This window comes from Chenopodium quinoa, unplaced genomic scaffold (genome assembly GCF_001683475.1).
Source record: "Chenopodium quinoa cultivar QQ74 unplaced genomic scaffold, ASM168347v1, whole genome shotgun sequence".
Taxonomy (NCBI): Eukaryota; Viridiplantae; Streptophyta; class Magnoliopsida; order Caryophyllales; family Amaranthaceae; genus Chenopodium; species Chenopodium quinoa.
This window is the reverse complement of record NW_018742656.1, coordinates 200364-344542: the sequence shown is the minus strand read 5'-3', so window position 1 is coordinate 344542 and position 144179 is coordinate 200364. Positions and strand designations below refer to the sequence as shown.

The 144179-nt window shown below is 34.6% G+C and overlaps 8 protein-coding genes across 8 annotated transcripts; 5 read left to right on the top strand and 3 right to left on the bottom strand.

Moving 5' to 3' along the window:
• Positions 1 to 5384: 5384 nt before the first annotated feature.
• Positions 5385 to 8487, bottom strand: LOC110722223 (alpha-1,4-glucan-protein synthase [UDP-forming] 2). The gene is made up of 4 exons (XM_021901491.1): positions 8007 to 8487; positions 6606 to 6856; positions 6348 to 6516; positions 5385 to 6014 (listed from the first exon to the last, which is right to left on the bottom strand). Exons 1-4 carry the CDS (start codon positions 8328 to 8330, stop codon positions 5685 to 5687), a joined length of 1074 nt encoding a protein of 357 aa, XP_021757183.1. The 5' UTR covers positions 8331 to 8487; the 3' UTR covers positions 5385 to 5684.
• An 18013-nt stretch (positions 8488 to 26500) lies between these two features.
• On the top strand, positions 26501 to 27436 carry LOC110722254 (probable F-box protein At5g47300). The gene has a single exon (XM_021901531.1). The coding sequence runs from the start codon at positions 26501 to 26503 to the stop codon at positions 27434 to 27436; it is 936 nt and encodes a 311-aa protein (XP_021757223.1).
• Positions 27437 to 27834: 398 nt separating this feature from the next.
• Positions 27835 to 30469, top strand: LOC110722220 (COBRA-like protein 4). The gene is made up of 6 exons (XM_021901489.1): positions 27835 to 28095; positions 28203 to 28282; positions 28368 to 28824; positions 29092 to 29239; positions 29338 to 29615; positions 29882 to 30469. Exons 1-6 carry the CDS (start codon positions 27852 to 27854, stop codon positions 30163 to 30165), a joined length of 1491 nt encoding a protein of 496 aa, XP_021757181.1. The 5' UTR covers positions 27835 to 27851; the 3' UTR covers positions 30166 to 30469.
• On the bottom strand, positions 30362 to 33951 carry LOC110722222 (protein COBRA-like). The gene is made up of 6 exons (XM_021901490.1): positions 33598 to 33951; positions 33003 to 33082; positions 31990 to 32446; positions 31516 to 31675; positions 31144 to 31424; positions 30362 to 31034 (listed from the first exon to the last, which is right to left on the bottom strand). Exons 1-6 carry the CDS (start codon positions 33710 to 33712, stop codon positions 30742 to 30744), a joined length of 1386 nt encoding a protein of 461 aa, XP_021757182.1. The 5' UTR covers positions 33713 to 33951; the 3' UTR covers positions 30362 to 30741.
• Positions 33952 to 37320: 3369 nt separating this feature from the next.
• LOC110722253 lies at positions 37321 to 39822 on the top strand. Its single transcript, XM_021901530.1, has 5 exons — positions 37321 to 37616; positions 37725 to 38036; positions 38162 to 38496; positions 38578 to 38951; positions 39388 to 39822. The coding sequence occupies exons 1-5, from the start codon at positions 37321 to 37323 to the stop codon at positions 39820 to 39822; spliced, it is 1752 nt and encodes a 583-aa protein (XP_021757222.1).
• Positions 39823 to 44896: 5074 nt separating this feature from the next.
• Positions 44897 to 53547, top strand: LOC110722219 (cleavage stimulation factor subunit 50-like). The gene is made up of 14 exons (XM_021901488.1): positions 44897 to 45298; positions 45707 to 45790; positions 45890 to 46017; positions 46100 to 46172; positions 46252 to 46335; positions 46427 to 46513; positions 46983 to 47053; positions 47278 to 47329; positions 47429 to 47486; positions 48741 to 48841; positions 48957 to 49108; positions 49298 to 49406; positions 53003 to 53059; positions 53145 to 53547. The coding sequence occupies exons 1-14, from the start codon at positions 45191 to 45193 to the stop codon at positions 53298 to 53300; spliced, it is 1320 nt and encodes a 439-aa protein (XP_021757180.1). The 5' UTR covers positions 44897 to 45190; the 3' UTR covers positions 53301 to 53547.
• Positions 53548 to 55316: 1769 nt separating this feature from the next.
• Positions 55317 to 61952, top strand: LOC110722218 (psbP-like protein 1, chloroplastic). The gene is made up of 8 exons (XM_021901487.1): positions 55317 to 55511; positions 55620 to 55719; positions 56500 to 56580; positions 56788 to 56870; positions 56965 to 57087; positions 57193 to 57264; positions 60351 to 60447; positions 61654 to 61952. Exons 1-8 carry the CDS (start codon positions 55443 to 55445, stop codon positions 61755 to 61757), a joined length of 729 nt encoding a protein of 242 aa, XP_021757179.1. The 5' UTR covers positions 55317 to 55442; the 3' UTR covers positions 61758 to 61952.
• A 7756-nt stretch (positions 61953 to 69708) lies between these two features.
• On the bottom strand, positions 69709 to 72449 carry LOC110722217 (cytochrome P450 78A5-like). The gene is made up of 2 exons (XM_021901486.1): positions 71175 to 72449; positions 69709 to 70529 (listed from the first exon to the last, which is right to left on the bottom strand). Exons 1-2 carry the CDS (start codon positions 72159 to 72161, stop codon positions 69924 to 69926), a joined length of 1593 nt encoding a protein of 530 aa, XP_021757178.1. The 5' UTR covers positions 72162 to 72449; the 3' UTR covers positions 69709 to 69923.
• Positions 72450 to 144179: the final 71730 nt, after the last annotated feature.

The following is a 144179-nucleotide window of genomic DNA, read 5'->3' as shown; positions in this document are numbered from 1 at the left end:
ATTGTTATCTTCAAGAAACTCTCCAAGGATTGAACCTGAGCTCTTGATACCAATTGTTGTGCGACAGCGGAAGCAAAGGTCGAAAACAAACAAGAAAACAATAAAGAAATTCAATGCAAACAATAAGAACAACACCAAGAATTTACGTGGTTCACTATCGATGTGATAGCTACGTCCACGGGCACCGAGATCGAATGATTTCACTATAAACTGCAAAGATTACAAAGATGATTCTTGTATTTCTCAAGAACGGCTCTCACTCTCTCTCTCTTAACCCTTATACTAATATTAGGGAGGTTTTATATTAATCCCTAAAATAAAAGATACTTGGGCAAAAAGATAACATAAAAGATAACTTTAAATCGTAAAATCCGCGTCTCCGCATTTTTCCTTCTCCGCCCGGTCAGACCGGGCAAGGTCTGCCCGATCGGGCGCGAGAAGAAAACTCCATACGAATGCTTCAACGTATCCAACCCCCACCGCCCGGTCAGACCGGGCAATGTCCGCCCGATCGGGCGGACAAAGCTACGAAGTACGAGTCACCTAATACTTATCAACAGATTATATAAGTGTTGGAATCTGAATACTAAATATATAGCCCGGTCACCAGAGATTGGGGTTAAACTTTTTTGTTAAGTGTAAAAAGGTTACGTATATTCCTCCATCCCTTAATTGAATTCCTATTTCTAGTCGAATAGGAATTTAATTAAGGGACGGGGAGTATTTAAATAAATTTTTTAAAATAAAATATTGAGTTTATAGTTTTATTTATAATAAAATTTGAATAGATTTAGATAGATTTTTAAAATAAATTTTTTTGTTAACAAAATTCTAATATTTATGTATAAATTGAATTATTAATTTTAAAAAATTTCTTATATATTTATTATTTTCTTATATAGTTATTATATATATATATATATACACGATATAGAATTTTAAGATTTTTTTTAAGGAAACGTTTGAGGTGCCTTGTATTGATAATTTGTCCAACAAAACATAAGGAGAGATTAATACAAGTAACAATTTACATTACGGACATTAACCTTAATTAATTAAATAAACAACAAAATCATTGTTAGTTAATTTTGAAATCAATTTACGTTGCTGACCGACCTCTTCAAAACCAACAAAAATTTCTTATATCGACAAACCCTATATTATTCATATACACCAACATCATATTAATTTCTTTTCATTATCAACCCTTTCCAAATATTCTGTTTGTCTTTAAACCCAACAAAAATTCCGTCTAAGCTCGATTCCATTACAATTGTTTCTTTAATTCTGTTCTGCTATTGTTATTAGTATTGGTGGTTTCGAGTTTACAGGAAGGAGTCGAGGAGGAGGTTTAATCATGGAAATATAATCAAACTATATTTTCATGATTAAACCTCTTCCACGACTCATCCTCAAGAGTTTACATCTTTGACGAATGTTGCAAAGAATATCGGATTCGTACAAAACCATAATTATTGCAAGATTTCATCCAACTGCCCAAGAAGTAAACATCAACCGAGCTGATCGTGCAGATTTGCAATTAACACTTGTGGTAAGTCAAACAAAGAAGCATGTTTGCCTATTTGCGGCTCAAGATATCCCTTGTTTTTAGTTTCAATGCATCCACTTAATAACAAAGAAATCCTAATTATATACCACCTCTGTTTTATATTATTTGCAACGATTAGACATTTTTCCTCTCTACTTTATGTCAAATCGTTGCAAATAATATGAAACGGAGGAAGTAGTTGTATTTGGTTTCTTGTCAAGTAAAGTTATACAATAAGTCTTTTACAAGGCGGACTTACGTCAACATTGGTTGGTTACTAGGTTATATAATCAAGTGTTTGTTGGGAATCCGTTTAAGCTTTTTTAAACAAGTTTAGTTTAATAATTTCCTACATATTCTCAAGAAAAATCAAATTTAAAATAGAGGTGGAGAGGATTAGAGGAACTACGAGCAAGCGGGGTACGGATCAATTGGTCTTATGGTGCCCTTAATTAATTTTTTGTTTATATATGATTACTTTAAATTATTTTGCTTTGCAATGTACTTTTGATCGCTTAAATCTTGTGTCCATGATTTTGATGTTTTTTGTTTTTTAATTTTTTATCTTATTTTATTGGCAAGATGAGAAACTCGTTAGTATGAACTTGTTTCTCCAAATCTTAACAATTTTGGCGAATTTGAATAATAATAAGAAAGTTTGTTTCAAGATAATTGTATTTTGTTCGAAGAAAAAACTTAATTTATGTAAATTTTTTTTTCATGTGTTGCAAATTGCAATGCATAGTTTGTTTCAAAATAGCTGTATCATTATTTTCTTAATGGTGAATTGGTAAAATTAACATCTTAGAAGATTTCATAATTCTTGAGATGATTTAACATTTAACAAGGTTTTACTCAACACTTTTTTCTCTTATTCTTAAGTAGGTTAATATGGCGATGATCTATAAACATTCAAAAAGTGTGACCTGTATAAGAAAATTGGTGATCTGGCAGTAGCATATCAAGGGTGAATTAGCATTTACACAAGAATTGAGCTGAAATGGAAAATTATAAAATGTCAAATCTTTATGACAAAGAATGGAATATAAAATCCAACCCTAATTCCTTCTAAATTTCACATTGTAAAGATTCTAAGTTTTTGTAACATTTTTTCAACAAACTTTAGTCATTCATATCAAGTCGTCTTAAATACATATTCGCCGATGACATATACTACGGTACTACATACAGTTTACACCACTCTTTTGGACCTATTTCCTCGTTGATGATTTAAAACTATCGGGTTAGAGGCAAATTTGTAAACAAAACAATATGGACTTAACAAGGTGACATAATGTCGCCATACTTTTTTTTGATACGTGTAGAGGCTTTCTCTACAATGATATCAAAGGCGGCGTCAGATAATTTGATTCATGGGGTTAAGGATTGTAGGGATGCATCAAGGGTTCTCATCTTTTCTTTACAGATGATAGTATTTTATTTGTGAAGGCTAATTTGCAAGAATGCTCTAAAACTATTGAAATAATTAGTAGCTACTAAAGAGGTTACGGACAAAAAGTCAATTTAAGCAAAACTGAAATAGCTTTTAGCCAGTGTGTGAATGCGGAGGGAAGGAAGTTGATTACTGAGACTCTCAGTGTTAGGGGAGTGGATAGACATGAGAAGTATTTGGAGTTGCAGACTCTTATTGGAAGATCAAAGAAAGCAGTTTTCACTTGTCTTAAGGAGCACATTTGGAAGAAACTCCAAGGATGGAAGGAGAAATTGTTATCTCGCCCAGACAAATAGATATTAATCACGGTGGTGGCACAAGCAATTCCAACTTACATGTTGAGTATCCAGATTGTCTCATTGATGAAATTCATTCAATTTTAGCTTGGTTTTGGTGGGGCTCAGATGGTACGAATAAGAGGATTCATTGGCATATACGGATGGAAGGATCTTTGTCTCCCAAAATTGTTAGGTGGTATGGGATTTAGGGACCTTAAATATTTTAACCTTTCTCTTCTTGCGAAACAAGGGTGGCGGTTATGTGCTGATAATAATACATTGCTGCAAAAAATCCTCAAGGCCAAGTATTTTAAATATTCTGATTTTTGTGGTGCATCAAGAACCTTTAATCCTAGTTACACGTAGAAGAGTATTTGGGGGGCAAAATCCTTGCTCCTTGAGGGGTTAAAGTGGAGAGTGGGAAACGACTCTTCTATTAAGGTTTGGGAGGATGCTTGGCTTGTTGGTGATGGTACTCTTTCTACCCGGCCCTACCCCCCAATCGCCCCCCCCCCCCCCCCAAACAAATTGAACTGTGATACTGATTTGCGGGTAAGCAAGCTTATTGATTTTGAAAACAGATGCTGGAACTCTGAAATGGTGGCAGCTACATTCGAGGAAAGAGATGGACTTGCTGTTCTTGATATCCCTCTGCCGAGTGTGTGGGTGGAAGATAAGAGGTTCTGGTGGTCTACTAAGTCGAGTTTATTCTCTGTAAAATATGCTTATTGGCTAGGAAGACTGGGTAAGGTATGATCGTGGGAATTGCTTTATGGTGACATTGAGCGAGAGCTATGGAAAATGGTCTGGGATATAAAAGGTCCTCCAAAGTTAAACCATTTTGTTTGGAGGACCTGTAAAGGGTCTCTTGGTGTGATGGAAAGGTTGTAATTCCGTCATATAAGGCCCTCAAGCATGTGTTCGATTTGTGGTGCTGCAAGCCTGCAAGTGAGTCCATAATTCATGCTCTTTTCAACTGTAAACACGCCTTGAGTATTTGCCAGCACAGAAATTTCCTTGACTTGTTAAATGATGCTCCGATGTCCTCCTTTCAAGATTTATTTTGCTGGGTTTCGAGTTAACTTGACAAAGCAAAGCTACGACATTTTCTATGTCTGGCGTGGGCAAGATGGTGGTGTAGAAATAAGGAGATTTTTGACGAAGCAAATGAGATCAATGGTGTGATGGTGGGTGCAAGTTTCGTCAGATTATGTGATGGTCTAGCTTCTGTTATGTTCTCTAAAGCTAGTTGGGTACCGCCACATCGCCACCTTGTCAAGGTAAATGTTGATGCCTCTGTGCCTAGACTTGCTTGGGAGTGGTTGTTCATGATGAATGGGGCAAGTTGCTGCTTGTGGCAACGAAGAGAACTTCCTGCAGGTGGGCGTCCAAGACTGCAGAAGCTGCTGCTGCACACTTTGGAGTTCAGCTTGCGTGCGTGCCATTAGAGACAAGCATCAGGGAGCGGCTCCAATCTTCCATTTCTTTGAGGATATTGATAGTCTGTGTAATGATTTCATTAATTTTAGTTGTGCACATGTTTGACGAGCAAGGAATATTGTTGCTAAAGGTGGGATACAGGTGCTAACAATGAATATATTTGTATGGATTCTATCCCCCAATCTTTGGCGGATCTTGATTTGATAAACTAACTAGCCTTCCGACCCGTGCAATGCACGGCTTGTTCATAGAAAATTGCATTGAGAGATGAGTGAGGAAATACCAATAAATAATTATGAATGTAACATGTAACTGAAAACATAATTAAAGAAATAAAATTTTGGAACTTTAATTTAAAATAAGACTTAATAGAAAGAAGATGGAGGGACTAAAATCAAAGAAAAAAAATAAAAAGGTTGAATTAAAGAGGGGAGATGAAGATAAAGTGTTTAATGAAAGAGTTAAAGAAGAATGGTATAATTATGGTATAATTAAAAATATAAAATATAAAATGACATGTGGCACATTGAGTTGAAGAAGATGATAGAGAAGTGTAATAGAATGATGACATATGTTTTTTTTGGTTTGGTTTTTTAAATACTAAATATAGATTCCCCATGTTCGTCTTCAAAAAAAATGAGGTACTAGAGAAACAAGCAACAAATAATTTTCTAAAGGAGAAATCAGCAACGAATAATAGTACTCTTAACATATGAATCCCAAAAAAACAAATAACAAATGCTCAATCTACTGGATACATAAATAGGATAGGTAGAGGAGGTTCTGGCTACAGAACTCCCCTGTTTTTTGAAAAATAAATTATGAAAATAATTAAATCCTATATCTCTGCCTGAAACGAAAAATCCCTAAGCCTCCAAGCAAACCTCAATGATTCAAAGCTTGAATTAATAAGAGATAACGAATGGCAATACAAGGCCTTGAACCACTCTATAAACTGCTCTTATTAGGCGCTGCCATTGGCAATAGCAGCTGGAGCACCATTCAACTCATCCCAAGCCTCGATCCATGTGACCATGGCATCAGCCAGCTTGACAAAGTACTCATCAACCTTTCCAAGCTTTTCCTTGACTTGCTTGGAGAGCTCAAGGTAACAGCTTTGGACAGTAGTACAGTCCTTTGGGAGGGTTGCGCTCTGGAAGAACGGGATGCACTCTTCTTGCCAGAAGATACCCTTGTATTCCTTCTTCAGGTTCACAAATGGATTACTAGCTTTGCTGTGGTAGATGTAAGGAAGCCCGGTCTTCACTCCAAGTCCTAGGTGATCACAGATAACCTGTATAATCGACCAAAAAGCATCATTAGTATTTTAAAGTTGACAGTATGTGCTACCATATGATGTATTAGTGCTTCTATCACATATGAATTGTTTACATCACAGAGACAAGGCCTAGCTTGCTAATTAGTTGCTATATTTTGGAGCAACTCTATAAGCTGAAATCAGGTCGTGTTTCAAGTTTTGATACTGATGAGTTTTAAGTTTATATCAGCTTAATGAAGAGCTACCGACAATTTATGACACTTGAATTCCAAAGCTGGGTGCCTGGATACTTGAAATGACAACAATAAGAACTCAAATTGCTTATTAAGACAGGAACAAGTAGCAAACCTTAACACACCATCCAGCCCACATGTCGTCGTAACGGCCAATAGGCTGGCCGTCACCCATGAGTCCAAAGTACATAGCAGGTCCGATGAGCTCACGGTCAAAAGCCAAGTTCATGCCACACATAGGGAAGAGGGTGCCCTTGGGGATGGTCATAACAGCATCAACAAACCTAGAAAGCAAAGAGAAAATTAGAAAGAGTAACAATGTGGAGTTAAAAACAGAACCATTCCAAGTTCCAAGAGCGGTAATTAATCATACCGGGTGTTCCTCTCAAGGGGCTTCACAAGCTGGGTGGGAGCATCATAATCAGGGACATTCAACCAAAGACCGTGAGAAACAGCGGTCTTAGCACCTTCACGCATGCTGAAGGGATATCCACGGACGAAATCAGCACCATCCCTGTATGGATCATAAAGGGTGTTGAAGAAAAGTGGGGTTGATGGACAAAGAAGGTTAGTGATGTGTTGCTCCAGTGCATTAATGTCTTTCCCAGATGGATCCTTGGCAACCTACATTGTTCGAAAAATTATCAACATTAGATCCAAACCCAATTCAAATCCAAAAATGACCATCAAAAGTGCAAATTGTAGCTTAAACTTCGAAACAAGGACAGTTAAGATCTAAGAAACATAGATCACACATTAACCAGCTAGAAACAATCAGCCTTATAGAGTTCAATCAATGGCAAGCAACATCGAACTCACTCAGAGCCAATTCAGCAATACACAAGTTGGGAAGAACCACTAAGCTAGAGAGAGCTATTAACAATTGGTAATGAATATGACCTAGGGTAATAGATCAATCATACGAAACCCGAATATTAAAAATGCTGAAGAAATTACAATGTATGTAACATGATAATCATGATAATCAAACAAACAAACAATGTTAGCCCATAAGTCATGATCAGATACAAATAATAAACATCCTAAAGTCAATGTCATTACTCATTAGAGCCTTTAAAAGGTCTGAAACAATAGAATTGAATGGACCACATATAAGATCTAACATATTATATTTTCTATAGTATCATAACAAACAATGTCAATAGATTAGCATAATTTACATAGTCAAGGACATAAAACTTGAAATGAAAGTGTGAAAAAGCAATCATATGCTAAAAAGAAGCACAAAAGGGGAATCCACCGACCTAGAATCAGATCAAGTCCAAAAAAATTCAAATTTTCAAATTCAACAACCACAAAAAGTTTATTCAAATTAAAGATCAAATCAACAATAAGCCAACAAAATCAAATCGTACCCATCAAACATTTCCCCATCAAAATTCAAAATTTTTCATACACCCAAATCATTGAATCAAAAACCCACCAAAACCCTTGAATTGATTCAACAATCAACATCAGAACCCAAATCTGAAAAAAAAAATTGAATCGATACCCAGATCAGAAATTCATTAAATCAAAAACCCCCACTAAACCCCAATTCAATTGACTCAAGCTCAAAATTCGAGAAAATCATCGAATCAAAACCTGTATTTCCACAAAATTCAGATGAGAAAATCAGTTAATTAAAATACCCCTCAATTAATTCAGCATTACACCACAAAAATTGACAATAAATATCAAATCGAAACCTAAAAATCGCACAAAACCCAGATCAGACAAAACAACAAATCAATTCCAAAAATCAAAAACTTACAAAGCAATCATCATCAATGGTGTAGATGTACTTCTTCTTAGAAACCATGTACCCAAAACATCTACAAGCAGAATCCTTGAAAGAGATACAAGAGGCCTTAGGACCCAGAATACGATTAATATCGTTCCTATTGTAAAGCTCATAATCAAATCCTTCAGGGACCTTAATGGTCTTAGAAGGATCTCCATCTTGAACAATAATCAGATGGTAAGGTTGGAAAAATGGCCTCCACATTTCGAGAAAATCAAGGTTTCTGATGGTGGGGATGACGATATCAAGCTCATCTTTCAGAAGAAAGGTAGCAGGAACTGAAGGTCCTGCCATGGCGGAAGAGGAGAGAGAAAGAGAAGCGGAGATCTGGTTAGAGAGAGAGAGAAAGAAGTGAAGAGAGAGAAAGTGAGGTTGGAGATAGAATTGGTGAGAAGAAGGGGGTTTGAGGGGTAATTTATGGGGGAGAAGAAAAATGTGAATTGATGGTATCACATGTTATTGAGGACTTTTCTCCGGAGTAAGGGAATCTAGCATTTCGCTATATGGTGTATTCCGCGTTCAACACTTGCCCCATTAATGTTTTTTAAATCAAATTAATCAGGCTCCATAAACTTCATCTTATTTTTGCTGAATTGAAATTTATTTTATTGAAGTGAAATTATTTTTACTGATTCTCTATTACTCCATGTAATTCTTACTTAAAATTACTGATTTTTACTGAATCAAAATTATGTATTTTCTAAACTGATGGCCTTAGGGTATGTTCTCATAAGTTTATTTTCAGTTCAATTCAGCTTCTAATTTCCTTCTCTTATAAAAAAGTTCATTTCAGTTCAGTTCAGTTCAATTCATTTCAGCCGAGTTCGGTTAATGAGAACAGACCCTTAGTGTGAGAGTCAAACGATGTCGAATTGTAATTTTTATTGTAAATGTTATAATGAAAATTAGCTAATACACCGTTTTAATGCATTAGAAAGAGAACCTAGATCGTTTTTAGGCAATAATTCTTTGGTGCAAGACATAATTTCTATCTAAAAGACCTCTACTAAGTTAAGGTATCAACTCCCAAACTTCGTTCTCTTAACATCGAAATGGATCTCAACTTTGATAATATTTATAACACCCCGGGTCAACATGAGTCCATTAATAAACAAAACCTTCGTTTTAATTTAGTTGACATCTTTTTTACCACGCTTGTTAACGCACTAATTTTGACGATTAATATCTCTAATTCTCGACATTGAAAAATTATAAAAAGTGAAAATTAATAAAATATATATTGAGATGATTCAAACAAGATCCTACTTAACTATGTTTTAATTTACCGTAGCCATTAATCACAAAAGGTAGTCAAAGTATAATTTATGAATATATATTTTAAAAGTCAAACGGTATCAACTAATAAATTAGAGGAAGTATTATTCTTTTTGGCCCTAACCCGCAAAGATTCACTTTGATGCAAACATAACTCCTACCTAAAAGATCTCTACTAGGTTAAGGTATCAACCACTATGCGTAGTATAAGAAAGGCTTTGTACTCCCCAACTTTCGACGCGGAGGCGCCAAAGCACCTAAGTAAGGGTCTGTTCTCTTACGTTGAAATTCAGTTCAGTTCAGTTCTGCTCAGCTCAGCTCAGCTCAGCTCAGTTCAGTTCAGTTCAGTTCAGCTCAGTTCAGTTCAGTTCAGCTCCTAATTTCCTTCTCTTATAAAATATCCAGTTCAGTTCAGTTCAGCTCCTAATTTCCTTCTCTTATAAAATATTCAGTTCAGTTCAGCTCCTAATTTCCTTCTCTTATAAAATATTCAGTTCAACTCAGTTCAGCTTAGTTCATTTCAGTTTAGTTTAGTTTAATTCAGCTGAGTTCAGTCAATGAGAACAGGCCCTAAGTCTCTCTTTTCTTTTTTATTTCAAGGTTAATGGTAATAATCTTCATTATGTTTTATTGGAGAGTGTTATACCAAATTATTAGATCATATATACTCAAATACTTTTCTTTTTATTCACTTACAACATTTCTATGTTACACGATTGATGATGTGTAAACTTTGATACATACATTGAACATCTTTAATTATGCATTTGTAAATAAATAAATTTAAAAGTTAAATTTTAATAAATTACACATTGAGCTAGATATACCACGATCTCATATGATTATATTTTTCTTTATGTAAAATCACGAAATGTAGATGAAATAACATACGGTGTAAGAATAGTGTACATAATAAAATTGTTGTAAGTAAAAACATGAAAGAAGTACATGCTACATCTTTTTATTATTTTTTTTTTTTTACATCATAGAAAACATCTTTTTATTATTGCCATTGTTGTTACCTTTGTATAAGTTTCACAAATATTGCAATGTATTACATTCCAATTTCAAGAAAACAAACAACTCATTTCTGTCATAATAGTCTTTATTTATCCATTTTGATGTGAATAAGTCTTGTATGTGGCTAGGTACACGGTGTTGCCACATTAGTTCATAAGAGTAATCTTCATTTTTATGTATGAGTAACCCCAATTTTTCATAAGAGTAACCTCATATTGTCCATAAAAGTAACCCAAATTTATTATACGAGTGAATTCAAGTAATTTAGAAATAAGTATGTAACTCCATGTCTCCATTTGTTAATTCGAGTAACCCTTATTCTTTTGTTTTTAAAAATGAAATAATAATTCCACTTATTTAAGAGAGTAACCCCTATTTCTCATTTAAGTAACTTCCATAAGCTTTAAGGTAACCATTTGTTCATCACCGTAAGTCCGTAACCCCTTATTACTTGATTAATTGTCTTGTATGTGACTATGTGAAATGGTTACACCATGTGGCTAGCCACATATAATACTTTGTGTTTTGGTGTATATTTGTAGATCAAGGCTTTTAATTTAGGAAAATTTGTAATTATTAATCTCAACTTTGGGCCATTTACTTTCATCAATTCCAACTTTCCATTATTATTGAATAATCCCAACTTTGGGGGACATTCTCTACTATTAGGTCATGACCGGTTAATAAAAGTCAATAACCTATTATAACAGGTAACTTGACACGTGGCAAGCCCTGATTGGTCAAAAAAAATTTACAAAAATTGAAGAAAAAAAAAAACTCCAACCTCTCCCCATCCGTTCACCGGACCACCGTACCCTAACCCCCACCCTAACATCCCAACCATCCCTCTACCACCGTGAAACCTAAACCCCCACCCCCAACCTCGTTGGCCACCGCCTTTTGGCCACCAAAACCAATTGGTCGGGAACCCTGACCCCTAAAACCACCAGCTGCACCACCACCACTACAAGAAAAATCTCTTTTTGTAGCGATTATTCCGTAGCGATTGTACATTCGCTACAATATGCAAGTATGTTTGTGAAATAAATAAGGATATCGTATCATTTTTACAATCACCATGGTTTTCCTATATAAAATCGGTACGGAAAACATAATAATATATTTCCACACTATTTTTACACAATTATATAATTTTGAGAAATCGTATCATATACAATCGCCACTAAATCCTAAAAATCGATACGAAAAGCCTTTTCAACACTAGATATATAAAATGAGTTAAACATTATAGCGATTGTAATCGCTACAATAATCACCACTATTGGATGTAGTTTTTCGTATCGATTATTGAGGCCAACCCCAACGATATTGAAAACCACTACTATAGGCTAAGGCAACAGGGGATATTGTATCGAATGACCATTCGCTGGGAAAGTTTTTTGTTGCAATTACAATCGATACTATAGGTTAAAATAATCGCTACAAAAAGGTTATTTTCTTGTAGTGCACGACCCCTAAAACAACCGGTCCACGCGAACCTCGGCCCCCATTACCACCATCAGTGCAAATCCCGATCCCCCAAATCACCAGCCCACCAACCGTGACCCCTAGAACCACCATCCCGCGCCAACCTCGACCCCCCATTACCACCAGTAGTGCAAATCGCGACCCCCAAAATCACCAACCCAGCAACCGCGACCCCTAAAACCACCATCTTGCGCGAACCTCGACCCCCAAAACCAACAGCCGCGCGAATCCTGACCCCCAAAATCACCATCCGCGCAACCGCGACCCTTGAAACCACCGTCCCCCGCGAACCTCAACCCCCAAAACCACCAGCTGCATGAATCTCGACCCCTAAAATGGTGAATTGAAGGGTGGAGATGCACTTGGGCACCGGAGGAGGGCAGAGGAGTGCTTGGGCAACGACATGGTGGTCGGCCGGTGGGGGCAGATGCTTCGTACTGGTGGCTGTGTGTGTTTTTTTTTTTCTGATTTTGTTTTCTTTCCTATAATTTTTAAACAAATAATAATAAGACATGTGGCATTTAATAAAAATTAAAAAAACAAAAATCACCCCTTCATCAAGTTACCGGTCATTTGGCTTGATAAAAGAAAATGTCCCCCAAAGTTGGGATTATTCAATAATAATGGAAAGTTAGGATTAATGAAAGTAAATGGCCCAAAGTTGGGATTAATAATTACAAATTTTTCTTTAATTTATAGGTGTTACTCGATTTTTAAAAAATAATAATTAATTAATTTCAGTGTAAAAAAGTTATCCATATGAGTATTAAAGATGGGCATGGGTCTAGCTAGGATCCAACACAAAACCCTATTAGGCTCTAAAAAAATAATATAGACCTCTAAACCACAAAATTAGAGAAAAAAATACAGCTTTTACAATTAAATTAAACCGTTACTTTTCTCTATTCTCGACATATCTCATACTCTACTACATCAAGCTTTTGGAGAAATGATGGATGATTTTGCACATTGTGACTACTAGCTAGCAGATATATGTGGAATGAAATGAGAAAGATAAAAATAATTTAAATTATTATGAAGTAATTAGACAATTATGGAAGGAGAAAGATAAAATAATTTAAATTATTACAAAGTAATTAGACAATTAATTAAAGAGCGTGAATTGCCAAAAAGATTCCAAGTGAGAGGGGTTAGGGTTTCACGTGGGTCAGGTAAGATTTACCGATTTTATGACCTAGAGTATGGTTAGGAGTACGTGGTGGAGGTTAGGTGGGTCGTTGAGGTGGGTGGTCGGGTTTTTGGGGTGGGAATTCTAGGACACGATTTCAGGGTTAGTTGGGTGGGGGTTGCTGGCAGGGGCGGATCTATTAAGATGCACAGTGAGTCACGTGACTCACCAGCCCAAAAAAAAAAAAAAAAAAAAAACACTAAGAGACCGCCTATTAAAGAGACCGCCTATTAAAATATCAGATAGGTGGTCTCTTTGTTGCTACTATTGCCACCACGTCATTAGAGACCTGTTATCTGGTCTCTTTTTGTCAGCCTAGAATATTTTTTTGCATTGCTTTCATATTTCATTAAAGAGGCCTGTTATATTAATAACTGGTCTCTTAAGTTATCTAACTTTTTTTTTTTAATAATTCTTGTTTTTTAGTAAAAAAAATCATAAAGTTAGTTTAATGTAATAGTTTTATAGTATGTATTTTTATATCCTATTTTTGGATTGAAATCATTTTGATGAAATATAATTTTTTTATATAATTTTTGGATTGAAACAAGTGATCAATTATTGATGGTGACTCATAAGTTCGAAAATCCTAGATCCGCCACTGGTTGCTAGACCAAGCAAGGTTGGGTAGGGGTGCTTCTAGCGAGGTTGGGTTTTTAGGTGGTGGTGTATGTGGTGGTCTGGTGTTGATGAGGAGGTGGTTATGGAAGGTGTGGTGATAATGGTGGAGATGTCATTGAAGAGGTTAGGGAGGAAAGCTTAAGAAATTAAAAAAATAATTAACCTATTAAATCGGTTATGGGTAAAAAGGATCATTTTAAGGAGATTAGGGTCAAAGGTGGGATTGTTTCCAAATTTCTAAAAGGTAGGATTGTTTTGAGCTAAAGTTGCAAAGATGGGATTATTAGTTTCTATTTTTTCTTTAAGAAATTAAGACCACTTTTTTCTCCTAAAAATAGCTTTGGTTAAGCACATTTTGAAATACACCTAGATCAAACAGTGTTTATCAAGCCTAAATATATTAGGCATTTAGAGAAGTGAAAATAGCATGGCAAAGGGGGTGTACCATGAGCATGATATACCTGGAAGTACATTGCATATATAAATAAAAGAACATTGAGAAAAATTTAATGATCTTTTATTTTATATGTAATGTTCCGTTTTTATGAAGCCTTGTTTATATGTAATATTCTTTTAATGATCTTTTATCATATGTAATGTATGTTCATATGTAATATATAGGAAAAATTGATTTTATTAATCCACCTTTAGCCGGTTCGCCATCAATAATCCCACCTTTTGATTATTATCTAATAATCCCACCTTTGAGGGACATCTTCTTCTAATGGTCCCTTTTGACCGGTAACTTGTTCTTTGGGTAAGTTTTTTTTTTAATTTTTTTTTATTATCTTAGCCACACACCAGCCATCCTTTCCCCAACCACCATCCCCCTTCATTTCCAACCATCAGGCACCATCAACATCAATTGTCCCAATTAATCCCCTTACACCATGCAATCCCCTTGCCTTCGTTATTCCCAACTCACTCATCACCAATCACGCCACCAACATCCACACCACCTTTTCACCACCAACATCCACACCTACAATCACGCCACCAACTCAACAACGCAACAGCTGCGCAACTCATCCATTTCATAGTCCTTGCACTCTAATCCACCTCCAATTGACAACAATTTGGCCTTCAAACCACCCGTAATCAACAATTCGGCCACCAAAAGGCATAATTTTGGCCTCTAATCTAGCAATTTGACACCAACAACTTCAATTGATGCTCCAATTTATAGACCCTAGACGCGCCGTTGTTAGGGTGGGGTGTTTCAAGGTGGGAAGGGATGGGCTGGAGTTTTTCAGGGATTATGGAAGGTTGGGGCTGGGCATTTTGGGGTGTGTGAGGGCTAAAATGAATCGCTTTGGGGTGGGAATAGGTTGAGGTACGGTGTTTCAGGGTGGGCGTGGCTAAGGTAGGCTGTTATAGGGTGGGTGTGGCTGGATTTTAGTGTTTCGAGGGTGGTGTGACTAGTTGCAGGGGGAGTATTGGGCTGCGGCTGCTTAACCGAAAAGTATGGAGGAAGGAGGGGAAAAGGATAAAGAAGCAGGATAAGGGTGATAAAAAATTATATTTACTTTTTAAAAAAAATATATATAAAAAAATTTCGGCAAATCACAAAATAACATGTGGCATGTTAACCTATTACACCGATTATCAACAAGTTAGGGACCATTGAAAGAAGATGTCCCCCAAAGGTGGGATTATTAAATAATAATCAAAAAGTAGGATTATTAATGGCGAACCGCTCAAAGGTGGGATTATTAGAATCAATTTTTCCTAATATATAAATAAAAGAACATTGAGAAAAAATTAATGATCTTTTATCATATGTAATGTATGTTCATTTCACCCATTCATTTTCACTCTCTTCGATCCTCTCTCTCTCTTTCTCTCTCTCTCTCTCCTCTCCCTTTAACTTCTTCTTCCATTTTGTTTCTTGATTTTTATAGCTTTTATGTACTTAATTCATCACTCACAAACACATTTTTATTAGATTTTACACTCCAAAATTCAAAGGATATGTTCACATTTACTAAACTGAGATGAACTGAACTGATTGGAGCTGAACTAAGCTGAAATGAATATTTTATGAGAGAGGAAAATTAGAAGCTGAACTGAACTGAACTGATTGGAGCTGAACTGATTATAGATGAAATTAAGTAAATGTGAACAGGCTCGAATTTCACAACCAAATTTTTTAATTTTTCATGATTTGAGAATTTTGGGGTTTTTTTTGGATAAAAAACTTGCAATTGAGTGTTCTACTTGCTTGATTTCCACTGTTAATTCACTTTACAAGGGTATTCTACTCATTTGATGTCTGACTTCTCTTTCTTTGCTCATCTTTGTTCTACTTCATGAGTATGAAACCCTAGGTTGTGCTTCAATAGTAAACTCTCTTTGTTTGTTATTTTTACCTATATTTTGTGCTTTATGATGATGTTTGTTGTTTACATAAAGTTTTATTATCATGAAATTATTTCCTGGTTTGAATTTTTGGCACTACCGCTGTTTTTCATCATCTTCTTCCATGGGTTTGGGTAGTAGCATTTTTCATTATTTATATGTAATGTTTTTTTTTTTTTTTTTTATCATAAAGATAATGTTCTTTTATATTTATTATATGTAATTGATAAAGTGTAAGATATTTCTGGGCTTTAACCATCAGCTTAAACTTTTGGTTGAGTTGGTTTTCTAACATGGTATTGGAGTCAGTGTGATACAAATGTCACGGGTTCAAATCTCATCCACCCCTCTTTCAAAGTGGAATTAATATTTGCCGGGTATGAGAAGGCATCAGTTTAAGCTTTTGGTTGACTTGCGGTCCTCTAACAATAATGTTCATTTATTTATAAGTTATGTTCAATGTTCTTCTATTTACAGGTGATGTTCTTTCGGGTATACCATGCGCATGGTACACCCGGATGTACCAAACAATTATTCTAGATAAGACCTAACAAAGTACATACAATGCATGATGTGCTGGCTATAAAACATATTAGTACTCCCTCCGTCCCAAAAAGAACGACCCATTTGGCCAAAACTTTGTCCCAAAAAGAATGACCCATTTGCATTAAAACACCACCAATTTGCAACAATATTTGTGCAAAATTAGCTTTCTCATATAAAAATTTGATTTTCCATGTTATTTTATTACTTTCTCTCTCTATTTTTTTACAAACCCCATGTAAATTTATCTTTCCAATATACTTTTACTTCTTTTTACTTAACTTCCTTAATACCCGCGTAATCAACCCAAATGGGTCGTTCTTTTTGAAACGAAGGGAAAACTATGCAAGGAGAATTCAATCCCAATTACCATAATCAATAAAATCACAAGGTATAATTCAACCAATAATATCAAGCAACTTTGGTAAGTTATAAATAGCTATAATAAATAATGTAGGGTGAGCCATTAATCCACTACATAATTGCAAAAATACAATGCACTAGAAGATTACTTAGTCATCAACATCATGGTTTAAATTAAAGAAAAATAAATCCCCCGATTGGTGGAGTGGGATCTAAAATTCTTCCATAGCTTGCATAGATTCAAAAAGTTGATGACATTACAAATTTACATGTACTTTTTGACAAAGATAGTGTCGGTCCACTATATTTTGAAGAAAGACCATGTGAATTTCTACAATAAAATACAACTATGTTTTTTTTTTTTTTTATCACTACTTAGTTTAAACAAGGCCGCCGACGCAGATAACGAATTCAAAATTTTACATGTAACTTACTCAAAATGTCTCAATTTATATGTAAAAGTTATTATTTGTCCATATTTTATTATGGATTATACCAACCTTTTATTATTAAAATATAATAAAAAAATGTTAATACTTAATGCTTGATCTCTTCACCTTCTAAAAATAAGTTTCAGGTTTAATTTAATAAATGGAAAATTTGTCAGAAAAAACCTATTATAACACTCTTTTTGTCAGAAAAAACCTTTTAAAAAATTTTTGGCCAAAAGAAACCTGTTTCAAAATTTTTTTTGTTGAAGACAACCAAAAAAATTTAAAAGGTTTGTTCTGACAAAAGAGGGTTATAATAGGTTTTTTCTGACAAATTTTTCTCAATAAATTTATATTAGTTTAGAATTTAGATGTTATAATAATATCCAATAAGTTTAATAAGGTACTATAACGACATGTTCCCATTAACCGAACTCAACTGAATTGAACTAAACTGAACTGAAATGAATATTTTATAAGAGAAGGAAATTAGGAACTGAGGTGAACTGAACTGAATTGAATTGAACTGAGCTGAAAATAAATATATGAGAACAGGCCCTGTCTATAAGGTCTGATATATTTAATAAAATTTAATAAATTCCAATAAGTTAAATAAGGTCTAGTACCTTTTAACAAGTTCTAATCAAGTCTGATAGTAAGATCCAGTATGTTTTAATAAGTTCAATCACATCTTATAAATTCCAATAAATTCAGTAAAATCTAATAAGCTCAAATAAATTCAGATAAACTCAGTTACATTTAAATTTGATAAGCTAAGGTCGAATAAGATGAAGAAAACACACTCTCGATAGTTCAAGACTTTAAGTAGTTGTCACTTAAACTGTTATTAATTTATTACGGTCTTACGGAGTACTTCGAGGAGAGATTCCGTAAAATGGAATGAAGAAAGAAAGCAAAGAATAGAAAAAAAAAATATTTTAAAAATAAAAAGAAAGTCCATGAATATGTAGCGGTCCCAGAAATCCATAATTGGTGGACATGAGACACGTATGTTAGTAATGTTACGATGTTGACTTGTGTTTACTGCAAATATTGAACAATGTTACGTCCTTAACATGCGGTGGGCACGTGCTCTTGGCTCAACGCATTCAAGGAGATTTTTTTTTAATTTTCAGGTTTTACGCCAATTTCAAGGCTCTCCAATTTACTTCTTCCATTCTAATTTAATTCGACGAGCCAACAAAAAAACACCTCTTCTGTTTATGGAGTGTATTATTGTACCATTGCAGGAGGTAGGAAGTATGGTGCATTATTTATTGTGCAATCTAGCATTGCAGGAGTCTATCGATTTGTAACAATAGTTTAAGGAGAAATTGTAAATAACCACCCCTCACGATTCACACCACTTAAATTTGATTTTACCATTCCTTTATCTATTTATTTTAAATAACTATCCCTAAAACTAAAAAACATAATAAATTAACACCTTTTAGCATTAGTGCGATCATGTTTTCGATTATTTATAAGCTAATTTTTGAAGGTTTTTCTTCCTTCTTTAGTGTATTTTCTTCACTTTTTATCCTAATTGAATTAAAAATTGGTTAAAATTCGTGATTTTTTTTAAATATTTTTCACTTATAGAGGTGGTTATTTAAAATAAAGAAAAAAGGAGTGAAAAAATCAATTTTGGGTGATTTAAGGGGTGGTTATTTATAATTTTTCTATAATTTAATTCCAATAAAAAATAATTTTTAACATTTTTTTTCCAGTTCAACAAATATATAGGGTTACTTAGTTGGTCACATAAATAAAATTATGAATAGTAAATAATAATAGTGTCTTTATCCTATTTTGATAGGACTAGAACCTTTTAATTAGATTGTAGTTCATTAATTCTGATAGGTTTATGTTGGGATATTTAGGTTGGGTAGTAGGTACAAGTCTATTTTAGTTAGAAACATAATGAATAATCAAAGTTTGTAGTTCACAAACCTGGCCTAAACCTAAATTTTCAAGGTATGACCGAGCAACAATCAAATTAGTTAGACTAAGAACATTTTAATAGGGTTTCTGTCAGTTTGTTACATTGTCTCATTAAAGTTTTTTTTTTTTTTTTTTTTTTTTTTTTTTTTTTTTTTTTTTTAGGGTACGTAGTATTTTTTTCTTTTTGAGGGGAACGTAGTATAATTGAACACACTAAACTCATAATAATACTTTGTAATGTGAATGCTAATTAATATGTAGAGTTGATTATTCGTTTATTTGTTTTAAAACTATAGTTATATTGTTGAGTGCAGCTAGGCGCATAGCTCCTATATGTTTAGGATGCATATAGGAGGACTAATTGGTAAATACACTTAGTTTTGAGATTTTTTTTTTATCGCTACAGTGGTATTTTTAATGTACCATTATAATTACAATGGAATTTTTATTTTACTGATAGAGTATAAGCTATTTTAATAGTACTATTTATATTTATTATAGGTAACACTAGTACAAATATTGACCAATAGAAAAAAGAAAAAAAAATCACCACTCTTTGGTCATATAGCTGCTATTTATTTGGCATGTAAAATAACAGTTATGCGCCAATACTTAACCTATACTTCTCTTATTCTCTATTTACAAAATCAAGGTAATCATTGAAAAAGTAAGTAAAAAATAACTTAAAAAGTGGAAAATTCACCCAAAGAAGGCAAAATTTTATAAAGAAGCTATGTACGTATATGAACTCAATATCTCAAAATAGAAAAAGTGAGAACATAACCATTATATCAAAACGACTAATAAAACCGTAAGTCTTCAATCATTAATTCAAAACTGAAAGAGTATACTATACAAGTATATTATGGATTTTAACTCGTTTTGGAATATGAAAAAAGTAGGTTAACTTTTCATTAGATCAAGAATAAAACATGAGCTGTAAATTTAACCAACAAATGATGCGATCTACATGTTTATTTTTTTGCTCCCCTTTTTATCTTCATGCTTTTTGGACGAGGATGTCACGATTTTAATAACAACATAATTATAAATTAAATTAAACTATACTTCCTCCGTTCTGTTAATATTGCAATAAGGAGGAAATTACGCATCCCAGTACACATTTTATATGCTAAATATTTATAATTGTGTAAGAGTAAAAATTATAATAAGGCCCAAGTAAAGCCCAATAAGTTACGGATCACCGACAAATTATACGATTTGTGGTGATTTAGCAGTTTGATCTAAACAGAGCACGTGGGCCTTAAGGCCCAAGTAAAGCCCAATAAGTTACGGATCACCGACAAATTATACGCCGTAGTAACTTTACTTTTAGTTGGTTGATGCCGCCAAAAATGCCGTCCTTTTCTCCTAAGCAAAGCAATGCAATTGTTATGTAACAACATGATTTAACTCAAGTTCCAACGTTCTTCTTGCTGTAATACATTAAGACTCGTCATTTTCGGACTTTTAGAGATTAAATTCCGCGTTTTTGCTCCACCATTTCACCCTTCTTTGAGTACAAGGTACTATACGAGTGTGGTGGTTACGGTTTTTGAGAGATTCATAATAAAGATCGTGTTTAATTCACCTTATCATAATAGATAATTAGTAAATTAGGTATTCGTACCGTTAAATTTTTATGTTTGTAAGTTTACGTTAAAAATCCTTTTAATTTAATTTTTAACAAATAAGTGTAAATTTGTGCATATAAACGATGGACACAATTATTACCGATGAGATAATAGGAGATTAGAGAGGCTGTCAAAGTAGAAAATTTCAATACTCCTTAATCTTTTGAGAACATTCAAATTAGTATACGGAGCAATCTTTTAAGAATTAAGAGATTATTTACCATCCTATCACAAGATAATACTTTGTGTGTCACATAAATCTCATTTGATTGATTGAAAATTACAAATTTTAGTTGGAAAACACAATACAAGTATTATCTAATTAAATTTTTTAACGCCATAATAGTCTCTCCTTAATAATATGGTTATACGGAGTACAGCAGTACAAGTTCTGAGGTTAAGGTTAGTTATTAAACAGAAATTAATTAGAAAGTGGACCACATTAAGCTTATCATTGCCGTTATTACTTATTACTCCGTAGTTGATAAACTATTACTCCCTCTTCTCTATTTTATTTGCCCCATTTAAATGTGCGCGGTCTTCAAAACGCGTCTTATAACGTTTTTTTTTTTCATACACGTAAAAATTATAAAAATGTAATATTAATAAAGTATACAATGAGACGAATCTAACAATACCACTCATGACTATATTATATTTTTTAGATTAATGATAATTTATGATCAAAGTTTTAAAAGTTTAACCCAAAAAATGATAATAATAGAGCAAAACTAAAGGAACAGAGGGAGTAGTAAGAAGTACGAAGTATATATGAAGGATTATTGAAGGTAATGAGATCCACGATCGACCATGTACCCAATTAGGCGTATCATTGCCGGTCTTAGACATCAATACACTATTTATTTATTTGTAATATTCTTATTCTTTTTTCCAAATGAGGATCAAGTTTATGCATCTAATGTTATTAGTTTGTTTATTAAAACACAAAGTTGTTGAAAGTTGTTGATTTTCCTGAGGTTGATCTACCAACTTTGTCTGTTTTATACTAGCCATTAGCACAAGCCGATTTATTCATTTGAATAATTGTAGTAAACCCCCTCCACACTGTTGGAACTTGTAAACGTGTGTGTGGGGCAGTCACGAATATATACATAATTTTAGACACATAATAATGTCGTTTATTTATAATACAAGTAGCAATTTGTTGACCTCAAATCTCAATGGCTAAAATAATTGAGTTACAACGTATACGGCATTTCTATTACTCGTAAGAAACAAAAAACAGAAACAAACAAGTTCTGTTGGACTCATTTTATATTTTTGTTGACAGGGCTCAAATTCAATTCACTTTGGATTTTAGAGTCAATAAGGCCCAATTTGAAATATACACGACCCAAAAGAAGACTATGGAAACAAGGCCCACCGTTAAGATAACTATTTAGCAGCTGTTCATGGACGGGTCAACCCGCCCAACCTGGCCCGCAAAATAAGTTGTCTTGGACAACCATTTTGAAAAAAATTGAAAATTTGGGCGGGCTAGGCCCGACCCGTTAATATAAATGGGCGGACACGGACAAGACAATATGTACCGTGGGCTAGCCCGTCCGACCCGTTTATTTCAAAAAGTAATAGTTTAATGATTTTTTAGTTAGTTGATTATGTAGTATATTTTAGAAAATAAATACAAAGAGACTATATTGGACTCTAACCTATTATTAGCTACAACTATTTATTTCAGTTTTATATTTAATCATTATACTTGTATTAAATAAGTTTATTTTTTCCTTTTTTTTCACTAACATATGTCACAAGTTAAATATGTTTTTTGCTAGTATCATTAGTGATCAAGAAATTTTTAAGATAACTAAATCGAAATAATATTAACATATGTAAATGATAAAAAAAAATAATAATTAGGGTTAGATATATGTAAAACAAATATTTTAGACCCGTGAGCCCGCGGGCAAACCCGACCCGTTAATAGAGCCGGCTTGGACAATTTATCAAGCCCATATAAAAGGGCTCGAGTTAGCTACAATTAGCCCGTTGGACAAAAAATAAAGTATAGGTCCGGCCCGTTTCCCGTCCAAGCCCGCAAACGATCACCTCTACTATTTAGACTATACAATTAGTCTAAGGTGCACCTTAAATAGGTGTAACAACGTAGCCCAAAAGCCTAAATACACACAACCCAATTAAAAAAAGCCCTAAAACTAAAAACACGAAAACTGCAATACACCCACCCACACCCAATAAACCCACCCACACCTAATAAATATAACGTCATTTCCAAACTCAAAAATCTTCTTCTTCTATATGATTTTCTCTCTCCTCTTTTTCACTTTCTCTCTCCTCTATTTCATTCTTTCACTAAAAAAACTGCAAAAACTTCAATGGACATTAGAAAAGAGATGCAAAATCAAAAGGATCCTCCCCAAAAAGGCAATGTTATGTAAATTTCACTTAATTTTGTTTGAATTTAAATGATTATCACTTAATTTTGTTTGAATATTGTTCGAAATTTATTACTGAAATTGTCAAATAAATTAGTGAAATCAAACGGATATTTTATGTTCACATTTCTAAATGCATATGTTTATATTTTGAATTCTTATGTTCATATTTTGAATTTGTTTGTAAACTTTCTGAAATGCTTATATTCACTTTCTAAATTCATATGTTCATATTTTTTTTATGTATATGTTCACCTTCTGAAATGCTTAATTATGTTCATACGCATTAAAAAATGAACCAATGCATATGTTCATATTTTGAATTCATAGGTTCATATTTTTAATACTTATGAATTATGATGCATATGTTTCATAAACATATTATTTTTATTTCTTCAAAGAGCGATGCCTACAATAAATCAATTGATTCGTCATGGATTTTTTATGTTCATAATAAAATTCCTTATATTCATAATAATATTTTATATGTTCATAGTGTAAATATTCATAGTAAATATTTGTTGTTCTCATTAAGTTTGTTTATGCATATCTTCTCTCTCTTAAATGCATATGATCATATTTTTACGCATATGTTCACCTTTTAAATGGTTATATTCACTTTAAGGAAACCAATGCTTACGTTCATATTTTGAATTGTTATGTTTACTTTCTTAAATGCATATGTTCATATGTTTTATGCTTATGTTCACTTTCTGAAAAGCTAATGTTCACATTTAAGGGAACCTATGCATACGTTCATATTTTGCATGATTATGTAATTATGTTCATTGATAAAAAAAATGCAGAAAATCAAATGAAATTCATACACAAATGAAATTGATCGAAGCTAAAAAAAAAACAATTCATATGAATTCAAAAATCAAATGAACAACCAATTCCATATTGTAAGTAACATATTTTATCGTTAAATCGAAAAAAACGAGAAAAATAGAAAAAAAACAAAACAAAAAGAAAAAACAGAGGAAAAAGGCATTAAAGAAGGAAGGAGAAAAAATAGAATATAATTTGTAAATTCAAAGATTCATATATACCCCAATCGAAATTAAGGCACAAAATCGTAATTCACACAAAAATTCATACTTAATAACTACTTTCATGTTGTAAGAAACAAATTCAATCAAAAAAGTGTAAAAAAAGGGGAAAATTAAAAAAAAAAAAAAAAGAAGAGAGAGAAAATAAAAAAATGAAGGAGAAAAATAAAGGGAAGAAACCTAATGTTCACTTTCTGAAAAGCTAATGTTCATATTGTGTTGTTGTTACACCTATTTCTAGGTACATGAGTGTGCACCTAAGAATATTTGTAGACTATAGTTAGCACAAATTGGTTGAAATGGGTTTATGTTTGGACAACAGCCCAGTCTGTTCACTTATCAATTATCATAAATTGTTTGTTTAAGAGCATCAAGCAAATCAACAAAGTTAAATTCCTCGGAATCAAAATCGAACGATACAAGCTGATTATACGGCAGCTACGGAATATTTTGTATGATTAAGCCTTTGCTGGAATTATGTTTACACATTTTGAATGATACTGAGTATAATTGACATCATACTATTCAAAAGAGGAATCTTGTAACCGTTATTATGCCAATCATGTAATTTTACGGCAAGGGAGGGCTGGGCTTTTTGCTTTCTGTAATTTTTTTTTATTATGCCAATCATGTATTGACATGTGGCGTTTAAAAAATTAAAAAAAAATTCAGCAGGCCAGGTAATTAGTTTTTGTTAATTTGTCTAAAAGGTATTTATATGTTTACCTTTTTGTGAAAAAGGGTCTTATATGTTCAAAGTGGTGAAAAAGGTCCTTGTAAGTTATTTTTGTTGTGAGGAGGGACCTTGACATCGGAATATGACCGCCGACTTCACTTTTTCGGCATTGACCATTATGTAATGTGCACATGATGTTTTAAAAATGTTTTTTCCTTTTTTTTTCTCTTGATTTTAAGGAAATAGAAGGGATTTTGAGAGAAAATTTGGGAATAGTAAGAGAGAAAACGTGATAACGTGGGGAATGAAAAAATGAACGAAAGGGCCTTTTTAAAACATCACGTGCCACATGAGTGATGGTCAACACCGGAAAAGTAAAGTCAATGGCTATATTCCGATGTCAAGGTCCCTCCTCACAACAAAAGTGACTTATAAGGCCTTTTTTCACCACTTTGAGAAGGAAATGTGTCCTCGACTCTCGTGCAATTACTGATATAATACGGATCGTATTATGGAGATAATAAGTTCGTTTAGTTGGGTTGTCTTTACGTCTTGCTAGAGACCAATATTGATCATTGGGTTAAACCAATGCCAACTAAATGGATCCTATGAGGTAACACATTACGATGTTAGGTCGAAACAAGAATACCGAGTCCAAAAGTTGAGCTTAGTGAATGACTGGCCATAAGGAGTAAGATAGGAATAGGTCTTGCCCTAATTGGATAATATGATTATATATAATAAAGGGCTTGGGGAAAAAGATAACCACGTTCATCTTTTATAAAAGAAACAACGTAATATTTTTTTCCTTCCTCTCTCTCTACAACCAGTTTGAAGTTCTCCATAGAAGAGGAGACTAATCTCTCCCGTCCAACAAGCATTGGTGGAGGTTCGATCTACACTTGTGGACCAATATTAGAGAAGCAACAATTGGGGCTCTAATCTCCGCAAGAAGATAGAAGAAAGTTTGAGAATTCACGCATCAAAAGTTAATTCTAAACTATTATGTGATCCTTTATTTGTATATGCATGAGATCTGTTTAGGTGCGTATGAATGAGATTCATGAAATTCCGCTCAAAATACCTAAAACCCTTCACTTTGAACATATAAAGTCCTTTTTCACAAAAAAGTGAAAATATAAGTCCCTTTCTAACAAATTTATAAACTTTAGTTAGGATTATTAGAAGTAAATCGGACGGAGATTAATAAAGTGTATTTTTCCTGTAACCTGTTATTTCCAATCTTCTGTAAGAACTTTAAATTGTGAATCAATGGCAGAAGCATTGCCGGGTTTATCGATGGATTTGTGGACGGAGATTTTAGCGAGGCTGCCGACGAAAAGCTTAATGAGATTAAGGTGTGTTTGTAAAAGCTGGTGTTCATTAATTGGTTCTTCTTATTTCAGTTTTTTGCATCTTCAAATTTACAACAAAAAAGCCCAAGTACGTGATAGCCATGGAATGCTACAAAAGTATAGTTTATAGTATCGACACATTCAGAAAAATTGATGAAATATTTAAAACTCCTGATAAGTGTGTTGTAATATGGAGCTCTTATGGATTAATTGTGATGCATGCATTTTATGAAATTACGCCGGAGGAGGATGAGATGGTATATTATAATCCCTCTATTCGAAAGTATTGGTCGATCCCCCCTTGTCCTTGTTTCACTTTGATATTTCGGCCAGGTTTCGCCCTGTCTACTAATGATTATAAGGTTGTTGCTTTTGATTACTCTGAGTTTTCGATAGTGATTTACTCATCAAATGATAACCTTTGGAGGATCAAAGATAGGTCGGATGCTCACGTTCGAGGCCTTTTAAGTTATAATGACGGGGATGAATTTTATTGTAAGGGTTCTATGTACTGGTTAGGCTTTGAAAAGGATAAACCTCGTGGCGTACATAATCATCTTGTATCGTTCGATTATGATTCCGAGGAATTCATCTTTGTGGATTTGCCTGATGCTCTTAGACAACCAGGTCTAGTTAAAATTAATTTTGTCCTTGGTGAGTCTATAGCAATTTTCGCTATGTCTTCGGATCGTGCCTGCATATGGGTTTTGGTCGAATATGGTGGGGATAAATCTAAATCATGGCGGCTGTGGTATACTGGAGATTCAAATTCAAAAGCTCTTCAGTTTCTTACAACAAGTATTCGTACCAAGATTTTTGATGTTGATAAGAATACATTTTTCGTATTTAATAGAGATAGATTGTATTCTTATAACTTCAGAAGTCACCGGATACAACATTTGGAAGATTATAATGATGGTCATATGTATTTTGACATTTATATGGAGAGCTTAGTACTGCACAAGCGAAACCAAAGGAAGATTTTGACGTACCATGATGAGGATGGTGATGAAAGAACAAAATTGGTCCGTGTTTAGATAAAATATTTTATGGAGTACATTTAAATGATTTAATATTTTTCGTGTTCGTGTTTAATTTGCCTTTGGTTAGCAAAAATAGAATTATAATGTTTAATTTTTGTCGATTATAAGATTATAATAATGTCTGAACACAAATAACATATTTATGTATCGGTTGATCTCTGTATAGTACGCTAATGTATGGTATAGAATGATGTATACTTGGCTAACAATTCATACCAAAATAATATCAGCTAACTTTGGTAGACTCTAGCTTTCCTACATGATTGAGAGATATTGCTGACCTTTTTACGCTCAACTGTCTCTAAAACATAATTAATCTTCAGTTCATTTCCTCACTAAAATCTTACTTAAAAAGGAAGTAATCAGACCAACTGACCAATCAGATAGTAGATAAAATGGAACATGAAATATGAAATATCTCATGACACACCTAACAATCCCAGGTGAACCAATTCCATATATTATCTCATCTTTATCTGTTTTTTCACAAGTATTCCTCAGTGTTTCTGCTAAAAAAAAGAACATGGGGTGTAAAACATGTGTACCTTTGATCCAAAAACACGTTGCGAAAGAAAGGTATTTAGTTGCACAAGCTGAACTGAAGTTCGCGCTCTATGTTGCACTTGCTGTTCTCATGCTTTCCTGTCAAGCAGGTAATGCTCCGAGCTTGTATTGTTGTAAACAAATATAATTTTGCAAGAATAAGGCTTATTTTATGATCTTTCCTATTAACTGAATCTATTACCCTTCAAAATTACAGAGGCATATGATCCATTAGATCCAAATGGTAACATAACAGTCAAATGGGATGTAATGTCTTGGGCTCCAGATGGTTATGTGGTAAGTACCGAATTTCTCATCTATTTTAAGAAATCAACTTCTCAAAGACAAGAGACAAGAGACATATATGTTGCACTTTTAACAGGCAGTGGTCACGATAAACAACTTCCAAATGTATCGGCAAATAATGAGCCCTGGGTGGACAATAGGATGGATGTGGGCGAAGAAAGAAGTGATATGGTCAATGGTGGGAGCACAGACTACTGAACAAGGGGACTGCTCCAAGTTTAAGGGCAACGTGCCTCACTGCTGTAAGAAGGTCCCGACAGTGGTGGACTTGCTTCCAGGAGTACCCTATAACCAGCAGATTGCAAACTGTTGCAAGGGTGGAGTAGTTGCAGCATGGGGACAGGACCCTACTGCCGCGATCTCTGCCTTCCAAGTCAGTGTTGGGCAGGCTGGCACATCAAACAAGACTGTGAAGCTCCCTCAGAATTTTACATTGCTAGGACCTGGTCTTGGCTATACTTGTGGCCCAGCAAAAATTGTGCCTTCCACAGTTTTCCTCACCTCTGATCGCCGAAGGAAAACTCAAGCGCTCAGTAAGAATTTTTCCTTGTAAATCACCTCCCACACTCCCCATCAACGCCCTTAATGACATCCCTAAATCCTAATCACAAACAAAATACAAATTTGCAAATCTGTTAGTTATCTGACTTGTTAGCTACTTCATGTTAATCATGTTTTGTTATGAAATATACATGCAGTTTAAGTGTATACTTGAACTGACAAATATATTTCAACCAGAATGTTTTGAAGTACTCTACTGTAATGTTAGCATACTGAACAGATTGCTGCTCAACTTGCAGTGACATGGAATGTAACATGCACTTATTCGCAGTTTCTGGCTTCAAAGAACCCATCATGTTGTGTATCCTTCTCTTCTTTCTACAATGACACAATCGTTCCTTGTCCATCTTGTTCTTGTGGTTGCCACAACAAAGGTAGCTGTATCAGGTAAATGACCGATAGATATATATACCTCCCTAATTTAGAAAATATACAACAAAATCAGTAGCATATATAATTCCATTATGTGCCTGACTGAAATGTAGGATGAACTCAAAGAAATCACACTCAAGAGGAATAAACACTCCAAGGAAGGATAACGCGCCTCTTCTACAATGCACACATCATATGTGCCCTATTCGAGTCCACTGGCATGTCAAGATCAATTATAAGGATTACTGGCGTGCCAAGATATCAGTAACTAATTTCAATTATCGGATGAACTATACTCAGTGGACATTGGTGGTTCAACATCCCAATCTTAACAATGTCACCCAAGTTTTCAGCTTTGACTACAAGCCTGTAGTACCGTATCATTCAGTTAGTAAGTGCCTCTAACCAGAAAATTTTTATACAACTAACACACTTTGTTTTTGATATTGAACTCCTAGTAAATACTAAATAGACAGCAAAAACTCCTTGAATAAAAGATTATATATGTTCAGAAGTGATAATGAATTTATGATTATTCTAGGGCATGTTATATATTCTAACATTTCTCAAGTACTTGCTGCTATAACAAGCAGCAGTTACAAAGTAATCGCGCTAAAGCCCCCTCTGATTTGTAACTTCCTATTTCTTTTTTCGCAGATGATACTGGTATGTTCTATGGTACGAAGTTTTATAATGATCTTTTAATGGAAGCTGGACCTGATGGGAATGTGCAGTCTGAAGTACTTCTACAGAAAGACAAAAGCACATTCACCTTCAGACAAGGATGGGCATTTCCTAGGAAAGTTTACTTCAATGGAGATGAATGCAGACTTCCACCACCAGATGCATATCCTTCACTACCAAGCTCGGCCAGTATGATTTCCTTCGCTTACTTAATGGTAGCCGGTACATACACATTAATGGTTCTTCTTATATATTAGGTAATGCTCTTTCACCAACACGTTGCTTGTGAATTTTTGAGTAAGTGTGCATTAAGCTAGACTTCTGCCTTGATTTAAAAGAGTTATACAATTGTACTGCGTATTTTTAGATCGAATTTGAATACAAATCATCCTGCAATATTTCTGAAGGATGAACTTTGTGAATTTCATCAAATATTGAATGCACCACAGCAAATACAACAAGCAACTCTATATAACACTTGCATTTCCATGGCCAGAGTTTTTACAAGTTACAACGACTGAAATACACGTCTCAATAAATACTCTATGAAGAATAATAAAAAAAAAAAGAATATAAATTAAAAGTATAAATACGTGTACAAAAGAGCCTATCTCTAAACAAAACGGCATCAGATTCTCATTTTCAACACTTCATTAGACAAACACTTCATTAGACAATGTACGCTCTTTCTAGAAGCGATGAATGGTATACCTGAACAGGGTCATATTGCATCACTGGACTTTAAGCAGCAATGAGAGCAGTTGGTCAAGTCAAGGTGAAAGTCCATCACACTAGTGAGTCTAGAGAAATCTGGAAAGCTGACATGTTTCTCTCTAAGCATACGCAAGTAAGAAAGCCAGGGCAGCCAAGATAGTCATGACGGGTTGTAGAAGAGAGATAACAGGTCTCGAACTAGCATTTGGTAGCCATGGGTAAGCATCTGGAGGAGGCATCACACAGTTATCTCCGTTAAAGTACACCCGCCGTGGAAAAGCAAATCCTTTCTCAAAACTAAAAGTTGTTTTGTCTTTCTGAAATAGCAGCTCTGACTGCACATTCCCGAAAGGCCCAGCTTCATTTAGAAAATCGTTATAGAACTTAATTCCCCATAGCATGGCAGTGTCATCTGTAACAAACAACATCAAATTACCCAGTAGAGAATCATTAGAAACAATTACAATCAATCAACACTTGATTGGTACATTATTTAGTAAATTCAAAGAGATGATACTTACTCAAACCATCATAAGGCGTCAATCCTTTGTACATGAAACTAAATGATTGTGTGAGATTATTAAAATTGGGATGCTGCACAACCAGATTCCATTGCGAGTAGTTCATTCGGTAGTTAAAGTTTGTGATAGTAACCTTAGTACGCCAATAATCCTTGTAATTGACCTTGACATGCCAATGAATTCGAACTGGACACATGTGACTGGTACACTGAAGTAGAGGTTTGTTACTAGATTTTGGTCCACCAGCTGAAATGGCTGAAGTTAAATAGGGATTGTCCGCTCTGCAATTGCAATTATCACCTTTTAGTCAGAACAAAAAGAGTATATATGAAATTTTTTTCACAAAAAAACCACTATGATAAGGTCACTTACTCAACACAGCTTCCTGGTTGGGTTATGTTGTTTTGACATCCACAAGAGCAAGTTGGGCAGGGTACGATAGTGTCATTGTAAAATGAGGAGAGAGAAACACAGCAAGTAGGAGTCTTCTGAGCCAAGAACTGAGAATATGTGCAAGTTATGTTCCAAGTCACTGCCATGAAGAAATGTTGTTGCTATTAGTAAACTTTGAAATCATCTCAACATCAGTAAGATATATAAGCTCTAGTAACCACAGAAACATCATTGGAAAGCATAATCGAGAACAATAAATTTAAGAATTGGCATATGAATCTGAAACTATCAGTTATAAGTTTCACAGATAAGTCAGAAACTATATTTAGTATCTTGCTTAGAGAGAGATGCACTTTCCACCATGATTCATAAGTTCAAGGACCAAGTCAATCAACAAACCAAATGCCTAATATAAAACAACAAATGCCTAAGATTAATAAGCAGGCCACTTACTCAAAGCTTGAGTGGTTCTTCGTTTATCAGATGTCGTAAACTGGGTTGGCCTCACAATCTTTGCTGGCCCACAAGTATATCCAGGCCCTGGTGCCATCAGTGTGAAATTTCTTGGCAGCTTAACTGTCTTATTAGATGTTCCCGCTTGACCTACACTAATCTGAAAAGCGCCAACAGCATTGGCTTGGTCCTGGCCCCAGGCAGTTAGTACCCCTCCACGGCAGCAGTTAGCGATTTGCTGGTTGTAAGGTGTTCCAGGAAGCAAATCTACCACTGATGGATCCTTTTTACAACAATGAGGAATGTTCCCTTTGAATTTTGAACAATCTCCTTGTTCTGTGGTTTGTGCACCCACCATACTCCATATTACCTCCTTTTTGGCCCATGTCCATCCAAGTGTCCACCCTGGGGTTTGAATATGGCGGTACTGCTGGAAGTTAATCATTGTGACAACAGCCTGCCAGAAACAAAGCATAAGGATTTAACTAACGAAAGAAACGGGGAAGAGACACAAATTTGCTTCTCACTATAATGTTTGCGTATAATGACATAATTCGCTGAAGTAGAAATTAAGTCAACAAAATGAAACTTGATGATTTAGCAATCTCGTGTACATGGCTTAGGAAAGATTGTTCTTAATGTGGCTGATAACAAACTAATTGAATCCACGTAAATGGCAGGCATTCTAAACGCTTTGAATCAAAAGCGGGCATAACCTTGCAACATCCAAAAGACAACAAACAAACTAACTAACTAACTAAACCCTCAAGCCTCTAACCAACAAGTCTAGGCAAAAATATAAATTCGGAGGGCTTCACATAATTACATATCTTGATTGCAAATTACTCTTATTACTTTTATTCTAGTGTCAAGGGAGCCACTAAGTGCAGTGATGTAGACGGACAAAATTTGATCTAGGTACCAACCACAAGACTTTAACCAACTAATCTAGTCACGTACAAAAACAACGATATAATTCCAAAATAACAAAACTTTGGTCTAGTAATACTTACAAGATATCCATCAGGGGTCCAATTGATAACATCCCATTTGATAGTAAGATTTCCATTCGGATCAAGTGCATCATAAGCTTCTACAAAAGAGATCAGCAATCAAACACAAAGAGTGTGATTAGATCTTAGCATAATTCAAGCATAACATCCAATAAATATAATCAAATTGATCCAAATTAACAGATCAAATCAACAATGATCTCATAACCTTAATTATTCTTTCCTTTTCATTAAAGTAAGGTAACATAATTAGTAATTTCAACTAATCACATTAACTTTCATTTTCCAATTTCTAAAGCAACCAATAAAACATTAAATCCTGCATCATCAATCACTGTACAAATTTAGCAAAAACAGCCAACATTCCAAAACACAAAATTGGCAATAAATTCAGCTCAAATCTCAATAACAAAGCAAAATCAACAATACCCAGAAGATAAATTCACCCAATTTGACTAAAATTAAGAAGTACTAAATTAACTACAGCAATAAAAAAATCAATTGAATAACAACAACATGGTTGATTTGATTGAAAAAAACACAAATTAGAGCAAAAAACAATAAAATAAACAAGAGAAGTGAAGTGGGTAATTACCAGTTGATGTAAAAAAGGAGCAAGAAAGTAGGACAGCAAAGAAAAGAGTGAAACTGGTGAGTTTAGCAATGGATCTACTGCAGTTGCAGCTGCAGGAAGATGAAGAAGACTCCATTTTTAGACCCCAGAAGATCTGAAAATGGAGGAGAGAGAAAGAGAAAGAGTGAGGTAGATGAAGATGAAGATGAAGAAGAGTAGAGGGTATGTGAGAAGGAAGGAAGTAGCAGGAAGTTTGGCTGCGCTTTAAAACAATAAATGATTTGACTACTGACTGTCGGTGTGTGTAGTCTTGCCGACTGCCGTCCTGGCTGTAATGTGCTTATGCGCAATTGTGCATCAGCTATCAGATATTCAGATCCAAAATTAATCCATTTTATTATGCATGATAGTTGAGAATTAATTTTTTATATGGAGTTTGTATTAGGGCCGAATTTAGGGGTGATCATGGATTGGGCCGAACGATAATTAGAGCATCACATACATTGATACGTATGTTGAGGTTTGACTTGGTTAACTAATGTACTAATCTATAAAAATTTAGTTGTTAATAGTTAGTCTCGACTCTCTCGAGACCAGTTAGAGTTGGCTGGTCCCTCAGTCAAAAATGAACATTTACTCTGATAAAAATGAACATTTTTAACTAACTTATTTTACAATAATACTTAGTAACTTAATGCTCATTTTCATACAGTATGATGTTCATTCGTGTAAAATAAATGTTCATTTTCTAACTAACATATTTTACCAATACGAGTACTGAATCGCGGTTTCAAAATCGTGAGCTCCACCGCCATTAACAACCTTAGCTTCACCTTCATCATTAACATTCTCATAATTATTCCTTTCACTATCATTACTAGCTCTCAGCGCCATCAACAAGTTTGTCATCATCACCGGCTTCTCCATTAGAGATTTTTTTCGAATCCTCCGCTTCTTCCGCCATTGAAGAAGAAGTAGAAGCTTTAATACTCGCACCACCAGCTGCACTACCTCTCTGGCGAAGAGAATCGCAATAATCCGCCGCCATCACCGTTGTCATCGCTGTTGCACCAATAATCTCCGTGCGATTCTGAGATCGCCATAAGAGAAAAACTCGATTTCTAGAAATTTCTTCAAATAATTAAATGTTCATTCTTTTTCTAGTAAATGATCATTTTGTTTCTAGTAAATGTTCATTTTTATGGTGCGAGACCAGAAAAAAATTTGCGATGAAAATGTAGGTGCGGATCGAGTTTGAGGCAGGATATTGGAAACATGGAATTTGGGTTTGTAACATGGCAAACCCAAATTAAAATAGACCATTTTGTCAATCACTATTTGGCAAACTTGTCTTCTTGTGAATTACTATCTTTAAATTCTTTTTTGCAAATTATGGTTTATTATTCAATAAATTAATTCGTGTTTATTACGGTGTATATTATTATTTAAGTGTAACTTTCATTGAATATGACATTCAAATGACATCATAATAGATACTAATGAATCTTTAGGGGGTTTTATAAAATGCCAAGAAAATTATATAAAAAGACAAGAAAAAAAATTATATATACCCAAAATCATAACATATCCCAATTTCATTGAATTAATCAGAACTAATTTTTGAGTTTTTTGGATCCTACAATGGCAATATTAATTTGCTTTTCCAACTTTTGTAGAATTGATAGTGGAAAGAGGAGATATCATAAAAGAGATATGGGTAGATTAGGGTACAATGGTTTCATCTATATTTTAAGTTTTTAACTTGATTAATAAAAAAAAGTTTAAATTTAAATTAATAATAATGTTTAGATTAGTTCATACAATATGATAGTATAATTTAAAATAATATGGCCCAAACATAGAATTAATTTTTGACTAAGAGAACCAGAGTAATTATTGGTTTTTGTTTAATTTTTCTATTTATTTGTTTTACTATTTATTTATCAAAAACCCCAATAAGCACATTACTACATTAGCATATATTATTATGATGTTATTTGTAGACCAAATTCACCAAAATGTATGTTATAATGTAGCAAAATTAAGCACGAGGTAGTAATTTGCAAAATCATAATCAAATTGTAGTAATTTATAAGAGACAAGTTTGCTAGGTAGTAATTGACAAGTTTCTCAATTAAATATATATCACCAATCACCATGTATTCACAAAGTAGTTTAAATAGTCCATATCAATGTGTCCCACATATTTTATATCGAAAAAGTTGTACATGATTTTCTTATAGAAAAGGGCATCGATGAAATGATGATCATCATTTACTTATGCATCATATTTAAATAAATCATCTTGATTTTGTCATGTGGCCAAAGAGCTCAAAAATGTAAAATTGAAATGTTAGTTAGGTAGCTTATTGAGAATGACATTTGCATTTTTAAAAAATACTCAATGATAAAATAAAAGGAGGAAAGGACTCATTTATCATACAAATAATAGAAATTTATAACCAACCATTGTGTATACCAAACACAGTTTATAAACAGCCGCTAATATACCTTTGAGAAGGTATTGCGTCAATCAGACGAAATTTTTGACATCTTATATTGGTTGGATGATATCCTCTACTGGCTAGATGGTTATTTTTATTGACTATATGATATTATGGTTGGATAATATCATATAGCCAATAGAGGATGATAATATCATATAGCCAATAGAGAATATGTGTTCATAGATACAATCATAAATGATATTATATAGCCACTAGAGGATATCATCCTGTTATGGTATCATATAGCCAATAGAGGATATCATCCAACCAGTAGAGGTATCATCCAACCAATAAAGAATATCATAGACACAATCATAAATGATATTAGATAGCCAATAGAGGATATCATTCAGCCATAATATCATATAACCAATAGAGGATATGATCCAGCTAGTAGATGATATGTATAAATTATTGGAGGATATAAATTATTTGATGGAGGATATACATAGCTTGTTTGAGGATATGTATAATTTGTTTGATAATATGTATACAATGGCAGAACCTTCATTGAAAAGCTCATACTATAGGTCATGGGTACGTATAACATAACTTGCTCATTTTTCAACCAAAATACATGCATTTGTCATCAAAATGCTCACTATTCAACATATAATCATATGAGACCAAAAATTTCAACATATAATCACAAGAAAGCCCCAATTCGATTTTTTGGGCATTTTTTGAAAAACCGAGAATTAAATTTTCTCTCTCTTCCGCCATGAATTACCTTGCTTCTCTCCTTCGCCGTTAGTCTTCATCGTCATCGTTGCCTACAGGGAGAGAAGGAGATCCACCATTTTTGTCATCGTCGTAATCGTCATCTCCTCCGCCGCACGAACTATTTGGTCAGGCTTGACTGACCCAATAGTTTGTGTATACCTTTTGAGTTTGGACTATCAAATTGTCTAACACTCCCAACGTGTCTCATGAACACATATTAAGTTACAAAATTAAACCTTTTTTTTTGTAATTTTTTTATTAAAAATAAAATAAAATATTACTCCTAGAGTATTGAGGAAAATAGGATATATTTTCCAAATATCTTAGGATATCTTTGATAGCATATTTTAGGTAGTTAATAATATCTTTTGATACTTTCCTAATTCTATCTTGATTGGGATTGTTTTAGCTTGTATTATATATGGTGGTTCTCTGAGAAATAATATTCAAGCTTTCTGTTTCATTAATTCTACATGGTATAAGAGCCAGAGTTTTTTTTTCATAAAATTTAGCCATGGCCGGTGATGATACACCACCACCACCGCCACCACAAAAAATAGAAACTAATTCACCATTCTATCTAGGGGCGCATGATAGGCCTGGTGACTTTATCACTCCAATTCGGTTGCACTGTATGCTCGTTTCATGGCTCATGAACACGATCGATCCGGAGGTAAAATCTATGCTTTCTAATTATGATAATGCAAAAAGTTTGTGGGGTGATTTGCATGAAAGATTTTGTGTTGTTAATGGTCCTCGTATTCAAAATTTGAAGGCTCAAATAAATAGATGTGAGCAAACTAAAAATATGTCAGTGGCTATTTACTTTGGCAAATTAAAAGTTTTGTGGGATGAACTTGCCAAACTTGAACCATTAATTAATTGAAAGTGTGGGAAGTGTACATGTAATGTTGGTAGGCAACATGAGAAAAGGCGTGAAGATGATAGGCTCCAACAATTTTTATTAGGTCTTTGTTCTGATTATTATGCTCAAACTAGATCTAATATATTAGCACAAGACCCTCTGCTCACATTAAATAAAGCTTATCAACAAGTCTCACAAGATGAGCTTGTCCGAAGCTTTGATAGGGTTCGAGAGGAACCACAACAAGCTGTCGGTTTTGTTGTTCGTAGAGGTGGTGCTCGAGGTCGTGAAGGGTCTGATCGCACCTCTAGTGGTTCAGTGTGTGCTAAGTGTAAGAAGGGTGGTCATGAGACTTCTCGATGTTGGTCAGATAAAATATGCAATCATTGCAAAAAAGGGGGCATATAGAGAACAAGTGCTTCGAACTTCATGGGTATCCCCCCAGGCACGAGTGATAGTAGCCAGGGGGGACAACCTCGGTTGGTCGTAGTCAAGGCTCGGCACGGGCTAATGCAATCTTGGGTTCGGATGCTCCTTCTCATGGTCAAGCTTTCACATCTGAGCAATGGAAGGCGATCACGGGTTTATTTGGTAAAGCCAATGAAAATCGTTTGAATGGTAAGTTTGATGTTACTTCATGGATTATTGACACCGGAGCCACTCACCATGTCACCGGCAAAGACTCTTGGTTGTTTGATACTCGTTCTTTTGAGTGTCCTGTTGGATTACCTAACAGGGACACAGTGGTTGCCTCTTTAGTTGGTTTAGTTCGTTTATCGGACAAGATCACCCTCACCGGTGTTCTTTATGTCCCCTATTTGAGTTGTAATTTGATTTGAGTATCTCAACTTACTAATGAGCTTAATTGTTTTGTCCAATTTAATTCTTATATGTGTGATATACAAGACCAAGCGAAGGAGCTGATTGGAATGGGAGCTAGGAGAGACGGACTATATTATTTTAGCAATTCGGATTCGGTGCACCTTGTAGGCGTTGTTGAAGCATCCTCAGATTTGGAGTTGTGGCATCGTCGAATGGGTCATCCTTCCGAGAAAGTAGTTAAGTTATTTCCTCATGTTAGTAGCAATAAAGCTTGTTTAGATAAAGGGTGTGAAGTATGTATGCGTGCTAAACATCCTCGAAATAAATTTCCTTTAAGTGATAGTAGAGCTTCTAGGAGTTTTGAGAAAGTACATTGTGATTTGTGGGGTCCATATCGACATGTTTCGTCGTGTGGAGCTCGGTATTTTTTGACTATTGTGGATGATTATTCTCGAGCAGTTTGGATTTATTTATTAATTGATAAAACTGAGGTTTTAAGAACTTTTTTTGGCTTTTGTTGCAATGGTGGATAAACAGTTTTCCCAAACCATTAAAATTGTGCAGAGTGACAATGGTACGGAATTTAATTGTTTGTTTGATTATTTTCGTGCCACTGGAATTATTTTTCAAACCTCTTGTGTGGGTACTCCTCAGCAAAATGGGAGGGTTGAGCGCAAACACAAACACATTCTTGAAGTTGGGAGAGCGTTAAGGTTTCAAGCCAAATTGCCCATTTATTTTTGGGGGGAGTGTGTTCTTGCCGCAGCTCACCTAATTAACCGTACTCCCACTCCCTTGCTTCAAAATAAAACACCTTTCGAATTATTATTTGATAAACCACCCTTGTTTGATGCAATTCGTACCTTTGGTTGTCTTTGTTTTGCTCATAATCAGAAAACTAATGGAGACAAATTTGCGAGTCGGAGTAGAAAATGTGTGTTTTTGGGTTATCCTTTTGGGAAGAAGGGATGGAAGTTGTATGATCTTGAGTCGAATTTTTTTTTTGTCTCTCGAGATGTGAAGTTTGTTGAGGATGTGTTTCCTTTTGGTACTCCGGTTGATGTGAACATAGTGCCGGAATTTTTTGACACAAATAGTGAAGTTCATGGGGATTTTTTGGAGTACGAGATATCTGATGATGAAAATGGCGTTATTGATGGCTTCAATGAGGAAGAGCAAGCTGCCCCGGGTCAGCCACACTCAGGGCAGCCAGCTACAGAGGCTACGGCAGATCACCCCGCAGCCACAGGACACAACCCGCAGCCAGGCCGCGGAGCAGTCTGCTGCACACCCAGACGCTGTCTGGCAGACCCCCGTCAAGCCGCATAGCAGCAGCGACATGACTGCCGAGCCTCACAGCAGCAGCAACATGGGTGCCGAGCAGCACCATGCTTCTCCTGAGCATCTTGAGGTACGTGAACATGAGGAGTTAGGTCGCGGTTTTCGTGAAAAAATTCCATCTGTCAAGCTTCGTGATTATGTGACTCACTCCGTTTTTGCTAATAGTCCGTCTACGTCCACTCCATCCTCCAACACTTCTTCAGGTACTCCTTATCCTTTAGCACATTATATAAATTGTGTCAAATTTTCTGTGAATTATCGCAAGTTTCTTGCAGCCATTGTTCATGACAAAGAACCTAAGTCTTTCAAAGAGGCTATGAAGTATGAGGGGTGGAAGCAATCCATGAAAGAAGAAATAAAAGCTTTAGAAGATAATGGCACATGGACTTTAGAACATCTTCCTCCAGGGAAGAAAGCTTTAGGAAGTCAATGGGTGTACAAGACAAAATTTTTGTCTAATGGTCAAGTTGAGCGACTCAAGTCTCGCTTGGTTGTTTTTGGTAATCATCAGCAGGAAGGCATCGATTATGGTGAAACTTTTGCTCCCGTGGCTAAGATGACTACAATTCGAGCTTTTCTTGCAATAACGGCTTCTAAAAATTGGGATCTTCATCAGATGGATGTTCACAATGCCTTCTTACATGGTGATCTCGATGAGGAGGTGTACATGAAATTGCCCCCCGGGTTTGAGAGTTCTGATCCATCCTTGGTGTGTCGTTTGAGGAAGTCGTTGTATGGGTTGAAACAGGCTCCGCGGTGTTGGTTTGCAAATCTAACGACAACTTTAAAAGGGTATGGTTTCATTCAATCCTACTCTGATTACTTGAGCGCGGGGAAATTAGGTCGTTGACTAACCTCCTCACGGCCAAACAAAATTTATTATAATCCTAAACTAACCCCTAAACAAGTCTAGTGGTAAGTTCGGAGTCGAACCACAAGGAACGGTAATGTTGGATTGTTCTCGATCTAATGCTTAAGCTACGCCGAAGTCGGTTTATGGATAGTGGACACTACAACTACACTAACACACATATAAAGATCAAGATATTACAAAGTCTACTAGGGGCAAAGATCCATTTTGAACAATTAACAAGTTAATGGGAATCGATTTGATAATCAATCATGCAAAGAAAGAATTAAAATGGGAATTAATTACCATCAAGAGCAATCTCTCAAATTCCTAGCCTAGATCCCTCATTGACTAGGTGCATAGAAGAAATTTACCCAAAATGCAATCAAATATATAAATTCTAATTCACAATCCCTTGTCAAACTAGAACTAACATGCAATTAAGTTTGCTATCTTGGGAGATCAATCCAATCTAAAACAAACAACATGCCATCATCAATTCAATCAATTTAATCACACAATTATCATCAAATTTATCTCAAATAACTCAATTAACCATAACAAAGCTTCACTCAACACCTAGTAGAAGGTAATCTACTCAAACATGATTAACAAATTAATAAAGCATAAAGAGAGAAGAGAGTAAGAAATGCTCATTGATATAAAATGGAGATCTTCAAATCATCAAATTCCTCCTTTGATTATCCAAAATCCATGAAAACCATTGTTTCTCTCACTTTCTCTCTCCAAAATTTGAGAGTTTCTCTCTCTAAAAACCTAAAACTACTGAAAATATGAATTCTCCCCTCTAAAAATGAGCAAAAAATCTATTTATACCCTTACTAAATTGCCTAGGAAGCTCCGCAAAGTCGAGCAGCGTGCAGAGGAGCGGGCGCTCCAATTTCGTGCACGGGCGCTCCTAGTTGCAGCAAAATATGGCAGAATCGTTCCAGAAAGTTTGGAGCGGGCTGTCACGGGTCATCTCCCACACCAAGGATGGGCGTCAAGAGGGTCACTAGGCAGCAAGGCAACAATCGGGGCTAGGGGGCTTGCCTTGGTGCTCAGGTAAGCACTTCCCCCTAAAGAGCTTTATATTGCACCTTGCTTAGAATCCTAGTGAACACCCACTTGACAGTAACACAATAATGGGTGGTTTGGAGACCCAAATGAAGTCCAAATGGGCCCAAATTCGGGGGTCCACAGTATTTTGGGCCAAGGAAGACGATGGTGGTGTCAGTTTTCCAAGACAAGGTCCCGAAATACGAGTTTTGGCAGCAGGTAGTCCGGAAAACGCGAGATGCTTCTAGAAGGTTCCGGAGCTATCTACAAGGTTCTTTTGAAGGAGTATTCTAGAGGGAATGTCTCTAGAATATTCAAGGGTTTTCATGTACATAGTAGAAGTGTCTAGGGTCTTCTATCCATGTGCATAAGTGTTGTACGTTCTAGAATGTTCTAGGGTTGTCTTGAACATTCTAGCTAGGGAAGGATGTAGAAACCTCCATGTAGGTAGTTCCTAAGGAGGTGGGAACACTCTAGATTGTTGTAGTCTAGAACCCTCCATTTGAGGAGGTTAGGAATTTTCTAGAGAAGCATGTAAGTAGGATGGAGCACTATAAATAGGCTCCAAGGCTCATTTGTACATTCAAGTTGGGAGATCAACAAGTTAAGAGCTATAAGTTGAGAGTAATACAAAAGACATTCCAGAAGCACTTGTGTTCTCTTGCAACTCAATCTCTTTCCTTGAAACACTTAGAGAGTGTGAGGAAAACTAAGGCACGAGGGTGCCAAGTGAGTGATCGGGCATACCAGCAAGGGTGATAGCTTGGGTGCTCAATTGTCTACGACACTTAGTCGTAAATTCGGACTAAGGCACTAAGGGTGAGTGCTTAGTTCAACCAAAGAGGACTTGTTAGCACAAAGGGATCGTGCTAGCAAACTTATACTAGCAGCACAAGGAGTTGTGCTACGTGGGCACAAGGAGTAAGTGCCAAGGAGAAAGCCTGACTCATCTTACGACGGACTGTAAGCGGGTGGCGCACGGTGCGTGACTAGGGCAAAGTAGTCGGCACGTGACAGGGCGCTCCTCATAGGATGCGCGCCCGCTCCTATCGGACTGGGCAAACCGATCAGCTTCAAATGAGCATATCTCCCACGTTTTACAACGGAATTGGGCATATGGCCTGTCTTTGGAAAGCTCTCAAGATAAGCTTTCATCTCCAATTAGAATTGCCCCAAAATGTTTTGTAGATCAAAAGATATAGGCGTTTGAAGTTCGATCATTGCAAATCAAGTGCACATTTCTTCATTACTTGTTCTTTTATGTTTTATATTTCTTCAATCTTGAGCAATGAACTTATCCAAGTGTTCCTAAACATAATAATAAACCAATAAAGTTTAATCTAATGCCATAAGCAACCAAAATATGCAAGAAAAGCCAAAATTGAGCAATAACGACATTTCACACGCAATCATGACAAATGTAATAAAACGTTATTAAAACCAAGTAAAAAGATATAAAAACTATGAAAAAATAACTAGAAAACTCTTAAAAATAGCGACATAAATGACACTTATCATTACTCTCTTTTTACATACACTAGAGGCAATGTTCAGATTAATGTCTTGGTGTACGTAGATGATCTTATTCTTTCTGGGAACGATTCCGCTGCTTTGACTGTGTTTAAAGCTTACCTTGGTGATTGTTTTAAGATGAAGGACCTTGGTCCCTTGAAGTATTTTTTGGGTATAGAAGTGGCTCGTAGTTCATCTGGTGTGTTTTTGTGCCAAGGAAAATATACGTTGGATATTATTTCTGAAGCAGGTTTGTTAGGGGCAAAGCCGACTGGTTTTCCTATTCCACAAAACCATAAGCTCGGCCTTGCTAATGGTGAATTGCTCAAGGACCCTGCATTCTATAGAAGATTAGTGGGAAGATTGATTTATCTTTCGGTTACACGACCGGAATTGGCTTATTCAGTGCATGTTTTGTCTCAATTTATGCAAGAGCCGCATTCTGAGCACTGGGAAGCGGCCTTGCGTGTGGTTCGATATTTGAAAGGTACCCCGGGTCAAGGAATTCTGTTGAGTGCAACTAGTGATCTAACCTTGCAGGATTGGTGTGATTCGGATTGGGCGGCATGTCCTCTCACTCGTCGTTCATTGACAGAATGGCTTGTTTTTCTTGGTCATTCTCCAATTTCTTGGAAAACCAAGAAGCAACTTACGGTGGCTACTTCATCGTCTGAGGCAGAGTATAGATCCATGTGTTCCGCTATGTTGGAGTTGAAATGGTTAAAGGCCTTGTTATTGAGTTTGGGGATTGAACATCCTCAGGCAATCAAGTTGTTTTGTGATAGTCAATCGGCCCTTCATATTGCTAAAAACCCGGTGTTTCATGAACGCACCAAACACATTGAAGTTGGCTGTCATTTTGTCCATGATGCAATCAATGAAGGGTTAATATCTCCATCCTATGTGCCTACTTCTTTCCGGTTAGCAGATATATTCACCAAGGGACTTGGGAAATCACAGTTTGATTTTCTTCTTTCCAAGTTGGGCATCTATGATCCGAGTGCTCCAACTTGAGGGGGGTATTGAGGAAAATAGGATATATTTTCCAAATATCTTAGGATATCTTTGATAGCATATTTTAGGTAGTTAATAATATCTTTTGATACTTTCCTAATTCTATCTTGATTGGGATTGTTTTAGCTTGTATTATATATGGTGGTTCTCTGAGAAATAATATTCAAGCTTTCTGTTTCATTAATTCTACATAGAGACTTATAAGAATGGTTAAAATTATCTAGTAAGCATGCTAGACTATAACTAATTCGTATTTTCGTTGTGTTGGTTATTCCACTAAGTCACTAACTATGTTCAATTCCCCTTTATTATCTTAATCATTTTATGTAATAGCGACAATGCAAGCAATATGTGGACAATACATTTACAAGTTTCACATCTAGTAAGAAATAAAGTCTATAGTTCAAAACCAATTACACACTTTCAACTTCTATAATCTTAGAATTATCAATAATCAAACAGTGAGTAGTTTTGTTCTTTTGGTTCAATCATAAAATGCATAACATAGGGTATTGATAACTAACTTATTTGATTAAAGTCTTGAGAATGGTACCCATAACCTAGGATCGAATCCCGTCTACGTCATTGTCCATCATTGTCCTTGAAATAAGGTAGCTCATCAAAATGTTCGAGTTAGTTTGATTGGATCTACTCTCACTACCCTCTCTTAAAAAAGGCGGCAGTACCGCCAACGTTCTTCTTTCTGTTCTTCCCATATTCCACTTTCACTCTATTTTTTAATTTGAAAATCAATTGTACTCAATAATCAATTACCTACAAAAACTTAAATTTCCCACTTACAAGATTACTACTACTATATTGTACAATAGTTTTTAATTCCATTAATTAGAAAAGGTGGGTTTTTTTTTTTTTCCAATTAATTTAGGATTTTAGGGTGAGATTACTTTTATTGATTACTGTATGATGGTAATTGACGGAAATTTTGAGCAAATTCTACAAGAAGGCAAGCTTTATCGCGATGTTAATGCTTTGATTGTTGCTCATCTTCGTGACAATAATCTCAATCAGGTATGTCTTGTAATTATTCAAACCCCTTATTTTGTAATTAATTATCATATTATTTATGCAACTATTCAATGAAAAGGGTTAATTTTGTGTAAATTAGGGTATTTTCATGCTGATTTCTATGTATTTTATCATTATATTACATGGGTATTTTCTAATTTTTGGTTTTATGGAGCTATTGTTAGTATTGTAGGTTAATTTTATTTAAAAAAAAATTAAATTATGTTGTTTTAATACTGAAATTGCGAAGTTTATTTCTGGGGTTAAATCTCAGTTATTTAGTATGGAATAGTACCTTAGAGTGTATGACATTGTATGATGATTTTATACTACGTTTATCTTGAATTATGTACTGTTTTGTTGAGTAATTTATTCATACTCCGTATTGATCAAGTTGTTTTCCCAACATAGGCTGCCAGTGCAGTTGCTTCTGCTACAATGACCCCTTTGAATGTCGAAGCACCTCCGAATCGACTTCTTGATTTAGTTTCTAAGGTTTGTACCTGCAAAAATTATTTGTGCATTATGTCTATTGAGTTTATGTCATGATATTTATGATCATTTTCATCTAGTTTTGGACTAAGATTTGAACAGGGTCTTGCAGTAGAGAAAGGTGAGCCTATAAAAGGGGTTTCTGCATCCACATTGTTTGATTCTGGTTCTGCCATACCCGCAGCTTATGGGGCGATCCCGGTTCCTCAAACTGCTGCAATTGATTTCAGGCAAGCTGCTTTATTGCACAGCATTAAATCAGAAACTTAGGTCGTCTGAAAATAATGGCTAATGTTTTTGTCTGGAAATCAGTGCCTCACTGGATGTTAAAGGTGCATCTAAAACTTTCTCGGAGCATGAGACGAGGCATGTGTCAGAGCATAAGGTAATGCAACTCTTTGTTCTTTCATTGAATTGTGTGAGGGTTCTAAACTTCTAATTATGATTACATGGCTTTATTTCAGAATATTGCAAGATGTGCAAGATTTAGCCCTGATGGGAGATATGTAGCTACTGGAAGTGCAGATACATCCATTAAGCTCTTCGAGGTGTTTGCTCAGTGCAAGATAGATCTGTACCTTATCATGTGTTCACGGTTTCTCAATTTTTCTGAGATTGTATTGAACTTTTTATTTGCAGGTTGCAAAAATAACGCAAATGATGCTACCAGAGGCCAGAGATGGCCCCGTTCGACCAGTCATTCGGACATTTTATGATCATATACAAGTTATTCCTTTTGACTTTTAGAAATTGTTTGGAGGATAGTTGTCTTCAAAATTTTAAACATTGCTATTCAGGGAAAAAAAATAATAAATAAAGTGATGGCATGCTTCTGGTAATGGCAAGTGGTAGATCGTTATTAACTTTGTCTACTCTGCAATTTACACTGGCTAAAATTATTGAATTCTTGAGTAATAATTAAGGCCTGATATGACCTTGATAATTGAATCGATATGAGAAAAGATTAACACTAATTTGCAGTTGGATTTAGACATTAATTAGTTTAGGCCTTATACATAACTTCACTTTGTACGCTTCGTATGTGATTTCATCTTTGGCTCTTTAGTTTAGGCTCATATTTGTGGGTTGACGATAGGACTTAGCTTAAGGTTAACTTTTAGGTGTCTTTTTTTTTTTGCCGGGGAATAACAAATGCATTTGTATTGTTCTTACTCTTTCCTATTTTCAATTGCAGCCAATAAATGATTTGGATTTCCATCCACAGAATACTATATTGATTTCTGGTGCCAAAGACCATACAATAAAGTAAGGGACTGATATATTTGGTAGCCTTTTCAACTTTATTTCATCCTTCTCAATTTAAAAACCTTTAATTTCTTCCTTCTGCTCATGTGAACTGGCTTGAAGAAAATTGTTTATATTTATGACTTATTGAAATTTGTTAATGTTCTGTTAGTGAGAAACTGAGAATGGTTTTATGCCATTTTTTCTTTATAATTGAAATGCTTCTTTCATTTATATTTTTTCAGGTTTTTTGATTTTTCTAAAACAACAGCAAAAAGAGCTTTCAGAGTCATTCAGGTCTGGGTCATACCGCTGTCTTATTTTAAACTTTTTTTATTGCAAAAGGATGAATCTTAATCTTTTATGTTGGACATTGTGAATTTTGAAATTTTGCAGGATACTCACAATGTGAGATCAGTATCATTTCATCCGTCAGGGGATTATCTTTTGGCTGGTAATCTTCCTTTTATTGTCTTTCAAAAGTGTCCAAGTGTGTGTTGAAGGTTCTGTGGTTTTACATGATTGTAACTAAATTTTGTTATAATTTATCTAAACAACTATCAATGGTCAATTTGATCTTATCAAAATCCTGTAAATTTTCCTATTCAACCTATGTGCCTAATGTTCTGAAGATTTTATTTACATGTTATAGATGTATATTTAATTCATTTAGACTCTGATTGGCCTCAATTCTTGTAAATACAGTATACACTTACCCATGCATCTCTTAGTAAAAGCCAAGAATTCTATTTAAATTTGCTCCAAACTAATTGTCCCTATGCTCATTATTAGTTCTTATGGTGCACAATTATATTAGGTTCATAGTTAACTGAGATTTCTTAATAGTTTAAGAGACTTACAAACTCTTTTCATTTCTGTGATTTCTCGATGTGCAAGTATGTTCAGCCAGGACAATCATCTATGAGTTGTATTTTTTTTATTCTATGTGTGTGAATGCTTTTGGGTTTGGCGTGATTCGTTGAAACATGATGGTATACGCCGCTATATGGGCATCTTGATGCTGCTTATGCTAAATTTTATAGGAGTATTTTGAGGTTCTTTATTAGGAGCTTGATGACGTCCGTTGTTTAACCACTGGCATGATAAGAGTTCCTGTATACTTCAAAATGTCAAGACAAATATCTAACCTTTAAAAAGCCAGAAGTACGCTATTAAAAAGCTTTTCTACAGTAGTCTACCTCTTTTACTCCTCATAATGTGTATTTTCTGTTTTGCCCTTGTGATGAACAAGTATTACTTTAAATTCCTGGCATGATAAGATGCAAGTGATAAGTTGACGGTAATAAAGGTCTCTGCTTATTTCTATTATCACTTTTCTTGATGACATGGTTTTGCTATGCCAAATGTCAGATAGTTTAGAGATTCAATCATCCAGCGAATGAGACTAGATTGGTTAAGGTTTCTAAGGTCACACCATTTTATCATATGTTAGGCTGGACTCCTTGCTGTTGCAGCTGAATGCGTGCTATTTGCTTTAATGTATGACGTGGCATCTTTCTGCTAGACTATTGATACCTAAGAAAAGAAGGGAAAACGTTTCATGGTGTTTCTGCACTATCAGCATGCTTCAAGCCAAGAATTACTTTATGAATGACCATTAATTATCTGCGTGGGAAGGTTAATGTTTGTGTCTCTAAATTTAATGAACATTCCTCAGAGGCTCAGAAATGCTGAACTGGCTGTGCAGGTACTGATCATGCAATTCCACATTTGTATGATATCAACACATTCAAGTGTTACTTGTCAGCTGTTTATGAAGATGTTGCTGGCACTGCAGCCATAAATCAAGTATGCTTGTCTCTCTTATTGGAATAGCTATTTTAGTATGATGGTATATGAATAATATGATATCCGGGGATCTTGTGAATGTTGCTAAATTTCCCAACCCTATTTGATGATGTAGGTAAGGTATTCTTCCAATGGAGGCATGTATGTCACAGCATCTAAAGACGGAGCTGTTCGATTATGGGACGGTGTCAGTGCCAAGTGTGTGCGGCCCTTAATTGGTGCACATGGAACTGAAGCCACTAGTGCATCTTTCACCAAGGATCACAGGTACATATTCTTCAGAATGAACTTATTATGTTGAGTCTGATATTTTTAATTTGGTTTCATCCTAGTAATTTTGGCTTGTTAGCTGTAAATTTTCTTGCCAACCTTATTTTTCAGCAGTAGATATTGATGTGACTAGTATACTATGATGTTACTAGATGTAGTTCTGAATAAGCCTTCCAATATTTGCAGGTTTATTCTGTCATGTGGTAAGGATTCCACTGTTAAACTCTGGGAGGTTGGCACTGGAAGATTGATGAAGCAGTATGTGGGAGCTATACACACGCAATTGCGGTGCCAGGTAGGTCCATGTCTTGGCTTATATGGAAGCCACCTACATTTTGCTGGCATTATACTGTCTGTCTGCTGTATACCTACTTAAACTAACAGAAAGATTGAAAATGACATTAATATTCATGAAAAAAAGGTAAAGTTAAAACAAAACCTAGACATTCAAAGGTTGAACAACTAGGATTAATTATGCTAATACACACCATCTTGAAATAATGGTTTCATTGTTTCATCATCTTAAATATTAAGGACTCGCATGCTCAACTTTGTTTGCTTAAAATTGACATTTTTTTTTTAAAAAATATGGATTTTGATGTTTATATATCACTAATGGATGAAATTCACAATAATAATAACTGCTTGAAGCCTATTTACTTAAAAAAATCCTTTATGACGGTGACCATTATTTTTGGAGGGAGCAACACATTTAAGGTTTATGTAAAGTAGAGTACGTTTCCCAATTTCCTTCTGAAGTCAAATTTAGAGCGGGGAGGTTGTTCGGTGTGACTTTGCAAGTATTTTATCAATCATTATGGTTCATCTTTTACAATTAGGTTGAGTTTGGCCTGTAGGAAATTGTTATGAACTTATGATCAATTATTGTATCTACAGACATTATATTTCTGCGTAGATCAGTTTTAAACTTTCATTTTCCTTTGTTTGAATAATTGCTAGAATTTAAGGAAGCGTGATGAATGGGAGGGGATGAAATGTAGGAGAGAATGAGGAAGGCAAGGGATGAGGTGGAGAAGGTAAACCATCCTTAAAAAAGTAAAGTTGGATAACTATATTCAACCTTTTGTAGCTATGGGAGGAAACATGGAAGGCAGTGGAAAGAATAGGTCTTGAGATGTGTTTTAGGAGCTATAAAAACTGATGCTTCTACATTCATTTGCATAGGCTTTTGTAGTGCTTGTAGATTTAGAGGCCATGTAAACATGCACTATAGAGTAGACTAGAATTATTCAATGCATGCATGACATTCAATAATTTATTTTACCAAATTCTTTATTTCTTTGAACTATATTCTAATTGGATGCAAGTCATGCAACTAATGCATGAATATCCAGATATATGAATGCAAAAGGCCTCATCTGTCAACCCCTTTTTGAGACTATTGGTCATCATTCCCACTTTATATCTGAGGTTCAAACTTTCCCCTTGAAAGTTCCTTTGTAATAGTTTCTGTAAGTTGGTTATAAGTCGGACAATAAGCCAACCTCGTTTTGTTCTCATCATCTTATGCTCAACATCCCTATTGCATGAAATTTCGCCTTCATATAGTTGACAAAAATGGTTTTTTGCTTGCTTGTATTGTGTCGAACAATAAACCAATCCCGAGTATTGTTTAATTTTATTTCAGTGGCTGCCCTGGCTGGAGCTTTATTTAGCCCTAATCAGCTAATATCTTCCTTAACCAAACAGCTTGTTTCACCGTTGATGTAGCATCTTATTCTGCGTAGAGTGAAATTATATCCTGTACTACTCTTCGCAATAAAGACATCCCACTATTATGGAACAGCTTTGTAAAGCTTCTTCACTCTCCCAATATCTTTTCTCTCAGGATCATATTAAGTGGTTGTTTCGTGACAGTTCCAACTTTATAGGAATAATATTTCATAATCACACTCGTGGGAATTTGCTGAAGTTGTTTGGTTAGCAAGGAAATCACATTTATGGGAATTTGCTAAAGTTGTTTGGTTAGCAAGGAGGGAAGTAACCTCCCACAGGAATTTCCACTTACATGGAGGGTAGGGTACTAGGTTAGTAAATTTCTACGTTTTATGTGAAGTGAAAATTTCTGGGAAGTCCCACTTCCCCCATTTCACATTCAACCAAATGACTCACCTAACCTGCAATTCCTAGGAAGTCTCATTACTTGATTTAAGCCAAACAAGCACTTAGTGCAATGATCATGTTAAATTTAGTGCTCATCTCTGTCTCCACACTAGTGGTTCCTTTTCCTTGTGACTCAAACGTACCATTTTCCATGCAGAATGGAATCTTTGATAGTGTATCCTGAATTTCTGATTAGTGAAAATTATTACCCATGAGTCACATGAATTGTTGAACCACTGCCTATTAACCACCTTTTTTGACACCAGAATTCGCATCTTGATCTGCATAAATATGAAAACTTGGACATACATACAATCTGACGAATTTCTTGCTGGCTGCTAATGTCTTGCTGATTTTTCAGTTGTGCAACCTACTCCTAAAGTTCTTGTTATGGCCAAACCTTACATAAATAATGCATTTGGGCCACGGACAGATCCAAGGGGGTTTACCCAGGCTGTGGCCCACCTTCATTGATCAAATTTAGTATATTTATTTGATGCTTTATTAGGTAGCTTAATAACACATATAATTTATTTGGGCCTCCCTTGGGACTAGCAATCTTGCTTTTAGTGACTTTATGTCACAGGTGGCACATGGAAGGAAATTTCCACCAATTGATAATATTTTCCCCTTTGATCTATAGTCTTTTACTTGATTCACTTTCACTGCTTCACGAATTGACTTTGTTCCTCGATTGAAAGGTTCCGTCTGTTGAACCTTCATTCTCCTTGCTGAACCACTTCCTATGCATCCACACACCTCCACGGAGCTAAAATATGATTTTTTGGTATAAGGGGTAGCCGAAATCCTCCAGACCTTTCTTTCATCAGAAAGTCTTACTGTATGTTTTCATCTGGTTTACTAGCTCCTTGACTTCATAATAGCTGTCCATATTCTCACCATCTTTCAAGTGAATATATAGTTATTAAGTTTGTTGGCTTCTTGAAACATCTCTTGTAGAATGCTAAGCCTCTTATGCTGTTAAAGCTCTAATTCTGGTGAAGTTTTGTCCAAACTAGCATCAAAGATGTGAAAAGGGCAGAAAGTACTGCTGTACCCTTCATCTCATCTGCCTAACTTTTGGTAGTTGGCGTTGGCCTATTTTATGCTCTCTTTTTTTTTTTTTTTTTTTTTTTTTTTTTTGCTTAAAGCCTGTCTCAACAATCTCCCATATATCAATAGATTTCAGGAAAAGCTACATTTTAACAGTTCAGATGATCAGGAATTGTAATTTTCTATTTTTCTCCATCAAATCACCAAAGTTGCTAGATGCCTAAAAGAGTAGTAATTGATTTTGAAACCATACTCATCTAGAATTTATGCTTCTGAGTGTAGCCTAAAAGATCCTCGTGGACTGTACAAAGAATATGGAAGGTAGCAGAAAGAAATATTCTTTATTTGTATTTTAGAAGCTGTAGTCTGATAGAGTCATTTATTCATTTGCTTGGGCTCTTATAGTACTAGTGTTACCCTTTTGTAGCCATGTAATACATGCACCAGAGATAAGACTTGATCATTGCATGCATGAACATTCATTTATTTTACGAAGTTAATCGAACTTATTCAATTATTCCCATCAAAAGCAACTAATGTATGAATATCCAGAAATCAGAATCATGAACACAAAAGGTCTCGTCATTAACACGGCCTAAGAAATTTCTTTCCAACCCTTATCAAACCAAATTTCTTTCCAACTTATTGAATTTCCATCTTGGCTTCTTCCATTACACATGATTTGTTAATTTAACCATTATTTTATTATTGCAGGCTGTTTTCAGTTTCACCGAGGAGTTCATATTATCCATAGATGAACCCAGGAATGAGGTTAGTTTGGCTTCTCAAATCCCATTAATTTTTTCATATCTTCACACCTCTTTTTCTAGCATCTAACCAGCCTGCTGCATTACAGATTGTCGTCTGGGATGCACTAACTGCAGCAGAGGTAACAAGACTCCGGTCAAATCATATTGGACCACCCCGGTGGATAGAACACTCACCTGTAGAGGCAGCATTTGTTTCTTGTGGGACTGATCGATCAATTAGATTCTGGAAGGAGGTTCTCTAACTTACAGGAACGATACATAGCTTGCTGATGTGCTGACTTTCGAAGGCAGTAGACATTTACTTGATCGTGGATGATTTCTACTGCTATTATCCACACTTTTTGTTTTGTTTAGTGTTGTGTCATCCCAAATACTATATCTGTATGAAGAATATTATTGTATTGCCTATATGTTGTACTATATTGCATAAATTCTACGATAAACATGAGCCTTAAAGCATTGATACTTTACCAGAGACTAATTTGCAAAGTTTCATGTTCTGATATTATGCTGTAAAAGAGAGGAGTTATAGACCTAAGCTTATTATTGGCCTAATCAAATGCGTAAAAGACCATCTACTGTACGAAAAATCACTTGCTTGAACATAACTTGACAAACCGTAAGTGACGCTTCGAATAATCTAAATGAGTAATATGCCGCACTTTGGAATAATCTAAACTAGTTATAAATCTTATGTAGACTTAAATCATTGTAACTATACAAAGAACGATGATACCATTTTATCAGACACAAATTTAATGATTGCCTCAATCCAAACTCGAAAGAACTACACTCGAAACTAGATTTCTAATTACCAAACATGTCGTTATCAGTTTATCACTCAAATACGTAACAAACTGAAATGTCTTAATCAGTACTCGTGTTGTTTGTCACCTCTAATCGCATGTCGTTACAGACAAATTTATTTTTACAAAAATAGCAATTAAGAAAGCCAAAAACAGTCCGTACAAATTAGTGTGTATGTGGAAGAGGGAAACAGCAAATTACAAAAACAGTGGGCAATGAAACGTATCCCGAGGAGAATCTTGGCAACGTTATGGACATGGGCATTGGGATTTAAGCCCGATAAAGTAGCCGCAAAGTGGCATTCTTTCTTTGGCCCAAAAAGTTTGCGCATGTAAGCATGCTACTTCTCATCAAAAGCTATGAAAAAGCAACTAACACACACTACATATCAAATATTCAAATGCATTATGAAGCATTTTTGGGAGATTGCAATTAATATCATAATAATTTCAATATGAAATGAAATTTTATTCATTCATGCTAGACCTATTTGCTGGTTATGATGATCTTAACATTACCATTGGATCAAGGAATATGCTCTATGACTTTGGGCCTGTTTATATTTACTGAAATGAATTGAGCTGAAATGAATATTTTATGAGAGAAGAAAATTAGGAGATAAATTGAACTGAACTGATTGGAGCTAGAACTAAACTAAACTAATTTGAGCTTAAATGAAATGAACTGAACTGATTGAATTAAAATTAAGCTGAAGTGAACATGCCCTTTGTGTTTTATACTCTCTCCGTCCTTTTATTAGAGTTCTATTTCTAACATTTATTACTAAAAGGACGAAGGGAGTAACCGGAGTACTAAACATTAAGGTTACCGAGTGCATAATAAAAAGAAATGAGACTCTAATAAAAGGACGGAGGGAGTACTAAACAACATTAAGGTTAGTGAGTACATTATAATGTATAACAAGTTGCATAGGGCATTTACATCTATCCATTTAGTATCAATTACTAATAGGAATGCGATTATTATTCTTTTTGTCCACAAATAATCTTCTTGTATTCCTTATTAGGATGGTCATGAACGATATTTTTAAGCTAAAAAAAACTTACTCACTTGTTACTTATATGATGTAAACTCCTTTACCCTCTCCTTTTTCCACTCACACCCTTACCCAATTCTATTGAAAATTATATACCCCTTCAACGTGTTTGAGTGCGGGGAATACTAAAATTCAACCAAAGTTAAATTAAAACATAGTTTTAAATGACAAGCCTTACCTCAATTTATAAACTAAACCCCTAACAAACAATTTCAAATTTAATTATTTTTAACTCCTTACATTATCCTCGTAATTTTTTCAACCAACTCCGAGAGGTCTATAAAAAAAATATTTACCTGTGAAAGGCCCCGGCCTAGTAAAGTTAATTAGTGTGAAGAGGAGAATTGTTTATTCTGAAAATAGTAAGCACAATGAAAATAAAATAAAGATAAGGTGAGTCTGTCATCAACCACACATGACAGACATAGACTGATAGACACAGACCCCATCACATTCCTCTAAACCAACTGCTATTTTCCCTTCCTTATTCAATCTCCATCATCTTCCTTTTACTTCAACAATGGCGTCTTTGCAACAATCTATTTTACCCTCTATTTCTCAAGCATTTCTTCCTTCTAACTCTTCTCAGGTTCCCTTTCTCTCTTAGGAAAATGTACTTAATTTTCAATGGAATTTATTCCCAACATTATGATTCCTTAATTCTATGTAATTTTAACACCAAAATTGTGTTTTTCAGGTAAATTATGTGTCATCTGGGAAAAGGGTTTCTGTTTTAGTGAAGGCTGAGCGAGTTTCATCTGCTGCAACTGCTTCATGTTCATCAATATCTTTCCAAGGTAATTTTTACAAGTTTATTTAATATAAAATTATGAGTGAGTGTTAATTTCAAAATTACCCAAAATTCTGAATTTATTTGAGGATATGCTTTGTTCAAATTTGTGTTTTAGTTGTTAGAATTATGAGCAATTTTGTGAGGTGAAATATAAGGAAAAGGAGGATATGGTTTAGTATTTGCTATTTTTTTTTAACCCCAGTTCATACATTATTTAGAGTGAATTGTCAATATTACACATTATTGTTTTAATTGATTTATATATGTTACTAGTATATATTATGGGTCAATGATAATGACAGATCATAGAAATTACAAAGTGTTGATATTTGATGCTTATTTCATATAATTATGGAGTTTGGTTGTTGTTTTCATGGAGCATTGTGAATTTAGTTTGTTTATAATGAAGATTTTAAAGTATGGATACCCTGTAAAAGAAAATTTGGTGGTGAGCTTGATTCTTGATTTTCCTCTATCCATCTTCTGATCTTTGCTCAGTTACACACATAGATAGATGGACAAACCCTTTACTATATTGAATACGTGGAACCGAATTTAAAAGAGTGGAGGAAATTTGTGACATTTACTTCTCTAGAGGTCTTTCCAATACTTCATGAAAGATCGAGTACCAGAGGGTGCCACAACAATTCCTGCAAGACATTCGTATCCTTAGAAGTTGCATATAGTGCTTTTGTACAAAGATATGGCCGTTATTGTTTTTCGTGTTAATAAGTGTCTGTTCCATTAATTTTTTTGACAAACACAATGTTGTTCTCTGTTGCAGATGGTGTAGCAAGGAGGAAATTGCTAGCCCTTGGTGCTAGTATACCTGGAATTTTGCTGTTCGCAGACACCCCTATCTCCTGTGAGTGGTGATTGAATCACATTGTACATGTTTTTTGTCGGATTTGGTTTGAGCAGGCTGTTAAATTGCTACTCCTTGAATAGCAACAAGAAACCTAAGTGTTTATTTTATCTTTGTGATATTCTGTACTCGAATAAACTCTAGAATTGCAACATCTCTTAATAATGGTGGCATAAATCCTAAGAGCACACCCTTGATATGGTTCAGTTGCTGCAGAATCTAAAAAGGGTTTCCTACCGGTCACTGATAAGAAGGATGGATATACATTTTTGTATCCATTTGGATGGCAGGTATTATTAGCTAATTATGATCTTTTTGAATGGTCATTCGATGTTTATTTCTGATTACATGATAATTAATCTTCCCTTGTTGCATTCTTTTCAGGAAGTTTCAATTGAGGGTGAAGACAAGGTCTTCAAAGATGTTATTGAACCATTAGAGAGTGTCAGTGTGAATCTGGTTCCAACTAGCAAAGAGGATGTAAAAGAGTTTGGACCTCCAGACAAGGTTCTCTTATAATTTGATTATGAGAAAAATTGAATTTTCTTTTTTATGATGCGTGGAATTTTGCTTCACTCATCATCGATCATCTTTGTGAATTGCTTGTTTCAGGTAGCTGAAACTTTGATTAAGAAGGTCCTAGCCCCTAATAACCAGAAAACTAAGCTAGTTCAAGCGAAAGAGGTCAGTAATTCTTCCTTTCCAATTCTATATACATTGTATTGCTATGATTGCGTGATTGCATTTTTTCTGGATGTGAAGGGATCAAGTTTGGAGCCTCTGTTTTGAGGTGGAATTCCGCAAAGTATTCATTAATTATATATTCTTGTGACACTCGTTTGTTTCTGTCAATATGTGCTATTACAATCTCGTGCATACATCCAATTTTTCATGTACTTTTGGTTGGAGAATTTTAGAGGATTTTAACTGCCCAACTTGAGATTATGATTTCGTGCCCTTGTGGGGAGTGAGGAGAGAAATGGAATTCCCAAGATCTAAATCTCTTCTAAAGAGAGCCTTTTTAGAGGCTATTAGTGTTTCTTTCCCCACTTATGGGTTTAAGGCTTTGATTGATTGATTAGTGTTTCTTTCCCTGTCTTCCTTCTTTTAATGGTCCTTTTCATTTTCTTGATCCTATAAATAAAGCCTTAATAAACAACTAGTTTTGGTCAGAATTAATCTGAATCTCTCATTAGTAAAATTTTGTGCTGGCGGAATTCTATCCAGATTCAATTCCTTTTTCTGTTTGACTTAGGTTTCATTATGTGTGCAACTTCCCTTCAAATGTTCGGTTAACTTGCCAGATTAATTTTAGCTGGCGTCCTCTGATCCTCATATTACATTTGGGACCATGCACATGGCACTGGATGATTGTGCGTCACAACCTTCAGATGGCTTGATTATATCCCGATTCTTCATTGAATAACAACTCCTAATATAAGGCCCCGAAAAGCTAATTGAAGAACTGAAAGGACCAAAACTGTGATTAATGAGTAGATTAAGCCAAAATTATTTTTAAGGCATTTGCTTCTCTGATGAACAAATGAGGAACCAAGTTTCAAAGGCTTAGACCTCAACTCATTTCACACTGTCACTTCTTATCAATTTTAGGGTGAAGGACTTTTCTCAGGTCCTCAAGTTTCTCATGCATATGTAAAGACTTTGTAAGAAGACAAAATGTAGGAAGAATACTATAAAGAAAGGCGATTCAAAAATAATTTTACTACCTAAGAGAAAACATGCTCTTTATTCATTTCCTTGAAGCCTTCTTTGCTACAGGATTAGAGATCTTGCTAATTGGATTACCACCTTAGGAATTCCCTAAAAAAAAATTTCTTGGTGGGGAAATAATTCCTCGGTCTCTAAGGACAGGAGACTTTGCTGTGATTCACCCCTTGCCCTACATCTACAGAGTCAAAGGAAACTCAATTGTTTTGTCATTCTTTGAATGGTAAAACTTGTTAAATCTCTATCACCAAACACTGCCTTTAGAACCTAAAGGGTAAGTATCCCCTACATTTTCGATTACATCACGACTTGCAAGGCCCACTTATAAAGAAAGCTGTAAAAGAAATTTTATAATGAATAAGGATACACATTTTAGTGAGGATGAATACTTATTTCTCATCAATGTCAAACTAAAACTTGGGGATCAATGGACAATGCTAATACAAGTTTCATTGTCTTGGCAATTTTTCATATCCACGCAGGGGGATAAATGCTTTAAGAGGACTTTAAATTGCTAAGGTAATTGCCCTCTCTTCAAAGAGAGGACTAATGAGTTGTAAGAGTGAGGAACCCCTCTATCAAGAAAAGTACTGTCATATGAGAAAATGTATTAGATAAATAAATGGATAAATATATCTCTCAACCTAAGTGATGAAGCCTGATCAGGAACAACAAAGAACACCTAGTTAGTCAGAGCTTTTGTGAGATGATAATGGTCTGTAAGACTCTAACCCCTCAGGTGATTCAGCTGTTGTCTAGGGATCAGTTAAAGGTTGCATAAATATTGTAACGAGTCGATATAGTGGATTATAGTGTTTATGAGATTATGGTCTATTTGGAACTACACCAAGTTTCTGTGTTTTAAGTTTTATTAGCCGTATTTCTAGAGTAATTTCTTATTGTTGTTTCTTTACCAGTGTACACCCTGTTGAACCCTAATCTAAATAAGGGCACATGTCTTTTGTTTTAAACCTTATGGGTCTGGGTATGTGGTATCAGGTAGGGCAATGGTTTGGGTCTAACATAAACCCGCCATACTCAAACCCAAACCCTAACATAGACCCGCTCAATTTTAACCGGACATTGATGATGAAATTGGTTGTATGTATGCATTTATGTCAGAATTGGAATTGTAATCCCTGTGGACAAGGATGTATTGTGTGACTACTCTACAAGCCTTCTTATTTGCATTACATTCAAATTGATTGTTGGTCATGTATTAGCTTTGTTGCGCATTATGTACATAAAAATAAACGACAATAAAATCAATTAATCAATCAATCTAAGCCTTAATCCCATAAATGGGTCGGCTACATGAACCAAATTTGATTATTCCTTGTAATCATCCACGAAAATTTTCCTCCTCCATCCTTTACGATCCAAGGCTTCATCCTCATGCAAATCCATGTACTTCATATCCTTCCTAAATCCTTCCAACCTAGTCATTTTCGGTTTCCCTCTCCCTTGTTTAACCCCTCCATGGTCCCACTCTTCGAACCGATGCACCCTCAGATCTCCGTCTTACATGCCCAAAAATAAACAATAATAAATTTGAAAAAATAATAGGTAAAGGACCAATTTTTAAGAATGCAGTTAAACAAATTTTTAAGAATGCAGTTAAACAATAAATTTGATACTTAAATTTTGGTTATAGGTATGAATGCAAAGCAAAAAAAAAAAAAAAAATTGGCATTTCTATTTGCAGGATTGTTGGTGAATTGAACAAGGGTTGGGAAGTGACCTTTTTATTTATTTTCTGGTTAGATTGGGGGTCTATAAGGAGTCACAAATTCATAAAGGGTGGTGAATTGACGCAGACAGGATTTGACCCTAAGTTTTAGGTTCACCCCAAGACTTAACCAATTAATATAGAGTGACAGTTTGTATTGATCGGGCCATATTTCTTTATTAGAATCTCATTCTGACTTCTGCCCTTCACACTTAAGCTGTTTAAATTGTATATTTTAAATGACATTACTATTTTTAATGATCTTATACTTGTTTTAAATGCATAGATGCTTATTAATTTAATCTGCTTGCAGCAAGATGTTGAAGGCAAAACGTATTACACATTTGAGTTCACTGCCCAAGCGCCAAATTATACCCGCCATGCTCTAAGTGTAATCTGCATTAACAAGGGTATGAAATAAAATCATCTTTCATTTACAAAAACATAAGCTATTACATTAGGTGGGAAAAAAAAGAAAAAAAAAAAATCATTTTCCAAATTATACTAGTCTTAATAATTTAGGAAATATGACTTTCTTTTTGTGAAAGCCAAAATAGAAAAAGTAACCTCTTTTTATTTTAATTTTTTTTATTTGATACAATTCATAGAATTTAAATCAATTGTATTTAATTATTCTTGAATCCTACCACTAAGTATAAACCTCTGTATTAACTTGTGATTTTACATTGCATCTTCATAAATAAGGGTGTTAACTACCTGCTTCATGGCACAATGATTTAGACTCGAGGCGAGTCTCAAGCTTTTTCGATTTTAAATTCTCATGTTCAACTTACCATATACTTTGCTTGAGTTCAAATCTTATATTATGTTTTTACATAACTATGTTTTTGCTATTGTTTTTGAGTTTCTCAACATTACTACACACTTTTTTACTACAGTATTAAGTTGGATGCTATAATATGTAAAATAGAATAATTAAAAATTATTCTATTTTACATCACAAACTTGTTCACAAACTTATTAATTGTATTTAATTATTCTTGAATCCTACCAATAAGTTTGAGCCTGTGCACAAACTTATTTTGAGACTAAGTCTTTGTTGTTGTTACTGTTCACGAACTTGTTCAATCTCATATAATTTTCGAGCCAAGCTCGAATAGTTTGTTAACATCCCTAGTCAATAATCACGTGTCTACTAATGTTTGGCAATAAATTGTGTGCCGTGAAAGTCATGAGCAAAGTTTTGGCCGTCATTATTAAACTCTCAAATGGTTTGCATTTTGTTATGGAATATAGTACTAGTAGGTCTAGTACAATCGTACTATATTCACTTAAACAATTCAGTGATAGTTTTAACATCTTTACATTATTACTGAGCTCAACAAAGTTTACAGTAGTTTATTTTTGTCTGGATTGGTGTGTAACATGGTGTCATGGCACAATAATTTGTATCCAAATGATGATAGATGGACTAAAAAAAGCTCTACCCCATCCTTCAGTCCACTCAGGATGGAATTATACATTTATACTGTATGAAGACGTACATGCCGTGTATTTGTAAACTGCTACTTTGACTGATGTCTAAGATGTTCTCATTTTTATCATCCAAAAGAATGTCAATGTAACTATTTTGTGGTGGCTCCTTATTGTTGCAGGTAAGTTCTACACCTTGACAACAGGAGCAAATGAAAGGAGATGGGACAAAATGAAAGACAGATTATACACCGTCGTTGATTCTTTCAGAGTCTTCAACGCTTGATTTTATGGTAAACTAGACATCTCATATTGACACCCTATACTGTTTCTGCGTGAGTTGCACAAATTTTAACTTTATTCGAAGTTAATTGCTCCAAAAACTTGAATGTTGGAGAATACTCATTTTATGTATATTAGACCCGATTTTTTCAAAATGAACGTGTAAAAGTCTTCTGATTAATGAAATTTTATCCCACTATGTGAGTCTTGATGCGGTATCTTGATTGCTAGTACATAACCAAACATATATGCTAAACACTTCACCAGTTTCTGAGAAAGATTAATCCTCTCTACTGAAATTTTATGAATTTAACCTTCAAATTTGAGCTTAAGTCAGTTTCTAACTCAATTCTTACTGGAGGATGAATGATTGAAAATTGGTACTCTTTACCTCATCTATCTGTGTCGGTAAGAGGTAAGATGGCAGCTCTCATTACGCTTTTTTTCTTGAGGATAGTTATTAGCATTATAGAAGGAGTCTAGGACTTGAAAAACTTGTCCAATGTGCTTCTTACTGTGTATATATGAACATAGGCCATATGGGTTGGAAACTCTCTTAAACACTGATTTTTTGATTGGTAGATTTAAATAACTATATGGGCTGCAGGTTGTGTAGGTTTACTATAGTTTTCCTTCATACTGATGTCTATATCCCTATTGTAGCACCTTTGAGCCGTTATTGAGAGATTGGGTTGCATTACTCTAATATTGTGTATCTTAGAATGACCCCAAGGTCATGGGTTTGATTCCTTCCAACTGCGTTACTTGGGGGTGGCGATTCCTTTATCCTTCCTCCCATTCCCAAGAGTCAAACTTGGGTAACTAGGCTGATTTACTTCTAAGAGGTCCCGGTCTAGTAGGGTTGTTCTCCTTACCCACCCAAAAAAAAAAAAAAAAAAAAAAAAAAAAAAAAAAAAAAAAAAGAAAAACCGTGTACCTTAGCATGAGATTGTCCTTGCAAAAGTAGACACAAACTCATTATTACCATTACTTACTAAAGATGTTTTTTATGTCAACCTTTTCATCTTTTATAACAACATCATCTAAGATTTCTTTGACCTTTTTCCAAATTGAAATTTTAACTTCCTTCCAAATTGCTGATTTAAGAGCCTGATTTTGGTCATGCTATTGCTGCTATGATATTCTTTAAGAAACTACTACCTGCGTCTGGATGTGTAGTCACATCACTTGTGTAAATCACACCGTAAACATGACTATTAATTCCGGACAGAGGGAGTTAATCTCCTTAATAAGACACCATGATTGATGTCATTAGTGGAGCATGTTTCCTCATTAGCTACCAGCCTACCAGTAATGCCAACCCTAGAAGATACAATATATTAGCTGACATAACAGTTTCCTGTGTTTGTTGTGTAACTTATGAAGGATTGAAGATGACATCCTGCATTCTTAATTGGAAAATAATTGTGAGATCAAACTTTAGGATCTAGAAATATAGTATATTATGGCGCTAATCTCAATGTTAAACCTGTTCTTAGAGTGATAAACTTTTCTTAATCATCAGAAATTCATCAGCATAATAACTGTTAGACAATGATGTGCCTTGAATAAAACAACACAAGGAGCAGGTAGTTTTTGTGGGTTGCACTGTTTTTGGGTCTAGAAATGAATTATGTTGAAGATGACAAAATTGAGGTGGAACTCACTTCTTTGGGTTCCCCCGCCAAAGAAGTGATATAGGATGTATACAGCCATCTATGTCATAGGCGGTACTTGTTGATGAAATTGCTTAGATATGTAATTTTGTACGAAATGTCTCTTATCAATGTCCATGGAAATTACTTAAATAAATGATATGTACGGAACATCTTATGTTAATGTCCATGGTAATTACGTTTTACTTAATTATGTGTTTTTGAAAAGAACTTCTACGGTCAATGTATTATTTAGATATGTGATTTTATAAGAAACATCTCCTGTCAATGTCCATGATAATGTCTATTCATCCCTAATTATTCCTATATTTTTTTTTAGATTTTTACTTCCACTTGCATTTGGGAATGAGAGAGGGAAATGATATTAAGAACCAAATTTTTCTATTGATTATTTAGTACTCCATTACAATAGAATAGATTCAAATAAGAGAGGGGGGAGGGAAATTGAGAAGGGTAACATTATGTGCTTTGGGTGGAATCAGTAATCCTTTGCTAAAGTAATTTCATTTCCAGCCCTAAAAATCTTCATACCAAACACGTTTTTAAGATTGCATTAAGGTAACTGAATAATAATAAAAATTGCGTTTTTTGGGAATGTTGTTGCATTATCATGAACACTAACCTAAACCTTATCGTACATAATTATTTTTAGATTTGTTCATTATCACCGACTTATGGGTCGTATGGAATTTACAGAACTTTATTTTGAGTCATGGATAGATATTTTGAAGGTGAGCTGGCCATAGATTAGATTGCATCACAAAGAAGAGTACAAACATGATCTGCAGAAACATAAAACACGTGGTGATGTAATTGCGCTGAGAAGTTGAATTTTTCTTTGATTCTTTTCAACCATATGTATGTTTGAATGGTCCTGAACTACCTTGAATTAGTGAACCTGATACTGTACCTGTCCAAAAAAACTTATTCCTAGCTAATCTTTTGAAAACTACTGATGTAAATAATGCCTAGGAGAACAAGTATCAGTTATCTGATTTCTCTGACGAAATCGAGCTTCTGAACCTGCATCGCCGAAGAGGCTCATGTATAAATCATAACAAAATTGATTAGTCTTGGAAAAAGTACAGTATTTCATGTAATTGCCAACATCAAAACCTGCTTATGCCAGCCAGCCAAAGTAATATCTTTCTATAATCTGGGAGATTAGATACTAATACATGGAGATTAGAAAAGTGCGTCGAGTAATTAGTTGTTTGCTTAGTGGTCCTGAAGACATTAAAATTTAGGATATAGAGTAGATGCCTCCAAAAAAGAAATGTTAATTGGGGTTTGTGCAGATAATGGGATTGCCAAAATCTGCATCATCTCATAATCTGGTATTATAATAGTGATCATTAACCTCCATCATTAGCAGCACTTGGTTTAAAAATGAAGAGATGGATGCATAATTGAGCATGTAATACCATGTGAATTCCATCTAGATCATGAGAACCAAGAATAGAATACACTTACTAGTATGGACCATCTTTTGGTAGCAAGAATATAAGGTTTCCCATGAAAGTCCTTTAATGGTTTTAAAACTCCCTAGCGCCGAAAAGCCAGTCTACTTTCTTTGGGACCCCTGAAAAATATGAATAAGGAGTTAAGTTTGCTTTAACATGTTAGGTACTAAATACTACAGATGTGAATCAATCTGGGTGTGCGCCCCTAGTTTGGTTCACTTTTTAAGTAAGGCTATCTAGCTAATTGTTAGCCACCTAACAATAATTATCTAGCGAGGAAAAGGGGAACAATTGTCATTTAGCGATTATTAGATGACTAACAGTTACAGTAGATATTTAACAGTTTTCTTCTCGTGATCTTTTTAAAAGATTTTCTTCAAATATTTTAACAAACCGAGATGGTGGTAATGATAACATAGTGATGAGGATGAGGAAGACGATCATGATGAAACGTTGATGACTACGTAACGGCACACGTAGTCTATAAAATTAGGTATAATGAGGAAATTAAAAATGTAGCAGAAGCATCCAACAAAGAAATAGGGAGTCTACATGGTAGCCAAATCATATACTAAAAGTTAAGTGATGATAAGGTCATATGCTTCTTCATGGGCACTCAAACACAGGGAGTGTCAATATTAAAGGCAACAGATTGTTTTTAATAATTTGTTGATCCTACTTATCTGAGCTCTAAACCAATATCATTGCTTCTTGGCATTAGGGTTTGTAATGGTGGTCCCCACTATTCCTGTATTAAGTGATAATCTACCTGTAAAACTTAATTAATTAACTAATCACCACTTAATTAATCACCATTGATTTCAATTTCAATTATTCTAATATTGTTTGCTTCTGAGACAACCAAGCTAGGATCTGTACTGTATCACTGCAGCAACAAAATAAGAAAACAGGGGTTCTAACTTATGTCCCTTCTATTTTGGGGTTCCCTGACTATTTCACCACCCATAGTGCTTACTAGCATATTAGCCAAATAATCATAAAAACTTTATAATATACAATTTTCTCTAATTTTCTATATGATCTTTGGTTGATTGCAGGATTAAATATCATTCATCATTCATTTGCCTCCCCTAATCCCCGGATTTGACATGAAGATTGGCATTGGTTATTGTTGTCAGGATATTCAATGGATTAAACAAATCAGCCATGATGTCCTTGAGATTCTAAGCTCTGTTGCGCTATATCATTACTTTCTAAATTTGATATTTTTAATGCTAATAAGCAACACAACACAAGTTACTGAATTCAGAAATTCATCTGCATTTAACTAAAATCAGATACTGAAGCAAGAAGTGCAGTAACTGACAACGAACCATCCGAGTGTATATAACAACGAATAATGAATCGATGTATTTCCTTTGCCCGAAATCTAAAACAATCAGTAATTGATTTTCATATCTAGACAGTTAACATCAAACCTAGACCTAAGCATCAGGTGCTTACTTATGAATCATTTCTGAACACATAGTTTAATGTTTTTTTTTTCTTCTGTAAAATTTAATACATTCATTAAAAATCTATTTGGCTTTTAAGCCTACCTAGAGCATGTTGTATCCAAAAGAAAAATTCTTCAAACTGGAATAATATTGCAGGTATTTCATTAGCTGATGAATTATTGTTATTTTTATCAGTGTATAACTTGTAGGAGACATCTAAAGATTATTTAGGGCCCTTCATAACTTCATTAGTGGTCAGAGGAATAATATTTTTTTTCCATACACATTAAATTAATACATTCCCTAACCTTCTCATTTGACACATAGAATTTGGGGTACCTACAATCAACAGATGCTTGCCTAAACCATTATATTAGTGTTAATGGAGTTTTGATGTTATGCTTAATCTAAGCTTGATATTAATGTACGATATCCAAATCCATGATTATTATAAACCCGATTAAGAGTGTTAGAATCGATACCACGTAGAAAGCGAAAGAGGACGCGTATGGATCAACATTAGCATTACAGAATAAACATATAAATGTGCCAAAGTTCATGCATCATCTATAGTAAAAAATTGGATGTACATAAACTTGTACGGATATGCAACTATACCACTCTTAGGGTCCTTGTCCCTATGGGTTAGAACACACGATGACACGGTGATACATATACCTCTTTGAGGGTAAATTTACGTACTACTCGTAGTGGCATATTTAACACGTTTAGGGTCGTTTAAGGGATAAGAACACGAGTCTTATAGATCAGTGTATGTGTATCTTTTCTCCACTTGAACACGATTTAGGTGATGAAAGGGTAAATAAGGAATATGATTTTTTTTTTTTTTTTTTGCTTAAAAAAGAATTGTACAGGTGGTGAGATCAAGATTCACCCCGATAAGGATATGAAGTGAAGCAAAGAAAATAGTGTGAATTTTTTAGGGGGGAAAAAAAAAGTACACCAAGTGTACAAGAAAACAAAAGAAAATCTGAATTGCATCTTTTGTTTACTGTAAGGGGAGAGAAAAAGGAGAGTGGCTTTTTTACAAGCGACTGCACAAACTGAAAATAACTTTAATAAAATCTTTAAAAAAAACAAAACCAAATATTCTCTAGAAAGAATTTGGATCCCTTGAAAAGAGGTGAACCATATGTTTATCAAAGTGTTACTCTTTGTGTATTCTTCAATCATTTCCAGGGTTTTTTTGCATCTTTAATTCATTATCATTTCCAGGAATCTCTGCTCTTTTTTTTTTAGGGTTTTTCTAAGCTATGTCCCTAAGGTATTCGAGTTTCTAAGGTGTATTCATGTTTTTTCAAGTTTCTAAGTTGTGCCCTTCAACTCGTTATGAATACTAAAATGTACCCTTATTAGTTGTTTAAATGTTATTTGAGAGTGTGATTTCGTGGCTTCAGTTTTCATTATTAGGGTTGCGGTGGCTAAGATTTCTTTCTCCTACCATTTTCCTACCTTTTATCATCTTTCTATTAAATTTATAATTAACTTTAGGTGACGTGGAAGTCCCAAGGTGGGTACCATTCATCAATGGTAGTAAGTTGAGGGGCACAACTTAGAAACTTGAAAAAGTATGGGTACACCTTAGAAACTCGAATACTTTAGAGATGTAGCTTAGAAAAGCCCTTTTTTTTAATACAATAAATTCCTTTTTTTTTGCTCCTTGTGTTTACAGAATATAGGATGAGGATGCATCAACAAAGCATGCAAGAATAAAGATGCATAGGATGCACCACGATCGATCATGGTGCTTAAACAAGTTTATACCAAACGATGAACAAAATTATTCTTCAAAATTCCGATAACACATTAATACTCCGAGGATTCCAAAAAAGTCCTATAAAAATGGAAAAAATAAATGAAAATTGTTTGATCACTATTATAAGAGCACTCACACTGGTGAGCAAATTTTTTTTTGCTCATTCTCTCTCTAGCCACTTTCTCTCTCTTACCAACCATGAGCATTTTTTGTGAGCAAATATTATCCCACTAGTGAACAAAAAAAAAATTGCTCATCAATCTCTCTCCTACTTTTTCACATACCCCATCAACATTTCTCTCTCTCTTACACATCACCATATTATTATTAATTATGTTTTGGTTAAATGAAGTTTTAGTGCTACTAATTACAATTATACTGTTATTTAACTTAATACAATTATTAAATATTAATTAATATTATTGAATTTTAATCGCTAAACAATTATAAATTATAAATCTCACTAGAAATGGGAGAAGAATAATATAGAGTGTTTTTGTGATTTTTGAAATTATACCAAAATATGTCAAAATGGATCTCTATTTGTAGAGAAAAAAAAAATTATAACTGTTGATGATTTTTTTTTTATTATAAATCGACCAAAATAACCGTTTTAAATTAATTACCGTTTAAAAACGGTAATATTTGCTGATTGGAGGAAGAAGCTGACAGAGACATTGGAGAAATGCTGGGCCCCACATAGTTACTATTCATCCTCAAATTTGCTCATAGGATGAGCAAATCAGAAATGCTCATGAGCATTTTTCAATATGCTCATTGATGGGGAACCATTTTTAACAAATTTGCTCACCATTTTTGCTCATGAGCAAAAAAATGCTCACTGATGTGAGTGCTCTAAGGCTAGCAATGTTGATGCAAAAACAATAAAACTGAACCTTAGTTGCGCTACATTTTAGAATAAGATACTTGTGACTTGTGAGAATGGACCATACAAGAGAATATTACACCACAAAAACTAGTTGTTGCTCACATGTATATTCAGTACTAATAATTTCGAGTTTTGGAAATTCTTTATCTAGTTAAAAAAACTTATTAAGAAAAATTGTATATGTATCAGAACCATTTAAGTGCTTCCTACAGAAATTCATCACCATTAAAAACTAGAAAAGATGGTGATTTGTGATAGAGATTGCTAAAGAATGTGATTCTAATCTTATTGCAACATGACATTGACATATGCATTTACTAGTTATTATGACTATAAACCACCACTTATTTTTATCTCCAATAGTATTTTCTCTCCTTTTATGCTATTAATTTGATACAATATACATTAAATCTATAATTTAACACCAAAGCATGTAATTATATAGGCTGACTGTCTAAATGACCAATAATTTCCTCAAACTCAAATAGCCGCGTAAATTGCATGAAAAAATCAATAAAAGAAAATTAAGGCAGATAAATCAGAACTCCAAACAAGAATTTAGACAGAACTCAGAATTTCTATAGCTCTGAAGCATAATTGTTAAGTCTATATGTGTGTCCAAACAACTTATAAGTGCTGAATTATTTTCTCAAATAGCCGCGAAAATTGGAAAGAAAAATTAAGGGAGAAAAATAAGAACACCAAACCATACACTAATAAAGAAAATTAACATTAATTTTTTGGTTTTCGATTACACATTACATAGGAAGCTACTACCACCTAAAAGCTCGGAAACTACTTAGTTCGCAAGCTAAATCACTTATGTTAGTCCATAATTAAAACTACTAATAGTGGCTATTATAGCACACACATACCATAACCTTCATATCATAAACAGACTAGTTGATTTAAGCAGAGATCCTAGGAACAGCCTTGCATACCAAAGACGACTTCATCTCCATTGAAAGCTTGAGACACTCGGTCAAGTCCACACCGTCCTCGGTCGGAACCCACTTGAAGTTCTGAAGCATCTGAGCCAACCACAGCTGAGCAGTAGCCATACCCATTGCCTTTCCGGGGCAGACACGACGTCCTGCTCCGAAAGGTGCCAACCTCAGGTCTGAACCCATGATTGGAACATCCTCCTCCATGAACCTCTCGGGTTTGAACTCGTTGGGGTCCGACCAGATCTTCTCGTCGTGGGTGATGGCGTACATGTTGACCATAGCGGTGGTTCCGGCTGGGACAAAGTGTGGACCCACGTGGGTGTCGTGGATGGAAAGACGAGCCCATGATAGAAGTGGGCCTGGTGGGTGGACTCTCAATGTCTCCTTGAGGATGGCTTGGAGGTATGGTAGGTTGGGGAGGTCTGAGTCGGCGACTTGCCTGTTGGCTCCGACTACGCTGTCGATTTCGGCTTGAGCCTTGGCTTGAATGTCAGGGTGCACCACCATCCTTGCTAGAGTCCACTCTAATAGGATTGCAACTGTATCTGTTCCTCTAAAGATCATTTCCTGCATTCGAAAATGAACAAATTAGAAAACATAAAACATATATAGATGATGATAAAAGACGCACTAATTAGATGCCCTAATACAAACTCATTTAAAAGAAAACATACATTATCCTCAACATAAACATCATATTGATGTAAAAAAAAAAAAATTTTTTTTATCGCATCACTTACTACTTTAAGAAGTTTACTTATTATTGCATCATTTCATTTTTAGGATAAAAAATATCTATGTTCACACTGCAAATACCCAATATACCCTTACTTTTTCACACCTACTTTTTATTTTTATTTTATCTTACATTACATAGACAATTTTGTATTTTTACGTTTCTCTCTCTTACTTTTTCCCACTACCAAATTTTGCCTCCAAAACCCTTATGATGTAATAAAAAAAAAACGGAGGAAGTATGATAGAGATATAAGGGCACATACATGGAAAAGGACCCACAAAACCCAACAAACAGCACATGATTATAAACAAATGTAAACGAATAATATGAACCCACAAAACACAAATTATACGAACTCACCAAAATGGCACATATTAAACCTATACCATTTCAAATAGTATACATACAATGAACAACAATTATAACATGATCAAGACAAAAAGAACATGAAATTAACAAAAATAAATGCATACCCAAAGAAGAGCAATCATGTCAGAGTCAGAAAGCTTGTTCTCTCCATCTTCCAAATCAAGAAGAACATCAACGAAATCCTTTGAATCATCATCAACCTTCTCACTCCTCAATGCTCTGTGCTCTTCAATCACATTACCAACATACTTGTTCACCTTACCAACTAAATTCTTACACCTTCTCCTTACTCCTTGTAAATCCAACCACCTTAGAGGGGTAAAATGGTCACCCCAGTTGAAAATACCCAGCAATTCATAACCCTCCTTCACCAACTCCTCAAGGTTATCAGCTTCCTCGGTTCTCTTACCAAAGAAATCGTAACTCTTTCCGAACACACTCATCATAACATTGTTCAACGATCCGAAATGCAATACATTTTTGATCTCAACATTACCCTCTTCACCCATCAAAGTGTTAATCTGGCTGACCATCTTGTTACCGATTTCCTGACGGAATCCTCCGAAGTTGGAGATTCTTCGAGGGCTGAACAAGTATGTTGCGGATATCCTACGGAGATTCCTCCAGTAATCGCCGAAGGGAGCGAAGCCCATAGCCCTGTTAAAGAGAAGCTCATAAGCCGACTCCTTAATAGGACGATCAGCGAACTCAGAACTGTTCAAAATCTCTTTAGCAGTCTCTGGCTCACTTGCTATCACAAAGCGAGTCAACCCGACTGAGAAAGCCATCAAGGGCGTAGCCTTAAGGCTTGTAGCAACACTGGATAAAATTCGGTGAGTTTTTTCGGAAGCGAAAACATGGCCGAGACCAACAAGGGGTAACCCGGTTGGTCCAGGGATAGCCGAAGCGGACTTACCGTTGCCGCTTCGGTTGTTTTTGACAGCGGAAAGAGACCATGCTAAGCCACCTGGGTACAGGAATATGGTGAAAAGGGACAGAAATGCTGCAAATGAAAGGAAAATGGGTGCTGAAAGAAGGGATGATGCTGTTGGTAGCAATGAGAAATTCGTTGCTAAAGCTTCTACTGACATTTTTTTTAGGTTTTTTTTTTTTTTAGCAGAAGAAAAAGTTGTTAGGTTAAAGGATGATGAAGAAGATGAAAGGGTGATTTGGTGAGGGAGAAGAAGTGTGAGGGCACTTATTTATAGTGGTTGTGAAATACCTTATATAGTAATATTATTTTAATATTAATAACCCATATTTGTTTAGTAGTTAGCTTATTGAGGGTATATTAGCTTATTTGACTAACTTTAGCTGATTGACTAATCAAACAAGCTAATACAAGTGTTTGGTAGTAAGCTTATTGAAAGAGTTTATTTCACTAAATAAGCTCTTTTTGAAAAAGCTCATTTTAGGAGCTTTTTCAATTAGCTTATTCATTAATTATTGTGAAATGACACTTATAACCTCATTTAATTTAAAATTCTATCTAAACTACCTACCCCACAATTAGCTTATTGGTCATTTCACATATTCAATCACCTTTAAGCTATCAGCTATTTACCAAACACTTTTATATAATCAGTTAATACAATAAGTTAGTCAAATAAGTTAATAAAATCAGTTAGTCAAAATCAGCTAACTCAATCAGCTTCAACTTTCAGCTTTCAGCTTTCTCCCAAACAGGACCATAATAAATGTAATTTACTTTGGGAGTTTAAAGTTGAGATTATGAATTAATGTTCACGGTAAAATACGAGTAGCATGAGTCAATGGTAAATAACGGTGAAAAAGATGAAGGGTTGAAAAAAAGAGTGATTATTTATTGTGAGAGGCGGTTAGACAGTAATGTGAAAGAGCTAGTGATACTCCGTATTTTGGAGATTTATGAAAAGAGATGGTATTGATATCTTAATATAGTGTTGGTACTAAAAAGATGCATGTTTAGAGTAATAGAGATATTTGATGATATTGTTCATTTATGGTTTGGAGTACGAACGGACTGTATAATGTATATGAGATAAAGGTCGGCAGTAACAGATATTCCAGTGTTTAATGTGATTATATTGTAAATTTGTACTCCCTCCGTCTCTAATTAGATGGATGATGCTTTGTATGTTGTTATCTTTATTCTATTTCAAAAATGCAAAATCTGTATGGTACTCCTAATAGACTACACTTTCCTTTGTTTGTGGATGAATATCTTTAAATTTGATACGGAGTAAGTTTTTTTATTCAATTAATAATACAAAGTAAAAATTATGAAAATATAAATTGCTGGAGTACTAATTTTATTATTTTTTTAAAAAAATACACCACTATGTAAGAGTCTAAGAGATATATTCTTGAATCAATCTATTCTAAGGGTCTGTTCTCTTACGATGAAATTCAGTTCATTTCAGTTCAGCTCAGTTCAATTCAGTTCAGTTCAGTTCAGCTCAACTCCTAATTTCCTTCTCTTATAAAATATTCATTTCAGTTCAGTTCAGTTCAGTTCAGCTCAGTTCAGTTCAGTTCAGTTCAGCTGAGTTCAGTCAATGAGAACAAGCCTTGTACTTTGAAGTTCAGTCAATGAAAATATTTAAGTAGTATTTGTTTCATACTACCTCTGTACTTTTTTTTTTAATTTTTATTTTTTATATTCACTTACGTTTGTGAAGATGAAATATCCAACGTTAATATTTCACCAAATATTGTAGGCATGTATGAATGTATGTAAAAATGTAAATTTGATATTTTGATATATGGATAATATTGAGTATACATTAAAATGATTATAGTAAGCTATACATGAAAATTTTATTGTATATAAATAGCAAACAATGACCATATTTTTTTAGTTTGATCCCATAAATTAAACGATGACCATAAGTATACAAGTTTATATTTATATTGCGTATAATCCTTTTCATAAATATCTAAATTGGCAAAAATATTATATAAGATCAATAATCATTATTCTAGTATATATATTCTAATATCAAAACTATATTCAAGTTGTAATAATTAACTTTCTTGTGTAATGATATTTAATCTTGACAAATTTATTTGATATGTTGATTTTTTATGTTAAGAATCATAATGAACTATTATGTACATATATATACAAGTTAAACAATTAGACAACAATTGTATCACATAAGATCAATAAAAGATACTACCTCCGGTTTTTATTATATGCAACTTTGGTGTAATATTTGTGAGATATAAAAAACTCCAAAGTTGCAAAAAATACGAGCTGGAGGTAGTATATTTCTTTGCCAATATACTATATAAGATCAATTTAATGTATAATATTGTCATGAGTATTGATAACTTTAGATCAATTACCTTTAGAGGTAAAAAAAAATGTATGTGGAGAAGAAAAATATTTTAAATGTTAGGAAATAATTAGCTAGATTTGGTATTTTTATTTTTATTTTTTGTTTTTTGAGGGAAAGATTTGGTATCTATATCACACCTTACACATACAAAGTATCCAATATTTTTGAGATAATCAATTTGATTATGTAAATATTTTGTTATCTACTGTTATTGTATATTATCTTTCCTCACTATCTTGTCAAAAATGTTATTTTATCAAATATATTTCATTCTTTATTATATATAGTGGAAAAATATTGTGAAATTTTCTACATTTAAGGTTAATGAAAATATATTTTGTACATAAGATCAATAAAATCATATTATTTTTTGCAAAAAATATTATATAATATAAGATCAATCAATATTATTTTAGTATATACATAAACTGATTTTTTTTTATATATATATTATACGTAATATTTAAAGGAAATAGAAGATCTTAGATTATTTAGTAAATAATCGCTTTAATTAGGATTGTGGAAAAGGGCGAAAAAAATTTGCATGGAAAAGTGACACGTGGAGCTTTTTTTTTCAATGCCCTCTATTTTAGTATAGTTATAGACATCCTTCTCTCATAAAATATTCACTATTATTTTATTATTTTCTCTTTAACACTAATCCCACTTCATAAACATTTTATTATATCTCTCCCTTGCAACCCGACTTATGGCCTGTTCATATTTACTTATTTTCAGTTCAGTTCAGTTCAGTTCAGCTCCAATCAGTTCAGTTCAGTTCAGTTCAGTTCCAATTAGTTCAATTCAGTTCAGTTCCAATTAGTTCAGTTCAGCTCTTAATTTCCCTCTCTCATAAAATATTCATTTCATCTTAGTTCAGTTCAGTTCCGTTCCAATCAGTTCAGTTCAGCTCCAATCAGTTCAGTTCAGTTCAGTTCAGCTCAGTTCAGTAAATATGAACAGGCCCTTAAACTACTTTTTATTGTTTCTCACAATCTCCTACTAAAAGCTTGTTTGGTTGCACTTATTTGACATGGGCAATAGATATTTCTAAGAATTATTGCTTAGATCCCTTATGTTTGGTTATTAACGAGAAATTTAATTTGCAAAATGAGGGAATTCCAACTTCCTAGCTAGGACATTTGAGCTGATACATATCATGACAAATTAATTACATTACCTCCCTTATGTTCTGTTTGGATATATTGCTTTAATTTCAAATTTTGGATTTGAGTCAATGTTGCTGTTTGGAAAAATGCAAGAATTTGGACTTGTATTTGCTTCAATTCCATGACCATTAAACATGCCTCAATTTGATACTCCGTAGAATTTCAAATGCTTTGTGAAACACTGTCATTTACAATTCACTTCCTTAAATTGATGAATGCCGATGGGCATGTATCCTCATTTTTTCCAAAATAAATAAGTGGTCAACATTTATGCAATTTGCTTGTCTCCATTTTTGCAATCTTCATTTACATGCATTTTTTCAATTTCTTTTCCATAATTTTTTATAAATTATAAAGTCAACATCTTACATAAAATTCCTGAAATCCAATTCTAGTGTTTCCCAAACACACATAATGGAATTTTAATTTCAGAATTTGAAATTCGGGAATTGAAATGAAATAAACATAACTAAACACAACCTTAGGTCATTCACAATTTACCAGCCCCGTTCCTAGAAATTTATGGGCCCTAGGCATAATGTAAGAAAACGGCCCCTTATGTAAACAAATTTTTTTACACGCAATAGCTTTAAATATAAGACAACGAAAATAACTTTGAATAGTAAGTCTCCATACACAATACTGGAGTAATAACTTTGCATAATATTTCGGTAATTGAATAAATATGAAACGGTGTAATTAAAAAGATTAATATTTTGAAACAGATACTCATAAAAACCAGAAGATAAGAAGAAGAGGTTATATTGCATAGTTATCTCCACCTAATTGACATCTAAGTAATTTAATGTTAATTGCTAACTAAATGCATTTATTATCTTTTTTAAAAGTATCTTATTTTTTAATGAGTAAAAACTACAATTTAAACAGTTTAAATTCTACAGCTATGCAAATTGAATTATTTTTTTGAATTTTTGGGTTCCTTCTGTATATTTTTCATAAATTTTTGTGCATACCTTAGCAACATTGCAATTATAATTTTTCTAAATATTTTTTTTATGCTTGTGTCAGATAATATAAAACTTCTCTTTTAGAGTGATTTCCATTGATCAATAATTATAGGGTTACAATGAGAAACCTAATCATATTAGGTAGCTATAAGATATGTACAGATATCAAAGATAATCTTATACAAAATATATCCTAAACCTAGGATGAGAATATTCTATGGATATTCTCTATCACACCCCCGCAGTCAGAGCGGGAGAAAATCGGATGCTCAGACTGGATCTGAATCACGCATCGAACGGTAAGGATAGTATAGTAACCCATGATCAAAAGAGAAGTAGTAGACGTGTGCTGGTGATGACGATGAGAAGCAACAACCACGACCTACGTATAGTAGAGATATGCGCTTTTAGGCCGAAGGAGAAGAGTCACACATATACTTGGGCCAAATTGCAGATCTAGAGAAGAATTAGTTAAGGGATCTAACCATCATCGGGGAGAAGACTCTACACTACTACGTGAAATCACAGTTGAAGAAAAAAAAAATTGCGCAAGAAAAGATTAAATCCCACCGCTTGAAATTAATCAATTCTCAAAAGAGAAACCAGGTAGCAAGAATTAATACTCCACAAAGATTCCAAGTGCTGCAACAATAAAAGGAGCTAACTTGATAGCAAAAGAGATATGCAAAAGTTGACCTTATTGTGATATACCACCACCAAAACAAAATCTATGTGATTATGTGTAAAAAAAAAAAAAACCAATGAGGCAATGTAAGAATCATTGTTGGTCATGGGGAGGTGGAAATAGAGTGCGGCACATGGAGTAGGTTGGCAAATGTGGTTACTGCCAGTAGGGGGAGACAGTAGTGTATGCGATTGCCAACAACGATGGAGGAGGCTTTCGCGATTGCTACTGTTGGTAGGAGGCGCAAGGTTTCATAAAGATTCTAAAAAAAACTTTGAGAAAAGAAAAAAAAATCTATATGTGTGTTTGCAGAAGCATAAAAAACTTTGTATATCCCGCCGGTGGGTTTAATTTTCTAACCCACCGGCAGGGTGAGAATTTTTGTATATAATCCCAAGATCTAACCTAAGCTGTGATACCATGTCAGATAATATAAAACTCCTCTTTTAGAGTGATTTCCATTGATCAATATTCATAGTGTTACAATGAGAAACCTAATCATATTAGGTAACTATAAGATATGTACATATATCAAAGATAATCTTATACAAAATATATCCTAAACCTAGGATGAGAATATTGTATGGATATTCTCTATCAGCTTGATTGATATTTATTGAAGATATTTTCCTCTATTCAATTTTTTTTTTTATTTGCTTGATCGATATTTCATAGGTTACTAAAATTGCAAGAAATTTGGTTGCCAATTATGTGATATGATGAAAAAAGAGAGGTGGCACTATAAGAGCCAGGGAAGCATTTGGGTTTGATCTCCTCTTATTAATCCTTATTCTTGAATCTTGATGATTAATAATTAGATTTTATTAATATATAATTTTCATGATTTTTTAATACAAAATTAAAGATACTGACAAATAAACCCACACATTAAACGATAGAATATCATTGCTTTCTTTTTATTATTTTATTTAATCTAATTTTTTTATGTGAAATAAATATAAATAAAGTAAAGTAAACATATCCTTAATCAATTTTCTTATGTTTTTTCTATTTTAATACTTTCTATGATTCTTTATAGTTGCAACATGAGTATTTTATCATGGTATTTAAGAAAAGTGGACCTCACATGATATGATACACTTAAAATGGGGTTAAGAAATTGTTTGAAGCACAATAAATTAGGCTATGAGGTTTAATATTAAAGATATCAGTGCAATTTTCACCATAAAAACTATCCTTTTATATTGTATTGCAACCAGTGGCGGAGGGATGGAGTACAAAGGAGGACATATGCCCCCCCCCCCACTTTAAAAAAAATCAGGTATTTCAAAAAAAAAAAAAAAACTCCGTATATATGTAACTTGTATTTATATTAAGAATTTATTTTGTATTCCTTAGTTAGTTAACTAATCCATTATTTTATATGTATATATTTGATTATTACTTGAGGTTTGTATTGAAATTTAAATCCCACACTAGAATTAGATATTATAAAATTTGTTATTCTTAAAATATTAAGGTTTTTCGGTTGTTAACTTAATAAGGGTTTGTTCTCATTGACTGAAATCAGCTGAGCTGAACTGAACTGAGCTGAACTGAACTGAGCTGAGCTGAGCTGAACTTAGTAATTAGTGATTTTTCACTACGGATTAGTGATCTTTGATTATTTATTACTATACATATGTGTATATACATATGTACATATTAAAATATTTATGAAAAATATACTTTATAATTATAATATTTATGGAAAATATATTATAAACATGAACCCCCAAAACATTATAATCATGTATACTATATAATTTAAAAATAAAATAGTATTATGACAAAAGAACACAAAACACTTTGTTGTTTAAATTTTTTTTTAAAAATAAATAAATAAATAATAAATAAAATTACGTTTTCAGTTGCAAATAATCGTTGCTTGTTGTATTCTACACAATTTTATTCGTTTACATGAACTAGGGATTCCATTCACGCACCAAGTTGAAGTCATGGAGCGAAGAGAAGATCATATTATGTATGATCCTAACAGAAAAGCGACTATGGATATTGTACGACAAGAAATAACTGATCAGATATGGGAGTCAGTTCAGAGGAATGCCGAGGTAATGGAGGTGCTTGGTGGACAAGAAGAAGACGAAGAACTAACCGATTATGAAAATTAGTTTAAGTTGTGTAGTACTCTAATTTTCTCAATGAGTTTAACAGTAGAAATGTGTATCAAAAAAATAGAACCATTTGAACAATGAATTGTATCATTATTATTATTATTATGATTATTATTATTATTATTATTATTATTATTATTATTATTATTATTATTATTATTATCGTCGTTGTAATAAGAGCTTAAAAGAATGAAATTTGGCTTTATATCATTAGCAATATCATTAGACATAAACTGAACTGAACTGAATTTCAACGTATGAAAACAGACCCTAGCTAATTACTCTGTATTTAAGTTATTCGATAATTTAATTATAATTTTAAATGTGGTAATTGATTCATGACATGTCAAATGATTCACCTAATTCAAACTAATTTAAGACAACATGAAAACAACTCTATCTTCAAAAATTCCTATTAGAAAGAATGAAATCTCAAGGAAATCGTCATTTTTTATTACTAACTATTTACGTAACAAGTATTTTACAACTAGAACTTCGACTATTTAATTATCTTTGCGTCAAGTTTTTTTTCCTAACATTTTCGCCACATCATGCGATGTCTTCCATTTGTCTCTCCGGTTAAAAATTTCTAGCTCCGCCACTTATTGAAACTATTATGACATTTTCATTTTAGGAAAGTGTTAAAATTAATTTTTTTTTAAAAAAGAGAAAGTATATAACATTTTTTTTAAAAAAAAAAATAGAGGAGTTGACACTACCCAGGCCAGAATCCAATTGTATGAGTAAAAAAAATATGATGCGGGCCATGGATAAATTGGGTAGTAGGCCTAGTAGCTAGCCTAAATCGAAATAACAATACACTCGTAATTAGCTAGTCTAGTAATACAGAGTATTATTGTATTAATACATGCATGCATAGGTCAAAATTACACCAAAGTATTTGGTGCAGAATCGCATATACATGGCAAATTACATGTAATATAAAAACTTTGAAAAAGTTTTTTTAAAAAATCTTGGAGAATACATACTCCATTAAACCATTGCATGCAATATAAAAACTTTGAAAAGGTAAACAATAAAAATTTAAGAAAAAGTTACTTTACCCAATCTCCCATATTAAAGGACTAAAGGATACGATACAAGTTACACCAATAGAATAGAAAGGTTACTCTATGGCTCTATGCAAGTTGCACTGACTACAACAAATTTGGATGGTATTTGACATTGTATTATTGCATGATATACAAGTGTTTGCTTGTTACTACTCTTAATCTTTATTATGGTCACAATATTTTTATTTTTTTTAGGGTAATGCTAAATATACTCTTAAAAATTATATAAAATTGAAAATTTATGACAAAAATAAGAGTGAATCAGTATAATTAGTGTTTATATTTTTTTAATTTCCTAACTTTAATTTATACGATTTTTTAGTGTATATCTCATGTTTGTATGTAGCCCTATGGGTTAGGTATAACATTTTTTTATTTTTTTTATTTTTTTTTATTTTTAAGAATGGTGTGAATATTTGTACCTAAAAATATTTATACACATTTTACCTAACAACGGTAACAACTAAATTTGTGATACATCAATCCGAAAGACCTCATCAACCATGATTGGCTATGGTCCTAGACTAGTTATCTTAAAAAATTGTAAACATGCATTGGGTTAAATAAGAATTAATTTATTAAGTTTTTTTTATATGCACGATGTTGCATTTTAATTTTAATAATTTTTTTGGTAGAATTCCCTACCAATAGTAATGCTTTCTACATACATTGGCTAAGAATTTTACATGGATTGTCTAAGTAATTTTTAGTAATTTTTTTGGCTTTAATGATAATTTTGTTCTTGATTTTCAAGAGCACTACATGCATTGGCTAAGAATATTACATTGGATTGTCTAACTGTGGATGCAATGGATTCACATAATGACATAATCATTTCTTTGTTTTGTTACTTTTTGTAAGTTCTATTTAAAATGGAGTACTTTAATTATGAAGAAAAAATATGTAATACTATATTTGAGTACGAAGTATTTTGAATATATACTCAGCATCCAAAACTTGAAAGGCATAATTACCTGAATATTTTAGATTTATCTCGATGTGTAGTTCTATTATTACAACAAAGATAAAATAATTATACTCTTTATAAAAAAAAAAAATTATACTCAATTTGTATATTATTAAAAAAAAATCATATACGAGACAATAATTTTCCTCGTGAGAAAGGGCTTCTTGATGTTTAATTTTCTTACCTTTTAAAAAAATTAAAAATTGTATATTAAAAGTCATATATGAGACAAACAAACAAAAGACACAAATTCAAATTTCCTAAATTTTATTGTAATACTACGTAAAAGTTTCATTAAAATTGAAATAATTGAAGATGCATTTATATACTACTCCATATGTAACTTTAAAAGTATAGAGTACTTATATAAACTAATAACATTAACAAATGATAACTGTAATGATGTTTTTTATGATATAAGCCAATGAGGAGGCTGTGGTGTCCACCAGCCAACTAACTAAAAAGATAACAATATCTAAACTTTTCTTTGGCAGCTGCTCTCGCTTTGTGGCTTGCAGGGCCTGAATCGAATGCTCGAATGTACGCCTTTAAAAGATTGCCCCATAAAAAAATTTGGAGAGTTAATATTTAAAAGTGTTAACCACAAATTCACAATAATTAAGACCAATAAGCTAGTCCTGTACTAAAATTTTGTAAAACTCATTTCAAAGTTTTATTTTTGATATCAACTTTTTATTACACAGTAGGATATATAAAAATGTTTACGATGTAAGGCGTGTTTAAGAGATCCTAAAAAAAAATTAAGTAGAATTTTGAAGTTGTATGTGGAATTTCAAAATCATAATTTTAGACAAATAAGGTAATGAGAATTGACCTCAATTGATATATAATTCTCATAAAGATACCAAAGCTAGTACTCTATATTTGTAACCACTGCATGTTCAATTTTCTTTTCTTAGAATCATGTCAAAAGTGTAAAATGTATACAAGCATTGGCTTGATATTTGTGTACCAGTCAGTAATGTTATGCATCATCAATCAATCTTGACTAAAATAGTCACACAATGTCATGTGCATGCATGGAAAATAATATTTACAAAGTACAGCAAAAATAATAAACCAATGTGAAAAAGAACTCAAGTTATGGAGTAAAGAGAACAATTCTTATCTCTACAATAGGTACTTTCATTTCCTAAGTGTATACAATGTTACAACTTGATGTAGATAAAATGCAAAATAGAATTAGGTGTATGATAAAGATGAATGCATATATGACTCCATATAATAAGCTATGTAGACGCTAGAATAATTTTCAAATCGAGTTGTCTTAATTTAAAGCTAAAAGTAGAGCTATGTTCAAAGTAAACTTAACTCTTATAATATGTTATTGCAAACAATTAAAAGATAAAATTAAATCAATATCAAGTTTATATATATATGTAGAATATATGTGCAATATAGAAATAACATTTAAAATATATATGTACTTTAATTTGTACTACATAGGAATAAAAATTTGGATTTGTAATAGGCAATTATTTATTAATTATGATATACTTGTTTAGTGATATTTTAAAGTGTAAATTTATAGTTCAGTAAATATATATCTAATTAATTTTCTTGTAATGATTTTGTTTTTTAATTAGTAAATATATTTGCATTTAATTTATGATTAATTTTAATTAATTTGAGCTCACTTGAAATATTGCTAGCTTCACCACTATATATATATATATATATATATATATATATATATATATATATATATATATATATATATATATATATATATATATATATATATATATATATATATAAACATAAGCTTACGTTCCCAAAGAGAGTGATCAGATCTTATTATATCCGTTTTGAGGTCCAGATCTATACAATTCTAAAGTGAAGATTGGTACTAACATTCAAAGGACTAGACGCAAGATTTCATTTGATTGCTAGCTAGCCTGTTTACAAAATTAATATTATTGTCTTTGGGTTTAGATGGCATAAGATGTTAGCGTGCAGTTATTGACATAATGCTTAAAAATTCTACTCAAATAGTTTGTATTTTTCTTCAGCATATGTCAACAAAAAAAAAATGTATATAATTACAAGATGTTGATTTAGGGTCTGTTCACATTTACTGAACTGAGCTGAAGTGAACTGAATAGAGCTGAAATGATTAGGAGCTAAACTAAATTAAACTGATTTATTAATTTAATTATCACATTATATAGCTTTATCAATTTGGCTTTACACTTACATGAAATGTCGGAGAAAACTAATTCTATGACAACCAAAAAAGCTCAATACAATTTGCAATGAGTTCAACATGTATACTTGCATAAGATTGGGCATGCAAAAACAATGGAAAAACGGTGTATCTTGAAAGATAAGTTCTTATGTGACCATAAGTAGGTAGTTCCAAGTCTTAGAACAATTAATATTATATACAAGACTGCCCGAATCTATCAGAAGAATTTTGTCATTTTTACGAAAATGAAAAACTAGCTAAAGAAGAGTTTAGTTATGAAAAACTAGCTAAAGAAGAGTTTAGTTCAAGTAATTACTATTGTGAATTTGTGATGAAATCCCAAAGTTCCAATGTGAGTTCTCTAGCTCTTCTACTATTCTTGTTTGGTGTTTAAAGAACCATAATGACGGGGTAAGAATCAATCACAAAATCTCCTAAAATCGGGAGAAACACTCTAACCACGCGAGCTATCCCTCACTCTTGAGCACAAATATTACTAGATTAGCAAATTTGCCAATTTTTTGGGCTTTAACTTTATATATACTTGTCAATGTATATGTTAGATTTCAAGAAAACTCCTCAAATTGGTGTGCATACCATTGATCAATACATATAGAGTTTTACAAGACTCATAATCCTATTACGATAAGGATACAAAATATATACAAATATTATCCTAATCAATGACAAATATTAACATAACTATATCATCCCTCCAATGTATGTCAACTTCGTAAGACTCTATATGGATTGAAGCAAGCTCCTAAAGTTTGGTATCAACACTTTGCGAAGTTTTTGGTCAAATTGGGCTTTGTCATTGCTCAAAGTGACAACTCTCTTTTTACTTTTCGACAGGTGATGATATGGCATGTTTTCTTCTTTATGTTGATAATTGACAGGGTAGAGTCGTATCCCCTAATCAAAAATAATTCCTAAATCCTCTAACTAACGTAGATAGGGAAGTAGGGTCGAATCCACAGAGAAACGAGTCTTTCTATTCCTAATTAATTAATATAATCCAGATTATAAAGTAACCAATATATTGTAATCAAAGGAAACTAAACTACGAAGATTAAGAGTAGGGAGAAAACAATGAATAAAAGGATCTAGGGCATAGGTTCACCAATAAATAATACTCCAGGGTAAAACATAGTAATCAATCGTTGACATTGCATAAATAACACGATTAACAGGCTCTCGCAATTTATTAATCAACATAGATCTAACAGGCTCCCGCAATTTACTAGATCTAAGTTCTTATTGAAAATAGCCTTTAATATCAAATTAACATCTGCTCGATTCATCAATTTAATATTGCTATACTTTTACAAGCCGCAATTGTAAAACGTTAAAACAATTCAATAAGAAATTATCATGCAATACCAATAATCAATAATAGTCAATCATTAATGCATCAATCAACCAGATTGTAAAGGGCTTTCTCTACGTATTACAATCACACAATTAATTTACCTGTATTAAATCTCATCTCTCGAATCTCGACTTAACCATTTATAAATTAACTTGTCTATTGAAACTAGACCTAAACATCAATTCTCATCTGTCGAATCTCGAATCAATATTGTTAAACTCATGCATAAAAGATCTGCGCAAATCTAGTCACAGAGCATTAAATCAATCAATAGGAAATTAATCTAGCATTGATAATTAACAACAACAAATTACCCCTTCATATTATTTATGGATCCCCATAAACCCTAGAAATAAAACTACTCACACATATTGAAAACTAAACTAATCAAAGCAATAAAGCAAGACATGATGAAAGGAAATAAGATTAAGAGAAGAGAAATCGTTACCAAACTAATCTGTATTAATGGAAAATAATCAAGAACAAGAGTTGAGAGAAGAGTTAAGAGAGAGAAAAGATCCTAAGTAGAGAGAGAAAGTCTAAGGAAGAAGATCCACAAAAATCCGTACAAAATCGTATATAAACGTTTCCTAAAAACAAAAAATTAAAACTAATTAATCAGGTCCCCGCGAGGCTCGCACGATCGGGCGCGCTATAGCATGCTCAGCAACAAAGCCTTACCGCGCCCGATCGTGCTAGAGGTAGCCCGATCGGGCGATTGCTTCACTTTGAGGCTTGGACTTCGATTGGGCTTGATTTCTCGGCCCAATCCGGACTTCCTCCTCGGGTCTTGAATACTTGGTCCAAATGCCTCGGGATCCCAATTACCGATCCCTTAATCACCGGCTCTCACCGATCCCTGGGCTCCAAAAGTGGTCGTGTCTTTCTAGCTTCTGTATTTGATCCATAAAGCCCGGGAAAATGCTCCAAGAGTGCAATTTCCTGTAAAATACAACTAAAACTACAAAAACACTAGAAAACACAAATTAGTAATAAAAGTGGCCCGAAAGAGCCAAAAACATTACTAATAACGACCAAGGGACGGGGGTAAAACACTATATAAAATGGACATATCAATAATATTATATTAATTACCTCTTCTGACCGGTTGCGTGAGGGGATCATATCTCAGTTGCAAACTGAGTTCCCTATGACTGATTTGGGTCCTCTAAGCTATTTTTTAGGGATTGCGGTGACCCATACTCCCTCTTATTTGCTACTTTCACAGGAAACGTATGCACAAGAGATTTTAGAGCGTGCATATGATATGTGTAGAAGTTTATAGGTACTAATTGCGGAAAACATGAATCATATTCAATTCATAAAGCACCTAATCCCAAGATCATGCATAACACATAAAGAATAAGAATTAATACCTTTGTAGCATGATTCCACGTATGATCGAGCAAGAACAAGGGAGACAAAGAACCTCAAATTTGATTCCTTTACTTGGTCCACGGGCACGGATTAAGACCTACACTAATACTAGTTAGTTGTAATTGAACCCTTCAATTGACCTTCTATGGAGAAGAGAGAGCAAAAAACCAACCACGAACACCACACGCGCCACTAGGGGTGGCCGGCTGTGAGTCCAAAGGGGGGAGGAGAGAGAGCCGTGAGTTTAAGAGAGAATTAGGGTTTTTGGGATTTGGTTGCTTTGTTTCACAATCTACTGTAAGTTGATTATGACTTAATTAATCAACCCTAGGCATGGATCTTATTTATAGATCTCATCTCTAAATAAGAGTCTATGACAAAGCCCAAAATCTAATTCTAACCTAACTTTGGTAGCCCAATCCATTTCATGATTAGTTACTTGCTTATGAGGCCATTAACTTGCTTAATCCAATACCCTTGTTGTGTGACCTCATAGGATCCATTCTAGTAGGCTTTGGACTATTTGATTAGCCCAAAGATCATTGATCATAGTCTAGCAACAAATAATGACGACCCATAAGAGCGAACTTATTATCTCCATAATAGTGATCCTTAATACATCTAATAATTGCACTTATCAAAGACATAACTCCTTCAATATGGGCTCTTCAATATAACTCCTACTTTGTATCGCAGTTTAGCAAGTGCACTTCAGTACCTCACTTTCACCAGGCCAGATATTGCCTATGCGGTACAACAGGTGTGTCTTTTTATGCATGATCCCCAAGAATCTCATTATGATGCATTGAAACGCATTCTGCATTATGTTCAGGGTACCATTGATCATAGCTTACATTTATATCCGTCTGCTTCTCATCGTTTGATTACTTACACTGACGCTGATTGAGGAGGTTGTCCCAATACCTGTCGTTCCACATCGGGTTATTGCTGCTTTTTTGGGGACCACTAGGGGTTTGCAGAATTGGACTTGGATCGTAAAACCAACCGAGACCGAACTGGAACAAACTGAATCGGGGGATTCTGTAATCCCCCATATTTTTCTAATATAATTATTTATTATTTTTACAATATTTTAATTTTTTACTTTATAGTATGAATTATTTTGATGTAAAAGTAATAAGATTTTCAATATTAGTAAGCTAAAACTATTAAGTTTTAATTTAAATCATAAGTCTTTTAAGTTAGTAGTCCAATGCTTAAATTCTACTCAAGCCCAAAACACACAATTCCTACTCCTAATAAAATTAGGAAACTAAAGCCCAAATAAAAATACAAAAACCCTCACCTCTCTTCCTCTCTTTCACGTGAAATTGGAAGAAAAAAAAAAACAAAACAAAAAAAAAAACAAAACCCTCAACTTCTTCTCCTCCCTTTCTCACGGAAAAAGCAAAGGAGAAAAAAAAAGGAGAAGCCTTGAAGTCCGCCAGCCGCACCACCACTCGAACCACCGCCGCGCTTCCCTGCTGCACCGACGTCTCCAACCACCAGTTCGCCCCCTCCTCTCTCCTTCTTCCTCTTGTTTTCTCTTTTTTTATTTTGGTATTTTGATGAAAAGCTCCAATTTTTATTCGATTTCAATTCTAAATTATTGTTATTAGGCTTTGATAGTATGTTTAATTTATAAAAGATTATAAATTTATGAGTTTTTGCATGTTTAAATTATTATATAAAATTTCAGATTATATATGTTGTATAATATAGGGTTTAAACATTGATTTTTCATGTTTTAAGGCTTGAAAACGTGCTAATCAAGTTATCTAATTAGATTATGTTTAAATTTTGTTAAAGTATAATTATTTTGATCATATATAAATTTTCAGATTATTTTAGTACGATTTTTATGAGCAAGTTATGTTAATTTCATGTTTTTATGATTCTAAGCCTACAAAATAATTATTGTGGGTATTTTATGATTAAAAAAGTTTTGAACTTTAAATTCTAACCTTAAAAATAATTTTCAGATTTCATACTTTTTATTTTGAAGCTTCTAATTACATTGAATTGATATATTTTTGGGTTTTTAACACACTAACTTGCTATATAATGATTATTTCAAGTAATTATGCTTATGGGGTTATTTTATATATTTAAACCAAATTTTCAGATTTATTTACCTACTTTAAAGTTGCTGTAATTTGATATTAAATGCTATATTTCCATAATTTTAACATATAAACTTATAGTTGGGATGTTATATTATTAACTTTGACTTTTGGGGACAATTTAAAGACTTTATTTTGATGATTTAAGAGGTTTTAAAGTAGTTTAGTATTGCTGTAAATTTATTTGTTTGGGTATTGATTTATTTCTCATTGTTTGGTTTAGGAGAGGACTTTGTAGAAGGCGACTTCTAGTTTTAAAGTGGTCAACCGGATTGTTTACACAAGGTACGTACAATTTATGAAACCTTGCTTGTAGGTGCATGTTTAAGGACGGATCAAGAACTTAGTATCATGTATAGGATTGACTAGGTTAAATTGTTTGGTTATATATTGTGAATTTCAAATGATGTGCACTATTTTATATTGCAAGTATTATTTGTGCTCTATTATGCAAGGTGGCGCCCGTGGTCGTTGGATGTTTATTGATGTTTCCGAAAGGTGGCATGTGGTTTTTCTTTTATTGATGTTCCAAATGGGACATGGGTTGGACAACCTTGTCTATTGCTAAATCCAATGAAATAAATAAATGAGTTAGTTAATATCAACTAGTGAGGTCTTAATAAATTTGATAATTGAGTCATGTGTTGAGTCTATATTTAATGATGCTTATGCTTGATTATTAGTAGCATGTTAGGATTTTCTTAATTTATTTCGCATCTTGTGTGCTTTTGTGTGTGTCTTTCTTTCGTCATGGCCTTCGCCTTTCAATGACCCTGTGATTAGACATGTTCAATGGGTTAGGGGCCCATTGAAAGCCCTGGTCCAGCCTTTTTATAAAAGGGTTTTACCCATCCAACATTTAAATGGAGTGGGATTTTAAAGGGCTATTAAATAATGGGTTTTTAAAGGGTTGGGTCTAAGTTAAAAATGGCTGAAATTGGGTAACACTTAAAAGGCTTTTTTATCCTAATTTTTTTGTTTGTTTCTAAAACTTTCTAACGACAATTTTAAAAATTCCCAATTTCCCCAAATTATGAACCCTAAAAAAATCCCCAAATTCTAAATCTTCAATTTATCACCTTCTTGCTTGCCGCCCTCAATCGATTACCAAGGTATGTTGTTCGATTTCGCTCAATTATGCTTGATCAGTTTGCTTGTTTAGTTTGTTTGTTCGATTTCGCTCAATTCTGCTCTTTTTTTATCACCTTCGTGTTTGTATGATTTTGTGAGAACATGCGAACATGCTAATGTTTTGAGATAGTGACCACCTCTATGTACACTGATGCCACTAAATCTACAATCAATAGAATGAAAACTCCGTACTTAACCATTGACTTTTTCTATGTGATCCAACCAATTGAACCAATGTACCAAATTGATATAGTATTCCGTACTTAGCTCAAAAATAAAATACAAATGTGGAGGTTTTGGTAGGTTAAATATTAGCATATACTTCTACTGCTGTACTTTGTTTATACATTCTTAAATGGACTGGACTGGGCCGGGCTTAATGGCCCATGGACAAGTTTATCCCATTTTAGATTAAGCTTGGCACGGCCCGTCCCGGCCCATCTCATATAAAGCCCTGTCCAGCCCGACCCGACCCGTTGAACATGTCTACCTGTGACGATCCAATTTTTACACTTGTAATATTGGGGAGTAAATTAACCACAGGTTCTTACGCATGCAACATCTATTTCTAGATGGTGGGATCTTGAGTGAAGAGTTGGTTGCTTTTCTTATTTTATTTACTATTTATATTTAAAGTTATTTAAATTCAATTTTGCTTTCATACTATTTCTATTGGTTTCAGTTTTGAATAAGGGCCTTAAGGGTTCCAAGTTGTAAGATTTAATTTGGTTTTAGTTACTGGTTTTGAAACTTGTGTAGTTGGGATTTGTTAAACGTCGCCCGCAAATCTCCACATAAAGCCCACAAATATTTTTACTTTGACTCTTTTGCCCTTTTTCTAATTTTTACCGAAACCGTAATTCACTCTCACGAAGAATGTGGAGCTGGAGTGGATCGCCGAGGGACACCGAAGAGTCGTCATCGTCGCCGGAAAGCGAGATATTCCGGGGGAAAAATTACGAAAAGTAGGGGTGGCGTCTGGTCAGGACGCCGCCACCATGGCTGTGGCGTCCTGGCCAGACGCCGCCACCATGGCTGTGGCGTCCTGGCCAGACGCCGCCACCATGGCTGTGGCGTCCTGGCCAGACGCCGCCACCATGGTTGTGGCGTCCTGGCCAGACGCCACCCCTACTTTTTGTAATTTTTTTTTTTTTTTTTATAATTTGTTATTTTTTTATTTATTTTTTTTTCTTTTTTTTTTGTAATTTTATTTAAACTTTTTGTAATTTTATTTAAAGTTTTTGTTTTTTTAATTAAACATTAACACAAAAAATTCTGATTTAAAAAAAAATATATACATTAGAAATAAAAACATTAACACATAAAACAAAAATATTAAACATTAACAAAAGAATTCTGATTTTCCAAAAAAAAAATATTAGACAAAAAAAAAAAAAAAAAAAGTGGTAGGGCGCCTGGCCAGGACGCCCAGCCCCTGGTGGTGGCGTCTGCTCCGGCCGCCGGGACCAGGGGGCTGGCGTCTGACCTGGACGCCCAGCCACGGCGGTGCCGCCTCTGGAAAACGCCACAACCGTGGCTAGGCGTCCAGGTCAGACGCCAGCCCCTGGTTCCGGCGGCCGGAGCAGACGCCACCACCAGGGGCTGGGCGTCCTGGCCTGGCGCCCCACCTCTTCTGGTTTTTTTTAAAATTTTTTTTTTATAAAAAAACCCTGCCACCGTGAGCCGTCCTTCCCTCCGCCGCTGTGGCCGCCAAGTCCTTGCCTTGCCGCCTCAACATTGCCGTATTTTCGGGTGATTAGAGTGTGGGTATGGGTTAGATTTTTTTATTTTAGGTTTAGGGCAATAAGGTAAATTCAATATAGATTTGTGGGCTTTATGTGGAGATTTGCGGGCGATGTTTAGCAATCCACTAGTTTTTCCTATGCTATTTTCTGAAAAAGCCTTAATATTTGAACACGTGACGGTAGCACGCCGGTAATTCTCTTGGAATTGTTCAGGTTATTCACAAGTTTTAAGAGAGAATTATTGGGGTGTTCAGATTCCGGGTCGGTCTTCGGTCCTCACAAATTGGCGATTTCGGGTTTCCGGTCCGGACCAAAAAGTGTATTTTTGTAAATTTTGGGTGAAAATTTTAAATTTAATGTTGCAATTTATAAATTTAGGTACAAAAGTTGTAATTTATAAATTCTAGGTGCAAATAGGAAAGAACGCAAACAAAAACGAGACGTTAAAAATTTATGTATATATTAAGATATTAAAATGCCAAAAAAAAATATAACCGTTCCATTCCGATCCAAAACCGGACCGGACCGAAATAAGCAGGTCCTGATCGGAACCTGGACCGATTGATTACGATTCGATCCCCAAAAAAAAGTCAATTTCGGGTTCCGATCCGGTTTTGCACAACCCTAGGGACAACCTCGTTTCTTGGTCATCTAAGCGTCAATATACTTTATTTAAATCGAGTGCAGAAGCAGAATATTAAGGCGTCCCAAATGTTGTCTCTGAGGCATGTTGGCTTTGTAATCTTTTACTTGAGTTACACTGTCCTCTTGGACAGGCTACTATTGTTTATTGTGATGATGTCAGTGTTATTTACCTTTCTAGCAACCCAGTACAACACCACGCACCAAACATGTGAAGACGGACATTCATTTTGTTCGAGAAAAGGTTGCTTTGGGACGGACAAATTCGGGTTATACATGTTCCTTCTAGATATCAATTCGCGCACATTTTCACAAAAGGCCTACAACTAGATTTATTTTTGGATTTTCGATCCAGTCTTAGCGTACGACCTCCTCCCGCTATGACTGCGGGGGTGTGAATGTAGACATTATAGTTATAATAATATTTGTCACAAATTAGGATAACGTGTGTAGGATTACGAGTCTGTAAAACTCTATATACTTTATATTGATCAATGGTATACGTTTCAATTTGAGAAGTTTTCCCGAAATCTAACAGTTAAGGTACAACATTGGAAAATCGAACATAATTAATTAGAAGGATCAAATACCACCCCAGTCCCCCCTTTTTTCGATCACATTTCCTTGCGTTTTTTTTCCCTACCACCCCCCCCCCCATTAACCTTTTCTCAAATTACACCCTTACAAGTTACAATTAGATCAAGTATTTCTTAGTACACTTACAGTTAGACCAAGTATTTCTCGGTAGCTCTTAAGCTCATTGATATATATCAATAAATGTTCGTGATGTATTTGTCCTTATATTATGCCAAAATGTATTTATTTTTATTTTTAAAGTTATACTTATACCCTTACATCTCCCCCCCCCCCCCCATTAACCTTTTCTCAAATTACACCCTTACAAGTTACAATTAGATCAAGTATTTCTTAGTACCCTTACAGTTAGACCAAGTATTTCTCGGTAGCTCTTAAGCTCATTGATATATATCAATAAATGTTCATGATGCATTTGTCCTTATATTATGCCAAAATGTATTTATTTTTATTTTTAAAGTTATACTTATACCCTTACATTGTGCTAAATAGCTACAAACTTTTATTTATTTTAATTAACGTGGGTAATGTCTTGTCTTAAATTAATATCAACTTTAATTCATAGATGACTATTTATCAAATGACAAAACACAAAACCAATTGATCCTCTTATATAAATATTTAATAAAGGTTCGACAATAAAATAATAGTTGCACACCCGATTAGTGTTACATCGTGTATCGAGTCAAATTTTATAATCTGAAATTCCGAATCACTCCTCCAATACTCTCAATTGAACAAAAGCTCAGGAAACAAATGTTCTTTCCTTATTTTTGTAATGTAAAGTGGTAAAAAATTTGATTGTTCACTAACGCTTTTCACTTTTTTTTTTTTTTTTTGATTAGTAAAGATTAAAGAGAATGGTCCTAATGGGTTGGAACTTTCACAGGTCATTTCAACACGGAATAATGGGCTAGACACTTTGTGGGGGGGGGACAAGGAAAGCCTCACCCCAAAAATTTAATACTACCTCTGTTTCATATTATTTGCAATGATTAGACATTTTTTCTCTCTACTTTATGTCAAATCGTTGCAAATAATATGTAACGGAGGTAGTAGAAGTTATGAAACATTCAAAGACCTTGCTTACAACGGGAAATATCTTCCCTAATCACCTAATGTGACCAAGAAGAGTGTAGTGTGTGATATTGACCATCCAGCACATAATTCTTGCCAATAACTCAGTAAGGATTCAGAAGATCTACATTATTGAACGTTGATCGGCCTAAAAAAAAAAAAAGCAACAATAGTGTTGCAATAGTTGAGTTCTACAGACTACAGTAATATTTGTTTGATAAATATCGGACGAGTAATGTCCAAAAATAAACATAAATCATACGAGAAATGTACAAAAATAAACATATATATATAGCTAGGGTTTAGGGGTCTGTGAAAATGCATGTTACACCCCAGCCACTAGTATCACTTGTTCGTCAACCTACAAATCATTAAATTTTCCATCTTCTTTCGTTCACATTTCATAATGTGACTAGACATACATCTTTGTCGCTTTTATTTGTTTTTATTTGTCTACTTTAACATTTCCCGTTTTGATTGGGACATAGGTACAAGTATGTCTCCATTATTTGCAATAGCTTCAACACAAAATATTATGAGTACTAAAGTTTATATGAAGGGTGTGGTTGATTTTGCCGCATATGGCTAGTTAAAAACTTAAAATGTTATTGGTGTAACTTTTATTATAGCTTTCAAATAACCTATATACTAAACAAGTTGAGATGTAGACCTATCAATTTATGGCCCGACCTGCTAATACGACTCGACCTGATTCAAAAATCGATTCTGAGTGAACCTAAACCCGTCTCGACAAAACGACAAGAAATCGACTTGGTTTGACCAATTTATCGTATTATGACATAAACAACTAGAACCAAATGACCCGAAGTCTAACCCTAATTTGACTCGCTGACTCGAATTGACAAGTCTATATCGGGTCATGTTTCAGCAAAATCAACTTATTAACCTATGAAATCAAAACAAACTCAACATCATTTGACCCATTCAACAAATTTATAAATTTTTATGCTAATCTTAAACCCTCAGGGTCTGTTCACATTTACTGAATTGAGCTAAACTAAACTGAACTGATTGGAACAAAGCTGAACTAAATAGAGATGAAATGAATATTTTATTATAGAAGGAAATTAAAAGTTGAACTGAACTGAATTGATTGGAGCTTAATTGAACTGAACTGAAATGAGATTAAGTTAAAGTGAACAGACCCTTGATCTCTGAGCATATGTGATAAGCCATTTTTAGGCTCTAGGTTTTAGAACATTGCCAAGAGATTAAAGAACTCAAACAAATGTAAGAATTGATGTACTTAAAAGAAGTCTTCACTTCCTTTGTCCCCTTAAATTTGCTTTAATTTTTTTATTTTTTATTTTTTAAAAAAGCTGTTTCTTTGAATTTATCATGTATACTTACAAGTATGAGGCGGGGTTTTGCCATACATTGTCACTTATTAGTTCAATACTCTAATACGCATGCATTGTAGATTTGTAGGTAACTATATTTGTTGAATTCATATCCAAACTTGCAAGAAAAAATTCTTCTACTATTTGAGAAAACAATGAGTATAAATTTAGGCAAAGGACATGAAATATCATCTCCTGTGAAATTGGTTACGCCATTCTAAATTGATGCAAGTGTCTAACAAAAGTGAAATGGCGTGGGCGTTGAACATCTGTCTAAAATCAACTGGATTGACCTTTTTTCGGATTCATTTACACGAGGGTCATGAGATCAAGGACATAAATAAATAGCAAAATCCATATTATGGCCCACTAACTCAGTACAATAAAATCAATTTCATGTACTACAAAATCAATGTCCAGACGTGCAGTGCTCTGCAACTGTATATGAGTAATCTCTTTATTACTACTTCCCTCTCATAATATATATATATTTTTTTGGGGTAAATTAAAAGTATAATATTACCTCCGTTATCTATTATTTGCAACGATTTGACATAAAGTAGAGCAGAAAAATATCTAATCGTGGCAAATAATATGTAACGGAGGTAATATCTCTTTCTATTTAAAGATTATATTCTATATTTTTAATTCTAGTATTACGGAGTATTATTCACTTTTTAAGGTATGTTCTCATATGTTTCAATTCAATTCAATTCAATTCAGTTCAGTTCAGCTTAATTCAGTTCAGTTATGTTCAACTCCTAATTTTCTTTTCTTATAAAATATTCATTTCAGTTCAGTTCAACTCAATTCAATTCAATTCAGTTCAGTTCAGTTCAGCTAAGATTAGTCAATGAGAACAAGCCCTTAGTATTTTTGAATCAATTTCCAACCCTTTTTCTCTCTATCTCTTCGATTATTCATAATTATTTTTTCATTATCTATTCCTTTTGAACTCCACATGCACATATTTATTTCATCATGAGTTTTAAGAAATCAACAACTTTCTTAATCCCCATGTAAAAACCAAAGAGGCATTGTACTATGAGGCGGAAGGAGTATTATTTAATTACCCCCATTCTCAACGACATATACCGTATTTATTAATGCATAACTTTAATAAATAATATACTTCCTCCGTCTTCATTTGATTGTCACATTTGCCATTTTGGGTGCCCTAAATATTTGTCACATTTTACATTTTTAGAATTATTAAGATAAATAAAAAGGTTTTTATACCCTTATTTTTTTTTTGTTCTTATTAAGTCCTCTTCCTATTTTACGGTGACATTTGCCACAAAAATTGTGTCAACTTTTGACTAATTTAATACGTTACACTCTTGAATCTATCAATTTATCTTTCCTATGTACTTTAATTATATTTTTAATTGAAAATGTCTTTTTCCCATATACTTTTATTACTTTATTAATTGAAAATTTTGCTTTTCCATTTACTTTCGTTACTTCACATTCTTCATCTTAATTTCCGTGATTTTTGTTTAAAATTGACAAACAAAAGGGGACAGAGGGAGTATGGTAGGGCTTGTTCATAATTACTGAATTAAGCTGAACTGAACCGAACTAATTGGAGTTGAAATGAACTGAATAGAGTTGAAATGAATATTTTATGAGAGAAGGAAATTAGGAGCTAATTAAACTGAATTGAAATGAACTGATTGGAGCTAAACTAAACTGAAATGAAATAAAATTAAGTTGAAGCGAACAGACCCATACTCCTTCCGTCCCACATTATATTTCTTGTTTTCCTATTTTAAAGATCCAAAATATTGTACTTGTTTCCATTTTTCAAATAGTATGTATAGATCAGTATATTCTTATTTTGTTTTTAAAAAACTTTATTCATTAAACTTTATAAATTACTTTTGAAATTTTCACATGCTATGTGCTGGAATTTTTTATTTTTTATTTTTCATTTTTTGTCTTTAATTTTTATCAATAATTATACTTTTATCTATTTAAATATTCTTTATCCATTTTTTCCTCTCAAATTTTAAATACCATGAAAAAATCATAAATATAAGCTACTATAAATTACTCCCTCTATCCCTTTATTTTTTTTCCCTATTTGACTTTATGAAGTTTTTATAGAAACGCGTTAAAACGTTTATAGCCAATAAATACATGACAAATTAAGGTTGTATGTAGTGATCACGATTGTATGTGTACCCTTTACCCTATTTTTATGCACGTAAAATTTACTACCTCCGTTTCATATTTTTTGCAATTTTTGCCAAAAATGGATGCTACATATTATTTGCAACTAATGTTTTCTTTCCTTTTTAGGTTGTCATTTCTCTCTCCTCATTACATGCATTCTTATTTTTCTCTCTTTATCTTACACTCACAAACAAATTTTGTCTAGGAGCCCGTGCACCTTTCAAAGTTGCAAAAAAATATGAAATGGAGTTATAGAGGTAGTATAAAAAATTCGTCCATAATTATATTTCTTTTTGTAGATCAAAGGAAATTTATGGTTAAAATTAATAAAATTTGATTCATATTTTGACAAAGGTGCTAAAAGAACAGGGAAAGAGTGAGTAGGACCGAAGGAGTAGACATTTTTTACCTTAAGAAATTAAAACAAATTGGAAAGGCTATGCAGTAGCGGCGCAGCAGTGTCAGAAAGTCTGAGGCTTTCCCCAAACCTTTGATAAAGAAAGAGGTAAAAATAAATGATGAAGTTTTGACGAAGAAGCTTAAGTCATCTCAACTCAGCTTTAACGCAAAAGTTTTCTCTGCCACCTATGTTATGTTTTTCACGTTCAATGTGTTTTTAAAAGTATCACTATATTGTTAGTTACTCTGTTACAAGTTATGTGCAACAATTAAACATTCTTCCTCTCTGTTTTATATTAAATCGTTGCACATAACTTGTAACGGAGGTAGTATTAAGGTTTATTTCGATTTACTGAATTGAGCTGAACTTAATTGAATTAAAATGAATTGAATTAATTGAAGCTGAATTGAATTGTTTATAAGAGAAGTAAATTAAGAACTAAAATGAAGTAAAATTAAGCTGAAAAGAGCAGACCCTTATAAGAGTATCTTGTTGATTATTACTCCGTACATCAAGTTAGTGATAAGGTTTACATGATTACATCTCACAATCTCAAAGATTATGGATTTCAATCCTCACTACAAACTCTGGTCGGAAACTCTTAGAGGCCTTCTTCTTACCTCAAATAAAATAAGATGTTGCAATTATTTTAAAAAAGGAGAAACACTCAAAAATCAAAATAATTACAAATTTTTTGTATGCGGCTGGCCACATGGTCGATAGGGGTTACTTGTAGGGTGTTACTAGTTTTGTGAGGGGTTACTTGTATTTCTGGGGTTACTTGTATGGGTATTACATATTTTGGTCAGGGGTTATATGTAGGGTGTTAATGATTTTGTCAGTGGTTACTTGTAGATGTTACTTGTATTCTTGGGTTACTTGTATGGGTGTTACTGGTTTTGGTCATGGGTTACTTGTAGGGTGTTACTAGTTTGGGATGGGGTTTTGGCCTGGAGTTACTTGTAGGAGTTACTCAGAATACAAGTAACCCCTACAAGTAACCACCCCTACAAGTAACCCCTCACAAAACCAGTAACACCCTACAAGTAACACCTGTCACACCATGTCGCTTGCCGCACTGAAAAAGCTTTGTAAAATAATTGGCCTGGTTCTTTTTCTAAAATTATATTGCACTTTTGACTAATATTTTGATTTATACTTGGCCAAATTTCCTTATTAAATTCATAAGTATTAAGAACATAATCTTAAATTGCCTCAAAAAAAAAAAAAACATAATCTTAAATTATACTTCTCCTGTTTTTGTAGATGCATTATTTGTGAGTTTATGTTTTTCAATGCATTAGTTTGGTTATTTTATTAAAAATTATAAAAACTTGATAATTGAAAATTAAATAATATGACGAATTTAATTAGATTCCACAAATTTATGTATTTTCTTAATTATAAATCACAAAATATAATAAAAAAAAATTGTGTAAACAGTGTAATATGTTGTTAATACAATTAAAATTAAATAGAGGAAATATAATAATGTAACCAAAGAACCAAAGTCAAATTAAAAGTAAAAAGCTGTTGACATGAATCTAGATCTATTTCCAAGACAATGTATTGATTCTCTTGAACCATGGAGTGTTTTTCCTTTTTAGGCCTTGTTGGTTGCTATGGGAAATAACTTCCCATGGTAATTTACAATTCATGGGAAGTTATTTCACTCATGCAATTCCTAGGAATTTAGTCTAATTTGTTTGGTAGGTATCAAGGAAATTATAATTCATGGGAATTTTGAATGACCTAGGGGGACCTAGGTAATTTACTTCCTATATTATGTGGGAACTTCAAATTCCCATGAATTCTAACTTCCTCCATTTTGCACTTTTTTGGTTAACCAAACAATATATCAATTTTGCATTTCCTAGGAATTTTGAGTGCCTATGGAAAATTAGTGTAACAAAATAACACCTAGTTTTGTATTATTATTTACTCTCATATTCTCATATACTTAAATGAATTATTAGCTTAATTTCAGTTTAGTTTCAATCAATTCACTTTCAATCGGTTTCTAATTTCCTTTTTTATAAACAATTCATTTCAGTTTAGTTCCAATCAGTTCAGTTTAATTTAGCTTAATTCAGTAAATCAGAATAGACCCTTAATATCTATTTGTCAAAGAAAAAGTAAGTTAGGATTTTGTCTGTGTGGCTGGTCATCACACGTGTGGTCAGGATTACTCATACCTAATCTTTAGAATGTACTCAAACCATTCATTTTATTGAACTTTTCAATGATGGTTCTAATTTTTGCACAATACATATGGTTGCAAAACAGTTTTGGAAATCACAATGGTGCCGATCTATTACTAATGGGGGGTGTTAAATACCGCCATCCAAAATTATCAAAACCGTCAATATTTAGTGTGAATGGACAATCATGTCCTTAGTACTTCACTACTATCTCCCCTCTTGCCATCAATCACTAACACCTTGACACCACCACCCTAATTGACGACTAACACCACCACCACGCCCACCACACTGACCGGCGACGATCACCACCGCACTAGCAACCCACTACCTTCCCTCTTTTTTTTTTTTTTTTAAAAAAAAAATTCAGATTTTCAGGCAATCGCGGTAACCAATGCCCAAAATCAATTACCGTGTATGGTAAACGAAGCCCAAAATCGGTTACCGTGCATGACGGTAACCGGTTTTGGGCTCCGGTTACCATAGAATCGATTAAGGTGCACGGTAACCGGAGCCCAAAACCGGTTACCGTGCGTGGTAACCGGTTTTGGGCTCCGGTTACCACACAAGGTAACCGGTTTTGGGTTCCGGTTACCACGCACGATAACCGGTTTTGGGCTCCGGTTACCACGGTTACCTAAAATAAATAAAAAAACCACCACCTTCACGCCGACTAGGGAAGGTGGTGGTTTGTCATAGAGGGGGGGGGTGTGGTGGGTCGTCGGTCAAAAGGGGTTTTGATAGCCGGTTGGAAGGGGTTGTGGGTTGCCGGAAGGATGAAGGGATGGTGAAGTAGTAAGGGTATGATTGTCCATTCACACCAAATGTTGGCGGTGGTGATCATTTTTGTTGGCGGGGTTTAGCAATCCACTTACTAATTTACTCTAATACTTGACCCTAATAAGTAGTAATGCCTTCTATGCTAATTAAATTATTTAACTAATCGTGATTGACTTTGTTTAGGGAACCTACATAACTCCTATCCTCCCATATAGTTAACTAGTTTAAGTTCCGTGCAATGCACGGTTTTTACTTAGCATATTTAAGAATAATGTTAATTTAACAATAATTAATAATTAATTAAAAATAAAAATCAATATTTTTAATTGAAACAAATACTTGATTTTCTTTTCCATAAAATACCTATTATAAAATATTATATGTCAAAATATTTTCATTGAATGCATATAGAATATATTTTATATATAGTTGTCAAATTGAATGTTAAATATTAGATATTATAAAATAATGTTCATAAATATTTGTTAAAAAAGGAAAGTAAAAGTGGCGGGAATTTTTTTAATCAAAACCTAACAAGTGTCATATCAGATTTGCCTTTAATATAATGTAATAATTGATTTCTACCCCTCGAAAAGAACTTATACCCTCTCATAAGCGATATCATGACTTGTTGAAATTTATTAAAACCTTTCCCCCCCACCCTCTCTTATGCAAGAATAGATCAAAATTTAAATTTTTGATTAAAATAAACAAGAATATTTATTTATAAACATTAATTTAACTTTAATGAACAATATTAATCCTTACTTTTTAAAGTTGAAGATAACAATACCTTTATCTCCGTATTTCCACTTTTAAAACTTCTATGGAGTACTAATTAAGCTAAGTCAACTAACATTTTTACTTTATATGTATGTAATTGAATAATTAGTCCAACTTTCAAATTTAAAAGAAGATATAATTGCTCCCCCCTAAGTATACTCTTATATGATTTAGATCTTACTTACTACGTATATAAATACAACTATGCAATTTCTGAGTGTACGAAAAAACCCTATGATGCTTAAGTCAACTAAAAATTCTTGTTTAATATAACATCATATTCCTAAACCCTAGTTGATAGTCCTAGGATTTTGATTCTTCTTTGGAGTTTGTTGATATACTCGGACCAAATCTTACCAAATTGACATTCATATTTAGTTTGAAAATGACATTACAAGCACTTTTTGTAACTTGCAAATTCTCTTTTTCTTATAATATTTTTGCCAATTTGGTAGTCTCCACAACAATTTATTCTGTTAAACTGTTATATATCTAGAAAAAATAAAATTCAAAGTCCTAAAAATTTGTTGACCGTTGAAAATATATTAGAGGACTTTAATCATGCTAAGTGTTTCAATAACCCCACAATTAAAGGCAAGTTGTGCATGAGATAAGAATTAAAATAAGTCAAATCTAGGGAGTTCCTTTCAAGTTGACCTCATCTTAGTTAGTTAAAAAGATGATAAGCAATTTGAGACCTTCATTTTCTTCTTTTGCTTTAATATCACAAAGCTAAATTAAAATTCAAGGTTGAAATAAAGTCTACATATCACTACTAATAATAATTAGGGAAGTCCTTATCATATCAATAACTATATACTTACTATGCTTGCATGCGTGCATGCAAGTACTTAGAATATATGCTAATGACTCTTAACAAATATCTTTAGTGGGGTGGCTCCTAATAATGCAATTATGTTTAAGATATAAGGAATATATGTGTGAGATTATGAGTATATATGTTTGAAAATTAAAGTACTTTTTTTATTATTTGAAAGGTTAAGTATCTAAAAGCAGCGAGCCTAAAGGCTTGATCTCGTTGAAAATTTGAAATGGGCAAATCTAAATTTTGAAATCAACAAGGAAATTAAGTGGGATAATAGGTATATTATATTGGTAATATAATTTAGTCATATAAAATAGTACTCCCGATAGTAGTTTTTTAAAAAAATTGTACGGAGTAAATAGATGATTATGATCGAAGTATTTGGTAGATATTCATGAAAGATTTAGCTAGAAAACTTTACAGAAATTAAATTTTACAAGCTAATTAAAGACTTGTTCTCTTCAGCTTAATTTCAGTTCAGTTCATTTCAATTCAGTTTCTAATTTACTTCTCTCATAAACAGTTCAACTCATTTCAGTAAATCATAACAGGCTCTAAGAAACACACGTAATGCATGCGTGTGCAATATAAGAAACCTATTAGACTCTATTTTTCTTTTTATTTTAATATATATATATATATATATATAGAACCCCTCCTTTATGTGAGAATTTTTCTTATGTGAGAACACTTATTATGTTCTAAATTTTTACTCGCATGTTCTAAATTTTTACTCACACGTTCTAAATTTTTACTCATATGTTCTAAATTTTTTATTCACATGTTCTAAGTTTTAAACCAGATGTTCTAAATTTTACTCATATGTTCTAAATTTCATAAAGCAGATTTTAAAATTTTTTATTCAGATGTTCTAATTCTTAAATTAGATGTTATAAATTATTACTCAAATGTTCTAAATTTAAATTTGAGGTCGCATGTTCTAAATTTTTACTCACGTGTTCTAAATTATAGATTTGTTCTCATATAAGTATGAATTCTCACATATGGACCTATTCTCACCAGATCCCTCCCATATATATATAACCAAGTTATAATGAGAACCAAGGCTATAATAAGAACTAGGAACTAATCTAGGCCCTTAAATCATGTTATCGGATTACTCACATGCTTCCCGTGTCATTAATGGTATTTTCGTAATATTTCAACTTTGTAAAGTGTTTTCTAGTTTTATTTCTAAAAAGTAAATAAAAAGTTAGTAAAAGTAAATGAAATCAGTCATAAAGTAAATGAAATTGTTTTAAAAGTTTAAAAACTGGAAAAAAGTTGCAAAAACCGCATAGTTACGAAAATGCCATTAATGAACGCGGGTGAAACATACATATATACATAAATATATACATAATACTAGATTATTTATGGAGTGTAATAGAAGATTTGATGCATCCTTCCAAAAAAAACATTAAAAAAAATCTTAACATAATTTGTGATATATGGAGTTTTTTTTTTTTTTGGAAAGACATATTATGTATAACGTTTATTACAGATAATATACGCAGTATATAATTTTTTTCTTGAAAGTACTTATTTTTATAAATATGTAATAGAAGTTATAAATTTTTACAATGAAATGTGAATATCAGTTCAACCAATTATACTTTTATTTTTTACTTAAATAATTTATGATTAAAATTTAAATCAATCAATAAAATAATACTAAAACAGACACCATGAATGACACGTGTCAATTCATAATGTAGTTTTTTCCCTATAAAAAACCCTTCCTCTTTTTGCTAAAATCTTATTTGAGAAGTTTGGTATAATATAACTATCACAATATTATTTCAAATATTTTACATGTATCTTTTATAGTAAACATATTCCTTTTAGTCCCCATAAAAAAAAATTCCTTTTAGTTATTACTCTCTGTTTTCCATAATTATTACTATGTGTGACAAATCTTTAATACATCATAATTTTTTTCATTTAAAATGATGAATCTATTAAATAATAGATTTATTATTATTATTATAATAATAATAATAATAATAATTATTATTTATTATTATTATTATTATTATTAAATGGGAATTTTGATTTTTTTTTAGTACTTTAACTAGGTTAGAACCCGTGCGATGCACGGTTTATACAAAGCCTACTTTTAATTTGTATATTTTAAAAATAAATCGCTTTTATACATGAATATAAATAAAAATTACGTATATTATGTAATTTAAATTTTTTTATTTTAATAAAAATTATGATATAATATCTGTTCAATATTGTCTAATTCATAGTTCAATGTAGGAGGTCATTTATTAGTGTGCTATTTAAAGTTGTTTCAATTTCTTATGATAAATTGATAGATTTTAGTTGTAATGTAGAAGCTTTCAATATTTAAATTTCAAAAATGTTAAATATGATGGCTTTCCAAAAAAACAAAAAAAAATGACATCATTATTGCATTTAGGCGGTAAAACTTTTATTGAGAAAGCGACACGTGGAAATGGTGATGTTAGCGATTTCTATTTTAGTATTAGTTAATAGATTGGTTTCTCGCCTAATCTAATATGAATAGCCTAATAAAAATATGAAGGGAGTTTAATCATGTAAGATAATTTGATTAAAATCTTTGCATTTGTATCTCCAATACTTTCATATAGTATCATAATCTAGGAAAATAATTGACTAAATATCAAAACTGGGTTATCATTCCTACCCGTTAAGTGTAACACACAATTATAAATACTTATTTGATTAATAAAAAAGAAAAATTTTATACTAATTTATCATTAAATTTTTAAAACACTCATATGTTCTAACATGTACGTAGATGTAGTTTTAATATACTCATTTGTCTAACTGACCCTTTCGTTATATTTCATGTTTTATTTCATTATATATAGGGATGTCAATGGGGCGGAGCGGGGCGGATGTTGGCCTTCCCATCCCCATCCCCACCTAATATTTTCATACCCACCCCCGCGGCGGGTCCAATTTTCATCCCCATGCCCGCCCCACCGGGTACAACTCCAAAACCATCCCGCCCCACCCCCACTTGGATATCCATCCCCACCAAAGACCCGCCTAATCCCCACCTAAGATCCACCTAATATCCGTATCTCAAATACACAAGCTTTCATAATTAATACGAATTATAAAATAAAACATTCTATACACATTTTTGTGTTATAATATAAGTGTTGTACAAAGTATTATAATTAATATTGTATTTCATGTAATTATTTTATAAATAGAATAAAAGTATGTAATTTTGTTTTAAAAGATATATAGATGTGGGTATGGGGCGGGTAAGAAGTGGGGGCGGGTAAGAAGTGGGGTCGGGTGGGGATGGGGCGGGTACAACTTAAAATCCACCCCCGCCCCATCACCCATGGCGGGTATGGTTTTTATCCCCATCCCCGCCCCACCACCCGCCAAACAGAGACCCATCCCCGCCCCATTGGGGCGGGGCGGGTCTCCTACTTGACCCGCCCCACTGACATCCCTAATTTTATACGCAAAATAAAAAGATAATAAATATGTAATAGATGTATTTTATCTATGCTATTTTTTAAATTCATTTTTTTTTCTTTTATTGATTAAATTTAGTGAAATAACCATGCATGGCACGGGACCTAATCTAGTATGTATATATGACCAGTGGCGGATCCAGGATTTTACGGGTGCTAGGTCACCGTTACCAACGACTGCATACCAATAATAATTAATGCATTAATATTCTAAAAGTTAATTAAAAAAAGACATTCCAAAAATATTAAATGTTACCGAGAAGGAGAAGGATAATGACAAGTCACTAATGAAACTACCAAAAAAATTTCTAAAAAAGACATTCTAAAAATATTAAATGTTACGGGGAAGGAGAAGGATAATGACAAGTCACTAATGAAACTACCAAAAAAAATTCGAACGATGACTTTAACAATGTACCAGTTTGAGAACTAAGTAGGTAGTGGTAGATATATGTAAAAAGGAAAAAAAACGTTGTCCTTAGGAGTCATACCCATAACCTTTGGCAAAATTTACAATGCCTCCCACCATTACAACACTAAGCACTTACTTGTATAATTGCATAGTTAAATGTTTATATATTACATCTTCTTAATGCAAGAAAAAAGGAAGGAAAGTAGCTTCCCCTAGGAGTCGAACCAGTAACTTTAGTCTAAAAATATGAAGCCTCCATCATTGGACTACGGAGTACATATCATTACTAGTTGCAATATTTAATATTTAAACCTTCTCTGTTTTTGTGCTAGGTCACGTGACCTACCGTGCACAAGGGTGGCTCCGCCATTGTATATGACCTAGTGGGTGCAAATTTAAAAATTGGTGATAAAAAATACTTCATCTATTTCTATTTAATTGACGTGTTCAATTTAGGCAAATATATTAAGGAGAATGAGAGAGAATAATAAAACAAGTCCGGTACACTAGTAATTGAAATTTATAAAACTTATCCAAAAAAGAAACATATCAACTAAAAATAAATTTCTTTAAAAGGAATACGTGCCAAAAAAAAATGGAGGTGATGTGGTATAGTAGTTGTGGATTTTAGTTTTTCAAAGTTGTGGAACGATAATTTTAAAATGTGAAATTTATCGCCCAAAACCCCATTTACTTTATGTATTACGGAGTATTGGATAGTGTGTAACCATATACTATAAAATTAGATTTCTTATATGTATTTCATTTATTACAATAAAGTACATTAAGAAATTAAAATTAGGTACTTCTCTCAAAATCCAATAAAGTAGTATAAAATAGAATTTTTATAGGCAATGAAAGGCCAGGATATTTTGGTGCATCGGAGTATAATATTCTAAGGAATTGTAAAATCTTATATATAATTGCAGAGTGAGTTAATGAGGTTTCTCCAAAACCCTAATCCACAATTACAAATTGCAAAAGTCTTTGCCTATAATTTCGAACAGTATTCGCGAAGTTTAATTCAATTTGTTGTGGTTTCTTTTCGGACAAAATCAACGAAGTATAATTTAATTTGTTACGGAGATGGAAACCCTCTTCGTTGGAGTGGATATACTAAGGCCTTGTTCTTTTAAGCTTTTGGGCAGAGCAGAGAAGGCAAGGCTTCCAACACACTGTAGAGCACAGCAGAGCTGATTTTAGCAGAGCAGGGTAGAGCAAAGTAGAGCAACTCAAAAGCTTAGGGGCCTTAAGTAGAGATGGAAGCTCACTTCTAAAACGCTGGCAAATTCAACAGATTTTTTTCGTGAGAAACACCCTATTTTCCGTCGGAAAACCCGTTTACAAAGAAATTTCGTCAGAAGCAGTTGTCGGAAAACCTTTTGTAGGAAAAACGGTCTTTTCCGACAGAAGCACTATTCTGACGAAAATCAGTCCGCCCGAAGAGATTTTCAGGCCTGGAAAAGTGCGTCGAAAATTATCAACGGAATGTAATCCGCCAGAAATTTTCAGTGGAAATTCCCACTGTAATCCACCAAAAATTTTCAACGGAAATACCGTCAGAAAATGCTGAAAAAATAAAAAGTATGCCTCGCCACGGCGCCACCACTCATATCCCCTTCCTTAGAAATTCCTTTCCTAACCACCACCGAAATTCACCCCACCACCACCGAAGTTTCCCACCATAACCCTTAACTTATAATGACCCACCACCACAACCCAGATCCACCCCACTAACACAAACACTAACCCAGATCCACCCACCTAACCCAAACCGCAACCCAAATCCACCCCCCTAAACCAAAACCTGACCAAACCCTTACCAAAACATCAAAAAATTCCTACTAAAAAAAGCATCCAAACAAATTCGACCATAAACCCAAATCTATCAACCACCATCATAAATTTTAAAAAAAATCTGAAAAAAGAACAAATAAAATCAAAATTAAGAAAAAAAAAAGATATGTACATACCTTAATTTGAACCACACAAAACCTCGAAATTGGGTTTACAAGGCTAAATTCGAACATGAAAACTCTAGGTTGAATTTGACCTTAAAACTTTCATTTTGCACCGTTGATGTTGATGTCTGTGTTGTGTTGTGTTGTGTAGTTCATGTCGGTGTTGTGGTGGCGGGTGGTTAGTTTTGGCGGTGGTAGTTTGAAAAACGGGGAAAAAAGATAAGGAAGAGGAGAGAAGAGACAAGCAAAAAGAAAACAATGCAAGAAAAAGAAATAGAAGAGGAGATAAAAGGAGAACGAGAAGAAGAAGAAGAGGAGGAAAGAGAAAATAAGTGAGAAGGAGAATGACAGACGGAGAGAAAGAAGGAGGGGTGGAAAGAGAATGGAAGGGGGAAAGAGAAAGAGAAGAGGCGGAGAAGAGAGTGGTATCTCTTAGGGTTTTATTGAAAAGCTTTTTTTTTCTTTTTTTTTAAAAAAAATTATATCCCGACGGAATAAAATTTGTCAAAAATGTTACTTTTCGACGAAAAATACGTCGAAAAAGTACATATATTCCAACGGATTTATATTTAGTCAGAATTTTCCGACGGAATTGTTGAATTCGTCGGAAATATCCGATGGAATAAAAATTCGTCGAAAATTTCGACTTTTCCGACGGAATAATGTGTCCGATGGAACCAGTAGTGGCTGTTTTCTAGCAGTGGCTGTTAGTTGAGATGAAATACTACAAGCAAGGGTGAGTTGTAGTAAGTTCTTAAGTGTCTACGTTTTACGAAATTAAAACAAAACTAATAAGAACTCGAAAATGCACAACGATATTTACAAGGAAACCTTTCAGTGCCCTACTAGAAGTAAATTATCGACCTCAAGGGATTTTTAACACCCAACCAATTCACTACAATAGGTCAAACACTCTGAGTTACAACCTACTTTAATTAGTCCTTTCTCACAAATTCCAGACCAAAATTGCTACACGACCATGTCCTACCCAACCTAATTCCCAGACTTAAGTTCCACTGTACTCAGCACTCCACTAATCACTTGACATCACACCAGAAGCTCTCTCAATGTGTTTGCAATATAAACTTATCACACCCACAAAACAGTTAAACTTTAATGTGTGATTGGAAAGCTACACATGAAACTTGTAAACCGTTCAAGTAGGGAGCCGCCAACAAGTTTTTAAGGAACTTGTAAACCGTTCACGAATCATAAAAGGCAACCACGAATAAAGGGACAACAATACGCAACAACGATTGACCCGTGAAGGTTACAACCAATTCATAATCAATGAGATTACTAACTCCATATGGTTCAGAAACACGAAAGGAGGATCGGGGATGATGGTACAAGGTGAGTCATAGAGTCACATTCGTCCGTATTGACCTTTACTCGATTCATATAGTGAAAAGTGATTCCTGCGATCTCAAAGACATACAAACATAATATTCAATTTGCTCCAAACTATTATTAAGCTAAATTGGTTGAATAGTATAGACACCCAAATGTGTCTCCCCAAAACCAAGCCCAGTGATGAATATCTTTCATGTCATTTGATTATCGAATGAAGCGAAAGTGTGGAAAGTCTAGTTTTGAGGATAGTTTTTATTTCTTTTCTTCCTCTCTGTTTTTGAAAACCTATTTTAAGAAAAAATCCAATCCAGTTTGGTTTGTGATATGTCTATTTTATATAGTATTTTACACCCGTCCCTTGGTCATAATTAATAGTGTATTTGGCTCTTTAGAGCCACTTTTATTACTAATTGGTGTTTTCTAGTGTTTTAGTAGATTTGGTTGACTTTTGTAGGGATTTACACTTTTGGAGTATTTTCCTGAGATATTTTAGAGCAATCGCGAACATTGGAGAAGCACGACCAGACTTTATAGCCCAAGGCCGGTTAGAGCCATCGAACCGGTGATTAAGGGCTCGATATAGGTGATACCAGGGCATTTGGACCGAGTAATCAAGACCCGAGGAGGAAACCCAGATTGGCCCAAAGAATTGGAGCCCAATTAGTGGCCCAAGAGAGCCGCCTGGCCAAAAAGGCTGGCGCCCGGAGGCGCGCCCGGCCGGGCGTGCGATTCAACCTGAAGAGCAAAAAGGCGCGCTCGATCGGGCGGTGCCTCGCCCGATCGGGCGCGTGTAATTGTTAGGAGACGATTAGCGTCGTTTTAGTTTGTTTTAGTTGAGGATTTGTACGGAGTATAAATACTCCTCCGTAATACGATTTTAGCAGTTTTTCTCTCTCTCTCTCTCTCTCTCTCTCTTTTACTCTTTCTTTACTCTCTTAATTGTTTTCTAAAATTCTCTCTCTCTTAAACCTTTGTTCTTAATCCATTCTTAATTCCAGATTCGTTTGGTAACTATTTCTCTTCTCTTAATCTTAGTTGTTTATTTTATTCCTTTAATCATGTCTTGCTTTATTGCTTTGATTTGTTTAGTTTTTTTTATGTGTGAGTAGTTCTATTTCTAGGGTTTATGGGGATCCATAATAATATGAAGGGGTAATTTATTGTTGTTAATTATCAATGTTAGATTAATTTCCTATTGATTGATTTAATGCTCTATGACTAGATTAGGCCTAATCTTTTATGCATGAGTTTGACAATATTGATTCGAGATTCGACAGATGAGAATTGATGTTTAGGTCTAGTTTCAATAGGCAAGTTAATTTATAAATGGTTAAGTCGAGATTCGAAAGATGAGATTTAATACCTGTAAATTAATTGTGTGATTATAATACGTAGCGAAAGCCCTTTATAATCTGATTTATATATGCATTGATGAATGATTATTATATTCTACCCTGGAATATTATTTATTGGTGAACCTATGCCCTAGATCCTTTTATATATTGTTTTCTCCCTATTCCTAATCTTCGTAGTTTAGTTTCATATTCAAATATAAATATTGGTTACTTAGATAATTTAGATTATAATAATTACTTAGGAGTAGAAAGACTTGTTTCCCGTAGAGTTCGACCCTACTTCCCTATCTACTTTAGTTAGAGGACTTAGGTAATTATTTTTTATTAGGGGATACGACTTTACCCTGTCAAAATTTGGCGCCGTTGCCGGGGAAATGGTTTTATTTTTATTTCTAATTATTTTTGTACTCTAGGTTTTTTTTTTTTTTTTTTTTTTTTTTTTTTTTTTTTTTTTTTGTCTCGTTAGTTCTTTAAGGAATATCTCATATTTGCTTTTAGTTTTTTTGTTTATTCCCAGGTGTTCCAGATCAGGGTACATCCCATTCGATCCTGAGATCGAACGTTCCTTCCATAGACAGAAAAATCTCTACAAGCAAATCCTGGCGGATTCTGGTGATAATAATAATCACCGCGATCCTCCAACTGGTTCTAGCGATTCAGAGGTATCATCAGACGTAGAATCAGAGATGGCGGTTCCAAAGAAGCTTAGTGATTACTCACAACCAAAGCTTACAGATTTTCCACATCTCACCCCCATTTCGACTCTTGATGGGGTACAATTCAAAATTAAACCTCAATTTATAACGATGATAGAGAGGAAGCAATTCAGTGGAGCTAAGGGTGAAGACCCGAATCTTCATTACTGACTATTGTCAATATTGCAATACCATCAGGCAAGCCGGGGTCACTCAAGACCAAATCAGGGAGATTCTATTTCCCTTCTCTTTAACTGAAGAAGCTAAATTGTGGTTTAATGGCTTAAATAGAACTGCACTTGGTATAACTGATTGGGAAACTCTGGTTTTGAATTTTTTATAACAAGTATTATCATGCAGAGAGAACAACCGTACTACGGAGTACGATTTAGAACTTTGCCCAAGAAGCCGATGAATCTTTATATGAGGCTTGGGAGAGGTTCAAGGACCTACAAAGAGAATGCCCCCACCATAATTTAGCACAATGGCAGTTAATCCAAGACTTCTACAATGGCATTGGAAACTCTTCTAGAATAATTTTAGATTCTACAGCTAGTGGGAGATTTATGAATCTTAATGTTGATGATGCAGGTCAGGTTATTGAAGATATGGCGATACATAATTCCCAATATGGGAATCCTAAAGGATTTGCTAACAAGGGGAAACATAGTGTTGACTCTGTATCCTTTTTGCAAGCTCAATTGACCTCTATATGCCAAAAATTAGATAATCTTAGCACTTCCAATGTAGCTAATGTTTCTGCGATTAATAATAATTCTAATGAGGCTTTCTCTGAAAATTGTGGAATTTTAGGTCATTGGGAACAAGATTGCAGGATTTCCGTGGAGCAAGTTAATGCCTTTCAAGCTTATAGGCAGAATAACCCATACTCAAACACCTACAATCCTGGGTATCGGAACCATCCGTACCTTTCCTACCGGAGTACTAATGTTCAAAATCCACCACCACAAGAACCACATGCGCCACAACAACAGCAGCAGAAATATTACTATCCCAATGCTGGCCAGAAGAACCAACCACAACAAACCTCCTCATCTTCCGGCCCTTCTTTGGTGGAAATTAGAGCGATGTTGGTTAACATGCAGAAGCACATGGAGAGTAGAGATGCGACAATTGATCAAATTCTAGAACATAATAAAATTGTAGATAATCAAATTGCGCAACTTTCCGCTAGTTTACAAGCCCGCCAACAGAGAGCTCTGCCACCACAACCGACTAGGCCTACGGATCAAGCCTATGAAATTACTCTAAGGAGTGGTTCAAACTATGAAGGGCCCCCTATGCCCAGAGTTGATGAACCTATTTTATTAAATAATGCTAATCTTGATTCCGTTAAACCTGACAATGTAGTTATTAGCCCTGCAGGGCTAAAGCATAGTACTAATATGTCTAATTCTACATTGCAGGGTACGAATCCGGAGAAGGTGGCCACTCCAGATAAGAGCAACAATGCTCCAAAGCCAATTATCAAACTTCCATTCCCCAATCGTCAATTGAAGACAAACTTGGATAAGCAGTTTGGTAAGTTATTGGAGATGGTGAAAGATTTGAAGGTAACAGTTCCCTTCACTGAATTAATCACACAAATTCCTTCATATGCAAAATTTATGAAAGTAATATTGACAAGGAAAAGGTCTATTAGAGAGATAGAGACAGTAGCTTTCACTGTAGAGTGTAGTGCCGTACTTCAAAATAAGTCTCCATCTAAATTAAAAGATCCGGGTAGCTTTTCTATCCCTTGTCATATAGGCAATCTAATGATTGATAATGCATTGTGTGATTTGGGTGCTAGCATTAGTGTCATGCCATTATCTGTGTGTTCCAAGTTGAATATGGGTAAAGTAAAATCTACCAAATATTACTCTACAAATGGCCTACCGTTCTTTCAAATACCCCTTAGGTGTTTTAGAGGACGTTCCCGTTAGAGTAGGTAAATTTTATATACCTATTGATTTTGTTGTTCTTGATATGGCTGAGGATATGCAAACCCCAATTATTTTGGGTAGACCATTCCTTAACACTGCAGGAGCAATCATTGATGTGAGAAGTGGTAAGTTAACACTATCAGTAGGGGATGATAAAGTTATTTTTAATCTTAATAATACCCCTAAAAGCTCCATGACCGAGGAGAAGTGTTTTAGTGTCAATGTGGTTGAGAATTATTCTAACAAGCCCTAAGCTCTTGAAAAAGATTCCTTGGAGGCGGTATCTTGTGTTGCATCCCTTTCAGATGAGATAGAAAAATGACAGAAGAAAGTTGATGCAATAGAAAGAGCACTCAACACTATTGGTCTTGGTTTCGAGGATGAAAAGGTGGAATCAATCAAGCAAGTTGTGCAATTTGAGCCTACGGTAAGTGTTCTGCCAGATCGAGTTGCAAGTGTTAAATGCAATGCCAATTTGAAGCAACCTTCGATCAACGAAGGATCTTTAGTGCGTAGCATTGAAGACCTCCCAGTCCAAGACAAGGAGGATCCACCAGACAAAGTGAATTGGCGTCCCACAAGGCATGTCAAGAAGCCGCGTCGCAGCCAAAACACCGCTAGACCGGGTGAGAAACCGCCCGATCAAGCGTTAGGCCAAGGGTCCTAGTTCTTGTACTGGGTAAGAAGGTCGTGCAGGACTGTAGACACCCATTTGTGTCTCCCCAAAACCAAACCCGGTGATGAGTACCTTTCGCGTCGAATCATAATCGAATGAAGCGAAAGTGTGGAAAGTTAAGTGTTGCGGATAGTTTTAATTTCTTTTGCTTCTCTCTGTTTTTGAAAACTTATTTTAAGAAAACAGCCAATCCAGTTTGGTTGGTCCATGATATGGGTCAAATAGTAGTGTAGTTGGATGGGGCTTGAAAAGACCTTTCCAACGATATATTATAACCCAATTCCGATGAATAATGAGGAAGTTATGGCCAAATTACTAAACTGGGCCTGGTTTGAGTCTTATATACGGCCCAATGATCTAGGGGAGGGCCTAATATAGATTTATCATTCCTAATTCAATTAGGAATGGTTTTATTCTTCTAGATTCTTCTAGATCTAGATTCTTCTAGAAGGTTCTTTTCATTCCTAATTCAATTAGCATTGATAAATTGACTTTTGTTGACTTTTCAAAGTTTTAATTAAAATCGAAGAGCATTTTTGAGGGAAATACGATTTTATCCTCCTGTACGGCAATTTTTATCTGATTTTAAGAAAACGCGTGATTTTCCAGATCAGCGCCAAACGCCAGCTGTAGCGCCTGGCGCTACGCTTGGTGCTTAGCGCTACGCTTGGCGCCTGGCGCCAATAGCCAGTGTTGGCGCTGGTTCAATTTTTTGTGCGCCAAACTCTATTTTGATATTTTATCTTTTTGGCTGATTTTCTCTATAAATAACGTATTAAAAACTCCGTTTTCGATAACCAGTTTTCAGCTAAAATTATTGACCAACTCGTCAAGATTCCCTTGATTACTCTCTCTCTCTTTTCTAAACTAGCCTTTTCTCAAATAAAAAATTCCGCATTGGCAAGACTTAGATACACCTAGCCATATTCGAAGTTGCCTTCGCCCTAGACGTGAAAGGTTTAATTTCTGAGGGTTTGGTCCCAAATCTCTCTTTCAATTATTTAGTTTAATTCTTTGATTATTATTTTCCTTGAAGTTACTAACGTGTGTATTTTGTTATTAGAAAGAGGTACGAGGCATCAAAGTAAGTGTTTTAATGGTTTTTATTGATGTTATGATATAGAATCATGTTTATGATGTTATTATGATTCCTAGTATCATGTCTAGGGTAATTTTAATATCAAATATGATTGTTATGATGCCTTCTATGTTCTTTCTAATATTTATTCATGTTAGTATCATGTTAGAATTAACGCTTTGATTTTTATTGTTTAGTGACATGCTAGGGTTTGTTAATAATCTTGTTAGTATCATGCCTAGGATCTTGCTATTATTATTATGCTTTAACATGATTATGAATATTATTATTATTATGATGATTATTATTATTTTGATGATGATTCATGATTATTTTTATAATTATTATGATTATTATTATGTTGCTTGATATTTATCTTTATTGCTTTATCACGCCTTTTATGCATGTTTAAAGGGAATTGGTATTTGTAATCACGCTTATAAGATAATTAATAATCTTGTTTAGGGTTAATATGATTATAACTCAAGTGATCGCCAATAATAGATTTATTTGTGCATTAATATTCAACCAACATAGATAAACAGGTTTAGGTTGATTGCATGTTAATCAGAAAGCGCACATGAATACGATCAGAATAAAGTAGAGGCCTATTATTAGGGCAGGTTCAATCTCTTTTAGGTTGGATTTGTACCTTCATCCCCGAACCCTTATTTGGTTCAAGACCTTATGGAGTTGACGATCTCTTGGATCGTTAAGGGGTGTAACCTTCACCCTGTGAACGGTTTACAAGTTCCTAAAACTTGTTGGCGACTCTTTTGCTCTATCTTCTTTCCCTTTGGACGCCACCGTACTTTAGTATATGATCACAGTGGGGTTCAAGCTAAGGGGATTAACGCTTGAAATATTCCCTACAGTTTTTGGCGACTCCACTGGGGAGGATTTCTATTTTAATTCCTAAATTTGTTTCGGCAATGATTTAGAATGAGTGAATGAGACTCGAAACGTTCTAAGTATTTCATGTGCGTAATTTTGATTAACATTATTGTCATATGCATAAAAAAGATCTCATTACAAAGACCATCCGTAATGACTTAAAAACATAGGATTTTACCGTAGGAAATTTGAGAAATATCTTTCACAACTAGGACCGAAATAACACTGCGCGAAAGTGGAAAATTTTATCGAGCACAGAAAGCTGCTGAGGCATGTAGGAATTAGCGTCAGCGACCAGAGGATTGGCGCCAGAATTTTAACTGTAGCGCCAGATGCCAGCATTGGCGGCAGGCGCTACAGCTAAAACTTGGCGCCAAGCTCTGTTTGCTGGCGCCAAATTCTTCCAATACCGAGCCAGAAATATGAGTTCTAATTTCGACCGGTTTTTCGTATTGTTTGCTCGATCCTACTTCCTGATTGAATTTTTTCTCACTTTTCTGAAACCCATATGTGTTCTACATATGGACATAACCCTCTGGGAATTCATGCTCCATCTACCGGATTGAACGCTTTGAGCAACAAAGGGTACATCCGAGAATGTTGAATTCACCAAACCATGGAAGCGAGTTTTTTCTAAAACTCGCGGTGTCCCATCCACTCGCGCCAACCCTTCACGGTTAGGCTTCCGCGCGGTGCATCCGGACAATTAACCATGGACCCTCTATTGACTAAACCATATCTCGAACTTTAGAAAACTAGAGCCATGGTTAAGTTGCAAACTCATTGCATCATATTGTGTCTACTTGGCTAATTGTGCATTATTTGTTGTGCATATATATGTTTTCTTAACCATTTGTTTGACTTGTGTTGAGATTTAATAAACTAATGACTTAAAGAAGTTTGCCTAATTAATTAATTAATTAATTTGAGTCAATAAAGTCTAATTTTTTTTTTAATCAGAATTGACCTAGTACGACTTTAGGCATACCCCTGTTGATTAATAACACCGAAAACAGTCTCAGATTGAAGCTCCAGTATTGGCGCCAAAGTCTGGACTGTAGCGCCACTTTGTGGAGTGTGGCGCCTGGCGACAGCTCTATCGTCTGGCGCTACACTACACAGTGCGACGTCAGTCCTGTCATTTTGCCGACAGTTCGGATTATTGGTTGAGTCATCACCTAGTGTCTAATCAACCAGTTTGCTAATTAATTCGGTTAATTTTCGCTGTCAATAATACCTTGTCGAGTCATTAATTGAGTCTAGTCACATAAGTCTAGCCACATGGTCATGACACGAGTCTTAACATGTCACCTACACTCACTTGTCTTAGCACACACTTTGAGTACATGTATCACCATGACCATGTCTTAGGTTCATGCATGAGTCGGTCTTTTCCGTCATTTGAGTTGGGGGTACATCCTATTCCTAATTCTTCATATCCCTTTATCTATATCATTTTTCTTCACTTCCTCCATCCATTTCATGTTGAATAAAACGCGAGTCGAATAATTAACAATAGATATCCCCAAATTCCTTTTCCACAGTACTTGGTCGAGGAGATAACGACGATTAATCAAGGACAACCTCTTTATTCAAGTCTCGCTTTTTGATAAACCGATTCGTCAAAAGAGGAAGGCTAAAAAGATAATGGCAAGTCAAGAAGAGGTTAATGAACTTAGGAATCAATTGAATGACTTGACTGAGGTGTTAAAGGCTTTAACCCTCAAATTGATGACCCTGTGAAGCAACAACAAATGAACCTCATGCAAGAAAGCTTGAGCAAGCTATCTAGTGACTATAAATTTTAGGGCATGAGTTCATAAGGGGTCTCTCTAGACAAGGAACTTCTTCCGCATAAGTTCAACGCCACTGACATCCCAAAATTCAAGGCAACAGATAACCCATTTCTACCATAACTTCAAAGAGGGCTCGGTCTATTTTCGGTAGGAGCTCTAGTTTGAGGGAGGAATACGACCCGGATTTGCAACTCCCATACTGGCCGACGATCCATATTGCTAGCCGAGAGCAAAAGGAGCGGCTAGAACACCTAATCGGGCACGAGGTAATTCCTTCTCGGTGGTTACACCGCCCTACTTTAGAATCATTTGGTTTGTATGATTTTGTAAAACGGTTTTTAAATGACATTGGCATGAGAAAATTTGTTGATATGCACTATCCTACATTCCGAGAACTAACTTGTGAATTTTTGTCTTCTTTACATGTTCTAAGTAGTAGAAATGGGCCAAATTTAATTTTTAGGTTGAACAATAGGAATATTAGTTTAACTTATGTAGAATTTTGTAAATTATTTGAATTAAATTCTGAATTACCTCACCAATGGCATGCGGACTATAACATGGGTGACATATATCATGCTTTGACTGGTTTACCTACTCCTGACCCCTAACATTCTAATACCAAACCTATTCATCACCCTGTCCTAAAAATCTGGCAAAGATTTGCGGGTTTGTGATTTTTAGGTAGGAACAAGACCCATAATGCCCAAACTAACGAACTAGCTGTCATAGGACACTGTGTATATGGGTTCGGTAAATTGAACATAGGTAGGTATATTATTCACCATCTGAGCAGGCATGCCACGGCCAGCCTCATCTCGCACCCCCATCCGTCTAGGAGGCCTTATCACTCGAATAGTAGTGAAAAAGGCCGGTTTTGTAGTGGATGGACCCCACCAACTGACCAATTGTGGACCAGATACTTATATGACTACTAGGTATTTTGAGGAGTTGGGGTGGGTACGACCGGATAGTGAGCAGACACCCTTTTGGTGTATTAGGACTGGGAGCAAGCAACCTTTGCCCATCTTTTCCCTACCCAGTCCTGAATTGACCGCCTTTCCCCAGGGCAACCATATTACACATGATATTTTAGTTGCCAACGCTAGGGGGGAAGCACCACCACCGCCAGTTCCACCACCCTAGCCTCAGCCTCAGCCTCAGCCCGAGGTGGCGTTTTCTCCACCTCGCATGTCTCACTCCATCCCTCATGTTGACTCTGACCCAGTTTGGGACCTTCAGAGTATAGGTCAGGCCTTAGGACGTATCAAGCATTCCCGTACTGACCTTAGGAGTATGGTAGGCTCCATAGACCAGCGGTTAGGGTACCTAGAGAGGAACCAGGGTAGAGCTCTCTACCCTATGTACGATGATTATGCTCGTCGGGGCAACATTCCCGACGATGCTATTCACCCTGACTGGTTTCAGCCTCCACCCTAGGGATACGATAGGGATCCCACTGCCCATGGTATTTACACTTAATATTCTGCCTTCCATGGGTACGGCCAGGACATTCCTTTCAGGGGACCGGCGGGGGGGGGGGAGTTTTCATGCTGATTATTTTGGTGGTAGCTCTTCTGGTGAAGGTGGTGCAGGTGGCAGTGGAGGTGCAGGTTTCGGCTCCATGGATGAGGATGATCAGGACTAGCTATGCTGGGCTAGTTCCCGAGCCAATGAGGACATTGTCTGATTCTGGCTTGGGGGAGATTTTAGATTTGGTATCTTTCTTTTTCTCTTTTCTTTTATTTTTTGTGTGTTTTCTTATGTTAGATTTATTGCTTTCTAGGTTAGTTTTATTGCTTTTTATATATGAAAAATACAAAAATAAAAAAAAAATTGAAAAATAAAAAAATCTAAAAATACGTTCCAATGAATTGTAAATCATGCTTCCATGTGCCCCTTACTTGAGAAAATTATTTTGATTCTTGGTATATGATGATAAGCATTGTGGATTAGTTGATCATGATTTGATGTTGGATTGCCTTGAAACCTTAACATGCGTCAATTTTGTCCAACTACTTGTGAATATAGTGCTTGACTAGTTGATTTGATTAGGAATGTGTGTTAGTTCCTGGTATGTCAATGAATTTGAGTATTGGTTTCCAACTATAAGTAGTGTTTGTATGATTCATTATTATGCACATTGAGGAGGACGAAGGCATTTGTTCTTTTAGGTGGCCTTCAGATGATTGTAGATACATTTGTTCCCTTCTTGCTACCCATGTTGTTGCCTTGACTTTTTGTTGTTTATTAGCCACATTACAAGCCTATTTTTCCCCATTGGTTACTAGTCCCAAGCTTGGCTTGGGGGAGCTATTAGTTAGTGAGGTGAGGGAGTTTGTAGTGTGCTTATTATTTGCACAATTTGGGTGGGTTTTTGAGAAGTTGTTTTGTTTTTTATCATGTTTATTTTTTATGAGTTTGAAAGTTGAATTGTCTTGAAAAATAAAGCATGATGTTATAAAAAAAAAAAGAGAAGTTCAAGAAAAAAATAAGTGAACTTCAATAGAAAAAAAAAAGAAAAAAATGTTCAAATGTTCTAGTGGAGGTTGATTCAGAAGAAAAAAATAAGAACTTCAATGAAAAATTCAAGTTTGTAAATAAAGTTTGTTTATTCACTCCACTTCTTCATTATTATATTTTTATGAGTGATATGTAAGTGTTGGGGTTGTTTATTATGATTGGAGTATGTTTGGTGGATTTATGTTAGAGTTGGTTATGTAGGAAATCGAGATGTTGATCATTATATATTTTGATCATGGGTTTTATTAGGATTTTCTCCCTTAAGCATAGATTTTCTCTCACTTGTTCCCAAATGATTCCTACCCTTTACCCTAGCCTTACATTACAAGCTTTAAAGACCTTCCGACCTTTGTGCATAGAATTGTATGAATGTGAAAGTTTTGTTTATCAATGCAAGTTATGATTTGACATATTTCGAGTCGACTAGTAGGATTGAGCGTTCATTGTTTTATACACACGAGAGTGTGGGTTGGGAGGGCATTTTTCACATAAAGGGGTTGGATGGAGAGAGATCGAGTACATCTTTTACTCGCCACAAAAATGAGAGTTGAGTGCGTGAGCACTGGTCTTGAATTCTATATGCTCTTGTGGTTTGCTCTGTTTGACAATTGTTAGGGAGGAAAGGTCATTGGATGGATTTGATTGGTTGATTTTGAAGCATGTTTATTTGATTTACCTTGGATTGTTTGTGCTTGATTTTTACTTTTTTTAGGTGAAGCATATTTATTGATTCATTGATGAGATCTTTGCTTAGGGACAAGCAAAGGTTTGGCTTGGGGGAGTTTGATATGTCTATTTTATATAGTATTTTACCCCCGTCCCTTGGTCATAATTAGTAGTGTTTTTGGCTCTTTAGAGCCACTTTTATTACTAATTGGTGTTTTCTAGTGTTTTCGTAGATTTGGTTGACTTTTGCAGGGATTTACACTTTTGGAGTATTTTCCCGAGATATTTTGGAGCAATCGCGAACATTGGAGAAGCACGACCAGACTTTATAGCCCAAGGCCGGTTAGAGCCATCGAACCGGTGATTAAGGGCTCGGTATAGGTGATACCGGGGCATTTGGACCGAGTAATCAAGACTCGAGGAGGAAACCCAGATTGGCCCGAAGAATTGGAGCTCAATCGTAGTCCAATTAGTGGCCCAAGAGAGCCGCCCGGCCAAAAAGGCTGGCGCCAGGAGGCGCGCCTGGCCGAGCGGGAGAAGCTAAGGTCGGCGCCCGGTGACGCGCTTGGCCGGGCGTGAGATTCAACCTGAAGAGAAAAAAGGCGCGCCCGATCGGGCGCGTGTAATTGTTAGGAGACGTTTAGCGTCGTTTTAGTTTGTTTTAGTTGAGGATTTGTACGGAGTATAAATACTCCTCCGTAATACGATTTTAGCAGTTTTCTCTCTCTCTCTCTCTCTCTATCTCTCTCTATCTCTCTCTCTCTCTTTTACTCTTTCTTTACTCTCTTAATTGTTTTCTAAAATTCTCTCTCTCTTAAACCTTTGTTCTCAATCCATTCTTAATTCCAGATTCGTTTGGTAACTATTTCTCTTCTCTTAATCTTAGTTGTTTATTTTATTCTTTTAATCATGTCTTGCTTTATTGCTTTGATTTATTTAGTTTTTATTATGTGTGAGTAGTTCTATTTCTAGGGTTTATGGGGATCCATAAATAATATGAAAGGGTAATTTATTGTTGTTAATTATCAATGTTAGATTAATTTCCTATTGATTGATTTAATGCTCTGTGACTAGATTAGGCCTGATCTTTTATGCATGAGTTTGACAATATTGATTCGAGATTCGACAGATGAGAATTGATGTTTAGGTCTAGTTTCAATAGGCAGGTTAATTTATAAATGGTTAAGTCGAGATTCGAAAGATGAGATTTAATACCGGTAAATTAATTGTGTGATTATAATACGTAGCGAAAGCCCTTTATAATCTGATTAATATATGCATTGATGAATGATTATTATATTCTACCCAGGAATATTATTTATTGGTTAACCTATGCCCTAGATCCTTTTATATATTGTTTTCTCCCTATTCCTAATCTTCGTAGTTTAGTTTCATATTCAAATATAAATATTGGTTACTTAGATAATTTAGATTATAATAATTAATTAGGAGTAGAAAGACTTGTTTCCCTATGGAGTTCGACCCTACTTCCCTATCTACTTTAGTTAGAGGACTTAGGTAATTATTTTTTATTAGGGGATACGACTATACCCTGTCAGTTTGGTCCATGGGAAGGGTCCAATAATAGTGTAGTTGGGTCGGGTTCGAAAAGAGCTTTCCAACGATATATTATAAGCCCAATTCCGATGAATAAATGAGGAAGTTATGGCCAAATTACTAAACTGGGTCCGGTTTGATATTTATATGCGGCCCAATGATCTAGAGGAGGGCCTAATATTGATTTATAATTCCTAATGCAATTAGAATTGATTATATTCTTCTAGAAGGTTCTCATTCCTAATTTAATTACCATTGATAAATTGACTTTAGTTGACTTTTTAGAGTTTTAATTAAAATAAAAGAAGTGTTTTTAAGGAAAACACGATTTTGCCCTCCTATACGGCTAAATTTTATCAAAATTAAGAAAACGCGTGGAATTGTTTTTAGCGCCTGACGACAGGATTAGCGCCTGGCGCTAATGCTTGGCGTTTGGCGCTAATGTCCAGCGTTTGGCGCTAAGTCGTTTTATTCTCTTCGAAACTCTGATTCGTTTTTTATCGCATCCGGCTGATTTTCTCTATAAATAGCCTCCTAAAACCTCCATTTTCAATCATCAGTTTCTATCAAAAATCATCAACTCTCATCAAGAATTTCTTCTTTCTCTCTCTTTTTCTAAACTAGCCCTTTTACAAACACAATTCCTCATACATTAGCACTAGACATACCTAGCATTGTTCGAAGTTGCCTTCACCCTAGACGTGAAAGGTAAAAAAAATGATATTTGTGAGGGTTTGGTCCCAAATCTCTCTTTCAATTATTTAATTTAATTGTTTGATTTTTTATTTTCCTTAAAGTTACTAACGCGTGTATTTTGTTATTAGAAAGAGATACGAGACATCCAAGTAAGTGTGCTTTAATTGATTTATTGATATTATGATATAGAAATCATGTCTAGGTTGTTATTGTGATTCCTAGTGTCATGTTAGGGTGTTTTGATCTTCCTAGTATCATGTTTAGGGTAACAACTATAATTTCTAATATCAAATATGACAATTGTGATCCCTACGAAGCTTCCTATTTTCTTTCTAATATGCATGTTAGTATCATGTTAGGGCTAAAGCTTTGATTTTTATTGTTTAGTGACATGCTAGGATTTGTTATTAATCTTGTTAGTATCATGCCTAGAATCTTGCTATTGATATTATGCTTTAACATGATATGATAATAATGATTATTATTTTTATGATTATTATATTGTTTCTTGATTATATCTATTTGTTATTGCTTGATCACGCCTTTTATGCATGTTTAAAGGGAATTGGTACTTGTAATCACGCTTAATAAGATAATTAATAATCTTGTTTAGGGTTAATATGATTATAACTCAAGTGATCGCCAATAATAGATTTATTTGTGCATTAATATTCAACCAACATAGATAAACAGGTTTAGGGTTAATCCTAATGATTGCATGTTAGTCAGAAAGCGCACATGAATACAACCCGAATAAAGTAGAGACCTATTATTAGGGCAGGTTCAATCTCTTTTAGGTTGGATTTGTACCTTCATCCCCGAACTTCCAGTCATGGTTCCAGACCTATTGGAGTTGACGATCTCCTGGATCGTGAAGGGGTGTAACCTTCATCTCGTGAACGGTTTACAAGTTCCTAAAACTTGTTGGCGACTCTTTTTCTCTATCTTCTTTCCCTTTGGACGCCACCGTACTTTAGTGTACGATCACAGTGCGGTTCTAGTTTAGGGTAATGCTTGAAATATTCCCTACAAATGTTAATGCAACATATAATTCTAAAATATTTGTGATCACTTTGATTAAATAACAAGATTAAAGGAACCTAAACCGGTTGTCCAAATTATCTTTTTTTTACAAGGTCCAAATTATCTTATTAAGTGTGATATTCAATTACATATTCCCTTTAAGCGTGCAATATGGTGATCAATAAATATAATAAAATCAACATTAATATTGGAAGCAATTTAACAATAATCGAACAATTAATGTATGACAAACATAATAAAAATCGTTAGAAAAATAATAGAAATAAAAGGAACATGATTTTTTACTTTGATTTTGTTTGCTTGTAACTATAAAATAATAAACGTGTTAGTAACTTTAAGAAAATCAATAAAGCAATAATTAAAATTGAATTAAATAGAGTTGATTTGGGGTCAAACCCTCAAACAGTTCTACCTTTCACGCCTTAGTTTAAGGATGAGACCTCAGGTAAAGTACGGACTCCTTGGAGTACTTAGGGGAAGTATTGTGAGATAATAAGGTAGGCTAGTATTTAGGCTAGAGCATAGAAGAGAGAATAGATATTATTTGATGCCGAAGAGAGGAAGAGAGAATAATTTTATGTCCCGTACTGCAGAAAGGAGGCTCATAGTTATAGAGGAAATGAGCAGGGGATCACACGAAACCCTAGAAAAGATAAAAACACCAATTTGGGGTGTCGTGACATGGTCAGAGGATGCCGTGACACGGTACAGGTTACTGTGTCGCGGTGCACAATTTTGTCCTAATTATGTGTAAACTGACAAAGCGCGTGAAAATTGTACGCGGAGAGCACACAGACAAATCTCGTGTCATGATATACACAGTATGTATCCCGTGACACGACGAAGGACACCGCGACGCGACACATGGTGTCGTGTCACGGTGCACGCGGAAAAGACACGAAAAAAGCACCGTGTCACAATATATGTACCGCGACACGGTACAGAATACCATGTCATGGTACAAGGCGTCGTGACACGTCAGCAATTGTCGTGACGCGGCAATCTAGTTGTTGCGCAGTAATTCCAGTTTTTTTACGCGTTTTTAAAACTTTGATAACTTTTGATCCGCAACTCAAAATAAGGAATATAATATATAATTTGAAAGTTTATCAATCTACTTTCTAACCCAATTAAAATAAGGTCAAATAATTTTTAGATTTTTAGATATGTCCGTTTTAGTGAAAGGGTGTCGATTTTGGACCGAGTTTAGTATTTTGCTCATATCTTCTTCGTTTTAAATCGGAATTGGGCTTATGATATATCGTTGGAAAACTTATTTCAAAGCCTATCCAACCAAATAATAATTAGATCAAAATTATAGGGACGCAAAATCAGTTTCTCTCGGTTTTGTGATATGGACACGAAAAATGGAAAGTAAGTTATGGTTTAAGGAAATGCGCTAGGAATTGGATTGGTTTATGAAATGTATTGGGAATGAATATGGATTTAAGCACTCTTAAGATTAAATACTCAACCCGACCAATAATGGCGGTGAAAGGTTGTTCATCATTGGGTTTGGTTTTGGGGTGACATTTTTAGGTGTCTACAAATACTGAATATTAACCCCGAGTAGAAATGCAACATATAATAAAATCCTTTACAAACTTTTTGATTTAATTTACCACTACCACACACACTGTAACGCCCCGACATTTCGTGCCAGAAAATTTCATTCCTATTTACCTTTAATCTATATTTTGTTATTAATCATTTCATTATCTTAAGTTTATTATATATAATTTATATTTCAATATTTAAATTTTTATTGTTAATCTAATTTGAAATCGATTTCTTAAACAATCGACTTCTTTCACTTGCCTCGTTTTTTTTTTTTTTACCGAATGGTTGTTGTTTAAACTAGAAGGTTATAGGTGTGCTTGGGCCATATGATAGGCGAGTGGGTTGCTGCATTTAGGGGCCTAATAAGTTTTCTTCCTAAGCTAATAACCTACACCTAAGTGAGCCCAAAGAAGGATCATGTTACATTAGTTATTGAGACTTGATTTAAGGGGCTTAAGGGAGCCCATTTTCTTCTTATCTCACGCAGCTGATAGGGGGATTAAAAGACAGATTGTCTAACCTAAGTAACCTCCCATTTACTCCTCATTACACCCCCCTTAATGATGCCTTAACACTTGCTCTTCCTCTTCCCTTTCTCACGTACAAATAGGCTTCACAAAACCATAATCTTCATTCCTTTCACACGCTGCACAAAAATCATCTCTCTTCCTCAAAATTTTCGTGGTCCTCAAAGGTGTTATCAAGGGTAAATGAAGGGTCTTCTTGCTGTGTAATTTATCAACAAAATCGTGGTGGAACATCTCCATTGAAGCAAGGGAATCAAGGAGAAACAAGGCTTGTTTGGGCGTGTGGTTTTCGTGGGTTTCAAAGGGGATTTTCGTGGGTCTTCTACTCCTTTTTCTAAGTCTTTAATCGAGTCACGCTTCAAAGGTAACTAGTACAATCCCTTAGATTAGGAATTCTAATGTCTAGAGTTGAATCGATAGGTAGAAACATGGCTAGGATTAGGTTCATTTGTAATTTTCGTTCATTTTGTGGCTGCTGTAATTTGTATGACATAGAACGTGATTTATGATATTAATCCTTGTTTTTGTGCCCAAACTTGATTGATATCAAATCCTTGATGTTGTATGATCTTTGAATGATGTTTTTAATGAGTTTATACATGGTTTTGAAGCACAAAATGCACCATAGGTACTGCTGAAATGTTACATACCTGTCATGAGTTTCGTTGTGGTTATGAGGCATGTTTAACCTATTTTCTTGGGCTAATTATTGCTGTTTAATGTGTAGTAGCATGTAAGGGATTGTTGGGTACAATTTCCATGTGTTAAACTTCGATTTTGGGCTTGTTTTGGACTTGTTATTGAGCACGAGAAACTGGAATCCGCGAATGAGTTACAGTAGTTTTGGGGGTGTGAATTTGGGTTTTAAATCTGATTATATGGTTTAATTTCATGCCTACACTAAATTAGTATCTTGTTAGGATATCACCTAATTAATTTGGCATGATTCCAAGCAAGTTTGATGTTGATAAGTATTAGGTGACTCGTACTTCGTAGCTTTGTCCGCCCGATCGGGCGGACATTGCCCGGTCTGACCGGGCGGTGGGGGTTGGATACGTTGAAGCATTCGTATGGAGTTTTCTTCTCGCGCCCGATCGGGCAGACCTTGCCCGGTCTGACCGGGCGGAGAAGGAAAAATGCGGAGACGCGGATTTTACGATTTAAAGTTATCTTTTATGTTATCTTTTTGCCCAAGTATCTTTTATTTTAGGGATTAATATAAAACCTCCCTAATATTAGTATAAGGGTTAAGAAAGAGATAGAGTGAAAGCCGTTCTTGAGAAATACAAGAATCATCTTTGTAATCTTTGCAGTTTATAGTGAAATCATTCGATCTCGGTGCCCGTGGACGTAGCTATCACATCGATAGTGAACCACGTAAATTCTTGGTGTTGTTCTTATTGTTTGCATTGAATTTCTTTATTGTTTTCTTGTTTGTTTTCGACCTTTGCTTCCGCTGTCGCACAACAATTGGTATCAAGAGCTCAGGTTCAATCCTTGGAGAGTTTCTTGAAGATAACAATGGCAGGAGATTCAACAATAAGAATTGAGAAGTTTACCGGGAAAAATAGTTTCGGGCTATGGCAAATTAAGATGAAGGCTCTGTTAAAACAACAGCAGATATGGCGTCCGTTGGCTCCAAAGAGTACTACTTCGGAGTCAGGAGACGGACCGACTGACTCGCAGTTAGAAGTTATGGAAGAGAAGGCACACTCTACCATATTACTTAGTCTTGATGATCAAATCATCACGGAGGTGGCTGATCAGGAAACGGCGGCTGGATTGTGGCTGAAGCTGGAGTCATTGTATATGACTAAGTCGTTGACCAACAAATTATTACTGAAACAGCGGTTGTTTAGCCTCCGGATGCAGTCAGGTACTTCCTTACGGGAACATCTAGAAAAACTTAACTCTATTTTGCTTGATTTACGTAATTTAGATGTTAAAATTGATGATGAGGATGCTGCGTTGATTTTACTTGTATCTCTACCGTCTAGCTTTGAGAATTTTGTAGAGTCTTTTGTTGTTGGTAAGGATTCTATAACCTTAGAAGAAGTGAAGGCAGCACTTCATACTAGGGAACTCAGAATGAAAGCTACGAGTGATAATGGGGATAATGGTAGTGGGTTGTTTGTTAAGTCCGGAAAGTCTAAAAAGAATAAGGGGTTTAACAAGGGGAACAATGCTGGGTCGGGTGCTGGAAACGGCAAGGATGGATCTAGTAAAACTACTACTAAAACATGTTATTACTGTAAAGAACCGGGTCACTTTAGGAATAATTGTCCGGTGAGGAAAAACAAGTCCCAGGCTGCTGTAGTTGAAGAGAAACCGAATGAGAGCTATAATTCAGAGGAAGATTTAGCATTAGTCAGTTCTGCTAGGTCTGATGATTTATCTGATAACTGGGTTCTAGATTCGGGGTGTTCGTTCCATATGTGTCCACGTCGAGATTGGTTTGATACATATGAACCTCGCAATGGGGGTATGGTTATAGTCGGTAACAATGCTCCATGTAAGGTCACAGGTATTGGTTCCATGAGGTTGAGGACTGTTGATGGGCGGAGGTTAACTTTGACTAATGTACGGCATGTTCCTGCTTTAGGAAAGAATCTGATTTCATTGGGTACCCTGGATGACTTGGGGTACAATGGTGTGTTTTCAGATGGGGAGTTGTGTATTTTCAGAGGTTCTGAGTTGGTACTTAAGGGTATCAAAAGGAACACCCTCTATGTTTTTGAGGGTGTTACACTGCCTAGTTCTGCGGTTTGCGCATCTGTATCTCACCAGGAGATGACTAAGATTTGGCACATGAGGCTTGGTCATATGGGGGAGAAGGGGATGCAGCTATTGTCCAAGAGGGGTCTTCTATCCGGGGTCAAGGTTGCCAACCTTGAATTTTGTGAGCATTGTGTGTTTGGTAAGAAACACAGGTCAAAGTTCAGCAAGGGTGCTCACATTACTGATGCAGTGCTCGATTACATCCATTCAGATTGCTGGGGTCCATCTAGAGTTGAAGGTATGGGAGGTTACCACTATTTTGTGTCATTTGTTGATGACAAGTCCCGATACACATGGCTTAGGTTGCTTAAGTCAAAGGATGAGGCCTTCAAAGTTTTCAAGCAATGGAAAGCTTTGGTGGAAAATCGACAAGGAAGGAAGATCAAGAAGCTACGAACGGACAATGGGCTAGAGTTTTGCAAAGACGAGTTTAATCAGTTCTGTGCAGATGAGGGTATAGGTCGGCATCATACTGTCAGGAAGACACCACAGCAGAACGGTGTAGCAGAACGGGTTAATCAGACACTGCTAGAGAGAGTTCGATGCATGCTCTCTAATGCAGGGCTTGGGAGGAGGTACTGGAGTGAAGCTGTGTTAACAGCTTGTTATGTCATTAATAGGGGTCCTCATTCTGGAATTGATTCCAAAATTCCGTTTGAGATCTGGAGTGGTAAGCTGCCTAATTTTTCGAATTTGAAGATTTTTGGTTGTGTTGCTTATTATCATGTTATTGAGGGTAAGCTGGATCCACGAGCCAAGAAGGGGTGTTTTGTTGGGTACGGGGATGGTGTGAAGGGGTTTAGAATTTTTTCACCTTCGGAGGGTCGGGTCATTCTTAGTAGGGATGTTACTTTCGATGAAAACACCATGTATTCAATTAAAAATGCAGAGATTTCAGATTTGAGAAGGGAAGGAGACAATTTATTACAGACAGATGGGGTACTTGAGGTACATCAGTCTACCATTGCTGATTTACCTCGGGTACAATATATTGATGATGATGCTGATGTTCCAGTGCCGGGTACTCCTGAACCTGAGATTACTCCTACTCATTCTAACTCTGGGGATGAGGTGGAGCAATCTAATCAGGGGTCATCTAGTCAACCTGACACCATTCTTGAGATGCCTAAACGAGTTATCAAGAAGCCTGTTAGATTGATTGAAGAGATGGAGGGAAGAAATTGCTGTGTTGATGCGATGACAGGTTATGCATTGAGTGTAGCTGATGATGTAGAGTCATTTGAACCTGCCACATATAAACAAGCAATTAGTTGTAGTGAGTCTGCGCAATGGCTTGCCGCAATGGGTGAAGAGATGCAGTCTCTTTACAAGAACAGAGTGTGGGAACTGGTAAAGGTACCGGAAGGGAGGAAGCTTGTGGGTTGTAAATGGATTTACAAGAAGAAAGAAGGGTTGTCGGAAACTGAGCAAATACGTTTTAAGGCTAGGCTAGTTGCTAAGGGGTTCAGTCAGGTAGAAGGGGTTGATTTTGTTGAGATATTCTCACCTGTGGTTCGACATACTTCTATCCGTGTGTTATTGTCAATTGTAGCACATTTTGATCTTGAGCTGGAGCAGTTGGATGTTAAAACGGCTTTCCTTCATGGCGATTTGGAGGAGGAGATTCTGATGAAGCAGCCCGAAGGATTCGAAGTTCCTGGAAAGGAACACTATGCCTGCAGATTGCTAAAGTCATTGTATGGACTTAAGCAATCCCCCCGACAGTGGTACAAAAGGTTTGATTCTTTTATGGTTTCACAAGGTTTTGACAGGAATTCATATGATTGCTGTGTGTATCATAGTAAGCTGGATAATGGTTCCATGATTTATCTTTTGTTATATGTTGATGACATGTTGGTTGCCACAAAGAATAAATCTGATATTGCTAGATTAAAGGAGATGCTTAACTCGGAGTTTGACATGAAAGACTTGGGTGCAGCTAGGAAGATTTTGGGTATGGAGATCTACAGGGATCGGGCTAGAGGTAAGCTTTTCTTGACTCAGAAAAGCTACATTGAAAAGATTTTGTCTCGTTTTGGGATGGAAAAATCGAAGCCTATAAGTACGCCAACTACTGTTAGTTGTAAGTTGTCTTTGTCTATGTCACCTCAATCAGAGGAGGAGTTGTCTTATATGTCTAGAGTTCCATATGCAAACGCGGTTGGTTGTTTGATGTATGCTATGGTCTGTACTAGGCCGGATATTGCGCATGCTGTTAGTGTTGTAAGCAGGTTTATGGCTCGACCTGGGAGGGAACACTGGCAAGGGGTGAAAAGGATTTTTCGCTACCTGAGAGGGACAACTGATATTGGTCTTGTGTACGGGAATGGTAGGGAATGCTTGGTCACTGGGTACAGTGATTCTGATTATGCAGCTGATGTGGATACCAGGAGGTCTGTGACTGGTTATGTGTTCACTTTGGGTGGTTCTGTGGTTAGTTGGAAGTCTACATTGCAGTCATCAGTTACGTTGTCAACTACTGAAGCTGAGTATATGGCTTTAACTTCTGCAGCTAAGGAGTCTATTTGGCTCAAAGGCCTAGTAGGTGAACTGGGTATTGCACAGGATTTTGCTACAGTGTATTGTGATAGTCTAAGTGCGATTTGCTTAGCTAAAGATCAAGTACACCATGATCGGACGAAGCACATTGATGTCAGGTATCATTTCTTGCGTACTGACAAGAGGATTAAGGTGAAGAAGATTGGGACTGCTGACAACCCGGCTGATTTCTTCACTAAGCCTGTTCCGTTTAGCAAGTTTAAACATTGCTTAGACTTGCTAAATATTGATTACTACGTGATGTAGTAGGCCCTGAGGGGCGAAGTTGGGGAGCTCCTGGTGTAGGTGTGTTGGCCTTAAGGTGGAGCTTGCCCGGGGCTTGTGATGCAGGTGGAGCATTATGAGTTGTTATACTTGGAGACGAGTATGTGATGGGTCTTGGTTGAAGACTTATCGGGATGTATGGCTTATGCATGAGTCTTGCATCGGGTTTGGCTTGAGATGTTTTTCCACTATGTCTTGATGGGGTCGTTTGCTGACTACGAGTTCTCGTCAAGGTGGAGATTGTTGATAAGTATTAGGTGACTCGTACTTCGTAGCTTTGTCCGCCCGATCGGGCGGACATTGCCCGGTCTGACCGGGCGGTGGGGGTTGGATACGTTGAAGCATTCGTATGGAGTTTTCTTCTCGCGCCCGATCGGGCAGACCTTGCCCGGTCTGACCGGGCGGAGAAGGAAAAATGCGGAGACGCGGATTTTACGATTTAAAGTTATCTTTTATGTTATCTTTTTGCCCAAGTATCTTTTATTTTAGGGATTAATATAAAACCTCCCTAATATTAGTATAAGGGTTAAGAAAGAGATAGAGTGAAAGCCGTTCTTGAGAAATACAAGAATCATCTTTGTAATCTTTGCAGTTTATAGTGAAATCATTCGATCTCGGTGCCCGTGGACGTAGCTATCACATCGATAGTGAACCACGTAAATTCTTGGTGTTGTTCTTATTGTTTGCATTGAATTTCTTTATTGTTTTCTTGTTTGTTTTCGACCTTTGCTTCCGCTGTCGCACAACATTTGATATGTTTTTAGAGGCTAAAACAAGGTATGTAGAAGCTGCCAGCAGGTTAGTCAATGCGTGTAGTTTAGGTGATTTTCAAAGGTGTATTGCCTAATTTCTAAGCCCAAATTGATGTTTGTTGTGGACTATTATATTATAAGATCATGTACAATAATGGGTTAAGCTTAGTTTCATGTTTAAGGTGAGTTTTTGGGTGGATTGGTGTCTTTTGTTCTGCTGTAATTCAATGTAGGGGCTGCTGTATGTATGATTTTATTTGGGCATGTGCTCTCTTGAATTTTAAGTCCGAAATGGTTTTATATGATGCCTAAGCTAATGAGTGCATGTATATGCCCTAATTTTTATTTTGCATTTGAAGCATGTTTGGTTGGGTTTTTATAATGATTATTGGACTTGTATGTTGCTGTCCTGTTCTGGTTGTTTAACGAAATGATAGTTTGGATTTTTGGTTTATTGAAATGAATTTATGTAATTTTTATAGTAAGTATTATGTGTTGGTTGAAATTATATTTTAATTAGGTGATGAGTGAATTTTTGGGTATTATAAACCCCTAAAGTGAAATATTTCTATGTGTGTTTGAATATGTGTGGGTTGTGATTGTATTGTCGACGTCGTAATGCTTTAGAGAAGGATAACACTGTCTTTAGCATCACTTCGCCAAGAGTTTTGAATGCACTTAATTGTTGGATTCCGATAATTAATTATAATTCCCGAACTCAGACGATACCTTTTGTGATTTTTTTTAAGTTGAAATGTATTTTGAATTGGAGCTTCCATTGAATTTAAGAAATATGATTTTTCTTATGCGGTTTAAATTGAGTGTAAGACCATTTAGGCTTCTCTGCAGATTTCTAAGTGAAATATATTATATTATTTATTTTAATTGATTTTGAATTGTGTGTGGGGCCATAGTCGGGTGTGAGGCCGAGTTGCTTCCCGATGGTTAATGAACACGCTAACTACCTTGATTGCGAGTCTTAGGTAGCTCAACCTGGGTTAATTGTTGTCGTCTGGGGGTGTGTAAGACCTTATAGGCATCTACCCATAACCGGGAGTTGGCCAATCTTAGACACGGTTTCTGCGAGATGACCGGGGGTTCGTTCTGACAAACCTTAGGAAGTGGATTGCGAGGCCACTAGCTTCCCTCCATGCCAATTCTGCTGTTTGAATGATTTTTGAACGGATTATGAAATTATATATATATATATATTTTTTTTTTTAAAATGAATTTTTGCTTCAGTTTGGTTTATTTGATTTTGTTTTCAAAGTTAATTTTCGTGATTTGTATGGTTGAGTGTAAGTGATTTCTTACCTGTAATTTAATTTCTAAACCTTATTATTACTGATTTGAGGGAGAACTACTAGTTGCTCCCCACTTATTGTGGAATTTTTGTGGTTGTTTCAGATGCATAGTGATGTTGGGTTATGTGTCGTTGGGCCGGGTTTGAGTAGGCCTTAGGCCACCCTAAGTTGGACTTTTGAATGCTTTGGTTTGGTTTGGCTTGTTTGAATTGTTTGTGTGGATTCTCTTAACTGAGTTTGGCTTTAATACGTTTTAGGATTTGCCGATAAGGGTTGTTCTGCCCTTGGCTTCTTGTAATTTCTAGTTTATCTATCTTTTGTTCGCTTTGTCGAGTTCTTCTTTCTAGGGCCTCAATTGCCACTTTTAGACCCGTTTAGGTTTAAATACACTAAAACCCAATGTCTATGCTCCAATTAGATCACATAGACTTAAGTTAACATCCGATAGTGACAAAGTGACCTCCGTCACGGTGTATTTCTGCTAACGCCAATATTTGTATAAGGACGGGGTGTTACACACACCACGGTGGCCGGCTACCACCACCACCATAGCCGGCCGCCGCCACCAGCATAGGGCCTTTAATCCCCCATAATTTTTAGAAAAATTATTATATATTTCTCTATTATTTAAATAAATATTTTACTTTGTTTTCATCAAATAAATTATTTTATGCAAAATTTATTTGAACTATGTTAAATTAATAAGCATTAATATAATTTAAATTTTTTTTTCTATGCACCAACATATTGTATCAATGGTATTAGTAGCCCAAATGTAAATAAATAGAGCTTAAACTCTCATCTAAGCTCAATCTACAAATTCTATTCCCTCTTGACTTTGGAGACCAAGCCCACAAAGTATATAAACCCCAAAACCCTTATTTTTCCCCCCATCACTTCTACCCTCCTCTTTCACGTAAAACTCAAAAAAAAAAAAAAAAAAAAAAAAATTACTGCTTGCTGCTAGCCGACTCCCCACCTCCCTGCTCGCCGCCAACCACCCACCAGCGACAGTCCGCCCCTCTCTCTCCTTTTTTTTTTCCTTTTGTTTTGTTAATATGATTCAAGTTTTAATTTTTATTTAAATATTGTTCTTAAATTGTTATTATTATGATTTGATTATGCATATAATTTTGCAAAAGATTATGAATTTATGAATTTTGATATGTTTAAATTGTAATACAAAATTTCAGATTTATGTAGGTATAAAATTTAGGGTTTAAATGTTGATTTTTCATGGTTTTAGGGTTTTAAATGGGTTAACTAAGCTATCTAATTATATTATGACTAAATTATGTCAAAGCATGATTATTTTGATTATTTATAAATTTTCATGTTATTAAAGTTTCAATTTTTTATGACCAAATTGTGTTAGTTTCATATTTTTATGCTTCTAAGCCTATAAAATAATTATTGTGGGTATTTTATGATTAAAAAGCTTTAAACTTTAAATTACAACCTCAAGTGTAAATTTTCAGATTTGTATACTTTTAAGTTGAAGCTTCTAATTGCATTGAATTGATATATTTTTGGGTTTTAAACACACTAAAACTAGTAGAAAAAATGAAAAAGCCAACGGTTAAAGGCCACCGGTTTTTGTAAACCGGTGGTTTAAAAAAATAAGCGGGCTAGGGCAAAAATTATGGCCACCGGTTCAAACCAAACCGGTGGCAAAAATCCTCAAGACCACCGGTTTTGAACCGGTGGCAATATTCAAATAAAAAAAAACGTGGCTTTTTATCTCCTCCTTCCCCCTTCTCTGGCTCAATTCAACAGTACATCAATTGCAATTCGTTCCCAAGTTTCGATCATTGAATCCTTTCTTCAAACCCTACCACCACAAACTCCACCACTCACTAGTAGAATAAACTTAATGGAAAGCGGTTCAAACCCCCTAATGGGAAGCGGTTTTGAACCGCATGCCCTTGGGGGGCTTGTCATTAGCATTTAAATGGCAAGCAGTTCAGAACCGCTTACCATTTGAAGGTACTGACGCCAAGCTACCGCACCACCATCCTCCACCTCCGCACTCCCTCCACCACATGCACACACCTCCACCCTCCCTCCACCACTCAGCGCAAGCAGCAAAATAGGGGAAGCGTTCGTGGTACCTCATCCACACTCCCGTCACGCCACAGCCACAGCCACCGCACCACCATCCACCACCTCCGCACTCCCTCCGAACTTCCTCCACCACTGAGCAAAGCAGCAAGCAGCCACAGGTAGTATTTTATTCGATTTTTCGAATTTTCGGGGGAATCACCTCCACCACTGACCAGGTGTGTGGTCCGTCCACCACCTGTCAGCACTGACGCCACAGCCACCGCACCACCATCCCACAGCCACCGCACCACCATCCCACAGCCACCGTCCAAAAGTGAGGCATAATTTTCTTGTAATTTTTTCTGAATTTCTGGGTTTTTTTTGTTGTTGGTAGGGTTAAAAGTTGAGAGAGTGCATCTTAAACTTGCAAGAAATTGATTAATTGTTCATGAATTAGGTTATTATTTGGTTATTTTTTCTGAATTTTCTGGTTTTTTTTTTGTTGTTGGTAGCTTAGGGTTAAATTTTTAGAGAATGCATCTTTAGAAATCAAGAAATTGATTTATTGTGTGTATCTTTAGAATGCAATTGATTAATTGTTCATGAATTAACAATATAATGGAAAATATATTTTGATTATTTTTTTATTTCTTTCACTGTATTATTATTATCATTTTGTTGTTGTTGCTTAATTTTTGGTTAATTATAGTATGAATTATTGAATTATTTTGGAGTTAGATTGAGGAGTAATCCGTTTTAGATTATATTATATAATGATTTTCCTAATGCTTTTAGGAAATATATGGATTATGGAGTATGATTTGATTGTTAGGTTTTATTAAGAAATTTTGAATAAATTAGAGATTATTAGTAACCTTGTTACTTAATTAGTTGAATTTGGTAGTATATTGTTGTTTTAATTTCTTTTATATTATTATTATTATTATCAATTTGTTGTTGTTGCTTAATTTTTGGTTAATTATAGTATGAATTGAATTATTTTGGAGTTAGATTGAGGAGTAATAATCCGTTTTAGATTACATTACCTAATGATTTTCCTAATGCTTTTAGGAAATATATGGATTATGGAGTATAATTTGATATGTTGGAGTGGTGTTAAATTGATTGTTAGGTTTTATTAGGAAATTTTGAATAAATTAGAGATTATTAGTAACCTTGTTACTTAATTAATTGAAGTTGGTAGTATGTTTTAATGTGTAATTTTAGGTTGTTTTATAGTTCTTGACAAAATTACTAACTTTTATTTTTTGTTTTATTTTTTATTTTTGTAGATTCATATTATGTAGTGAAGCACAAGTTTATTAGCTATTCAATTGGGAAGTTCAAGACATTACATCCATTATACTTGCTATATTGGTATGAACTATAAACTTTATGGAGCTATATTTCTTTCTATTTATCCATTTGATAAAAGTTTCTTCATGATATTACAAGTTGTGTCTTGTTTAATTATAAATAATTACAATAATATGTTGAATGTTTGCATCATCATATGCCTAGATACCCGTTCAAGGCTTTCTCATTAGGAGAAAGTCTTGAATAGTCCCAGGTTGGGACTGTTCTTGAATGTTTACTCTCACTTAGGTGGTGAATGTATGTCTACATCTTGTACTTGGAGAACTGGGGGGAAGTGCTGCCGGATTTTCCTTAAAATTGGAAGTTGACATATATTCACTAGTGAGAGTAGACATTCAAGGATGGGTTAGGTTGGAGTGATAAGGACACTTTGGAAACATGCATTTGTTCACTATATGAATGGTATATTCACGGTGTGTACTTGAAGTTGATTTATATAAGATATGTAGCAATTGTACATTATTGATAATATGTTGCTATATATGTTTAGAGACACTTTACTAAATGGGAAAGGATCGTAGTTGGATGTATGGTAGACGTGATACAATGGATTTTTGGAATGGGGTTCAAGATTTTTGCGAGACGGTTTTATCTTATCAGCGCAAAATTGGTGAGGAAGGCCTATATTGTCCTTGTGTTGATTGTAATAATGTGAAGGTGGTCAATAGTGTTGAAATCATTAGAGATCATGTACTTTGTCGTGGGTTTAGACTTAAATACCATGTGTGGATTTGGCATGGTGAAAGTGGAGAGTATAGCAGTGGCGGAGCTAGGGTGGGTTCAAGTGGGTTCATTGAACCCACTGATTTTTTGAAAAAAATTAAAAACTTTTTTTAAAAAAAAAAAAAATCAAAATAGGTTTAAATAGAATATATGTGTATTATATGACAACAAGTAAAGTTGTAGCCCAGTGGTTATTTTTACCTCCCATCACACAAGAGTTTGTGGGTTCAAAACCCATAACTCACACTTTTTTTTTTTAATTTTGTTTCCTGAGCTTTCCCTGCTTCCAGCTTTCCTCTTCCTCATTCCCCCAAATTGCAAAACCCTAATTTCTTCCTCCTTCTCTTAATCTCTTCCCGTTCCTCCTCCTTCAGTCCTTCTCTTCCCGTTCTTCCTCCTTCTCTTCCCGGCGCAACACGGCAGCAGTCAGCAGAACGCCAGAACACGGTGGCAGCGGCAGCGCACCAGCCACTCACCCAGCAGGCCAGCAGACCCACCGTCGTCCGTCACAACACTGACAGCCCCCACAGCCGTGTATCGGTGTATGTAGGTAAGTGAATTTGGGGATTTTTTTTTTTGCAAATGTAATTTACTTCTCAATTAGGGGATTTTTTTTTGCTAAATCATTGAATACTTGAAATTCATATGCTAAATTGCTAATATACATTACGAATTGCCAATTTTTTGTAAATTGCTGAAGTTTGGTTATAATTATCTAATTTACTTCTCAAGTTCTCAATTTGGGGATTTTTTTTTTGTTACATTGTTGAATTTCATATGCTATTTTCTGTATTTCGTTTTCTGCCTTCTAGTTTTCATAATTTCATATGCTATTTCGTTTTCTGCTGTCTAGATTTCGTTTACTAATTGAGTAATTGACTGTAATCTTTAATTACGATAGTTTTAATTAGCTTTCTAGATTTATCATTCATTCATTGATTTCATTCTGCATTTATCATGTGTGTGTAGCAGACTAGCAGTATATACCTATTATACCATGAGTTTAGAGTCATTTTGGAAACGTGCCGGGAAGTCACAAAAGTCTTCAACTTGTTCTTCACCTAGTTCAAGGGATCCTCCAATAGAAGAACATGTGTCTCCTAATGATGATGAGGTTCCTATTGCTGCAACAATTCCACCACCTGAGAACACAGGTCCAAGTGTTCCAAATACTATTGTTGACTCCGATGATACTCGCATTTATGATGTTGATCTTCTTCCACAGGACCCTGGAAAAAGAATTCCAATTATGGAGTATCCTCCTAATGATCGAGATGCCGTAAGGAGAGGCTATATTACAAAGAAACGTTGTGATCCACGCACACATAATTTTCCTCAAAGAAAAGTTGGAGGTATGCGCCGTTTTAATGTTACTTGGTTTGATAAATATGAGTGGCTTGAATATAGTGTTGAGAAAGATACGGATTTTTGTTTTGTGTGCTATTTGTTCACTGATAAAGTTGATTATTCTTTGGCTATTAAGGATTCCTTTATTAAAGGGGGATTTAGAGGATGGAATAAGACTGGTAGATTTGATGTTCATGTGGGTGGTATTGGTAGTTTCCATAGTCAGGCTAATGAGAAATATAGTATGTTTATCAACCCAAAGACATCAGTTGCTGAATCTCTTTGCACTTATTCTAAGGAAGCTAAACTACAATACAAATCTCGCTTGACTTATTCATTGAAATGTATTAGATTTCTTTTAAATCAAGGTTTAGCTTGTCGTGGGCATAATGAAAGTGTAGAATCTTGGAATAGGGGTAATTTTCTTGCACTCTTAACATGGTTTTCAGAAAATAATAGTGAGGTAGCAAAGGTTGTTCTAGGTAATGCCCCGGGTAATTTTCTTGCACTCTTAACATGGTTTTATTCCTTTGTTAATTATGATTTCAAATTTCGAAAGTTTCGAACCCACACTTCGAAAATCCTGGTGACGCCACTGGAGTATAGTGAGGATCTTGATGGGAATGATGTGCATGATAAAAGCAATGAGATTCATGTGGATGGGGAATGGGAGAATGATGAATATGTTATTGATAGTGGTGAGGATGGAGCTGAGGATCATCCTGTGGATGAGGTCGAGGATAATGACGTGGATGAGATGTTGCATAATGTCGAAGGTGATGTGTTTGAATTACTATCGGATGCTTCCAAAAAGCCTTTGTACCCTGGGTGCAAAAAATACTCCAAACTTTCTGCCGTGCTAACACTTTTTAACTTTCTGCCGTGCTAATACTCCAAACTTTCTGCCGTGCTATATAGTGATAATTTCAAGTAATTAGTATGCTTATGGATTATTTTATATACTTAAACTAAAATTTCAGATTTATTTACTTACTTTAAAGCTGCTGGAATTTCATGTTATACACTATATTTTCATAATTTTAACATATAAACTTATAGTTGGGATGTTATATTATTATTATTGACTAATGGGAACAATTTAAAAGCTTTATTTTGATGGTTTAAGAAGTTTTAAAGTAGTTTAGTATTGCTGTAAATTTATTTGCATGGGTGTTGATTTATTTCTCGTTGTTTGGTTTAGGAGAGGACTTTGTAGAAGGCGATTTCTAGTTTCTAAAGTGGCCAACCGAGTTGTTTACACAAGATACGTACGACTTACGAAACCTTGCTTTTAGGTGCATGTTTAAGGACGGATCGAGAACTTAGTATCATGTATAGGGATGACTGAGTTAAATTGTTTGGTTATACATTGTAAATTTCGTATGATGTGCACTATTCTATATTGCAAGTATTGTTTATGATTTTATTATGCAAGGTGCGCTTAGAGGCAAAGGTGTGATTGGTGAAATGATTAATTTATTACTCAATCATGATTATGGAACACTACTACAAAATTGGCCAAAGAGATCCGTCGAAATTAGCCAAAGAGACTGCCTTGGAGGCGGTCTCTAGCGCAACGGTCTCTTTGGCAAAGAGACTGCTTTATTAAAAGCGGTCTCTAGAATGAGAAAGCTAAGACCGCCTCTTTAAAAAAGCGGTCTCAACTTTGAGGAAATTAAGACTGCCTTTATAAGAAAAGTAGTCTCTATTTTAAGAAAACTAAGACCGCCTATCTTATTTAGGCAATCTCTTTTTTTAGAAAAGTGAGACCGTTTTTTAACTCAACTGGTCTCTTTGGTCACATTTTAAATAAAAAAAAATAGCTTATTAGATTTTTATAATTACAATTCGATTCATCAATATTAACTTATATACTACGTAATTTCATTCATATTTTTCATAATTAAATACAAAGGAGAAAAATAACTCTTGTATACTCCTCAAAAATTACGTACATAGTACATATGTCAAAGAAAATTCAACACATAAAAATAAAAAACAAAAATTATGTAAATTGAAGAAAAAAATTTTATTACTCAACCCCCTTATAAAAAAAACAATGGGAATCGAAGTAGGGAAGGTGGAGTAGCTGAACGCTCATATATCCAGCTTGCGAAACCCAGCATCAAAAGCATTTCTTAGGCAACCACTTCTGCTTTGCTGACACTTCCCACCCAACAAGCAATTTGCCTCTAGTCATCATCATATGAAACTTGAAACTACAGATTTCTATTCAAAAAAAAAAAATTAAAACAACAGATATTATTATCTAGAAATAAACCAGAACAATTATAAAGGAATGAAAAAAAAAGGAAAAAGCAAAAATTTTAAAATCAAGATACAATATAAAATTCGTTTACATTAAAAAAAATGATAAATTGTTTAATTTAAGAAATGAAATACTAGATCTAAAATAAAATTTGTTTAAATTGATGAATGAACAAAAAAATCAAAGCAAAAAAAAAAAAAAAAAAACTAATTTCAAAAACAAGCGAAAGGACAATTCATCAGGAAATTCTCTAAATTAAAAGAAATTTAAAAATAAAAAATAAAGTATACCAGAACTTAAATTTGAAGAGCTGAAATCGAAATTGAAAATGATAATAGAAATATATAAAATCTAATGTGAACTTAATAACGATGAATAATACCAGATCCGACTCCATACGAAAGAAAGTGAGCGATAATGGCGAAAAATACTAGGTCTGACTATGATAGAAGTTTTCAAAACAAAATTTTCATAAAAAAATGGCGAAAATTGGTTTTGAAACGAATAAATTAAGCAAAATATACAAACAATAATCTATTACCATGGCTAAACGAAAAATCAAAAATTAAAAAATGTTTAAAAACAAGTATTATAAGAAATTCAGGTTTTTAACTAAGAAAAAAAATGAACATCAGATAACTAAAACTCAAAGATCAGATCTGCTCAAATAAACTAATAAACTAGAAAGAAAAATTAAGGGAAAAAACCCCTATTTTTTGCGCCGCATCTAAGAGCAAAATAAGAAAAAAATTGAAAAAGGGGATCGAGGAATCGAAGAGCTTAATTTAAATTCCATAATTTTGCTCTATTTGTTTTGTCATTCCTCTTTCCTTTTCTTTGTTAATTGCTGCTCAAATTGAATTGTTGCTAGCTATTTGGCTTGAAGGAATTTGTTAGGGTTTGAAGGAGGAGAAAGAAAGAGACGAGAGAGAAATAGGGAGGAAATGAGTAGGGTAAGGCCGGGTAACTAGGGAGTGAATGAAGAGGAGAGAGAAGTTAAAAAGAGAAAAGGAGAGTGGTGGACGTGTAACCTAAAAAACAGGAGACCGGTTTTTAATGTTAACAGGTCTATCTATCAAAACAAGAGACCAGATTTCTCAATAGGCGGTCTCTGGTTTATTTTGATAAATTATTTTTAAAAAAAAAAACATACAAGAGACCCGTTGTCTTAAATAAGTGGTCTCTCGAATACTTTTACCATTCCAACACTAAAGTTAGAGATCCGTTATTAATAATAAACGGTCTCTTGGATCAAAGAGACCGCTTATGTAGATAACAGGTCTTATATAGTGGGTCTCTTTGGCCAATTTTGTAGTAGTGGAAACAGAATGAGTAAAGGAAGAATTTAAGTCTTATATGACGAGGTTAAGTTTGTGGGGGTGCCTTGTGCACTCAAGGTGTTTATACATCGAGGTAATTAAAGGATTAAATAATAAATGTTGCTTGTCACTAATAAATCAAGAATTTTAAATTTGAAAGTTTGCTTTACTTGATTGAATTGCTAATGGATTGATTGTGTTGTTTGCAAATGAGTCATCGCCAAATCTAAACTATTAAATCACGTAAAGTGCAAGATGGATGAGCAATACAACTCTAGATTAGTGCACATCTGGAGTAATGACAATTAGGGGTTGTGGTACACGGGGTATTAGCCGTGCACTTTTCTCGAGGCCGTCTGATCTATGAGTCTCTTATTTTAAATAATTTTCAAAACTAGGAGTTAGATGAGATCTCATACTAGCTACGGTCACAGAGTCACGCCCGTGGTTGTTGGATGTTGTATTGATGTTTCCGAAAGGAGGCATGGGATTTTCTTTAATTGATGTTCCAAATGGAGCATGGGTTGGACAACCTTGTCTATTGCTTAATCCAATGAATAAAAATGATGAGTTAACTACATTTAACTAGTGGAGTCTTAGTAAATTGATAGTTGAGTCATGTGTTGAGTCTACAAAATTAATGATGTGTGATGATTGATTATTAGTAGCATGCTAGGAATTTCTTATTATGTTTCGTAGCTTGTATGTACTCAGTTTTGCTGATTGCGTGCTTTGTGTGTCTTTCTTTGGTCATTGCCTTATGATATGTCTATTTTATATAGTGTTTTACCCCGTCCCTTGGTCATAATTAGTAGTGTTTTTGGCTCTTTAGAGCCACTTTTATTACTAATTGGTGTTTTATAGTGTTTTCGTAGATTTGGTTGACTTTTGTAGGGATTTGCACTTTTGGAGAAATTTTCCCGGGATATTATGAAGTGACTACTAGCATTGGAGGAGCACGACTAGTTTTTATAGCCTGGGGCCGGTTAGAGTCATCGAACCGGTGATTAAGGGCATAGCATTTG

Coding starts and splice junctions, on each gene's coding strand:
- LOC110722223 (XM_021901491.1), bottom strand. CDS start 8,330: ATGGCAGGACCTTCAGTTCCTGCTACCTTTCTTCTGAAAGATGAGCTT. Junction 6,517..6,605: donor CCCCTTGAGAGGAACACCCG/GTATGATTAATT, acceptor TTTGCTTTCTAG/GTTTGTTGATGCTGTTATGA. Junction 6,015..6,347: donor GGGCTGGATGGTGTGTTAAG/GTTTGCTACTTG, acceptor TCGATTATACAG/GTTATCTGTGATCACCTAGG.
- LOC110722254 (XM_021901531.1), top strand. CDS start 26,501: ATGGAATGCTACAAAAGTATAGTTTATAGTATCGACACATTCAGAAAA.
- LOC110722220 (XM_021901489.1), top strand. CDS start 27,852: ATGAAATATCTCATGACACACCTAACAATCCCAGGTGAACCAATTCCA. Junction 29,240..29,337: donor AACAAAGGTAGCTGTATCAG/GTAAATGACCGA, acceptor ACTGAAATGTAG/GATGAACTCAAAGAAATCAC. Junction 29,616..29,881: donor AGTACCGTATCATTCAGTTA/GTAAGTGCCTCT, acceptor CTTTTTTCGCAG/ATGATACTGGTATGTTCTAT.
- LOC110722222 (XM_021901490.1), bottom strand. CDS start 33,712: ATGGAGTCTTCTTCATCTTCCTGCAGCTGCAACTGCAGTAGATCCATT. Junction 32,447..33,002: donor GGACCCCTGATGGATATCTT/GTAAGTATTACT, acceptor TGTTTCTGGCAG/GCTGTTGTCACAATGATTAA. Junction 31,425..31,515: donor CAACCAGGAAGCTGTGTTGA/GTAAGTGACCTT, acceptor TTGCAATTGCAG/AGCGGACAATCCCTATTTAA.
- LOC110722253 (XM_021901530.1), top strand. CDS start 37,321: ATGGCCGGTGATGATACACCACCACCACCGCCACCACAAAAAATAGAA. Junction 37,617..37,724: donor TGTGAGCAAACTAAAAATAT/GTCAGTGGCTAT, acceptor TAATGTTGGTAG/GCAACATGAGAAAAGGCGTG. Junction 38,497..38,577: donor TTATGTCCCCTATTTGAGTT/GTAATTTGATTT, acceptor GTGATATACAAG/ACCAAGCGAAGGAGCTGATT.
- LOC110722219 (XM_021901488.1), top strand. CDS start 45,191: ATGATGGTAATTGACGGAAATTTTGAGCAAATTCTACAAGAAGGCAAG. Junction 46,514..46,982: donor CATTTTATGATCATATACAA/GTTATTCCTTTT, acceptor TTTCAATTGCAG/CCAATAAATGATTTGGATTT. Junction 47,054..47,277: donor GCCAAAGACCATACAATAAA/GTAAGGGACTGA, acceptor ATATTTTTTCAG/GTTTTTTGATTTTTCTAAAA.
- LOC110722218 (XM_021901487.1), top strand. CDS start 55,443: ATGGCGTCTTTGCAACAATCTATTTTACCCTCTATTTCTCAAGCATTT. Junction 56,581..56,787: donor CGCAGACACCCCTATCTCCT/GTGAGTGGTGAT, acceptor GATATGGTTCAG/TTGCTGCAGAATCTAAAAAG. Junction 56,871..56,964: donor TGTATCCATTTGGATGGCAG/GTATTATTAGCT, acceptor CATTCTTTTCAG/GAAGTTTCAATTGAGGGTGA.
- LOC110722217 (XM_021901486.1), bottom strand. CDS start 72,161: ATGTCAGTAGAAGCTTTAGCAACGAATTTCTCATTGCTACCAACAGCA. Junction 70,530..71,174: donor ACATGATTGCTCTTCTTTGG/GTATGCATTTAT, acceptor TTTCGAATGCAG/GAAATGATCTTTAGAGGAAC.